General features: G+C 42.3%; 3 protein-coding genes across 6 annotated transcripts; 2 read left to right on the top strand and 1 right to left on the bottom strand.

The window, feature by feature from the left end:
* The first annotated feature begins 45440 nt into the window (after window positions 1-45440).
* On the top strand, window positions 45441-91874 carry znf462 (zinc finger protein 462). 4 transcript variants are annotated; one of them, XM_053410731.1, is made up of 13 exons: window positions 45441-45745; window positions 67751-68001; window positions 68210-73452; window positions 73647-73781; window positions 76592-77013; window positions 78598-78716; window positions 80367-80564; window positions 82544-82799; window positions 82935-83074; window positions 83375-83598; window positions 85695-86010; window positions 86418-86556; window positions 87675-91874. In XM_053410731.1, the coding sequence occupies exons 2-13, from the start codon at window positions 67791-67793 to the stop codon at window positions 87889-87891; spliced, it is 7620 nt and encodes a 2539-aa protein (XP_053266706.1). In that variant the 5' UTR covers window positions 45441-45745; window positions 67751-67790; the 3' UTR covers window positions 87892-91874. The 4 variants fall into 4 exon arrangements, with proteins under 4 accessions (XP_053266706.1, XP_053266702.1, XP_053266705.1 ...); XM_053410727.1 differs by having other exon boundaries at window positions 45442-45745; window positions 76589-77013; XM_053410730.1 differs by lacking the exon at window positions 45441-45745 and adding an exon at window positions 51255-51304 and having other exon boundaries at window positions 76589-77013.
* A 2432-nt stretch (window positions 91875-94306) lies between these two features.
* Window positions 94307-101409, top strand: rad23b (RAD23 homolog B, nucleotide excision repair protein). The gene is made up of 10 exons (XM_053411733.1): window positions 94307-94521; window positions 95327-95408; window positions 97172-97251; window positions 97910-98097; window positions 98203-98258; window positions 99458-99585; window positions 99726-99855; window positions 99993-100120; window positions 100356-100547; window positions 100715-101409. The coding sequence occupies exons 1-10, from the start codon at window positions 94456-94458 to the stop codon at window positions 100823-100825; spliced, it is 1161 nt and encodes a 386-aa protein (XP_053267708.1). The 5' UTR covers window positions 94307-94455; the 3' UTR covers window positions 100826-101409.
* A 1665-nt stretch (window positions 101410-103074) lies between these two features.
* On the bottom strand, window positions 103075-107446 carry klf4 (Kruppel-like factor 4). The gene is made up of 5 exons (XM_053411882.1): window positions 107131-107446; window positions 106895-107006; window positions 105376-106273; window positions 104605-104775; window positions 103075-104199 (listed from the first exon to the last, which is right to left on the bottom strand). Exons 1-5 carry the CDS (start codon window positions 107133-107135, stop codon window positions 104024-104026), a joined length of 1362 nt encoding a protein of 453 aa, XP_053267857.1. The 5' UTR covers window positions 107136-107446; the 3' UTR covers window positions 103075-104023.
* Between the last annotated feature and the right edge of the window lie 36733 nt (window positions 107447-144179).

Genomic DNA, 144179 nt, shown 5'->3' with positions numbered 1-144179 from the left:
ATGTGACACAGAGTGGCAACAAAGGGGTCCATCAAAAAAGGCACAAAGAGCTGCAAAACACACACACACACACACACACACACACACACACACACACACACACACACAACCGTATAACTACTTTAACCTCACCATTATTCAGATCTTACCCCCAACCTTAACAAGGAGCTGTTGATGTTTGGCCTCAATGCTGGAAAAGGTCCGAAAGATGTTGCAAAAATGTGAATACAGTAACACAAACACACACACACACACACACACACACACACACACACACACACACACACACACAAACACACACACACACACACACACACACACACACACACACACACACACACACACCCACACACACAAATGCCAAATCCTTCCAACCCAGCTCCAAAGAAGGAACGCGACATCTGCACATAAATCTGCCTCTGCTTTTATTATGAATCTTGTTGAGGTCACCATTACTTACCTTATTGACCATTATGACACCTTGCCCAACCAGAACTCCCATCGCTCCAAGGAAGCGACTGGGACAGTGTCTGAACTAAAGCTACGATCCTCTGGCTTGTGGCAGCAGTGAAGTCACATGCTGGATGTTGTTTGGCCTCTCACACACATACACACATTGACATAATCTCTAGTGAGACATTGACCACCAATTCTCCTCTGAGGTATTGTCTACCATGGATGAAATCGCCTTATCAATAAAAAGAATTAAAAAAAGACAGAATGTAACTCTAACTCCTTGCAAGTCACTCCACCGGTCTGTACTGAGGCTCGAATAAAACGTTTTCTTAGGTGTTTCAAAACAAAAAGATGTGCATTCGATTTCAAACAATGGTTTCTCATGATACTGCGATTGTTTTGAGAGGATCTAAGTTGATGTTTTTTAATGCTAACTATTGTCAAATTACTCCACGGGTGATGCAATCAAACTCATTATCCCTTCAAGTGAGATGAAAGCAAAGAGCGAGCTGCTAGGGACCACACAGGAAAAAGACTCAGTAAGAGGGAAGTCATGAGAAGGAAGGAGACAGGCAGAAAAACATTAGAGGAGAATACGAAGTGAGGAGTCATCAGGGCGCCGTGACAACGCTGTGGTGTTGTGTGCATGACAAGACCCTCTTTCCCTCTCTCACGCACACTTACTCACACACACACACACACACACACACACACATACACACGTGCAAGTGCAGCAGTCCCTTAAGAGAGCCCTCACTGAACGCCAAATAGCCGATGTCTACCACCATTCAAGATCTGACTTGTAAAGAACAGCTGCGAGGAGAATGAGAAAAAAAATGGAGCTAAAGTAGTCTTAGTAGCGAGCTGTGTATGTTTGTGTGTGTGTGTGTGCGCGTGTGTTTGTGTGTGTGTGTGTTTTTGTGTGTGTGTGTGTGTTTGTGTTTGCGTGTGTGTGTGAGAGAGAGGGGATGAAAAACGGTAATAGTGGAGCCTGAAAGTTTTCTTAAACACAAGTTCGTTTCTCATGTTGTTGGTTTTTATTTAGAAACTTTCTCAGTGTCACCTGACACCGATAAGGTTCTTGGTTTGAATCCCAGCTTGGCCAATGACTTGACCTGACTCGACCTCTGTGGAGTTTGTTTCCCCACAGTGTCTGTGGATGTTTTCTCCCGGTACTCTGGCTTTCTCCCACAATCCTCTTCTTCTTCAAACTTTTGTTTACTCTTTCATATATCAATGAGAAGCATATAATAGCTTTGACAGCATTATAGTTGTGTTTGATTTACTGTCGCTGAATATCTGGATTTTTACGAGGATACAGAATTCAAAGCAATGCTCGGATTTAATGCAGTTACATTGAGATGAGTTGGTTGTGTAGCTAGTGCCTTTTTAAGACAGCATCTGCCATTCATCTCAATTGTTACGAAATAACACTAAGAAAATGAGAGAAAAGCTGTTTGCAACATTTTGCCCATTCATCCAGCACAGCCTCAGAAATGACCATTAAGTTAAATCAACACCTCACTGACTCAGAGTTAACAAAAGCTGAACATAGTAAGCTTAAGAAAGATATGATTTATTCGCAGGGTTGTTGCAGTGGATTGCATTAGACACCTGAAATAACTGCACCTCTGACTAGGCCTTTCTACTTTTGAAATGAGAAATGACCCCCAAAGAAATTGCTACCATTAAAAATGCCTCAATGCATCTTATGAAACAATCTATATCTTATATGCAATGTCTCATTTTAATTATTTTGCTTTCTTTGTCCTGGGTGTGAAATTAATCAATCTTTAAGCTTACAATCAGCTATCAGCTAAAAATGTCCATCCTTTGTCTTCCCCTTATCTGAGCTCAGGTTGCAGACCTAGCCGGTCAAGGGTATTCAAGACTTCCCTCTAGCCCCAGCACCAGTTTCCAGATCTTCCTTGGGGGTCCTGAGGTTTTCCCAGATGGGATATGTTGTCACTCTAGTGACTTCTGGGTCTACCCCTTGGTCCCCTACCAGTTGGCCGTGCACAGTAAACCTCCAACAGAAGGCACCCAGGGGACATTCTGAATGGATGCTTGAATCACTTTAACTGTCCCCTTTCGATGTGAAGGAGCAGTGGTTCTGCTCTGAGCTCCCTCTGCATGTCCCAAGTCATCTCCCTTTATCTAGCGACCATATGTGATGATATGTTTATATGTTCATAACTTGTTTACTTGGCCCCAAAGTACCTCAAAAACATCCGTTATTGCAGGTTAAACTGCACTAACCCTCATAGTACTGGTAATGGCTACTGGCAATTCTCTTTCACTGAAAATAACACCTTGTACTTGTGAACCTTGTGAACCTGGGCATAATGAACCCTTGAATACATGCAAGGTCTCTGAATAGACGCTATGGCAACCATCAATGTTTGGTGCTTGTGTCCATGTCTTATTGAGACTGTGGGACTCAACGAGAGTCGTGTTTGTAATATCGATTGCATAAAAGTGATAATGTAATTTTTGAATATTTCTCCTGAATTTGCTGCTTCCCAGAAAATGATATTGATTCACAATTTCTTTTGGGTCTTGTTGAGATAATATGGAGACGTTTTCTTTGGTTTCCAGTTTAATGTGAGGTTGAAGTCCACTGATGTTGGCATTTCATTTTTAACTCATGTTGGATGTTCTATGCTTCTCGGCCTGGTTCCTCTTCCACCTCGCAAACGAGGTAAGCTCGGGGTGTACAGTGTCCTTTGTTCCCTGTGTTTCTGTGCACAGAAGCATGGTCAGTGTTTGGTACATGGTGTGCTCCTGTCACTCCCCCTCCTCTTCCTTTCCTCCTCCTCTTCTTTTCTTCTTTCATCGAGGAAGCAGATGGTGTTCAGTGTTGGTCGTTTTCCTTTTCATAAAGGCCCTACTAGATATTCTTAGCCCAGGGTCTGTATGGGGTAAATGTGACCTTGCTGAGGGAATGGAACTGGAGTTGACGCACCACAAAGACTGCACCCTACAGCGGGCTATTTACTGCAGAATGAGTGTCTATCAGTGGATCTGCCCATGTAGGAAAAAGGGGGTGATGTTGTCCGGTCCAGTTGCTGGGATCTGCTCATATTTCCCATTGTTCCTATCTCCATTTTCCTCTGGCTGCTTCTTTCACTCCATCCACCTGCTTTATTTTCTTCTGCTAATCTGCTGTATCTCTTCCTCCCTCTCCTCTCCCCTCCTCTTCTTCCCTTGTTCCCTCTTGTGTCTCACTCTCTCTCGCTCACATCCTGGGGGACCCTCATTTCACTATCGCCGTCCCTCCCCTCTTCTGCGCTTGGCCCCTCCTGTATGCAAAGCAGGTGTCAGCCAGGACAAGGAGGACAGCGACTACCTCACAAAGGAGGCGACAGGGTCTTGGGGGCAAAACACACACGCATACACGCACACAAACACACACAGTCTGTCTCTGTGTCCTCTGCTCCGTGCTCTCTCAATCTACATGCACATGCACTTCACATGAATGTGCTCCCTCTCTTTCGCATACACACAACCTCAGTCACACACACAGCTTCCGTGGGCAGGGCTGGGGCATGGGCTGGGGACAGGGGAGAGCTGGAACTGTCTGTCTGTCCGTCATTAGTATTCCAGCAGGAGGCTCCTAGCCCGGCCAGACATCTGAGCGGAGCAGCCGCAGCAGATAAAGAAGAAGCCATTAATCCACGGAAGATTACCAGCACTGATACTTTATCCCACAGTAATACAGCAATGCAACCAGACTCATTCCATTTACAATGCCGTCAGAGGAAGAAAGAGGGAAGGAGGAGGTAGAGCGGGCTGGTCGAGCTCACCTTGTGGATGCAAAGGTGGCAAGACACACAGAGAGCCAGCTTCTTAACTCTCGTGATTTGAATTTCTGCTTTGATGGAGCAGGGGTTGGGTAAATCTGCAGTGTGTGTGCGTGTGTGGTCTTGCATTTGATTCGAAGATGTTTTGAATTCACAACGGGTCACCCCCTCAATCGGCGTGCCACAGATGGCCACTGTTTTAGAAATATAAGTTGTTCCAAAGAACAGCTGGCTGTCTTTCCGACACCACGCTGTGCCCGTTTCAATCTAATATCCCTCATAAGTGTGGATATGTGGATCCGTGTCCCTGATTAACTTCCAGAGAAAATAGGAAGGCACCAACAGTCAACCAAGCCTCACTGCAAGAACCTTACACCAACACGGGTGTCGTTCCTTTAAGGTGAGAGATTATACCCGGAGCTGAAACCATCAGTCATGTGGTAAGACTATCAGCACAGCTTGGAGAACATAATACAGCCGAGGCAAGCAGTCGGAAGATACAGAGAAACAAAGAAGAGGAAAACAATAGCACAGCAGATACAGGAGATTAGATCTGAGGGAGATTTCTATGTGCTAACTGATAAAGCCCAGTCATGGTTGGGATTTCTGGATGATGAAACAAAACCAGGAGGAGGAAGAGAAGGAACTGTTGAGTCAACAAGAAGGCGATGACAGATGAGCCGAGGAGAGGAGGAGCCGGATAGAGGAGACAAAGAGATCCTGGGACGGCGAGGAGGAAGAAATGAAACATTCAGTAGAGATGGAACGAAAGATGAAGGTGCAGGGGAGAAGGAGAGACACTGTGAGGGCAGAGAGTCTCCACCAGTGGTACAGTGCTAAGCTCATGTGTCCTGTAAAAATCCAATCCTTCAGACTTGGCAGATAGTGTTACCATGAGAACAGCGGTGGGGTTATTGTGAGGAGAGAGAGAGAGAGAGAGAGTGAGTGAGTGAGGAAGTGAAAGAGAGAAGGGGAAAAGCCAGACCTGCTCCAGCAACCATCTGTTACTGCTCCAGCTATAACCCTGGCACTGAGGCTAACCTGCCTCTGGTGAGGAATGTGCACAAGTCCGGCCATGAGTGAGGCCTCAAAAGAAGCTGTACACCAGGTGAAAGAGAGAGACTGAAACATATGAAGAGAAGGTCTTAAAAACAAAAGGTTTTTTTAAGATTCTCTGAGACGTTAATGGAGGAATTGAGTTATGAAGCAACAACAGGCTGATAAAGCTGTAGATGTAGTTGGATTAATGCTAAAGTTGAGGCCTCGTGGTTTGGTAGACAAGATCTTCTGATTTCAAACCAAGAAATTAGAAGTTAGCTGTAACATAGATTGTATTCAAAGATGGACGGAGCATCTCCACTTCCTCCCACTGTCCAGAAATGAAGTCAGTCTGTGCAGTAGCAATTGGAAGGTGGAGTTATGGTAGCATAGTACCACTGATACAGGTGCTCAAATTATCAAATTTTCAGTTTCAGCTGTCAATGAAAACGAAAATATACTTTACATCATTGTGATAAGATCTACTTAGTATGACAGAAACTATATTTTTTCTAATCCACTAACATGGAGGAGGCAGAATTCTTCACTTATACTCCCGCCAGCCACCAGGGGGGGAATCAAGATGATTTGGCCTAACTGTATTGGGAGCACTCATGCCGGCCATCTTTGAGCTGTAATGACAAAAGTGGATGTGTATCATTTGGGTTTAATACCACAAGAACCTTCACAAAGCATTTGTTTTTAAAGCCAATAGATTTGTGTTAAAGCTAATTGATTACTTAATTCGGCTTTAACACCATGTCGTGTTTGTGCTTCATTCATATTTTAGCATGAATACGTTATGCTGCTATTGCGGCTAACTGCTAAAGCTCCGTTGATGGTTCACACAGGGACTATAATTAGGTTGTTTGTGTTTACCCCTACATATTTCTTCTAACGGTAGAGTAAAGACAACATGTAGGCCTCTGCTTTTTCATGCCTTCTGAACAACGTGACCATGCTGCACGGAATAGTGATACTGGATTGAGCGGTGAAGCAAGCTGCCCCTTCTCTTCACTGCAATTTAAGACTGTAAAGAGGAATTTGAACCCAATTATATAAATAACGCACAGAATAACCTGATCATGTATGGAGTATGAAGGGCCCACAAAGAAAAGCTCTTAATGGATCGTAATGGATGCATTAAGCTTTCTTGCTAAAGCTTTTCTTTTGTTTCGGAGGTCGACATACATTATGAACAAGAAGAACTGGTGGTTCAGACTAACGTTGTGAAGTGCTAGATGGATCTAGAGCTTCCCTTTACATGTCCATAAAGGAAAAGAGGTCAGCATGTCAAACTGCAAGATTAATGATCAACTCTGCGGCCGTATATCTTGGATACTAGAGAAGGAAGCTGTCAGGTGATGACCACTTGGTGTAGGTGGTGCTAAGTTGGATGAGACATTGAAGGAGGCGGTTTGAGAGTCCTCGATAACCCAAAGATGAGGGTGACCCAGGAACGGGTGGCCTAGGCCCCTGTATTAAGAATTACATTGAAACACTGCAAAAATGCTCCCTTTCCTTTTTCTCTGCATAGACAAAGAGTGGCAACGGGTAGAATGAAGCGACTCTTATTGATGTGCACAGCTCTGGCCTGATCCCAGCTCTCTAAAGCATTAGTATTTATAGTTGTTATTTCTCTGTTTCACCCACTTGTTTTCAATCGTTAATCTCGTCTACCTCGGGAAAGGTTTTATGCTCATGCGTCCGGAGGAACTCTCCCTTCCTATCTCTATCGAGGTGGATATGCAAGCAAAACCTGGATTAAACCCCTTAGACTCAGTATGATCAAATTACTGGGAGGCAATAACAAAATATGAAGTATCCGTTCAAGTGGAATGAATTTAAATTAGCTTACGATTTTGTAAGTGACTTTATCTTATTTCAAATGCCGCTAAAATGTTGAATTGTATTTATACATTTCATACAGGAAGAGGACTATAATGAAACATACTGTCAATTGTTACAGTTATATCATAAGTGTCTACTTCGTTTCAAATCATATCAATATTCATAACTATATAATCAAAGTAAAATCTTGAAAATACATCCTTGACTATTGTTTATCACAGCCAAAATAATATATTGACTGTTTGACTGGACACAGATGTGTTTGCGATGGCAAAGAGACGCAGAAGTTACTGACAGAGGTGACAGGCCCTCACTGCCTCCGTGACGTGGGTCGTAGGCTTGTGTCGTAGATGGGGAGAGAATGACCTTGTCTTACCAGGGAGTCATGTTTCCATAGCTGCCAATCAGAGCTTGAGTTGAGAAATACCTGTGACGACTCTGTTGAATCACTGGAAACAGGAAGACGGTCGGACCTTTTTCCCACTGAAGACAAAAGCCAGGTCTCAGAGGATATTATTGGAGTTTTCCCAACCAAGAAAACAAGAATTTAACTGGTTCCTTATCTTATCAGGTGCATGTTACACACACACATTGTTTACTGCGTGCCTTTCCACCTTTGGTCACTGAATAAAAGTTATATACATGATTGTTCATGATTGTTCATTCAACAAATAAAGTACATTGTTTCATAAACAAATTATCAAATCTACTTTTAATATTTAAACTTAAATAAAACAAAAGTTTGCACTGGACTTTTTGTTACAGGTGTCTTATCAAATACAAAATTACACATCAAGACATCTTTACTTTGGTTAATTTAGTAGATATTATTTATTATTGACTTGTTACTCTACTTACCCTGCTCCCATTGACTTATCTATATCTACATGATGTTCTACAAAAAGACATGGTCACAATCCATCTTAATATTATAGCAATAGCTTACTTTTAATAATGCCGTCTCCTTCTGAGTGATCTAGTTTTTGTGGTCTCTGAGGGAGAAGATCAATTCCCCATCTACCCGTGACCTCCAAAATTAACTCAGCGACCAATCACATCAGAGAGAGATGGAAGTGGATGTGAGACGCTCAGAACTCTTGAGACTACAGGTCCTCAATATTTCATCATCACTGTCATTATCAGACATATAAACCACAGGACTGCAACTGGGAGTGAAAGTATCAGGGGGGAGAGGGAAAAAATACTATTATCTCTACATATTTTGCATGTTCATGTAGAATTTTATTTTTCCAATAAGTCACTCCACATATATATATATATTATGTTGTTCCTGTCATAATGATGTAAAACCTACAGAGGAATTCCGTTTTATTTACACATTACAAAGCTTCAGACTTTTGAAACATCACTGTTAAATACAAAAGTCTTGCACCATTTTCTTTTTATTTGTAAAAAGTGTTGTTTCTCATTTCATTGGTCCGTCCCTCACTTTAGTCCAGACTTTAGTAGCTCCGCAAATACTGGCTGTAGTGGATAAATCCTGACTTTTCAGTTGTGTCGCCCACTATCCCAGTTTTCACTCATTCATCGAAATATATGGCGACGCCTGCGAGCTAGTTCTGGCAGGCAACTCGAGCGGCGCTGCGCCAATCAGGTGTCATACATCATGTGACATACATCATGTGACATACCTCAATCTCCACAACCATCTTAATACACACCCACCTTATCAGGTGGTCTATTTAACCAGAGAGACATTTCCCATCAACCCCTCTTGCTCGCACTGCTGCTGCAGTATTGCTACCTGTTGCTTCAGTCCCTCCACCACCCCAGCATCCACCTGTAGGCCCAGCATCCACCCGTAGGCTCCAACGGGGGTTACAAGTATTTGCTCATCTCTCCCATCATTACTGTGTAATCATATGGGGGAGTGATTAAGTTGGAGCCTAGACGCCAAACACTAAATCTGTTGTAATAAATATATTACATGATCAAACGTGAGTTGTCTGACAGAAATTGGCTTGTGCAAAATTTTGACATTAATGGTTTCCAGATGATGCATTTTTTTCTAATTTGAATCCTTTGATATTTTCGCTCGTGGTTGACATTTGTGATTTTCAGTGGAATTCCTCTCTGAGCCCGAAACTCAAAACTCAGTACAGACATAAAAAGGTTTATTGAAACAGTATTTGTATTTTGAAATGCTAGTTGTATATTAACATTTTGCTCCAAGCAGTGCTGTGCCTAAGTAGAGGCTTGTCGCGCTGCTAGCTTGGCTCTAGACTCTTAGGCTGGTGTGTCTGTGGTTTATGATTTATGTCAAATCCAGCAATATATGGGAAGATTGAGCCAGAACATCTGTAAATATCAGACACTTAGAGTTTGAGCGTTACTTGCATATTGAGGATAGGTATACTCAAATTAACTCAACTCTCATTGTGAAGGTATTATTTCCCATTTAGTGTCCAACTAAATGTCCTTAAGCTTTTAGTTATTTTCACTTTTCAACTTAGAAAAGGTCAGGCTACATAAAAGACCAACCCAACCCTCCATTCTTCTTCCCTCAATGATCTTGTTGGGCTCCTTCCCTGGTGTTTATGAATTGCTGCACCCTCCAGGGACCAGAGTGACAGAGTAACGCTGTAACCGAATGTTTTAGTTCCCCCAGAACTCACTTAGCATCTTCCGCCAGTGGCTGCTTATTTAGTGAGCTGTGTGGTCAATTGTGGCGTATCTCCACCTCCCACAGAAGGGCATTGATTTCTTCTTGGGAGACACTTTGGTGGGTGGGATGGGGTGTTTTGGACTTCTCTCTTTCATCAGAAGATCACTGCAGCTCAGCAGCACAGAGAATTGTTTTCTTTTTCTTTTTTTTCCAAGAAACATCTCTGCCATTTTCAGTGAGACGAGAATTCCCACAATATGAGTGAAGGACAGCTCGCTGAGATGAATGTGGTCTCAGTGGGTATACACAGGATGTGGTTATGCTCTTTTTGCTTGCGGGTCAAATGAAATGTTAAGGTCTGTTTTTTGGGGGGATATTTTCTGCAGCTTTATGCAGGTTCCCCAGCTAAATTAAATCTGACATTTTATTCTCAGATCATTTCTTCCCTCATTAATTCATCTTATCAACAATAATCAGCGGCATTTTCTCAAGATGGCATGATGCTATTTAACCTTTTGAGCCGTGTGGCATCCTCTCTTTCATTTATTTCTCATTTGTCATCTTTTTCAGCGATAAATCAAAAAATGTTGACCCCAAAATAAACCAAGAAAGGCGAGCAGAGTTTTTAAAAACTGCATCATCATTCAAACTATGATTCTTGAACGTGGGATCAAGAAAAATGTCGGTGAGAGCAGCACTCTCGCAGATGCTTGCATTAATAAAACCATCTGTGGTCAGCACATCTTTTGAATCCCCAACCCATAATCTCATCTTTGTCCCACAATGCACTTCCTGCATCCTCACCTCATCCTGTTTCCTCTAAGCCGAGAACATCTCAGCCTCTGCTTTGAAATCAGGAAATGAAAGAAAGTCTCAGCATTTGGCAGTGTGAGGAACCATTCTTCCATAAACACTGCATGATAAAGGTTACAGAGTCACACCGAGAGATACAGCACCACTGTCTTCAAGAAGGGGCTTATTCCCATTGGTGGACGGCTTTTTCCCATTGAGTAAAGCCCCCGGTGAATGATATGGCCTGTCTGTGTTGACAGGCTGCAGATAAGGAAGTGCCCTCAGGTATTAGTTGTCATTCCTTTTCACCGGGAAAAGCAGCTAAAAGTAACTACCCCTCTTTTTTTTTCTTCCTCTTTGGTGGTGCACCTTTCCTCCTCTTTTGGATGAATAAAGAAATTCACAACAACAAAGCCTTCCACTCTCATTAAGTCAGCCGCAAAGCCAGGCACCACCAAGGAGCAAAATATCTGAGGCAGATGAGTAATCCCCCCGCTCAATCTAGAAGCTGGCACAGAATTTCAAATGTCCATAATAACTGCCGGAGAGGGAAGTGAAGGACACACACAAACACATGCCCTCACACGCAGCACACACACACAAACTTGTTTCACTATCCGGGTGGGGGACACGTATTGACACAAGCGTTTCCTAGCCCTTTACTCTGACCTTAACCAGCACAAGTAAATACCTTACCTCAACCTAAACCCCTAAAGCAAATCTTAACCCTGAAAAAGCTTGACCTATTGGGACGTCAATAGTCCCCATGGGTTAGTGTGTATACAGGTTGAAGTCCCCAAAAGGATATAAAAATAAGCCACACACATACGCATAGATACACACACACGTACTGTATGGTGATGAAAATAAATCTGTTATTGACCATTAGCCCACTGCAGCAGAGCAGAACTAAAACGTCCTTCATCTCAGAATGTCACACTGTGAGCGTGAGCATCTGAATATTTGTGTGCACCAAGTCCTCAGCACCAGTATCATCAAAGAGACAGACACCGACTCCAGTCAGGTCCTTTGCTACTTGGTGACCTTCGCTTTTTTAGATCATGTTTAAATAAGGGATCAGGTCAGAGGCAGACAGATATTCAGCTTTATAGACTTATCTGGGTGTTGGGGTTGAAACTTACGTTGGATTCCCCTGTGAGTTAAGCTTGGTCATATTACCAATAATTGTATCGTTGAATTGTATAAAATAAAAGTGTCACTTTATTATGTATTTTAGGTTTGAAGAACGAATTTTGCTCCTGACTGAAACTTGTGGTCTTATTATGTAATGCAAAGAATCACAAACACATATCTTATAAATCTGTTGTAGATCAATGATGTGTTGTATCTCCCCACTGTGCCTGCACAATGCATCAGCATATCGATCAGTCTTTTGTTTTTTTGTTATTAATAAAATTAAACAAATCTACAATAAATGACTTAAAATGCTTTACATTATAGCTACTGTTGTAATCGGCAACACTTGAGCCACTCCTCGAAACTGAATTCTTGAATATGGTACAGGTCCTTGTTTTATTGAGGGACTTTCTAGCAGGAAAAATACCCATTACCAAATTCCTGTCATTTGAGCTGACTGGTGCTTGCTTTGCGTACTCAGCGGTGCTCGACCCAGGAATTTTCGGCACTGACTGAAGCATTCCAACACTGGTATCGGAACATCTCTACTTTCATGTCCACTCAGAGTGACAGAGAGGAACTGACATGGCTGTTAAAAAAGTTAACGGCATTAAGTAATAACCTCTTGAGGCAGCAAATCAGATAACACACCTACCTTTAATATTGATATAGGTACAACACCGCAATAATTACGTGTAACCTAAAAACCTTAATAGGCCGTTCTGTCTTCCACTTAGAGCTCTGCATTACATTTTGTTGTTGTCTTCCCTTCTGATGCATTTTCTGCAGCAGAACCAGAAGGTAGCTCTAGGTGGTGAGGAGACAAGGCCCTTGGTAAGGCCATTTAGATGCTGCCCACTTTAGAAAAACGTGGAGCGGAAATGCAGAGATGAGTCAGCTTTTTTTTCACTGGGAGGATGAATCATTCATCATGGCCGCCAGCAGGGTCCAGGACCGGGATGGAGGGGCGGAGGGGAGCTGAGGGTAGGTCGATCAGGACCTGATGGCACACGGTGCATGCTCCTCTGCTGACTCCACACACAGTGCATGAAGCTGGAGTCGCAGTAGCTGCTGGCTCCCCACGCTGCTCTATAAAGAGATGTGAGAGGAAGGAGGCCAAACAGCAGGAATTAACAGCTCAGATGAACTCAGAGGTTTAGTCACAGGTTGAATGAATGTCCATCGAAATAGACTGCAATGCCTCTTTGTCAGTTCGGCCCTTTGCACAAACTGAGTTATATTATTAATTGTCACTAAGTTTGCAAAGGCCTTTTTGGCAAAGGCTGGCAGGGAAACTGTGGTTTTTGCAAATTAACTGTTGAGCAGTTAAGGTGTGGCCAAGAAATTTGGTTAGGATGCAAACTCTATCCATCCTCCCTCATGAGAGTTGGATGCACTTCTTTCTCCACATCCTTCAGGAGCCAATACATTCAATATAAACACACATACACCTTTTTGTTTTTCTTTTTTTCATTTGCTGCACAACTATTACTGTCCCCTCACTGTACTGTATGTTAAACACCATGAATTCCGTTTAGGAGATTATCCTTGATACGTGCACTGGTTTCCCCGTACAAAGAAAAAAGGATCATTAAGTGAGGCGAAGATGTGCAGATCTACATGTGTCACCACAGAAGAATTTCAGTATGACAGTGACATCAGGTACCAATCATTGGGCTGATGAGGGGAACACAGACGCACAAGCTTGAGTTTAACTGATGAAAGGTGACAGACACACACACACTTGATATGATTATAATATTTATTTGTGTTGCTAAACTGGTTTTGTGGCAGCCAGAGTTACAACCTCACTTATTGTTTGTAACCAACAATTTGATTAAACTAAGTTCAAACCCACATTTCAGTTTAACCAACAGTTTTATAGCTGCATATTTGTATAGCTCTCTACATTTTAATGCAAACAAACTGGTAGCTAAGCTCACTATACTCTCCATCATGATACCATTTTTTCTCCAATACAATTTTTTTCAGATTAGTTAGTTATTTCCTTTATTGTCCTAGATTAAAAGAAATTCAGTTTCACAACATTTGGGCTTTTACATTACCATTCACCCACAAACCAGGTCCCATGAAACAAGCATCAGAGCTGCAGCTATAGCAGAAGCTCCCACATTATTTGACAATGATAATAAAAAACAAAGAGGGACATCACCTGAACATGAAACGTCCACCCTGTTCTCATAATACTGATTGTTTTTTTTTACCTCAAAACAATCCCCCCCCCCCCCCCCCCCCCCGTGTAAGGGCATCTCGTCCACACACAAACAGTATTTTGAATTGCTTAATCTGTGATTAATAGAAATGCCTTTCGAAGTGAAGGTATAATTTACACATAACACATATAATTTCCGCATTAGTGTAGACAAGGCCTTTGATGGACTGTGAAGTTCTGGAATAGCAAAATTAGTCTGATTATGGCTTCACATACTAGACTTTTGCTGGGGCAGGCCCTGTCCTGATGGCATCATGTTAAAATGGCAGTTGATTGCGTGAGTGACATGTTGTGCAATTGAGGTTGCAATGTGAGTGTTCGGATAACATGATGTGCAAATCACTTGTTTTCTACCATAACAGCTTTAACTTTGCACCTCACAAAGGACACAGCTTCCTTCCTGCATTGTCACTGAGCATTAGCTCTGAAAAATAAATATATTTTCGAAAATCATACAGCATAAAGATACCTCTTAGGGATATTGGGCTGAACTTGACTAGCCTGCACAAAGCCGTGACCTTTACCCCACATCTAGCACTTTTTAAGATGAGTCTGAGCAGAGACCTCATTACCCAACATTAGTGTCTGACCTCACTAATGCTTTCGTGGCTTAATGGGGGCAAACCCCTGGAGCCAGGTTCCAAAAAAACTGGTGGAGAGCCTCTGCAGGAGAGTGGTGGCTTTTACTGGACAGCTGCATGTCAATGGTCATGGTTCTGGAATGAGATGTTCAACAATCATCACATACGGGCGTAATGTTTTAGTTGATACACTGTGGAGACGCCAATTCGTACAGCACCATATGCGATCAGTTTATAAGTACATGTACCATCTGCTGTCTACACATAGCACATTCCTGACCTATACATTTGCATGAAGGCACATCATTCTCTGAAGAACCTGCTGTCTGACTAACTAGCCTCCTTTCAGCTCTTTCTTTTCTCCAGAGAGAGAGAGAGAGAGAGAGAGCGAGAGAGGGGGGGGGGGGGGGGATCTTGGTAGGACAACCTCACCCAGAGGGCTGGGGAGAAGAAGAGAGAGGAGGGGAGTGGAGCGGACAGAAGGGACGAGAGGAGAGCAGATAGAAAGAAAAGAAAGATGGGAAAAACAACATATAGGAGGATATGAAGAGAGAGAGAGAGCAGAGTCAAGCTTAGGAGAGGGATCGAGTGACCTCCTCCCTCTCCATTGTTAAAGAACAGAGGAGCGAGGCTGGCTAGAGGCCACCACAGGGGTAGAATACATTAGAGACCAGCCAGAAGAGAGAGACAGGAGAGAAAGAGTGAGGCGGAGGTAGATGGAGTTTAAGCTTTACATGTTGCAGCTGGTTGAACTCATAATGCTTTTAGCATGGGCACTGTTGTAACTGTTGCACAGGTCAAGTTCCTTGAAAACTGTGAAGTTAAGTGTGTATTTTTTAAATGTCTCTGTGGTAACTTCAAAGGGTTGCAGACGGAGGAAGAAAAGTTTGGATTTGGATGGATGACGAGGACAGGAAGCGAAAGTACGTCACACAAGGGAAATGTGTGGAGAGGACGGGGAAACAGGTGGTGGTACAACGTAAAGATCAAACTCTGATTAAGGATGCTGCTAAGAAGAACTGACAACCTGGAGCCTCTGCTACAAACATTTCAAAGCAAGCTCTGCAAACCAAGGATTTATTTAGGTTATCCAGCTTCGATTATAATCATCAACATTATAAGAACCATGAATTAAGTCCCTGATATGATATGAGAAGAAACGCTCACATATGCTGGCAGAGTCGTAATACCGACATCGAAAAGTTCAACAAAGTGGAACAGATGATCACATGACAAACAATATATATGAAGTTTAATGTAAAGTATAAGGCTAGAGAAAGTCTCATGATTGTTGTCTCATGAATCAACCAGTTCACCTCAGATCATAACCACTTAAATCACACGCAACTACACCAGTGCTTTGCGCACTCTTCTTGGACTCTTCTGTGTTTGGTCTTGGCGTTTGATATATCTTTTCACTATTTTTGTTTATGGACTTTGACCTTGTTGTTTTCCACGTGTTGGTGTTTTTTATGTATATCTTTGTTTCCACTCTGACTTCTTTATTTCCTGTTTTACTTTGACGCTTCTTTTCCTTGATTGTCTCTCTCACTTCAGTTCCTGTCTTTGTGTGCTTTCCCGCCTTTTCTGATTACTTGCCCCGCCCTTATTGGTGTCACCTGTCTCAGGTTAGCCGGTTTTTATAACCCCTGTGTTTCTCTCGGTGACGGTTTGTCTCGTCAGCTTGTCCTCAGTTTGTCAGTGCTCCGCAGGTTTTCTTGTGTTTATAATGTTTAAGCTATTGACCAAGTTTTATTTCCTGACCGAGCCTTCAACTTGTGAGATTTTCTGATAATACCCGACTTCCTACCTATGCTCCCAAACCTGTGTTTGTGTGGCGTCTGAATTGGGGTTCTCACCTGTTTACGTAACAAAGTCAGAGTTCTGAAGTTTTTAACAACACTAAACACCCTTTTCTAATAATTGCATCGTAACAAAGAGCAAAGCAAAAAGGATCAGGTATGTAGTTCGAGCATAAAACGTCTAAGATCGAAAACATCCTTGAATCCTCCAGCACAGTCTGGTTCTAATCTGCCTCCTCCGGCACCAAGGACAAGCTCCACCATGGTGGCAAGGGGGCAGGGAGGATAGCCACCCAGACTGCACACCCAGGCAACCATCTGCTCTGAAACCCTTCCTGTGGGAGACCATTGTACCCGTCACAGTCCCCTGTAGAACTGTCTACTGTCACAGTTACTTGTTAACATGTTTCTTACTGTAAACTGTTCTCACTGTGACTTAGAAAAGCCTCTGACATATGTTGATATTTTACAATGCTCTGCAGTTTTACTCAAAATCCAACATCTACAGCTGTAATATTTTTGTTGAGATGAAGTGAATTTTGGGTCCCATAAAACGTCAAGGCCCCATCAGCACAGGCCGTCCCACCCCACATACCATAACACTGTGCAGACATGTGCACATTGTAATACAGCGGAGCTATTTAATGCCAGACTGATGTTCTTTGTATGAATTGTGCCAAAGGTCAACTTTACCTCCAACAAGGAGTTTTTTTTTTATTATCGCCTGTCTGCCTTTTTGCAGGATTACGACAAAATTACTGTAAAGATTTTATTGAAACTTTGTGGAAGGGTCGGGTATGAGCCAAGGGAGAACCCATACATTTTGGATCAGATTTGATCAATTGGGAAGTGCAATTTGAAAAAAAGAAAAGATGTGTATTTTGTTAGGGACATTTTTTAACATCTTCATGGAAAAAATATGGCACATATATAGTGCTAATATACGGTGATTGAAAGCAGTTTGCAGAAAATATATTTGTACATGTTGAACAGAATGTTTCCGAATTCAACACATGTGCAATATGGTGATTAAGTGACCAATCAACCTTGGCTGAGTTATGTGCTTGCAGAGTGCCCCAAGTATACAGTTTAAATTTAGTAGTTTAGTTTTTTCTTTGTTTACTCTAGTAAATTGTGAATAAAATATTCCATGAACTTATTAACGTTAACAATGTAATCAGAAATTTGAGTGCCCCTTTCAGTCACAGGCCCTTAGACTCTACCTAACTTTACCCCATGTGGACAGCAGTTAAGTTCATGAGTCAAGTCCCCAAAACCCTGTAGTGTAACCCATCAGAAAGTCTCAAAAAGCCAATTAGTAAATTTAAATAGATGTATAGCTTATAATTTGAAATTTCCCAAGACTAATGGTACTGGATTCAGCTTAAACATTTTAAAATTGCTCACATCACCAAGCCTCTGCTGCCTAATGCCCCATTGTTTCAGTGTTGGCCACATCTCTGACTGTCTTCATCATGCTTTACATCATTTAGTTGGAGTTAATTTAGGATCCTTCTGACCATAAAAGTGACTAATGTGCTCCATAAAAGACAGATGTACACAAACATGGAGAGCTTAGTTTCCTTAAGTGCAAAAACATTTTAAGACAACATACGACTACTTAGTCAAAGTCTCAAATGACTATCATTCTCTGTCAGTCTTATTTGACTCACCACTCAGCTCACATACATAATCCATCACATTTGTGTCATACATACTATTTTGCTCATCACAACATGAGGCTCCCGGGGCTTTTTTTCATCACAGCAGAGGGAGCCCCTGTCACTGCTCTGCCATGTCTGGTTCCTTTGCACTTTCTAAAGTCTCATCCCTTATAATAAATTAATGCTGGATGATGATGATGATGGATATCAACTGTGCCAAGGTAACTGCCATTATGGAGTGGTGATTGAGGACTGGTGAACCGAGGCTGTAGTTTATACTGTGTCCCTGGTGTAAAGTGCTGGTGTGGCACCAACGTGATGACAAGGGTCATTAGCTAGAGGAAGGTCAGTGGTGTTAAACTAATGCACTTAAACCTGATGAAAACGGGTATCCAACAGAAAGAGGTGACTCGTCCGTGCACCAGCGTGAAATTGTTCCATGCCTAAAATTCATGAGCAGAAATAGTTTATGGTGAACTATGTTGTTGTTGTAAGTTGTGTAAGCAGATATAAGGACAGGTTTAAGTGTTTGTTGACAAGTTACTCAGCGCAGCACTTATGTGACTGTATATAAAGATCGATGAAATGAATGCTCCCCAAAAGTGGAGCCAAAGCGTTTTGATCGCCACCTAGTGGCAGTATATGTCGAGCACCCCACCCTGTCCATGTACGTAGATGAGACCTCAAATTGAATTTTCTCTACAATGGTGGCCGTAATTGTTAAAATATAAATTTTCCCGGTACTTTTGGTTAAATTCATTATTTGATACTATAAAAATGGGTTGTGTATCAGCGGTCTTTGCTACTGTGGCTCCATCCCCCGATTGCTACTACACAGATTCTGCCGCCAAAAGCGCAAGATGGCTATGGTCATCCGAGGATACTTTGGCTTAATTTCTGGATACTGTGAAGAAGTGGAGACATCTCGTCTATCTCTACATACAATCTATAATACATAAAACAACTTTAATTTAGATGTTTGGTCTTGGATGGAAACTGTTCGTTGTCTTAGGTTAACACCATATTCATAAATAAACCAGAAATACTTGCTTTTATGGATTTGTGTGTGCGTAATGCTGTTTATCCTGTGTCAGTTTAAAGCATTGACACACACATTGTCTATGGGCAAGTATGTGAACAATTACAGTCACAACACAGCCAATTGTCAATCATTCATTACGGTGAAGAAGGAACTGTTGAGAAATTAATTTAAAAACAATGAACTGCCATATCTATGTAGAGTTACACTAGTTCAACTGTTGAAATAGAGGCTGATGATTACACCTTGAAATAAAGTCTGACCTTGTTGCCTTTTTAGGAAATACTGTAGATCTACAATCCACAGCTGGAGTTTAGCCCCGGAGAAAAGGCTGCTGATTGGGGTAAGTGGCTAATGTGTGAACATTTTCATCAATCAAAGTACAATGTGTGGATTTGTGCAAAACTCCTCATGCCAAACGTGACTTGGAGCAAGTTATTACCCTCAGTGGTAAAAGGTTTCATCTGAATTTCATTCATCAGCTGAGAGTATTTAACTCCTTGTACCTGAGGCTGTTTTTCATCCACTTCAATTTCATATTTTATAAAGAATGTTGGTAACAGTCAGTATCAGTAATGTCTATCTTTTCCAATGACAAATATGAGATGGAATTACAGCCGGACACTGTATAAAGTGATTCTTCCGCAATTTAAGGATCAACTTATTTATTTACATGGCGTAGAAATTTGCTAAATGTGCACACGTATAAGAATAACTATTGTCTTTATAAATTTCTCCACTGTTAACCTGTCTATACACTGTATATACATATTTTGAATAATGAAATCATATCATACAGGGGTTTAGATTTACTCTTCTGCACTACAGACCTAAATTGCACTCATGATAACATACTGTTTAATTACACAAGGTCAATTTAGATGAAACTGTTTATGTGAAAACGATTCAAACGCTGGCGCACTAAACCTTTATGGTGCTGTATTGGATACAATACATTTGGCAATTATAGCAATGCTGGATTTAAAGAGCAGTGTACTGTGTACGGGATGACAGAGGCATATTTGCAGTTGTGGTCCTGCGCTGGCTTTAATTGGCTTTTGTCGCACAGACCTGGAAACCCTGTATGTATTTTAGCGAGAACGAGCAGAGAGGAGCAGCACATTCAGCGTAAGTAGTGAATTGTAAATGTGCAAATGTTTTATTATTCCAGACAGACACCAGCCGTCTGTGACACCACGAAAATTAAGTTGGAAGTTGTATTGACTCCCAAAATGACTTGTTTCCTATTTTTTTTCACATTCGTACAAATACAAAATATGTGGCACATGGGTATCAGAGCTAGAGGCTGATCCGAGAAAACAAAATAATGGGTTAGGGAGTAATGAGTCATTCAATGATTACTTAATCAATTCGTAATTTACATTTTTCACGCAACATTGCTTTTTATGACAATAACTATTAAAACTCATTATCTTGATTGCCCCCTACTGGCTGGCTCCACTATAGGTCATAAACGCCGCCTCCTCCATGTTACCTGATGGGTCATGAGCCAAACAAAAAAACGTACACATCAAAATGTTTCTCAAAGATCTTTCCCCCACTGATGGAATGTGCTCATTTATTTTGGTTTCGATTATTTATTTTATGGTAATTAAATGTGGTGAAACATCATGATGGCCAGCTGACTCACGATTGGTGGAACACATGTATCCACATGACCTCGCTACCCCATCTCCGTCCCCTGATCGCCTCCAAATGCACAAGATGGCAGCTTTAAACAAGTCGCCCCTCTCAATATTAATGATAGAAGTGTTTTGATGCAATATGTCACACTAACAATACGAGACAGAGCAATTAAAAAGGTAACAATACATTGAAATCAAGGTCATGTTTTTCAACAGGAAAAACTGTTGCATGATTTTATTTTCGTCCTTTGCTTTGTCATTAATCTCAGTATTCAGCTCCCAACTCTTGACGCCCGCATCTCTCCATCTCTTCAGTCTCCCTCCCTCTGTCATTTCCTTTGCACCATGTCACTCAATTACACTTATTCATGCATGTCTCGGTTGATATACAGTATGAATATTTTTATCAGATGCTGTTGTTGAGACCCGTTTCTTTATGGAGTGTCAAATTTATATTCATGACCACAGATGCACATTTGAAGCTGTGTAATGATGAAGGAGTCTTGTCCTAGCACACGAGGCTACAGAGGAATTAATATCTGTTGTGTTTGCACCAGCTGGAATGAGTCTGTGTCGCAAACACAGGATGACACCTTGACTCAGATGGATAAAATAAGGAATATATTGCATCTGTGTGTGTCTCATTGTGGGTTTTGATCATCTAGTCTTATGTGATGCAAGTCTCTCACAGGACGGCTGCTTATTGTTTGGTGATGGATATCGAAAGCTGGGGGAGAGCAAAAACCTGCTGAAGCATTTAAGGATCTTTGAAGTAATCGGAGCATTTATGTTTTTTATAAAGCCGTGTTTGAATTCATCTGTGATCACTTGTTGACATGTGGGATTACGATGCAGCTGACTGAGAGAGGAGGAGACAAAGAGACTGCGGATATTTTTGTAAAACAATTATTTTCCGCAAAGGTCGTTTAAGGTTTCAAACGAGAGAATTTTACGAGCGCCTTCCAAAGTACACATTTAAAAAAAAAAAATCCAGTGTCTGTGTATTTGTATTCCTAACGAGGAGCATGTGGGAGATGAGGAAATCCCAGTTTACGTCGCACATTCCCACTATTGCTTTGTGAGCATGTACCAGAAACAACAACAATAGCAACCATGAACTGGTCTGTCGACGTGTGGTCAGCACTACTCGGTCTAATGACAAGTTTGCAGCTAAATTTAGCATCACTGCACCACATTGTACCAGCATTCACAGGTGTCTGCCTCGCCCAATATAACTTGGGCCACAGTGTTCTTCTCTGGTATTTGTAAGATCAGTAATGAAGACTTTATCGCCACTGCCTGTGCTCTGCATGCATGTCTGAGCATTTGTATGGGTTCTCTTCTGGATGGAGATATTTATAAGGAAAAGTAATGATTCTCACCTCAACTTAATTATTACATTGACAGCACATCTTGAATATACATTTTTTACACGATTGCTGAACACACCAACAATTATATGAACAAAACATCTCAAACTTTACATTAGCTGCTTCGTGATCTCACACTTTGTCTTTCAATATTCAAAAACAATTCATTAAAACACAACATGAAGTCCTCGCACTAAAAGCTTTATTGTTCAAATCGCCATTTTCAACTTGTAAAATAAAACATGGTTTGAAGCAATGAATAGATAGATGCCACCGACAGGGTACAAATGAGACGATAACACAGCAGTTGTTCTAATTTTGCAGAAACGAGGGACAGCTCGCTGATGGTGGAAGACTCTGAGTAAAGACAAATCATACGATCTCTGTGGTGAATTTGTCCCTCAAGAAATGATTTTAAATATTTGAGGATGAAGTTGTTTTCAAAGCAATTACAGAGTGAATGTTTCAATCATACAGAACATGTGAAAAACGAATGTGTTTCCAGTATATTGATATTACGCCTCCACAAATGCAGAATACTCATTAGACTACAAAAGGCCACACCTGAAGCAGCAGGGGGTGACAGTCACGGACCCTGTCTGCTGTCACTCTGCTGCACTGGCACATTTTGAACAGACATTCATGGTTCCCAGAGGATAAAGATAAGTGATTTTAATGACAAATACTTGAGGATGGCAATGTCTCAACAACTGTAGGATGAACTACCACAAAATGTGGCACTGATGTTTATGTCTCCTGAAGGATAAAGTGTCATCATGTTTGGGAGCCTCTCAAGTCTCTCCTTGCTCAACCATGAGGAGAAAAACGATATTATTTCAAAACAAATGTGACAAACCAGTAAAACTTTTGACATTCTCATCTATAGCTGCTGATTCACTCAACTCACTCTTATTGGTGGTTAGGGTTTGGATCATCGACATCGAAATAACCACTCACAGATACATAGTCCTTCCAGTTGATCTAATTTAGCACCAGCATTGAGCTTTGATATCAAATCAATGTGTATTGTATTGTATGCTGGCACACGTGGGTGCTTTGCATTCTCTGTGGGTGCTCGACACCTGGAGCACCTATGGGATGGGCGCCTCTGGTCCCATCAGCCTCAGCTGTACTGGTTTTCTGCTACTTAGCAATGTTATCATTTAGCTGAAAGGACTTTACTTCTCAGAGCATAAGCATAGCTGAACCCAGGTACTTTATATTTATTTTTCTAATCCTGCCTGTCTTTAGCACAACACAAAGAGTATGCAAATTAAATACCAATTTCCATAAGAAGTAAATCAGCGTTGGCACGCACTCCTATCCCAGAATCATGTGGTGTGCCCTGCATGATGTCCTGTTTACCCTAATCTGTTCTGCAGTACTGTTTTGACTGTACTTCTCCTTTTCTAATCTACGTTTTCCGAGCAGCAGAGAATGCACTGCATCACCGTGGCTGTCCTTGGCTGCAGCAGAGGCAGTGTCACTCTTTGTCAGCCATCATAACATCTATCATGGGACAGTCAAGCCAAACCGGGCCTACACACAGTAATGCTGAACATCTGCTTGCATTCCTCAACTGTCTCCTGGTGCTTAACTCCAGAAGGAGAGGGAGGTGATGCTGGCCAGACCTACAACATCTGGAACAACGTCCGTTTCCACAGGTCCATATCTGCATCTTCTCTGAAATCCTGAGAATCGCCCAGTGTGTTTCATATGCCCTAATCCTAATTCTTGAGGTGAAGCCTTCTTCTCTGTGAGAACGGGTATCTGTCCGACAGAAAATCCTGTAAAAGCAGAAAAACCATCTCCAGGCTGTGGAGGAGGCCTGCGGACACAAAGCTTTGGTCGCATGCCAGTGGTATTTCTGCTGCTGGCTGACCAGGGCCCACATTGTCTGTGATGTAGAATCATAATTCTGGTGTGACCTAGCTCAGAGAGGGAATGCAGGAGAAGAGTAAATGACCCCATTTATGGAAAAATCTGTGTTTAAAAATGAACAACAAATGGTGGGATTGACTGACAGGCATGCAACAAGTCAAGGTGGTTGGATAAACAGAGGAATGATGGACCAACACTATATACAAGAGAGGAAGCCATAAGCATAAGGGAGAAAACCCCCATGTTCTTTCTTCTTTGGCTGGAAAAAATTGAGGGAATAACAACTCCTCACCTCCTGAAGAATAGATTGTCATCATGACTACCAGCTGCCGCACAGCGACACCATGGTGACAGGTCTGAGATTGGAAATATGATTAGCTAATCCTGCAGGATGAGACGAAATACGGCGCCTTTCTGGAGACCAAGGTAAACTTTGTTGAGGACGGGGGAGTTAATTGAAGTGTCACTCCACTCCCGATTTGAATGACGTCTCGGACAAATGAGAATCACTGTTCCCTTCTCCCTCACTCCCCCGCTCTACATAAATCCCTGTTTGGAGGTCACTGACTCTGAAAACAGCATCCGGTCAGTTAGTTCACACCAATACCTTAGTCACTCTCCAGCATAAAATAGTAGCTCGGCTTTATCTGCTGCCACAAGGCTTGACTGACATGCATATTAGCTCTTTTCTCCCAGGGCTCTGAAAACACATCATATTTTCTCCAACTTTAATTTTCTCTTTTCAGATTGTGGCCACATCGAGGTGTCTTTATTGCATACTAATTGGGCCCCGCTCACCTCTGAGAATGAGCGGGGAAATCTATGCAAGGAACTCAACAATTTTTCCCTGACTCTGCCGCAGTAAAAGGTGTCATCCAAGACAGGTTGCCAAATATCCAAGATCGGGCGTCATCCGTTGAGAGCTGGTGCACATCAAAACATGGATGAGAAGTGATTGTTTGGGGACAAAAAAGTCTACATGGCAATATAAGCACTGTTTTGCTTCATCTGCAAATGCATAAAAACCACCTTTGGCTCCCTGCAGCCTCCGGTGATGCGTCACATCTCAACTGTTGTTTCTCCCCTCTCCCAATTCGAATTCCACAGCAATCACCTTTTTCTTTTGTTCCTCAATTACACGACAAAATCAGCCCTCTTGTTTTCTCCCTGAAGGATATCAGACGAATCCTCTGATGCATCTCTCAACCTTCACGCTCCCATTGCTGTGGTGTAAGATATGACATATTTCTTGCCGCTGAGAAAAGAAGACTAATAATGAAATGCTGGAGTGACATGTAAAAACATTACAGTTCTGAGGAGAGCGACGCACTCAGGTAGCCAGATGTCTCTCCAGCACACCTCTTGAATAAAGCATTTGGTGGAGGGACAGCAATTTAAAATACCTGAGACAAAGAACAAATGAATTGAATGCACAATGCAGATATTTTTGTCATCTTCTCTATTATAGATACCAGCTTTTTCATCATATGCATGGAGACCTTTCTCAAGGAGAATAGTCTGCTCACAGAAAAAGGAAATGTAAAAAAAAAAAGCAATGAAGAGCTTGGGTAACCCTGTTTTGTTGCCCATTTTATAGATTGTGTGTGTGTGTGTGTGAGTGTGATGAAATATGGTCTGGGCGGGCCTTGTGTTTGGGATAAAATGAGTAAGATGGTGGATGTGTTTGTGTGGTTGAGGATGGTCTGAGTAACTTGATTGTGTGTGTGTGTGTGTTGGAGCCAGAGGATGCATGAGTCGCTCTGGAGGACGGAGGAAATGGCAGCTGCTGTGGCACGAAGACAGACACATGCACACACACAAACCTCAGCAAGTAAAACTGTCGCTACTATAAATACCACACGGTACCAATGGGCTTACAAGAAACAGCAAGATGGTCATGGAACAAGTCAGTGTCATTCAACACATTTTTTTCACATTTTAAATATGTGGGATGCATAAAGTAGAACAAACACCTGTCAGTATAATTCAATACAGTTCAATAGCTATATAAAAAAGTATTGCAGTACATTTGTTTTACTTGTAAATATATAAAACATACGTATAGATGTAAAACAACAGCTAAGTTATTAATGAACGTATGTGCAAAGACACACTGACACACGTCTGGCAGGTGTGAGAAGGGCCAAGTTGTCAGAGCAGCAGCCGAGTATGTAAATATGAATATTGATATACAGTACACAAGCTGAATTATTATGCTAAAACCATTCTGTCCCTCAGCAGTCTGAGGCAGATATGCAAACAATGCACTGGTGTAACACCTCACTGTCAATTTAGTCCATCAACATTCATCTTTTTAAATACTTTGAAGAAAAAGGAGACAAAAGCAAACTAAATACTGGATTGTGTCAGTGAGAGTGTTTTAAAAGCTATTATCTTTACCTTGTTTGTAATGGTCTGGCCTGTTACACAAAGTCGCCAGCTCCTGCTGGTATCATCTGACACATGGTGTGTGTGTTGTGAGGGAAAGAGAGAGAGGGTGAGGGGTCTGACAAAGGAATGTCTGAGTGAAATGAGGACTAAATCTGCCCATCAATAAGCAGCTTGGGCCTGTGCCATGAGGGCCACATGCCTCCCTGCAGACGCAGCTTCACTTAAAAAACAAACGATACATCTGGATCTCAAATTGTGTGTGTGTGTGTGTGAGTGTGTGTGTGTGTGCGTGTGTGTGCGTGTGGGCCACATGCAACTTGGTGCTCCTTCCAACCAGGATTAAACTCTCAGACATAGACTCATCTAATCACTGGTGGCCCAAATGGAGAGAGAAAATCCAATCCCCTCCCAACAGAAGCAAATATGCACCACGGAGCGTGGCTGGATGAAGAGCCTCCCTCTGTCAGGCCAGCTACTTGTGCTGATGCACCCAAATGACAAAATATGTGGTTACTCACTTTTTCCAATCTAAAGTAAAAAAAACACTAGAATGTTTTGGGAATTTACTAATATTTGATATAATTCATATTTCTTGTGCCCCTGGCTGCCACACAGCCTCCATGCAGTCTATGTACCACCGGATGTTTGGTTGGATGATCTTTTCATGGAATGCCTTTCCTGTTTTTTCCACAAACCTTTTGTGATTGTGCCCGAAATGTTTCTAAAAATGAATCTCTGGCTGATCCAGATTCTGACTTTTGTGATTTGATTCTCTTGGCGACTCTTGCCGGTTGACCCTGTTTGTGCTGCACATGGTGTAGTGCACCTCCACTCATCTGCAGATATCTTTCCTGTCTGCCAAAACATGCAGTTTTTGTCTGTCTGCTGAACAACCCTTGGAACTTACAACCGGGAAACCACTGGCTTAATCTTCAGCAATGCAGTGGAGTAAAGACTGGCATATTCCCCCTGAAATGTAGTTGCATATGGAATTAAAATACATTCAAGTACTAGCATCTGGTATCTTAGTACAATTAACTTTCTATCATGTAAATGAAATGTTGTTTTCGGAGACAACAGTGAAATGGATCTTAAGGCTCATATTGAAGAATTTTCTTACACAGCATTTTTAAAACTGTCTGAACAGAAACAGTGTCTTCATTACAAACAACACACGGAACTGTGTGAATAGAGACCAAGTCATAGGAGAAAATACAAACATCTAAAAACGGAGGCACATAAAACCAAAGTGAACTGCAAGACAGTGGAAAATAAACTCTTAATAAAAGGAAAGAAACATTTTGATTACGCTCTAATTGAAATTCATGAACCAAATCACGTTGACCTTTGTCAGAAGTGATGTTACCTGACAGGGGGAGATCGAAAGAGGAGATGCAACAAAGGCTCTGGCTCTTGAATACATGAATATGTGACGCAGATACAAATGGTCAGAAAAAAGACAAATGTTTATTGTTAGGTGCTGCTCCTCCGTCATTCACACCAACAGGGCCGAGTGGATTGAAGTCAAATTAAGAGAAATTGCCAGGGGGGGGCAGCGGAGGAGGGAGCTGGAGCAGATATGGTTTGGCTTTGATTGAATTCTGCAGCGACAGTGGCCAGATACACCTGGGTTCCTCTGTTCATCTGAATCCAGATATTACCCCTGAATATAAAACATCACAAGCCTGACAGGCTGCCTCCAGTGTTGCTGAGATAAGGTGGAGCTCCGTCAGATGAAGTTCAGGTTTATTCATTTAAATTTTTTAACAGAATGCTGCCTTCGTGAGCTTGTCCCCCCCGACATGAGAGGAGCAGGGACGGCAGAAAAAAAGGAGGAATCAGAAAAATACTATTTTAAAGACAAATGAGTTGAGTTTTTCTCTCTTTTTCTTGGAGGAAAAATGTGTCAATCACCAGCGTGATGAATGCAGTCTCATATACTGTACTTCTCATGGAGGCGTTTCCTCCCACACCGAGAGGTTTTCTTATTTAAAGCAGATATGATTACCTTGCAGCTCAAAAGCCATGCACTTCTGCAGAGCTGTCACTGTTGATGTTTACCAACCGCCTCACAACCTTTCTGAATCATTAACATGCTGTTTGTCTTTGTGCCGCACTGACATCATTCTCACCAAAATTTCCCCCAAGTCAACAGCACACATTATTAAATAATACTTCAAACTTATATCTATTTCCCATTTTCTATATAATAGCTCTTTTGCAGACGGTGAAAATGCATTGTTCAGTGTAGCAATGCATCATGGTATCTTTGAGGAATCACTGTACTACAATCAGAACAACCATAAATAAACAAAATGAGCAGCGTTCCATAGAGTCACGTTTCCAAGATTGACTGGTTTTCTCCAGGTTCCTGCACCAGTCCAAAAACATGCTTTTTGGGGTTTGGTTAAACGGATGCTCTTCTGACCAGAGATATGAATGTGAGTGTGAATGGTTGTATGTCTCTGTATGTTGGCCAGCAGGGTTCTCACATTTCGCCCAATGTCAGCTGGGATGGGCTCTCAAAGGATAAGCGTTATAGAAAATGGTTGGATGGATGTGTCCAAGATCACTGACAGCTTTATTATATATACTTATTAATGGATACATTTATTTTATTTTTTGCTTCATTGGATTTTTATTCACAAAGGAAAGACTGTTTATAAGTAGAACATATTGGGACAGAACCTCTCTGATAGATTTACTGTTCACATTTGTTGTCTATAACCAATTAGTTAACTAAATAAAATGCATGTAGAGTATTTTCTTTGAAATGAGAATAAATTAATCTGAAAGGTTTGGAATAAGTGTAAATGTATTTGGTGATCTTGTGATTGTAGAAACCAGACGTCGACAGTGGGGAGCCAATCACAGCTAACGTTAGAGGCGGGCTACACACTGGACAGGTCACCAGCGTATCACAGAGACCGTTTAGAGTCTCTGATTTGCACGTTTCTGGACTGTGGGAGGAAGCACTGACAGAAGACACTCACAGACGGGGGGAGGACACGTAATCGCCTCCCAGAAATTCCCTGACCAAACTGGGGTTTGAATCAGGAACCTTCTTGCTGTGGGGAGACAATGATAACCACTGCACCACCGTGTCGTTTCTCCATCAGTAGCAGTAGCAAGAACTCAATGACACTGATTGCTGCGCATGGATCGCACATCCTCACACTAACTTCCTCCTTCATTAAGTGTTACCTCCGATTGTCACGTCACACAATTAACCCTGATTACGCCTCTCACTGCCCCTCCTGCCTGAGCTCTCTGTGCACGCAATTTCGATACCTTCACATATTAAGAAAACTGTCTCCGTCTTTGCTGTGACATTCAGCGCAGGCAGTCATCAGATCGATAACTTCATAACGATGCCCTGTGAGGATTTTGATGGAATTGGGGAGGGGGATTAAAGTCGTGCTGGCCTGTGCTTCTGCTCCATCTCACCGATTCAGAAGCAGAGTGCAGCCATGTAATCCAGATTCCTTTACTGCAACATTACAGCCATTCACACACTCTTCATGTACCTGTGTACCTGCTGCATCCCCCAGCAGGTAGAGCTGGGTGTCATTTCCACCCGGCTACATCAGCAGCTCTGTGTCTGTAAAAAGCTGAAAGGGAGGCTTCTGGTCATGCAAAATTAATGAATGTAAACTTTTTTGTAATGAAGTGAGCTGGCTGTTTGTTTCCGAGTATTTCTGAGTGTGTGCCTGTATACAGTTTATGCTTTGAGGGAGGTTGTGGATTATAGCTCCGCTCCCCCTGTCTAATGAGCACAAACCTTAATCCACACCGACCAGATACTAATTCCTAACCTGACTCGCCTCACACTCACTTGCAGAACATGCAGCTCTGAGGATGGTTGTGTTGATGGCAGCACGACACTGGTTCATTAAGCTTGTAGTTTTCAGTGTCATATTTTATCATGTTTAATTTAATCTTGTTTTAGTCTTTTCTCATCTGCAACATTTGTATTCATGTTATATTCAAATTGCTTTTAAACTGTTTCACATTGTTTACCCTCAAGTTAAAACGATTCCCTCCTAAAGCACCTTGAAACTGTGTGCTGAAAGGTTCTATGCAAATAAAGCTAATTATTTTATTAAATTCATCTTTGATAAGGAATCACTATAATACAGTGTACTATAAGTCTTTGTTTTTATACTTGCTCGGTTAAAATGATCAAAAAGGAGATTTAACTTGCACTAATGTTTGTCTTGCAGTTGTACCACTGGAAGCAAGGGTCGAAGTTCCTTTCACCCAATGTCAGCTGGGATTGGTGACCTCCGCGACCCTCAATAGGATCAGAGGCAAGTTGGTATGGTGCATGAGCTTTCTGGTGAGTTATTATTATCAAGTTAAACTGTACTAATGTTCCCTTAACAGGCTTCAGAACATATCAAACTCTTCACTCATCCAAGAATAAACCTTATGGATCAATCATCATCCAGACAAAGCTCCTGGACCAGCTGGTGTTACTCCCCGGGATTTTTCATCTTTCTGAGGGTCTCAAGTATTCACTCTGTTTCCCTGTTTCCAGTGCATTGTCCAGCAAATATATAAATAAATAAACCCCATTGATATAGAAAGGACCTTCCCTCTAATTCAAGAATTTGCTTGAGAATATTAAATATTATTTTAAAGAAAATGTAAGAGTAACAGAATAATCGATTGATGGCTGTCGATGGCTGATGTGCATTACATCAGCTGATTCAACACACTTTCATTTCATATTCCAAAATGTACACACACATCTGAAAAATATACACAATAGCTGCAGTTTATCTCCATGTCCTTACACGAAAAAGGGGAAAAGTACCAATTTTAGGTCAGCTTCAAAGTATAAATCATGACTATTGTTGTGCTCTACATGCAGAGATCACACACACACACACACACACACACACACACACACACACACACACACACGCACACACAACGACACACGCACACAGCTGCAGGATCTGCCAGCCCATGTGAGTGTTCCTTTACAAGTTCTCATATCGTTCAGCCAAAAGGACACGCTCTGTGAAAAGACCCCCACCACTCACAGACACACCGTTTTATTTGTCCCTATAATTTGGGTTTACTCCAGCTGACAAGTGTGATGTCCTTTCACACGCGGGCTGAGGGGTGGGGAGAAACTGCTGACATGGACACTTGTCCCATGAATTTCGTTCCAGTGGTGAGAATCTGCTGACGCCGGCAACTGTCTCAGGAAGAAATCTCAACAAAGAAGTGAAATTAAATGCCGACAACTTCTTCTGTGCCTCCTGGAGTTACACCCCGGCTTTAATATTTCATACCTGCTTCCACATATTTTCCTCCATGACTGACATCACCAGAAAGGAATCAAGGAGAAACAACACAACATGGCCCATTTCATGGACTGTGCTTTCTAACATTAGTTACTCCTTAGTTTATCATTGTGAAGAACTGATCCTTGATTTATAGAGCATGAATTGTCTTATCAATATCCTCCAAAAATGTTTTATCAGAAATTCTGTGCGGCTCAATCTACATATGGTAATTGTTGAACAATGCAATATTTCAAGAATACACAGATGCAGATAAAACATATATTCTTGGAAAACCTTATGTCTCAAACATTTAAAATGACAGTACATGACTAAACAGCTTTCCTTATGTAGTTTTTCTTGCTGCTTAAAACATCAAGTGTGTCTTCAGTTTATAACTGAGAGAAGATTTATCAGCATTTTCCTATTTGCGCAGCTGAGGCTGGTGGTTCTGCACAGTTGGTCATAAACCAAAGTTGGACCAATTAAAATGTCAAAAACCAAAAGATCAATGTTATATATTTTGTTGACTTATGCGTTTACAATATACAAAATGTTTCCAACATTGTCCAAACCCAAATTTAGTAATGAGACGTTTCCTTTTGGTCGCCTTTTAACTGTGTCATATCATATCTATATCTATATCTATATATGTCTCTTTGTCCATATCTGCTATAACTTTTAAGGCAAGTGACATATGAAGAAGGGGAAATCACACTGCTAGCCAGTCTAATTATTATTCCACTGATCATGATCATTAATGGCCGTTTGTTCCAGCACATGAATAAGACTTTGGTGCATTACCTAATCCATGAACATGACTTGGGCCCGAGTTGGTGAAGACAACAACTCCCATGATCCCATGCTGCTTCACGATGTCATCATTTGTTATTGTTTTGATTGAGAGACTCTTAGTGACCAAAGTTATATATATATTTTGCATGTTTAAATGCTTTATTACATACATACTTTAAGAACCATATCCACAAGAACAGCTCCATAATATTAAGCTGCGTGAATAACTTTTGTATTGTAATATTTGTACATATTTTATGATCAAAGACGGCATCAGAGATCAGGAAAGCATTACAAAGGAAAAGGAAACAACCGAGTAATGTGAGGGAAGTGGTCACACACAAAAAGAATGTGGGTCACTGCGTTGCCTGGAGACTTGGTTTTGGTTCTTGAGATTTAACCTGAAAGGAAAAGTCACCCCAGAATGAAATTCACAAATACTGGGCCTGTCATCTTGAACATGTATGTCTGTCACTCTGCGGATTTTGTGGCCTAACATTTAAATACATGTAATACAGAATCATCTATGAAACCTAATGGACACTATTTTTAAAATCCTAATTTGGAGGGTTTCAGAAGAAAGGCCACTCTGTGTTTGTTGTGCTCTCACCCCCCTCAGGACGCCGCATGCTTTTCATTTATTTCTCGTGATTGCATGACAGCCCTGGTGGAGAGATGAAGTGTGACCTTGGAGAGACTGTGGCACCTTGTAGCGCCGTGGGTGCAATAGAGATATTCTCTTTATGCACTGTATCCCCTCAGATGATGCTGCGATGCTACAAATTTGTGATTTTCAAAAGGAAATGTTATCCCCACAGTTTGTTCCCCGGTGCTTACTGGGAGATCACAGGGCTGAAATCACACAGAGCTCATCTCGGCTCTCCACAGACGTCCCTGGAGGTTTGTCGGGAGCCTGTATCAAGGAGAGTAAATCAGTCTGTCGTCCTGCTCGTAATGCCGAATAAACATCATTTATCTAAACCCGCAGACATACGTGGTCCGACTGACTGTGATGAGATGGCTGCTTGTGTCATTCGTTTTCTCACCATGTTTTAATGTAGATTTTTTACCACTGCGCTTGGTATTTTTTAAGTGTTTAATATTGAGACTGTTGGCAACAATTTTCTGTCAGTAAATCCACCACTTTGGTCCAGGCTGAAATATTTCAATACATTTTGGATTGATTGCCATTATATGAATTTAAGTCTTCATATTTTAGATGCTCGTTACAACAGCAGTTAGTGTTTGGCATCTATAGGCTCCCGACTCCATCACTCCCCCAGATATGATCACATAGATATAATGGGAGTAATGAGGAAAAACCTTTAAGTGTCGGAGACTACAGGTGGATGCCCGGGTGGAGGAGGGGCAGCGGAGGCATCAAGAAGCAAAAGGAGGGATGGGAAATCTTTTTAGCTTAAATTGACCGCCAATTTGGGAGGTTGTGTATCATGGAGGATTGTGGAGAGTGAAACATGTCACATGAGCAGAGACGTGCAGCTCGAGTCGATCGCTCCACTACAGACATTCATGCTTCAAACAAGACAAACAATGAATATGCACGTCATATGTCAAATGACGTATCCGGCTGAGTTAAGTGACTCCCTCTAGGTTGATATTTATGGTTTTCAGCAACATATCTTGATGGCCATCTATCCATCCATCCATCCATCCATCCATGCATCCATCCATCCATCCATTATCTATACCTCTTATGCTTTGACGGTTGTAGGGGGAGAGGAGGCTGGAGCCAGTTAGCCAGGGGCGAGGTGCACCCTGGACAGACCTCCAGCTTATCGCAGGGCCATCTGTCTAATATCATCATTATCATCATCATCATCATCATCATCCTCAGGTCATGTTTTTTTTCACATCTTTGGTTTACAACTACATTTCCATTATTTGTGAGCAACACCTTGATTTTAGAGCTGATTATCAGAGCCTTACAATGACACTGTATCTTGTCTTGATTAAAGACCTTCAACTGTCTCATGTTGCACAACTGAAGTATCAGAGTAACAAATTTGGAAGTCACGTTAAAGTTTGAGGTTTTTTAGCTCTTTATGTACATGCTGGAAAAAAACGAAAGCGGTTTGCAGCCAACTGGTCCAGAAGAAGCAAGATGAACCTTTTCAAATGTTCCCCAGTGATTGGAGTGGGATTGTTAGCCATGCATGTCAGTGTCTTGTTTGTCTCTCCCTTGCTCTCTAAACTCTCCCCCGCATCAGCCGAGATGCTTTGAGGGGAGGGGGCTGACGGCAAAATGGATTAAATAGGGTTTGCTGACGGAATACATATCAAATCTCTGGGCATGCAATTGTGAAGCTGCAGCATTCGCCAGACTTATGACTTCTGCTGAGGCTGTGGATCCATCAAGTGTTGCCTGCTCTCCTCCTCTCCTTGCTATTCAGATGTGGAGGGAGCGAGAGAGAGAGAGAGAGAGAGAGAGAAGGAGGGAGAAAGGCTAGAGGGAGAAGGAAAGAGCTCTTGATCACCTGCTTTGTCTGAAGTGAGTCACCTTGCAAATATATGAATAGCAAATGCAGGAAAAGTAATCTGGTGGCGCACTGGTACATCCTCCTATTTGCATACCTGCCAGCCCCTGTAGTTAGCTCCTGCGTTTCAGAACTTGGCACCTCAAATACGCAACGGCATGCATATATTTTCTTCCCTTTTTCCTGCAGCTCTGTGCGTTTATTTTTCTATCTCGCCTCTTGCCTTTGTCACCTTCTCAATCCTGTCCATCTCCCCCCCCCCCCCCCTCTATTTGCCCCTGCACCCTTCACCTCACTTATCCTTTTCCCTCAGTCTCCCTCGAACATCAGTGTGTATTCCCCCCCTGGCAGGATGCATGACAAGGGAGCAGGTGGAACAGAGAGCAAATGACAAATTTCTCCCTCCATCCCTACATCCCTCCCTGCATCTCTCTCTCGCAGTGTCCTGCCAGAGGCCCTCCTCATCCTTCCTTCCTTCCTCCTTCCTTCCTACACCTTCCCATCCTATTTGAACGCATTGACATTTAAATCTGCCCATGCCGCATTCCACCTTCTCTTGCTGGGAAGGTCTGGCCGAACCACCAGGGGAGGAGAAAGGTTGCCTAATGTCCCCACCCTGATTCGTAATCCGCTGCCGAAATGAGGGAGCCCACTTCCAGCTCAACGACTTGTGTTGCAATAAGCTGGTGGTTAACAAGAGAATGATCCAATCAACTCACGTTTCCTGTCCTGAACTCTTTGCATTTAGCTGCTTCTTCAAGACACAATTCCCAAAGAGAGACGGCAGAAGAAAGTGACAAAGGACTGTTTGTTTGACTGTTATTGACGTGGTCCCATATGAAGTGCGAGTGGACCCAGTGTCTCATATCTGGCCATGAGCTATCATTATCTTTGCCTTCTTCTCTCTGATGAGTCTGCCCCAGCTCCTCGCCGAGGAGCCGGGCTTTATTTAATGGGCTCTTTCAGCTGTGGTTTGCTAGGCGGAAGCCTCTTACAAACCCATTTAAAGAAGGGTCTATGGATTTCATGGCTCCCCGGGCACTCTCTCCTTCTTTCAATAAGGTGAAGTCCAAGGCTTTATCCATCCGTCAGTGGGCCAGGGGAAAAGTGGAAGCAGCAGTTTTTAATCCCAGAGATGCCGCTGTCCGCTGTATGCTTGGCTGTTCCCGGATAGCTGGGCCCCCTTGCACAGCTCTCACCTGGGGACTTTTTAGTTCCTTTGGCAGAGCAGATTTATTGTTACATAGATGGAGATAAAGGCTGGGCACCTTGGACACCCCCTGCAGACGGAGAGGATGGAGGGGGAGACAGAGGGAGAGGATGGGAGCAGATGCAGATGGTTTAAAATGATCAGGCATACAAAGGAACAGACTTTTTTTAATAATGGTGCAACAATGACAACAATAAGATCCATCTGTATCACATACAAAAGTGTTTCATATAAAATTGTCCTTAATAAGACTAAGTGTCTACTACCTCCCGAGGTTTTCTGAAAGGATGCACTTCTGCACAGCAGGGCTTTGAGCTACATGCTGACATAATGTATCCCAGCATAACATCCCAATGTTAACATGCTTAACAGGTATAATGGTCACCATGTTTCCCATCTTAGTTTAGAATGCTAGCATGGCTGAAGGTTTAGCTGGTGGGAATGTCGTTAGTTTGGCAGGTATTTGGTCGTAAACCAAAATATTGAAAAAAATCAGAAGAGCACATATTTGCCAAAGCCACTAGATCCATACTTTAGATCTGCACCAGATTGCACACATTCATAAATATCAGTTCTCTTAACATGGCAGATTTTTCATGTCAATATCAATGAATAATTCCCTGAGAAAGCAAGGAAAATGTTGAAAACTTCTCTAAGAGGGTAGAGGAAAGTGTAAAAAAAACATCCTGGAACAGCTCTCTGATTCAGAACTGCATGAAAATTTGATGGATTCTTTCCCGATCCTACCGCACGCATCCTCCTATCAAGTTTCATAGTGTGTATTTGCATAATATTGCTTACATACAAAAAAAACTAAAATAACCTTGTCCGCAGTGGCAATTAACAGAGTGTCCCAATTCACCTGTAACTGGACGTTCAATAATAAATTAATAAACGCGATTAGGAAGTACCATAAGCAACACCTACTTATCCCAAAAAGGCCCTTCGTTAATAAGAAATGCTTTACGGTAACTCATAGTGGCCATAAAGCTTTATTTACAATGGGCATTTAAGACAGTGTAGTCTGTTACGATGTCTGAAAGACAATTCATCCTGAGGGGAGAAAATGAATGTGGCTGCCAAATTTCATGGCGATCCATCCGACAGCTGTTAAGATACTTGAGTGTGCAGCAAAGTGGTAGGCTGGCACTTTATAATGTCACGTTTTAATGGCTAAATGTAGACTAAATGACATGTAATTGTATTTCTGCCATTCAATGAAATGCTCAGGTCATTAGCACACCCTGTTCTAGTGCTGTTTACAGCTGCTGCCATGGAAGAGAATGCATTAGCTTTTTAACATGTGCCATTTGATACTCCCAATTCATTCCACCACCTTCTCCGTCTCAGCATACAAATGAAAGGCTTCGCATAGGTGAGGGCCGATCAATGCGGGATTCAGTTAAGTTAGGAGCAAATAAAACGTGGTCAATTTTTGACCTTTGATTTCAGCAGTGAGACACATCCACACCCCCCTCAGAAATGAAAGTATTTTTCTATTCTCAGTCTCTTCACTGCGCCCCAGAGAATTGCAGGGCAGTGGTTAATGGCAATCACTTCACTGAGGTCAGAGAATGAGGACTTGAAAGCAATAAAGTTCCCCATGATGAGGCATTGTCTGCCAGCGTGCATGCGGAAACCCACACACACATACATGCGCACACACAAAGGTATTTCTATTGTTCAAAGACATGGAAAAGCAACTGTAGAGAAGTGATTACTGCGGATAAGAACTAGCACTATAGTCTATTAGCAGGAATGGCTCTATGTGGATGACAATGCCCACCACAGGTCAGCCCTGTTTTCAGTTTCATTAAGCATGATTAAACGAATTTTGGCGGCCTCAGGCAAGAAAGTACTGATGGGCGGGCACTCAACAGAGAACCAAAGTGAACCTCTGCCCACCTCTTTGGGGATTGCTACAAAAGTTTTGGTTCCAAGATGATGTATCTTAATGTCTCTAGAGCTCATACTACTTCCAAGGCTGAACAATCCTACACGTGATTGTCTAGCTCTCACAGTATAAACAAGATTTGTAGATGGTTAATGATCTGTATTCATATTTTCTAGGCTTGATGAACACTCAAAGTGCTTGACTGTGCATAATTTAAAGAAAAAGTCCCCACAGGCATCCACACCAAATATAAGGGATGCCTCTCGAACCATGGCCGCATCTCTCCATCAGGTTCGGTAGAAATTAGATAAGCTGTTTTTTTTTGTAATGGCGCTTATAAACAAACAAATAAACAATAACAATAAAGCATAGCCTTGTTTATGGAGGAAATTTGGTACACGTTTATATGATGAGCCAATTTCAAACATTGGCAAAAGCTAATGACCCATGAGCATGGACTTTGAGTTTAGTGTTGAGTGAAAAAACTGCATGAGAGCTTGGTTGACCTTACCTCTAATATTCTCTGTCTGTACTGTGATGGATCCGGTATTTCGTATCATTAGAATAATTATTAATAATGGTGAGAGAACTTGTTGATGATTTAGTAAACTGTTGTGTAGCATCTCCACCTGTAAGAAATAGAAACCATGACCTCCAGACGTACCTATTTACTTGGATCCAGTCAGTGCATACAGACCGGCCCTTATAGCATCAGTACCATCAGCACAGGAGAAACAGTCACAGCTCATCAGCCATGAGGGAGACGAGGGCTGAGCAGAGACTGCAGAGGAAACCGTCAGCCTTTTAGAAAGGTGATGCATCCAGTGACAACATCTCCTGATCACCATCGCTAGATGAGCTGTTATGCAAATCACCGGGCAACTGCCAATCTAAAGCCAGGCTCCTCTCATGTTCTGCCTACTTTCTTACAAACTTAATCAAAGGTTCAAATTTCTCTCTAAAGCAGATTTTAATGTGAATGAACGATTTAACATTTGTCGGTTTCCCAACTGAAGCAGAGGAAAATACATGTTTTCACTTTATTTAATCATTGTTAGTTTTATGCTGAAGGCCAGCTTGAAAAGAATTGTAATGGCTGGAAATGTTTTGATTGACGTGCCAATGTTTCTTTTCCATTTTGCTCTTAATGACTAAAGCTGTTCCATAAATATGACTCAGGACATTCTGCATATTTTAAGGGAAAATGCAGCTTTTTTAAATTGTGGCAGTAAAGAAAATAGCAACTCTTGTTTTATTTGCCATCACAAATTGTTGTGTCGCACCAACTATATAAAGCGCCCTCATTCACATTCAAGTTTAGACTGCAGATCCTTTCATTCAGATTGCACAGAAGGTATATCTATTGTTAATGGTGATGTTTTGATGTGTACTATAAGTGCTGCATAATCATGCCTGTTCTCTTTTTTGATTTGAAGGGAAAATTTACTTGAAACTAAACAAGGTTTGAAATCCAACAAAATAAAGGCTCAGAACAGAGGCAGCTGAATGACATAATCATTATTCTTTTCTTCCTCAGAGATTGCGCGTGTGTCTTCTTTTTCATTTTTGTGCAACATCCTTGCAGATCACCTTTTTTTTCTTTGTCTTTAGTTGTATATTATCGTTCAGGGGATGGAGAAGAAGCTGCAGTAACATTCGGATGTGTGCCCCTTCAGGGCTGTGCGATCTCAGTATTCCCCATCTTTATGCCATTGGGCAAGATACTGAACCCCAAATTGCCCCTAATAGGGAAAGTGCTGCCCATAAATGCGCTGTATGACTGTGTGTGAATGGGTAAATGGCAAACAACTGTCCTGTAAAGCGCTTTGAGTGGTCATCAAGCCTGGAAAGTGTTCTATAAACACAGATCATTTACCATTTCGGTGTGGCCAAAACAATGTTGCTATGTTGGTTCAGGTCACTAGTCTGCATGGATGAACACACACAAACACACACACACACACCTTGTGCGCCCCAGGACATTCGCCTGATTTGCATCTTAAAACTGTTGAAACCCAACTGTCGGTTTCACAGTGCAGACTCCCGAGCAACGTGTGGGAATTCTGAAAACATGGAGACATTTCTGAAACATTTCTGCTGACAACTTAAAGTGCTTATCTTAATGAAATAGTAATTGAAGCATTAATAATTCATGATCATCCCTCCACTCAGACACATGCCATGACAATTTGCTGGATGTATTGTCCCTATCTAAATGTCCCTCGTAGGCAGCATGTTGATGATGATAATACAAATAATTATAATAATAATAATAATAATAAAGGGGGTTAAAAGAGAGTTTTTTAAATCACTCCACTGTTGCCAAGTGCTTCCTCATTTTGGGAACTCTCTGGTTTTTCTTAGCGAGACTGTGAGGTCATGACCTTGCTCTGTAAAATGCCTTGAGATAATTTATGTTATGATGTGGTGCTATACGAATAAATTGAATTAAAAAATTGCAATCATAGCTGCAGTGTAATGTCTGGGGTAAAAAAAGATTCTGTTGCGATGGCGAGGATACTGACAAAGGAAACAATATGAGTTGCCCTTATGTTTCATCATAATCTCATAGTGAAAAAAAAATCTATTTCAATTAGGAAGACGTGACAGAATCCGTCTATCTATCAGAGGAGACCTTTCATTCTCCATGCTCGTCGTACTTGACAATAGAAAAAACTTACCCCAGAGTTGTGTGTACATGTGTGTGGGTTTTGTGTGTTTTTATATTTTGAGGGAAAGACTTTAAAGGTGTTTTTGAATAAAGAAAACTCGCACTCACACATCAGGGCAGCAGTCAGTTTCTCTCCTTGTGTCTCCTCTGTCCTCTCCAGCACATAGACCTGACCTCTCATAATGTGTGCTGACCCGTGCAGGACTCCGCTGCGTCTCACTTCCTGTGCTGGGAACTTTTCAAAAGGGCACGTTTTGATCTCTCACCAGCACAGAAAGTCCCCAATGGAAATCATTAAATAAATCGTGTTTCAGAAACACATAAAAAAGAATTAACTGAAGATAATGATGATAATGATAATAGTAGAAATAATAATGATAACAATAATAATAATAATAATAATAATAACAATAATACAAATAATAATAATAATAATAATCCCTTCATGACACCCAAGGACACCTTACAGACAACAAAAAGGGAAATTATCTGGACATCAATAAAACAATAGACGATAGAAGGGGCTGCTGTGGCTCAGGAGGTAGATCCAGAGGTCGGCGGTTCAATCCCTGTCTCTTCCATTCGATGTGCCGAGGTTTCCTTGGGCAAGATACTGAGCCTCACATTGCCCCTTGGCAGTGCTGTACACAGATGCACTGTATGACTGTATTTGTGAATGGGTGAATGGCAAAATTGTACAGTAAAGTGCTCTGATTGGTCAACAAGACTGGAAAAGGGCCATTTTAAATACAGAATTAAATTATAAATAAATGAATTAAAAGTGAGTATAAAGTCAACAACAACAGAATAAGGATGTCTGAAAAATATTTTTTAATTTGCAATCAAATTAAATAATGCCACATGGATATTAACGTATCCCAAAAGTCATTGGTCACCTTCTAAATCTGTACAGCACCCCCCTCTGCCCTCCTCTCCCCCACTGCTTAGACCATCTGAGTCCCTGACGACAGGTCTGTTTATAGCTGCTCTGGATCGAGGTCTGGCACGGTGTGGGTGCGGGGGAGGCCGCACCAGTGGGGATGTCCTGGTGCAGTCTGTCTTACACTATACGCTGGACTCCCCGGCCATCCCATATTAATCAGATTTGCCGCAGCAGCCATATGCCCGAGAAGCGTGATAAACCCCGGCTGCTACCTGGCACCCACAGGACGCACCGTCAACACAGTATGTGTGTGTATGTATCTGTGTGTATATTTCACACTCTATTCCTCTGGGGACGTTCCTTCAAATATCTGTTGAGATATCAAAATGATGCTGGAGTAAATAACACCAGGGTTTTTTGTTTGTTTGTTTGTCTGAGGGGAAAGAGCAACAGTGCGTCGGGGGCAGAACGCTGATGGAGGAGGAAGTCACTTTTGTGCCAATCATTTGATCATTGGCCACAGTGTATGGGAAATACATGGGGCTACGTACGTCAGTGCAACAAAGGAACTGGCACTATAGAGGCGCTTCAAAAAATAAAAAGGCTCATTCCTGCTTCCATCTGCCACCTTATGCTTAACATTACATTCTAAATTTCATATGCTCAACTGATTCAGCTCCAAAGGCGTCACATGTTTCAGACATGTTTGTATCACACTGAGTAACAACATTGTCGAGAACGGAGTCCTGTTGTTATAAGCCGCGGTGGCACAAACAGCAGGCTGGTGATACAAAGAGTGACTGAATATCATTTCCTATCCGAAGGTTTCTATTAAATCCCATCAAAAATATATGCATTCCAGGATCCATAATTCATTACCGAGCCTCGCAAGAGGAAACAGCAACACTTGTCAAACATGATTAACTACGTCTGCATCTTACACAAATTTAATTCCTCTCTGTGTCTTTGCCTGTAAATCAGGCAACAATCACCGGAGAGCACAGGCGCATGATTTGTGGATGATGGTTTTCCAGGTATTTGAATGTCACAGAGAGAGAAACAGCTTTGTCAGGAGTTCAAACCAACTTTTTTATGAATGGGTAAAAACTTGCAAAGCCTCAGAGAAAAAACAGGTCACATGCTTTTATTTGACTAATCAGGGCAAATGTTCTGGTTGCCATCTACTGTCTGCAAGAGGCAAGACCAAAATAACAACTGCCTGCATCATGCAGAGTAATATTACTAGAATGAACTAGTATAATTATGTAACAATAAAATAACGGCAGTCAGACCAATTTAAATGGTCTATATTCATATGCACTTTTTAGTCTTGATGACCACTCAAAGCACTTTACAGTAGTTGATGCCATTCACCCATTCACACACACATTCACACAGTGCATCAATGTGCAGCACTTTCACTCATACACTGCTGGTTCAGGCGTCAGGTACAATTTAAGGGTTCAGTATTTGGCCAAGGACACTTTTGCATAAAAAATTTAGGCAGACCAGGATCAAACTGCTGGCCTTTTGGGTAGCGGACGACCCACTCTGTGTCCTGAGCCACAGCTGCCCTATATGTGTTTTATTATAATTCTGCAAGACAACATGTCTTATAACCTTTGGAGGATGAGCTTTAATGATATTAAGGTTTATTGTGATTTTGGGTGAATCATATATCATCCATCATTCATATAGTACTGTACAGATATTTAAGGCACTGCGGAAGTGTGTTACCCGTCATACAGTCCCATCAGCATCTGATTGCTCCCAAAATGTCCTTCTTTAGCATGATCCCAAGCATGCAGCCATGCAGGGTCATAAAGAACTATCTTCAACAGCAAAGCACATGGGAGTCCTGCAACAGATGGTGCCCCCCCCCCCCCCCCCCCCCCCCCCATCCCCTGCACAGAGCGCTGATCTCCCCATCATGGAGTCGGCCTGGGATTACATGTGGAGGCAGGAGACATAGAGGCAGCCTGAATCCACAGAGGGACTGTGGTAGGTTCTCCATGCGGCTGGGAACCACATACATGCACTGTTAAGAAAAAACAACACTGTGAACAAGTTTTAGAAAGCAAAGACTGGTTTCACCAAAAACGATCACGGCCCTGAAGTGTAAGTCACAATGGCAAGTCACAAAAGACTACAACAGATCACAAAAGACTACAACAAATAGCAACAAAAAAGAAAATAACAAATCAAAAGCGACCACAGCAGATTACAGCACATATAAGGAAAGAAATAAAAAAACAGCAAACATTGATGTTCCTGTAAACTGCACTGAAGTTCACTGATAAATAAAAGCAAGCAACACATCGCAATTTTACCATATTTATTTAAAACTATGCCAGGAGTTAAGTGACATAATACATTCAAATCTTAAAGGTTCAGTGTGTAGAATTTAGTGACATCTAGTGGTCAAGTGTTATATTGCAGCTGAATACTCCTCGCCTTACCTTCCACTTCCAAACATTAAAGAGAACCTATGGTAGCCTGCAGTTGTCTTACAAACTCAATATGTAAATATAAAATATATAATATACGATATTAATAAGTAAATAAATTTGATTATAAGGGGCCAATTCTAGTGATTATTTAACATTCAATTTATGCCACCAGATCCCTTTCATCTTAATCTTACACACTGGACCTTTAAGAGCTGAAGATAGTTTGATTGCATGAATGCTCTTGACTTAAGAACTCTGAAGCATGCGCCTTTTTATGAAGTTGTCATTATAAAAAATATTTTACGATGCAGAAATGTGACGAGAGTACTTCAACGGCCCAGTGATATAAATACATTTCAGTGATACATTTGGAGCAATGAGCATCACTAACAGGTTCGATTCTTCTGAACAAAAGACATCGTGAGCGATGGACGTCTTCAGATCACGTTAGAGTCCCTCGCTCCTCTCCTCAATAACCACGCTCCCCTGTGTGCCCCTTTTCTTGCAGCTAACCCCCCCCCCTCCCTCCCTCCCCCTCCCACCCGCCTGCTTGCCTGTCCGCCAGTCACCCACCCACCCACCCACTCTCTGCACTGACATACATCTGAGCAGGACCCTGCACCTTTTGTCTTGGGCTCTCTCTTTGTTAGAGCTGCCGGTGGACGGAGCAGCATGCCGCAACACATCCTTATTTGTTATGAATAAAGAACAGAATGAATCGTGTGAATGGATTGCTTTGCTTTTATTATAAATAAAGATGATAAACGTGCAGGGGTTGATGATGAGTATATAGAAAAAACTGGAGATTTTTCAAATAGTCGGTTATCATCATTTATTCTTAATCTCATTTTGTGGGGTTCAACCATGCCCCCCCCCCCCCCTTGTTTACATGTATGAAGAAATTATCTGACAAAATAATATCTATTTAAGAAAAGGCAGGACTAGAGATTTTTCAAGTAGATTAGTTTTTTTTATTATGTTATTAATAATTTTATTTTTAAAATATAAGATACTATCTACCTTGTGTGTTTGTGATTGAGGTGTAAAGGAAGCAACATCAAAGTGCGAACTGCAGATAACCAATTTATTATAGGCTTATATTATGTTATAATATGAGTGCATTTATCTATCTATCTATCTATCTATCTATCTATCTATCTATCCATCCATCTATCTATCTATCTATCTAATCTATCGATCTATCTATCTATCTAATCTTTAATCTTATCTGAGTTGTGTATTTGTTTGGATCAAGTGTGAAGCTTCACCACCACCAGCACCAAAGTGAACTGCAGATAACCCCATGACGTGGCAGACACACTATATGGAAAGCCTATATAAAATTGCGGGCATGTAATCTGGCGGTGGTGGTGGTGGCTCTGTCTGGCTGAGGGCTCTGCAGGCTTCCTCCTCCCCGACCCTCAGTCTGGATGAAGGATGAGCTTCTCAGACGCAGACGTTGTCCATCCCGCTGATGCGCCCTCGTCTCATCGCAAACTCTTGTGCACCCTCTGGTGCCTGCTCGTCTCCCAAACTTCTTTGTGTGAGCCCGCTCCGCAGATTGTCTTCCTCGTCCGTGTGGTTGCTCATTATTCAGAGACAGACGGATCTCAGGTCATCTGCAGCTGCAGCGCGGAGGAGAAGCAGGAAAGATGGCGATCATCCATTAGAGCGACTGGGCGCACGCATGAAATACGAGGACAACTTTTGGGAGGATCGCTCGAGGAGAAGACTGTACCAGTGAGTTTTGTCCTTCTTCTCCCACCACCTCCTCTGCTTCTTCTTGCACCGCATTTCCAAGGTTTCCGCTGGGCTTTCAAGGTCTGCTAGATGGTAGATCATGGGATCCGATTTGGAGAGCGCCTCGTGAATGACCTGGAAAGAGCTGATTCCCCCCTCCACCACCCCGCTTCTCCTTCCAGTCCAAGGCAGGGACTTTGGGAAGGAGGGAAGCCGGGGGAGAGGGTGCTTTAAAGCCGGGTGGGCGCTCCGGCTGTGGCACCCAAAGTCAAGTGGGTCTTCTCGCTTCCTCTCGTTTTCCTAACGCCGCTGCCTCGCCGCTATGTCGCCTTTCGGTTTGTTGTCAGCGGTGACACAAGGAAATGGACGGTGGTGGAGAGAGAGAGAGGTGGTGTTTTGTTATTCTGACATGTCTGGTCAGGGGGGATATTGTAGCCCCGCTGCTACCGCTGGCCGTGCCGTGCCGTGCGTCCTCCTCACCCCTCCACCACCTCCTGCGCTCTCTCCGGCCGCGCGTTGCTGCTGCGCGTTAGCTTCATGGAGAAGCCATTGCACGGATTGCTCTCCAGCCTCCATTAGCGACAACAGAGGAGCTGGCATTAGCCGCGGGTCCATACACACACACACACACACACACGCACATGCACACACACACGCTCACCATGTACGTGCCCCCTCCTCCTCCCCTCATTTATTTCTAAACAGGAGATTTGTGGCTCCACAGGGTTGGAGCTACATGTCTCCTGTGCGCCTTCATGTGGTCCTGTCTTATTTTAATCCCAGTGTGTTGTTCTTGTTCTGTGCTGCTCAGTGCTACATTGTTAGCCGCTTGTGTGTGTCTGTGTGTCCCTCCTCCTGCACTGTGTGTGTTTGCTGTCACTGGTCTCAAGTCAGGTATGTCAGCCTGTGGAAGGGCTTCACCATAAAATGGAGGAAAGCAGATGAGTCTCCAAGGAGAGAGGGAGAGGGAGAGAGAGCCCTGGAGTCAGAGACAGACAAGACAGGCAGGATCCCCTCACGCCATGACAGAGGTTGTCTTCTTCTTCTTCTTCTGCTTTTTCAAACCCTCTGAAGTTGTACTCAGCCAGAGGAAGCAGAAGAAGAACTCAGACAAAGTGAGGCCGGATCGTTCAAGGTTGCCTGTGCAAGTCTTTCATTTTACAACCCAGGGGTGTTCAAATAATATCTGGGATTATTTAGTTTGTTTGTTTGTGATCTGCGGCTGACACTTTTCTGGACGTTGCGACCGCGACGGCTGACGGACTCATGTATGAGGTCTGAATGGTAATGCTGAATAATGCAGTGATTTGGCCACACTCGTGGTTAATGTTCAACAAGGTGGTCTCAACACACACGTAACATGCACACACACACACACACACTCTCTCCTGTGCAAGTAAGTTCTCAAGACGACTCTTGGGTTTTGGTTGAACCAGGATCCCGTCTCCAGTCTTAATTTCCTCATTTGTTGACCGACGAGTTAAACAGGAGCATAATGAAGTCTTCTTCTGTTCATCCAACGACACACTGTGGTGTCAAAGTTAAACTGATCTATTTGGCGTTTTGAAGTGTGTTTGATCACTTTTGAAGTTATTAGGTTTAATGGATTAGGCTCTTGATCATTTATTACCGAGCTCTGTTGTCATACAATGGACAGCCGTAGGTGACTCTCCACACATCACATCCTTGAGGTGTGTGTTGACCTGCCTGTCAGGAGGGTGGAGGTGTGTTTGCAAGCTGTAGTGTGTTTTTCTGTGCGTGTGTGTGCGGGGCACTGCAGTTCCCCCCCGGCCACTGTGTGAAATCTTGCTGACAAGGAGACTGTGAGCTGACACACTGTGCTGCGACAATGCCGGGGCTGAGGAGAGCAATCAAAATGGTGGCGATGCTCCTTCTCCTCCGGTGTGGCAGGGCAAACAGGTTCTCAAGGAGGAGCCGGCAGAGGACGGCCGGGCAGGAATCTGCTGCGGTCGACACATTTGACTCCCAGACGGGTGCCATGGAAATAGTCTAGATGGACGGTGGATGTTCTTCGAATTAGCCCGCTGATGTAAGACCGTGGACGTGTTCTCCACAGATTGTCTCTGACCCAGTGTGCGCCTTCCCTTTGCTACATAGAGTTCCTGTTGTAACTTTCACAAGTCTTCCACACATTCTCGGCTCTTCCCAGATTGTGAAGTGCTGCTGTAGTAGTTAATGTGCTCGCGCTCAGGTTTTCTGCGTAAGGTCGCGCGGGTCAGGACTGTTTCTTCTGCTGGGGCAGAGATGGCATTTCAAGTAGTTTGTGTTATAGGAAACTGAGGTTGGATTACTGACAGGACAAAGTGGGCAACCACGGAGAGGCCCCCCAAGTCCCCAGGTTCTCTTTGTGGCCGCTACTTTATTGTCAAAAAAGACCCTTGAGGAAGCTTCTTAAAGAGAACCTGTGAAGCAAAAGCAATTGGTCAATTTTTTTAAAAAACATGTCACAAACTTTGATGGGAAATTCTCAAGTTTTAAAGGAAAAGATGAATTGACTAATCAACAAAACAATCCCCTGATAAATGTTAATAATCATCTATTGTGTTTTCAATTCATGACAAAGTAGCTGACACAGAACACCCTTGAGTTGTGGTAATATAGAAATACTGGTTTCTTGGACTATACATGTAAAATACAGGAAATGTGTGTTTTTGCATGAGTACTGATTTAATTATTCATAGTATCTTGCAACCTGCTATAATGTACTGCTCCATGTTATAACATAATATACAGGTTTAATTTGTAATTTAATTTTGCATCAAGATTTGCATCATGTCTGAAGTGCAACAAAGGCCATAAGAAGTAGAATTTTACCTCTGCATTAAATAATCAACGCACATTGTTGCTGCAGTTCGGTTTTGGGGTGACAGGGCAGAGTGAACTATGGTGGCGATACAGTTCGAAAAAAAATTACATAACTGGATTTTCGCAAGGTATTTCAGGATTACTCTAAAAATCTCGACAGAGAGGACGGAGGATTAAACAAGAGAGACTTCTGTGATGGTTTGAACACAGAAAGGAAAGGGTTGTGAAGCTCATCATTCACTCTAGCTTCTTTCTGTGTCTCTTGCACACACACACACACACACACGCTCAAACTCTCCCTCCCTCTCTCATTCACTCACTCACATTGGGTGATGCACTCCTCCTTTCTTCTCTACCTGGGGCAGTGAGGAAGGCTATGGAGGCGCACAAAAGCAAATTGAAATGCTCCAGTGAGTGCTTTCTTGACATGATGCATGGCTCATGAGATGCAGCCTGGCCCTGCTGCTACCCTTGTAAGTGTGTTGAGACACACAGGCCCCGCATCCACCGCACTACAGTCGTTACGGTCCAGCAAAACCCTCACTACACTGACCTTCCACACTAAATGATCATGTGCCTTTCTGGATTTAGCTCCAAGATGTGATTGTGCAAATCATTGATCAACCGCATGATTTTAGGTAACTAGGTATAGGCCTGTTTGAAAACCAAACACACAACTTCTCAGGGTTACAAAGGAACAAGGAAGTGGCCTGCTAGAGGTGTCATTCCAGTTTCTGTTGTCAGTTGCCACGTTATACTGCTGACAAACTGGTTCCTCCTCTCTGCTTTCCATCAGAACATCAACACTGCCTTTCCCCTACTGGGAAAAAAAACCTTGTAGCTCAGATGGTTGTCTATCTTTTGGCACACATATGTGAAGCAAAAAGGGGGCGAGCTTTATAGCAAATTAACACTTCAGGTACAAAGCGGCCATGCTGATGAGATAAATGCAACCATCTATACAGCGTCCTCAGGTTTCCAGCCTGAAGTCACGATTTATGTGCTCCTCTGAAGAGACACAGTGAACCAGCTCTGTCAGCCTCGAGCTGCCTGTGGTGGAAAAAATCCTGAATTCTTTGGAGACGCCCGTTCCTTGGGCAGTGTGGTGCCACTGGACAAGGCCTTCATTGAGCAGGAACAGGAGTGGTCTTATAGAAGGGATCCACACTGGCTCGGCCTACGAAGAAACAGAGCTGTCCAAGGACGATTAAATATTTAAGAGCTTGGAAAGGAGGTCTCAGTGGTAAGTTAATATTGATGGGTCTCTCCTCTTTCCCTTCTCAAACTTGTTGAGTTGCCTCGAGAGGTCATTTCGGTGAACCTAAAGGAGAACTTATCTTCTTCTCTTAGATAAACTCAGCAGAAGCTTTAAAAAGATTGCGGTCGCAGAGTCCTTTCTCCAACATTTCTGCGAGCAAAGCAGACGGCCTTTTGGCTTTTCAGCTCTTATTTTATTTATTTTTTTACTGCTTCCTGTGTCCTCTTTTGGTCACACTGAAATACTCCATCCAGAGTAGCTTGTAACCTCACCCACTCCTTGTAACTGTAGTAACTGACATGTCAGGCTTACAAGGAAGTCAGCATCGCAGCTTTCTGGCAGTTGTCCACTGAGCACCGCTTACAAAAAGCCCTTGAGCAGATCTCGCGGGCTTTCTTCAACTCATGTTTTTGAGGTGAGCTGATGGAGTTACATACTGCTGAAGGCATTTTAATAATGAAAATAAAATCAGGAAGGAAATCGAGGTTTCGGACGTTTGAGATCAGTGGAAGATGGTTTGAATAGGAGTGAGGCCACTGGATCTCTAGTGACCTTTTTGTCGGGGGTGGGGCAAAGTGTGGCACATTGATTAATCTGTGTGGTTTGTCCGCAGTCCGTTGTATATGGTGCGTGAGATAACACTGGATTTATTTGAGACAGCAGCAGATTGATTTATGTCAGGAAGTGCTTTCCCGGGATAGACGGACTACAAGGCTGCATGGAATGCAACGTTTCCTGGAGTAATTGTCCTTGTGGAAAAAAAAGCACTTCCTGGTTTCTCTCCAAGATCTGTCCTTGGGCATCCTTCACTTGCCCGACTCTCTGACAGTGTTTATTCAGCCCGTGAACCTGTGTGTTTCAGCTGGTAGAAATCTGAATGAAACAAATTGTGAGTTGTCTGTGTGTGTGTGTGTGTGTGTGTGTATTTTCTTTTGCTGTAGCCTACTTGTCTCCACTACCTGATAGATCTTCTTCTCTATATTTTTCTGTTCAAGCTCGAGGGAAGAAACCTCTGGAGAAAACCAAATATATCTACCTATCGCTTCCCATTTTGAATTGTAAAAATAATCACGCCTGAGGCTATTAATTAAATTATGCACTTAATCATTTTTGGATGGAATATTTAATAATGTCACAGAGTTGACCCTCGTTTGATCTCTTGTGCTTTTTCACTCGGGAAAAATAAGGATTTGGCATCCTCCGTCAGGTCACCTTTAGTGTTTTCTACAGAAACATGCAGCTGATGTCTTCTCTTACAGTTCTCTATGACAGTGTGGTTGACAGCTCCATATTTAGAGCCACAGCCCTCAGATGGCCTCAGCTTGAGAAGACCATCAGAACCACACTCTAGGTGTCCATCTCTGCAGCGAGCAAAAAGGAAGGAAAAAAAAAACATCACACATCTCACTTCTGCTTTCGCTGACTGTCGTGACGTTCTGCAGAGGAACCGACAGGAGGGGAAGCTGCTCGCTCAGGTCTGTGCTCCTAAACTTAAACACTTCCATCTGTGTAACAAGATAGCAGAGTGAGTGCAGTGAGGCAACAGCTCCACTCAGCTGAGCAGGACAGTCAAAGACCTTGAGGAGCACAAAATGGTGGATGGCCAATGCCACTGATACTCCGGCGTGATTGGCTGCGTCTCCTTGGCCACAGTGGGGCTGGCTGTGTGAAATGGAGTCCTCTGTGTGGAGCGTTGGCCCAGCCTCAGCTCTGATGCAGAAGATAATTCTGTCAGCCCCCGAGAGAGAAAGAGAGAGGGAGAGAAGGAGAGAGGGGGAGACGAGGGAGCAGCCAAGTGAGGTGACTACACTAAAAGAAGGTTGAGCTTCCAGAGGACTCATGTCATGCATGTCTGCTTCCTTCCAACACTTCTTCTCTCACACAACTGCTTGGTTTCCTGGATTCTGAATGTGGTGCCTTTTTTCTGTTGTTGCATTGAGGACACACACAGTGGCAAGAGAAAAAAAAAAGATCAGTGAAGATGAAAAGGTTCATTTTGGTATTGTTAACAGGAATGAAGAGAGTGATTTTGTATGAGGATTCATTATCTAATCTTCACACCCAGCAGGCTTTAGCTAAGGGATTTACCAGCCCCTTGTTTGGTTGGTTTGTGAAAATTTCAGGCTTCAAGGTCACATAACCATCTCTGAAGGCTCGTGATTAAAAAGTAAATGCAGGAGATGTAAAAGAGCGTACGCACTAAACTTTGACGGTATTATTCATTTTCATGTTGAGTTTTCACCATGACAACCTGAAGACAGTGGCCTCACGGAAGATGGCTGTTAATGCTTGTCTCTTCTTCATCTGCTTGTGCAAAAGAGGCCAAATGTTGCTACTCTGTGCTCTCTGTTGCAGCCGTCCCCCTTTTCAGGAGGAAACACAAAGGCTACCCTTGGAGCAAGGTTACTTGTACCATGATGGCCAGTTTCTCTTTCTTTTGCTTTGCAGCTTAAGAGGAAAACATGGAATTAGAAAGTTGGATGTCTTGGAAATGGAAATATCTTTTCTTTTTTTTGCAAGGAAAGAATATAGAGAGGATAGCGAGTGCAGTGATATTAAGTATTAAACGCTGTCTGGGTTGTGGGTGATGTCAGTTAACCATCTGTCGGTAAGAGGCAGGCTGACACAGGCACCGTCTGACCTTGCAGTATGGACGACCCAGACGTAAAGTCGAAAATGATCATCTCTTCCAGGGATTAGCATTGCAACTGAAAGTCCTGCTGGTGGCATTCCTCTCTCCCTTTTTTCTCTTGCTCCCTCTCTCCGTTTGATGTGAGGACTTCCTTGAAGGCCTCTGTCAGCAGAATACTTTGAGGTCCAAAGATCAAAATCCTTCGATCCCTTTGGCTCTGCTTGTTGTCCTTTAAAACTGAGGTGGCACATGGTCAGATCTTGTAATGCATTAACTTTGATGTTGAATCAGATGATCTGTCAAGCATGTTATGTGAAGTAAGACAGTTCTAAGAGCAGGACTTGTGTGTAAACATTCTCTCAGTTATACAGTTTTAAAAAAAGTAGTGCTAGATCTCCCTGCCTCACTTTTTTCCATTAAACCTGCATTTGGTTAATTTAGTAAGAGCATAGTAAGCCTTCATAAAGTTCCTGAGGGTCGTCTTGGCCTGCTGGTGTGGGGTGTTTCTTTTTTCTGACCTCTGAATGTGACACCAGTGAAGGTCAGGCTGCAGACAGATCAGCAAAGCTGGCTGGATTGGAGTGTCTGAAAGGCTCCGTACCTGTATTTACCAGTCCTCTGAGACAATGTGGGATTACTGAGCTGGTTTCACCGAAAGAAAAAATGTCGGTTTCTTTTTCTCATTCATTCAGATAATATGACAAGTAAAAGGAAACGCAATACAAAAGGTTAATGTTTATACTATTTATATTACGTCTGTGCTAAGAATGGGTACAAATTTCAGTTGTGAAATGCACATTCCTAGTTGATTGGTGGGGGGGGGGGGGTAATTGTGAGATTCAATTAGTTGCATTAAATAGTGAAATACACTTAATTTATAATACATTTACATTTTCCTCTGGATTCCTAATTCGCTATATTTGCTATTTTGTGATCAAGTTACAACAGCGGTTGTCTCTGAAAGATCCTCCATCTGCTCTTTTAAAATGAACCTTCTTGAAAATGGTGAACGGCAAATCCACTCATACACACTGAGAGCACAACCATCAGGGTTAATTTGGGGCTCGGTAATGCTGCTGGGGCTCGAAGTCCAACCCTCTGTTTAGTGGACAACCCGTCTATACCTGCTAATGCGTAGCTGTCCCTCGGCATCTTGTGACAAATTAAGTGACTTTTTTTGGACAAACCTTTGCCTCTCCCCAAAAGAGTCGCCAGTACTGCTACGCGTGTGACAGCCACACTTCTCTCTGCATCTACTCCCTTCAGTGAGTGACAGAGAGGCGGAGCAGCAGTTTGTTACCCAGACGAAGGCTGCGCACTATGTGACGGGCAAAATTTGCTCTCAGACATGCACCGCAACCCTGAACTTTTCTAGCCAGCACCCGGAGGAGCGGTCTGAATGCAAATGTCCAAATCATTTGAACTGGACATTAAACGCTCTTTACCCTGCCAGCTCCCTAGTTCAAAGTCCATGTGATGTCTGATTGAGCTGACCAGATTAAGGGCTGTAACCAGCTGAAATTGACATAATGCAAATACAAAGCAATGACATCATGGATGTGTTAATTAGTGGGTTTTAGTTTCCCAATGCCTTTAACAGCCTCCATTTTGCACATTGACCATACAGGGTTTTACCTAATCTTGTTTCTTGGACATAGTGAGGACAAACATAGTGAGGACCGACCTAGTCTAGATAAGGTCCGGGCAACACCCGGACCTTATCTAGACTAGGTCATCTTTTTATGATGGATGCTCATGTGAGGAGGAAGCTCTGAAGGGAAACTACCAAGAGGCCAACAGAAAGCTAAAAATAACTGAAGGATTGTATAAGAGTCAGTCCACAACATACATTTAACAAGACTTGCATGTTCTACATACTTCTACCCTAAGTGATAAGCAGCAACACAAAGACAAGTTCTTACCAAAGAGCACATGTTCATTTTGCAAGAATGTGGTTGATTCCCATGACAGGAAATGTAACTTGTGATGTGATGAAACCAAGGTAGAACATTTTGATCTCAATTCCTAAATTCAGAGCAATGGCACATGGAGGATACTTCGTCCCCTTAAAGGGAATGTTTTCTGTAATCCAAAGCAAAACAGAAGAATTAAGACATTCAATAAATAAATAGAGAAATTGTATAGTGGCTGAATAGTAGATAAAATTATTACAATTACAAAAAATATTCTTTATAGATCTATCAAAGATAAAAAAATCAAAATATAATTAAAAAAGCTTATGTTTAATGGGTAAATACCTACATTGTTAGACTTTCCTTACTGTTCTTTGTTCATTCAAAGCAGCCCTCAAGGAGTTGACTCATGATCCAGAGCGTTAAAAGTTCTGCTCCAGAAATGGGAGAATCTACTGGAAGGATGACCACCTCAGCATCACTCCATCAATCAGGCCTTCACAGGGGTCACTAGACCGAAGCCTTGTTGAGTAAAAAAGCATATGACAGGGATAAAGTTCTCCAAATGACCTTTTAAAGGACTGACAGCATGAGGAAACAATCCTCCAGTTTGATGTGCCTGGGGTGACCTACCAACACAAGAATGACCAATGAAAGCATACAGCCAACACAGCACATCTCTGACAGTCCTTGAGTATCCTGATCAAAGTCCAGACTCATTCTTCATAGAACATCTGCCAAAATGCAGGTGAGCAAAGCTTGTTAGGACTTGATGAAGACAACTCACAGCTGTAATTGCCAGCGAAAAAGGCTTTTGCAATATTTAAAATATAAAACACAATAAAGTGTGTAGAAAATGTTGAAATACCTTCTGTAGCCACTTTAGATAATCAGAAGTAAAGGTCAAGAAGTTGGTGAACTTGTTCAGTAAAGTCAAATATCGATATATTTCTAATGTTTTCATTTGTCACCATAGGCTCTGGTCATGTTAGAACAAGTGAGGTCTCAACACCCAGATTGACTAGAACAATTGTTATTTGAAAATGTGCATAAGCTCACTTTAATACAGTGTATTGCTTTACACCAGATGTTTCAGATGGACTTGGGGCTTGTGATGAAGGAAGGCTAGAAGAAGGTTTCTAGTCAAGGCTTTAGCTGGTTAGTGGTTGACCTAGTTTTTCGAATGCCATATGCCTCCTGAAACAGATTTGTTGTCAGATTAACGCCAGTGTTTTCTAGTCAGGTGGCTGATAATATCTTATGACAGTGTTTTTGTGCACTCTTAGAGACATTTTGGACTTTTGGCCTATCTGTATATGGTTGATTCAGTACTAACATGACTAAGCCTCAGCGTTACCATGACGAGGAACCATGTGAAGCCACATAGCTAGTGATTTAGCTTAAAATATGATTCAATAATTTTACTCAATCAGCCAATTTTTGTATCGATTAAGTGGATCCCAGAGAAGAAACATTGCACAGAATCTATTTAAATTATTATCAGAGTTGTAAAGTCTGGGTTTATCTTTACCTCCAAATTACTAGGAGAGCTGTAATTTTTCCAATTTTATTTTTTGTCTCTTCTTCTGTTCTATACCTGTTTACCATTCACATCCCTTTCACGCAATTCCAGCAGATGTCTGATGAATGTTATGACAAAACGCTCATACTGAACATTATTGATTCCTCGCATCTCCTCTGAAAAGGCCTGGTCCATTGATCGGCCAGGTGGGATCGATGCCTCATCTCAGTGTATTCACTCTTCCTCAAATGAGCAGCACCATGTGATCATTCAAGGAAGCTTTCTGCTGTTATCATACGAGAGCTGCATCACATTTCCGACGAAACAGATATGCTCATCAAACCTACAGGATATCAGTCTGTCTGTTTCCGGTGGTTAGATTGTGCCATCATCACTTCCTGTGGCAAACTATTGATTAAAGATAGGTTTAAGCGCCTTTAAGGTTTATATGCATGTACAAGAGGTAAGCCTTAATTATTGTACCATGTACCTGCAGGTCAAAGTGAAAGGGAATTATCTGAACTCATCTTGTTGCACGATGACTCTGTTTACTGTAAACCTGGGTCTTTTTGAGGCAGGAGAGGGAACTCTTCGGCACAAGGGCACATAGTGTCGGAGTGAGTGTATAAATCAGTCAGCTTTTTATGAAAAACCATCAGCACCTACATACCTCCACTTTCCGTGCTAACCCGGTCCCATCCAGTGTTGTGGTTGCATCTGTCAATATGTTATTCTTCAGTGAAGGGATGAGGCAGTAGCACAGTATTAGACGATGAAGGTCAGTCAGGTCAGTCAGGTCAGACCAGCTTTTCCCTTTTGAACCACTGTTGTTATCTGCCACAGTGCCGACAGATAAAAGTGTGAGCCAACCAGAGAGGGAGCTGAGCGCAGGCCAAAGAAACGCTGCAGACTAGACAATGTTAATTTGACCGGCTTGTATTTGAGAGGTCCTTTCCTAATCTGAACCAAAATAACTTCCAAAAACATCTATTAAGAATTACTCTGGAGATCCTTTCAACGGGCTAATGCTCTGTGACATATTCACACCCGAAGGCTTTAGTGTGTGTTCTGAGACCTTTCAGACGACGCTAAGCCACGGAAAAGTTGACGCTGTACTTGTACCCTGTGTGTGTTTGTATGTGTATGTGTGTGTTTGAGATGGTGATGATGCTTGATGACTGTGTATGTGTAATCTGCCTCAACTGAATGTTGTTTGTGTATGGCAGCAATTTTAGGTTCATGCACAAATGACTGGTTGTTAGTTAATAGTACAAATGTTAATAACATGTGCTCCCTGGTTACCTTTTAGCGGTGGTTTCTGGGTCCTTTTCACCATAAATAATACAAAAGGATATAACCTTACAAATGTGTCTGCCCCAAATCAACAACTGTTTAATCCTATTTGAGTTTTTGTTTATTGTTGTATCTATATAAAGGATGAAAAACCAGTAATATCAGTAATCATTTACACTGGACTCTTGTAACTTTGAATTTGGTCTCCACCAACCCCTGAGTGAAACATCTGCCTCTTTAGCTGTTAAATGCTCCACTATGTTCACCAGCCAATTGCTATAATGTGTCTTTGTGCCGTTTATTGAAGTCGGTGTGAACCAAAGCAGCAAACCTGAAGTTCCGGTCATGTAAGCATTTTCCTGAAATTAGCTGTAAGATTAAATAAGGCCCGGGGGAGCAATAATGGCCAACGAGGAAACCACCTTAAGATTAATCAATAGTAGGGATGGGCGTTCGATTAAATTCTGTTCGTCGATAGTCGGGAGAGTTAATGACGAATTTTCGATTAATCATTAATATTTTCAAGTTCAAAAATTCACTATTTATAAGCTACATTAAAATGCAGTGGAAAAAAAAGCGTGTTTCCTCATTGAGATCTTTATTACAAGATGAACAAAATATGCGCTGCCGTAATCTTAAGCAGCGGAGCCGACAGCTAGAAGCCGGTGCTACTAAACACAACTGACCCTTGTTTTTTTTTCCTCCAAAATAAAATAATAATAATATAAAAAAACACAATGTTAAACAACAACTACAAATATATAAAACTTAGGTCTGACAGGTTTTGCCAAATGTAACTCAAAATTATCAAACAAGGTACCGAGTCGAGAAAGCTTCATAAAAATAACCAGTAACTCACATACAACTTCAGCACCAGCCTACGGATTTGTGTTGAGAAAGATGAGCATGTTAAACTGGTCTGGGGTCAGACGCGAACGCAGCCTGGTGACCGTCCAGCCGCCGAAAAACCCGCTCTGAGGGGACTGACGTCGCCCTGATACACAGGTAGCTCCGTGCTAACTTGGCTAGCCTGGCCGCGGCTCCGGTGTTTGCGCTCCCCTCGTCCGTGTCAGACAACGCATGCTCCTTGTCTCCCCCAGTCTCTGGGATAGCTTCGCAGTGTTGGCAGTGAACCAAGTCATTTTTTTAACTCAAAATGGTCCCACGCTACACTTCGCCGTGACCTCTTCATGTTTACTTTGGAAATGGAACTACACGGTAACTCGCAGCCAGTCGCAGGTAACTGAGTAGGACTGTGGCGTTTTTTTCAAACACTGCCCCCCGTGGTCAAATGTGTAATTAGCGAATTTCTCGATGAAAAAATTATTTCATCGACGAAATTCTTAATGATCAACAATCGATCGTCGATTAATTATGCCCATCCCTAATCAATAGTGAAAATAATTGTTTGTTACCGGGCTAGATGGAATGAACCTGACACAGAGGTAGTGGAGACTTACTTTACTCACCGTTACAAAACATTTTCATACAATGTTTACTTGAAATTTTCTGAAACATTCTAATATTTGTGAAAACATTTGAGATAATACTTCAAAAAAATCCATGCACATTATTTGAATGCTTGCCGTATCTTGTCTCACATATATAAAACAGATTTGGTCATCTTTTGCATAAATTATCAGTTATTCTTGCAACTACTGTCTCAAATAATCCATTACTTATTTAGCCTGTTAATTGTTAGACAATATTGAATAAAGGCCAATAACAAAACTGTATATAATAGAATGTGTAAAGTTTATTTCATTAACTTGAAATGGCCCTGCCTTCTGGTAGCAATTACAGCTTAAACTCTTCTTGGGCATGACCATACAAGCTCTCCACGCCTGTATTTGGTCAGTTTATCCCTTTCTTCCTGGCAGATCCTCTCAAGCTCCATCAGATTTGTTGGGGAGCGCCTGAACCGTCATCTTCAGGCCTCTCCATAGTCAGAGTCTTGATTTACCACATGACCTCATTGTTTTTCTGAAAGGTGAACCCTCCAAGTGAACTTGTTTGCACCTTGGAGCAGGTTCTCCCTGTATTTGGCTGCGTTCCCCCGCACCTCTGTGCAGCTGAGGAGCACCGCCATAGCACAATGCTGCCACCTCCACACTTCACTGTAATCGCGGTATTAGCCAGGTGGTGAGCCGTGCCTGGAGTTCACCAGAATCAATGTTCGCCAATCAGTTCAGTTTACGCAGGCTCATGGTCTGAAAACTTTTGCTAGAGATTCAGTGGTTGAGAATTTTTTAGAACTTTTGAACGTAGAAACAGAAGAGTTTGCCAAAAGTGTGTCATTTTCCGATCCTCAGTTAGTCACAGTTGTACAGTAATTTATAAAATAGAAATAGTGCATTAACATTTAATGAACTCTCAATTTGAGTTCAGTCACAGAGGTCCTAAAATGTACCACAGTCAAAGAGAGACTATGAAAAAATTTGTTAACAGGTAATAAATAAAAAAATAAGAAAACAACCGGAGCTACAGTGCCTTGCATAAGTATTCACCCCCTTTGGACTTTTCTACATTTTGTCATCGTATAACCACAGATTAAAATTTATTTCATCGTGAGTTTATGTAATGGACCAACACAAAATAGTGCATCATTTGGAAGTGGGGGGAAATATTACATGGATTTCACAATTATTTACAAATAAAAATCTGAAAAGTGTTGAGTGCATATGTATTCACCCCCTTTACTGTGAAACCCCTAACAAAGATCTGGTGCGACCAATTGCATTCACAAGTCACATTTGCAAGTCACATAATTAGTAAATAGGGTCCACCTGTCTGCAATTTAATCTCAGTATAAATACACCTGTTCTGTGACGGACTCAGAGTTTGTTGGAGATCATTACTGAACAAACAGCATCATGAAGACCAAGGAGCTCACCAAACAGGTCAGGGATAAAGTTGTGGAGAAATATGAAGCAGGGTTAGGTTATAAAAAAATATCCAGACCTTTGAACATCTCTCTGAGCACCATAAAATCCATCATAAGAAAATGGAAAGAATATGGCACAACCGCAAACCTACCAAGAGGAGGCCGTCCACCCAAACTGAAGAGTCGGACAAGGAGAAAATTAATCAGAGAAGCAACCAGGAGGCCCATGGTTACTCTGGAGGAGTTGCAGAGATCCACAGCTGAGGTGGGAGAATCTGTCCACAGGACAACTATTAGTCGTCTACTCCACAAATCTGGCCTTTATGGAAGAGTGGCAAGAAGAAAGCCATTGTTGAAAGGGATCCATAAAAAATCCCGTTTGGAGTTTGCCAGAAGCCATGTGGGAGACACAGCAAACATGTGGAAGAATGTGCTCTGGTCAGATGAGACCAAAATTGAACTTTTTGGCCTCAATGCAAAACGCTATGTGTGGCGAAAACCCAACACTGCCCATCACCCTGAGCACACCATCCCAACAGTGAAACATGGTGGTGGTAGCATCATGCTGTGGGGATGCTTCTCTTCAGCAGGTACAGGGAAACTGGTCAGAATAGAGGGAAAGATGGATGGAGCCAAATACAGGGAAATCCTTGAAGAAAATCTGATGCAGTCTGCAAAAGACTTGAGACTTGGGGCGGAGGTTCATCTTCCAGCAGGACAATGACCCTAAACATACAGCCAGAGCTACAAAGGAATGGTTTGGATTAAAGAATGTTAATGTCTTAAAATGGCCCAGTCAAAGCCCAGACCTCAATCCAATAGAGAATCTATGGCAAGACTTGAAGATTGCGGTTCACAGACGGTCTCCATCCAATCTGACTGAGCTTCATCTTTTTTGCCAAGAAGAATGGACAAACCTTTCCATCTCTAGATGTGCAAAGCTGGTAGAGACATACCCCAAAAGACTTGCAGCTGTAATTGCAGCGAAAGGGGGTTCTACCAAGTATTGACACAGGGGGGTGAATACTTATGCACCCAACAGATGTAAACTTTTTTGTTCTCATTATTGTTTGTGTCACAATAAAATTTATTTTGCACCTCCAAAGTACTATGCATGTTTTGTTGATCAAACGGGAAAAAGTTTATTTAAGTCTATTTGAATTCCAGTTAGTAACAGTACATAATGGGGAAAAAGTCCAAGGGGGGTGAATACTTATGCAAGGCACTGTACCTGATCCTTTATTTAATACAAAGACAAAAGACAAAGGTGAAGTATTAGTTATGTTCATGTATTTGCAGTATAGTAATATGACATCAGATCAGGGCCGGGTCTAGACAGGCATGTATGAGGGGGCAGCCACAAATCTTGAGGGGGCATTGTGCCTAACCCTAACCCTAACCCTATTTAGTTTGAGGGGGCACAACATTTATTTGAGGGGACCAGGCCCCCTCTTGCCCCTGCCTAGACCCGGCCCTGCATCAGATGCCATAAGATCAAGGTGACTATGCATAAAAAGTAATCCACCATTATCAAGTATGATGTTGCACAGAGTTTTTTTGTGCTCTGTTGCTCCTCTCAGTTTTTACAGCTTTCTTCTGACTTTGTCTCCCTTTTACTTTTTTTTAGAACATCTTGTGATGCTAATGTCTGTCTGGCTTCTGCTCCTCGCTCAAATTCCCTATTTTGACCAAATTCCCAATTTCATTTTACTCTTCAATAGAATATCTGATTAAAGGACTGTTCCAAGTTTTTAGCAACTTTTAGTTATTTAAAGGAGAAGGTGTCCAAAAGACACACTACTGTGAGGAGAATCTAGGGTTGGTGTACACTGAGCCTTTTAAAAGCTCTCTGATCACATAATGTGAATATTAGTGACCCCAGGGAGTCAGTGAACCAGCATGTTAACACTGCTACTGGATATTATTAAACTGGCTTTGTCACAGTGGTGTGCACCAGACACCCTGTCTCATGTGACTGATTCAGGATAAAATAATCAACCTGAATCCATGTGAGTAAACCTAACAGGCACCGGCCTTGTACCAGAGGGATTTAACACTTATTTTCATCAGCGTGGTTCTGAGCCAAAAATAATTATCAAATACTCCGGACTTTCATAATCTCTGTTAGTTTATTGAGCGTGAATATGATCAGCATGTGAGCGTCAGCTTTTTTTAAATCATGGTTCTGGTAGGAATGTCATTGGTTGTTTTAACAAAATGTTATTGCTTTGTAATGTTTTTGTTTATCGTACTGATATTTGAGTCATTCACACACTCCCACATGATTGGTGAGAGTAGCTCCACAAACATCTGTGTAGAGCAGGTGGGTACAGATATCCTTCCACTTTTTTCAAGCATTTTGTTCCATATTTGTTGAGGATGTGTTGTAAAGGGTTTCTGGTCAACTCAACGTTATAGTTTGTATTGTCTCCGTAAAAAGATATATAATACTAATACCAGAATTGGAAATACCTCTGATACTGCCAACAAGTACCATATGCAAGACCTCAGTTTCCAGGGGTAGCTAGATAATAAAAGTTCCATGGCATTCATTGTCTGTATGCATTTATTTTTCAAAGGTGTTTAATTTCAGCCATGTCATCATAGCAATCATCATAAAGAGTTCGGTTCCTGTAAGGGAAACAAGAACTGGGACATCTTTGGATTGCATGTTGATGTGTGATATTTGTGCAACTGTTAAGCACACTATCAGATCCGGTGTGTTTAGTTCTCCACGGCTGCAGACATCAGGGAATGGGAGTAGCCATCTTGATCTCCAGCTCTCTCGCCCTCTCTCTCTCTCTTTCCATCTCATGTTTGTGCAAGAGGCCAAACTCTCACTGGTCCATGTGACGCAGCGTTTTTTCTGTTCCTCTGCAGACACTATGAGATCCTCCTCAGAGCTCTCACAGCTTCTCGTGAACCAGGTTGAAAACATCGGGCTAAAGAGATCATCAGAATTTGGAGTTTGATGCTGATACATTTTCACTTTCCTCTCTCTTTCTCTTGTAAATTTCTTGAAACAATTTTTTTTATTGATTTTTCCTCATGATGCTGTCATCTCATATCTGCAAAAATCAATATCCATGGCTCTGGCTTCCCTGCTGTTATTGCCACTGTATTTTTCCTTTAAAAAGCCGCCTGTCATTTTTGATCGATGGATCATTAATTATTGAGGCTGTGCCGGTTGACAAGATGCATGTCCTGTCCTGTCCAAATAAATGATCTGTAGCCAGGATGCCAGGCCACGCAATATTCTAAGATATCCGGGAATTCTTTGTCTCCCGAACGCCATGAGACGGTAGCGCCAACCAACAGTTAAGGACAAAACCTCTGTACTCCTAATCAGCTTAATGCTGGCTTATTCAAAGGCCCTCTTTCAGACAGAGCAGCTGCTGTCAGCCAGTTCGAGTAGAGGGTGTGACTGCTGGCAGAGCTCACCGATGCAGAGAGACCGGTTGGTGATTAACAAATGTCAGTAGACTTTGGAATCTGGGGAGCCCAGTCTGATGGCTTTGTCCTCCGTTGCCTACCACTGAAGGTCTTCCAGGTGGCTCTGTCATGCTCCCTCGCTGCCTCCCTTCTCCTCCCACCCTTCCCCTCGAGGCCTGTTCGCTCTCCCTCTGCTTCTCTCCTGCCCCCTCTCTCTGTCGTCTTCTCCTCGTGGCTCAGGGCTGCAGAGCTCTGAGATAAAGAAGTTCAGACATGCCTCACATTTTTCGACCCCCTTGTGGAGAGCGGTTGGCAGGTCCTACAAAACGCAACTGCTGTGCTTCTCTCCACAAAGTGTTGCAGCTCTCTCCGACCTATTGCGCCTCTCTACAGAACAAGGTTTCCTGCCATCCCTCTGAAAATCTCTTGATGTCAGGGATAATGTCTGTGAGAAATGAGAGGAGTAGGCAAAATCAGGCTGGCGAGAGTTTGAGATGTTTTCTGCTGAGCGGTGTGGGAAGACGGCCTGGGTACAGCGCTGTGCATCTGGCAGATACATTTCTGTCAGCAGCTCTCCAGTGACAGGCTGCCTGCCTTTGAGGAACAGGATCAGATCTGTGGGTCCATGTTGTGTGCTGGCTGAACACCTAAGCACACACACACAGTCAGCTCCTAAAATGGCTGCCCTTGAAGCTCAGCTCAGAGGAGGATCTGAGCAGCTCAGCCGCTGCCTGCTAGATCCCCAGCTGACTAGATGAAAGCAGTGACACAATCTCACCCATTAACTTGGTGTGGTGTAGAAACCGACTGGCTGAAAAGACACAACCTACTCTAAGGCAGATTATGGTTGTGTAGGAGACTTTTTTGTCTTCTCTCCTCCTCCCTGGGTCTTCCTCTCCCCTCCTTCTCCAAAAGGATTCTCTTGATATCTATGTCAAGGAACCTGGCATTAGGAGACAACTTTGTTCAAAACTGCCTTGAACAGCCAAGAGCGCAGGGTGGGGCCTCGTGGTGAGGCTGTAACCTGACCCTGGACAACAATGGATCCCCTGGTTGCTCGGGGACATACTGGCGGCTTGGCCGGCTCACATGGAGCTTTCCACTGGCAGGACGGTTGGGTGTGGGAAGCAGGGCGGGATTCCCAACCGTCTGAGACTGGATCACGCTTGAAATTTCTGGGTGTCACCATCCAGAGCAGTGGGCTGAATTACATAGTGCTATTAAAGCTACATTCTGATAAAAAAAACATCCCAGCTGATTTTCTGACTAATCCTGTTTGTGTTGTGCACAATTTGTCTCATTGGTTTTTCTAATGGAAATTAATTACCAATAATTTGTTAAAAGTTTCCTTGTTCACATGAGGAATTACACAAGTAAAAACAAGTATTGATTGTCTTTGTAAAACAATGGACAACATCTTTATTTAAGCCAGATTTGCATTGCACTTCCACCAATGGGGGGCAACAGCTTTTTCCCCCAAATTCCGCACCACCATTTTTTTTTTTTTTATATATTTGTAGTCTTCAATGACTCTTAGTCAAGTGACATCTCTTCAGGAACATCTGGAGCACTTTAGAATTGTTTCACTTATGCAAACCTGACGTTGATGTTAACAGTTAAGTCAGTTTCACCAGAAGTTCACGGAAGCAATGTCAGCACATCACATTATTACTGAAGAGAAACGTAGCCATTACAAGAGGCCTTATGGTTTTCTCTGTTTACAATTAAATCAATGCTTATTCACTTGTTTTGGTCTAAATCACTGTGTATAATAATTATATGGATTATTTTCCTGTATAAACTGCCTTGCTGAAAAAGGATAAACATGAGTCAGTAAATTATTTTTATTTTTACAGTTATTGTTCAGTGTAAGTTCACATATAAATTCAGGAAGAATATGAGGCGACCTGTTAGTTCTAGTTGAGTCATATAGTTAAGATGAGCCGACATGAGTCATGGTGTGTTGTGGTGCAGTTTTTTGGGGGATGGATTGGAAAGGCCATGCTTCCAGTGTGAACCATTAATCCTCTTTGAATACTTACAAAAAACGTTGTTGATTTCCTAATTAAATACTAAAATGTGACCTTGTGATAAACAAACATTTCTTACAAAAGTGGCTTTTTAATAATACATTGTTTTGATTTGGAAAATGTTTTATTGAAAAGGCAGCACCTTTTAAAAAAGGAAATGACATTGGAATTTAAAAAGTCTGACATATTTGTTCGGTGGAGGTGTGTGAGCGACTGAGTGCTATTGTAGATGTTTTTTTGTTTTTTATTGTTTGTCTGCACAGGACTTGGGAAGAACATGTTCATTAGGAAAGCATGTACTTAATATTAAAGTGGTTGGAAAATCTAGTGCACATCACAAATAACAGTCCAGATCTGCTGGAAGAGGAAGAAAATGCTAAATCTACTTAAAACGCATAGTTGTATTATTTATAGTTAAAGTAAAAAAGCACATGGGGCATTTAGAAATGTTCACAAAAGAAATTCATCACACACTGTACACGAAACTAATACAATTACACAATCACAACAGTGGTTTGCTGATAGCCAAGTAATTTCTACAAACCTGAAAGAGGGGATTGTTTGGCCTTGGCGGTTTAACTCGCTTTACTAGTTCTTGTCTTGTATTTCAAGTTCTTTTTTCTCCAACTGATAACTTTTAATATCTGTATGAACAAGTGGACAAAGTAAAGGAAACGCTTGATAATTCATCGAGGAGATACTGACGAGAAAAGCCTATTGACGATTCAAAACAACTTAAATCCACATTGGGATGTAATATAGATGAACTGTCTGATGGTTTACACCCGGTGGAACCATTACAAGGGACCTGTGTTTGCAGGGTCCACCTATAAAAAGTGTTGGAGATGTTGTGGTTTTGAAGTGTGAGCTACATGTTCCTTTTTTTCAAGACAACATCAACAATTGATTAGAAAAGCTGTGATGAAAACGCTATGAAATGATGGGCCACATGATCAGCTTACATTTTCCCCCCCTGGCCAAATCCGAACTGCGGAGGAGCCCAAAGACGCAAAGCCTTCATCTCTGCGTTTATTCATTCAATCTTATTTCAGAGCAGTTGATACAATCTGATGGAATAGTCTGCTCTAAATACTGAGCTGTGGAGCTGCTCTCCAGCTGTTGCTTATCCCAAGGTAATAAAAATGGGACAAATCAGCCCATAATCCCTCCTCAGTCCCGCCATTGTTCTTTGAATGATGCTACACTACAAAACTGGGACCTTCTTAGTATTCTGAGCAACAGCAGCATCAGTCAAATTTTCTTCTTTTGTCATGTTTTGTTGGGCTTTCTATCAGAGTTTGTCGACAGCTCCGGTCATATTCGAGCTGTAAAATCATTTTGATATCAATTTATGACACTCCACACATGTGGTGCATTGTAATGAGAAGACAGACATTTGTGGCAGTTCTGCATAAATATGTACATCTGCATATTCATATTTTTGCAGTGACAGAGAACTCGTATACACGCAATTTTGCATTGCTTTTTTGGAAGGTGTTTCGTGGTGATTTTGGATATGGACTTTTAATTTTCACGGTTTTACTTCCTAATCAGGCATTTATCAGCATGAATGTATTCATGAAACATTAATGCGAATGATGCCTTTCTTCCCTCTCCTCAAAGTACAATAACAGTATTTTCCCCAAAAATATTTTGCCATTGAAACACAGCAAACTATTTTATGTCTCTTTTATTATTTATACATTTTTAGTGTTTTTTTATGTATATATTTTAAAAATATGTATTTTAAACACATAATCATTACCATTAAGCATTACTTATTTCACTTGTAAGTGTCTTTTTATGTGGAAAAGGCGGGGACTTCATTACTTTTTGGTTCACAACAGGAATTGCTATTGGTGATTCTGTAAAATCATTACCAGGCTAATTTGTATGTAAGAGCATGATCAGGGCAGTGAATAATGAAACATAATAGAATAATATTAGTCCTAAAATGACTTAAACAGCTTTAAAGCTTTGCGATAGCTCTGTATATACGAGTCTCCATGCTCTATAAATATACTTTCATTTGCATTGTTAATGGGTTTTAGCCAATGGCACATGTAAACACCTTAACAAGATTCTCATAAACTGCTTGTTTCTTTTCATTCACAACCACGTGAATGAGACTTTTATTTCACCGTGGACTCCTTGGAAAATGATGCATGTCCTCATGATTTCTCTCTTTCTCTCTCTCTCTCTTCTTGCTCTGCAGGTTCCCCTGATTTTCCAGGGAGTGCTCCCTCTCTTTAGTGATGGAGGTATTGCAGTGTGATGGCTGTGACTTCCGTGCCGAGTCATATGACGACTTAAAAACCCACATTCAGGAAGTGCACACTGCTTTCCTGCAGCCTGCAGATGCAGATGAGTCTGACTCTTTGAAAGACGAGGAAGAAGACGAGGAAGAAGAGGAGGAAATGCAGGATAAGGATGAGAGGGACTATACACCTTCTAAAGCTGGCACGAGTATGTCTACCATATTAATTCAGATGTTACAGTTCATTTGAAAAGGATTAAGAAACATTTCTTTTTTTTACACAACGACAGTAGAATGATCATATATGTATTATATATGTGGCTTCATGTATTAACAGAAACAGCTGTAATAGAATAAATAATTGCATCAAAATGTTTTTGTTTCACTATTTAAATGTCATATTTTCTTTTTTTGTAGGCCCCAACTCTGCTGACAGTTTGAATCAAACACCACAGAAGCAGACAGCTGAAACCCATCTGCCGTTTTATCAGTGCAAGCACTGTGTCCGTTACTTCAGATCAAAATCGTTCTTAAGAAATCACACCAAAAAAGTGCATAATCTTGTAGAGGACGATTCAGATGTGAGCATCTCCTCACAGTCAGCAAAGCCACCCAGCTACAACGTTATAGTGCACAACGACCATTCAAAAGTGTTTTCCTGTCAGTATTGCTCGTACAAGTCTCCGCGCAGAGCAAGGATAATGAAACACCAACTCATGTATCACAGGAAAGTTCCGTCAGAGAGCGCTGGTGATCCCTCAGAATACACCGAGCCTCCAGAGGAATCTGAAGCAGCTAGTGCACTCGTGAAGGGAACGTTTGCCTGTGAGTGGTGTGACTATCAAACAGACCAGAAGGACAGCTGGACTAGTCATGTGGTGAAGGAGCACAGCGACAAGGTCAAGATAGTTTCCTGCACTGCAGAGCCGGAAGGGGAGGCCAGTGGAAGTTCATCCAAACCAGATTCTCCCTCCTCTTCCTCCCATAGCCCGGCTAGAACAAAGATCAGTTTTGCTGATGATCATGGAAAGGAGGAAGAGGAGACAGGAGGAAAAACGCCAGAGCACACACTGGAAAAGTCAGTCCCAGAGATCTCATCCTTCCAGCTTGCACAGATTAGTGCTGTAACACCAAACAGCACAGGTACATCTATTTTATCCAAGAGGTTTGCTTCATCTGATGTCTCAAACAGTGTCATAGAGATGGATGCCAACTTACTCATTGAGGAAGACTCCAGGAGCAGCTTAGAGGATGATGATGACGAAGAGTTGGGTGATATAGATGATCCCAGCTACACTGGAACCCTGTCAGCAGACGCAAAGCAGCTTTTAACGGACGAGGATAACAAATTACTGGAGACGAAAGGAATACCTTTCAGAAAGTACATGAACCGCTTTCAGTGCCCCTTCTGCTCCTTCCTGACCATGCACCGGCGCAGCATCTCCCGCCACATTGAAAACATTCACCTCTCTGGCAAAACCACAGTATATAAATGTGATGAATGCCCGTTTATTTGCACCAGCCCTCTAAAACTCGGCACGCACAAGCAGAGCCACAATTCCACAGATTTAGAGACCATGGACCTGACAAGCGATAGCCCAGAACCTCAGAATGGCAGTGACGGGTCAGTAAATGGAGGCAATGTTAGCTCCAAAGTCAATGGAAAAAAGATAACCAGCACACCAAATGACCAGCAGAACCCTCATCGCTGCACGCTCTGCAGCTTTTCCACTACCACTCTGAAAGGCCTGAGGGTTCACCAGCAGCATAAGCATTCCTACTGTGATGACCTAGATCCTTCTGCCTTTGAAAGCCAGCTGACTGACCAGCCAGACACTGAAGTGGATGCTTCTCCAATCTTTCTGCAAAAAACCCAGACCTCCATTTTAGGACTTGCAACCAAAAAGCCCCTAGTAACAGGGAAAAGAGCCAGGAAGTCCATTAACGACTTGCCTTTGGACTTATCCTCAGTCAAGAAGAGAACCAGAATTGATGAAATTGCCAGTAACCTTCAAAGCAAGATAAGCCAAATCCAACAGGACATGATCATAAATCTGGATGACATGGATGATGAAGAAACCGGAGAAAATCACACCGGTGTTGATGAAGAGGGTCGAAATCATGGCGTCAAAACCCCAGTTTTTGCCTTCAACACACAACAGCTTAATGCAAGAGAATCGATGATCTCTCATGAAAGAGGCAGAATAGGGAAAAGAAAAAGCAACCCCAAGTCAAAACCTAGGAATATTCCAATATCGATGACTCTCTCAGATGATAGTGAGAATATCTCTGCTGATCCCAGCGACAGCACAGTGCAAGAGAACGCTGAATTTTCAGAGGAAACCGGAATTGCACGTTTTTACTGCAAACACTGTGATTACCACAACAAGTCCGCTCGTAGCGTCAGCACTCATTACCAGAGGATGCACCCGTACATCAAGTTCAGCTTTAAGTACATCTTGGACCCAGAAGACCAGAGCGCGGTCTTCCGCTGCTTAGAATGCTATATAGAATACACAAATTACAACGATCTGCACCAACACTACATGGAACATCACCCCGAGGCAAGCAATGTGCTCAACTTTAACCAACCACATCTGTTATACTTGTGCCGCTTTTGTTCGTATACAAGCCCAAATGTCAGGAGCCTGATGCCCCACTACCAAAGAATGCACCCCACAGTGAAAATCAACAACGCCATGATCTTCTCTAGCTACATGGTGGAGCAGCCACACAAAACGAGTGAATCACAAACTCTGAGGGAAATATTGAACTCTGGCCCCAAGACGTTCAACTCCGCCACGTCAACGCCCAGGTCCTCCTCCAGCCCGGTGCCGAAAACTGTTTCCAAGACACCTGAAACTAGTGCAGAAGCCGACACCCTTAAAGAAGCTATGGGTGGTAATGTTGTTGTGTACGATTGTGACGTGTGTTCCTTTGCTAGCCCCAACATGCACTCTGTTTTGGTCCACTATCAGAAGAAACACCCAGAGCAGAAGGCATCGTACTTCCGCATACAGAAAACTATGAAGGTCGTGTCAGTGGATCAGTCACAACCTGCAGCCAACTCCTCGTTTAACCTCAGCATGTCCACATCTCAAAAACAGTCCAGCGCAGCACTATTTGGGTCAGATGAAGAAATGTTCTACTGTAAACATTGTGTGTACAGCAACAAATCCGTTGTTGGTGTGTTAGTCCATTATCAAAAAAGACACCCGGAAGTAAAGGTGACGGCAAAATATATCAAACATGGCCCTCCCACTCCTGGTTTGATGAAATTAATGGATGAATTACAAATTGCGACTCCCAAACAATTTTTGAAGCAGTTTCAAAATAATGGTCACGATGGATCCAACAATTCAAGCCCTAAACCAGGAATTGGTGATAGAGGTGAGGATGAGCTGTTCTTTTGTCAGCACTGTGATTATGGCAACCGCACAGTGAAAGGAGTACTTATTCATTACCAGAAGAAGCACAAAGAAACCAAGGCCAATGCTGACCTAGTACGTCGCCACACTGCGGTTGTCCGGAGTCAACGTGAGCGTGCACAGATGGTTCAGTCAGGCAGTGTCTCTTCTGCTGCCGTCCCAGCACCTCCTGACCCTGAGAATACTACGACCCTGCGATCCCTCAAGTGCAGACACTGTACCTACACATCCCCCTACGTATATGCCCTGAAGAAGCATCTGAAGAGAGAGCACCCCACTGTGAAAGCCACGGCCATGACAATTTTACACTGGGCTTACCAAGATGGAATCCTGGAGGCTGGCTATCACTGTGAATGGTGCATTTACTCCCATGCTGAACCCCAGGGCCTGCTGCTCCATTACCAAAGACGCCATCCCGAGCACAATGTTGATTACACGTACATGGCCAGCAAGCTATGGGCAGGGCCAGAAACCTCCCAGCAACCAGGGGCCAATATGGAAACTAAACATTACAAATGCAGAGACTGTGCCTTTGAGGCCTGTACAATATGGGACATCACCAGTCACTACCAGGCGGTCCACCCCTGGGCCATCGAAGGGGATGAATCTGTGCTCTTGGATATCATCAAAGGGGATGGCGCAGCGGAAAAAATCCACCAGCAGGTTGCTGAAGAACACGTTGCTTTCAAATGTGAGTCTTTAGAGGATGATGGAGCGCTGGCCATTGCCACACAACATCAAGAAAGCAGTCCCCATCCTCCCCACCCACGTCTTTCCATCTCAAACAATACTTATCAGTGTACTGTATGTCTATCAGAGTACAACAGTCTCCATGGACTCCTCACTCACTATGGAAAGAAGCACCCAGGCATGAAAGTAAAAGCTGCCGATTTTGCACAGGAGGCTGACATCAACCCTAGTTCTGTGTATAAATGTCGCCACTGTCCTTATGTGAACTCTCGCATCCATGGTGTCCTAACTCACTATCAGAAAAGACACCCTTTAGTGAAAGTCACTGCGGAAGATTTTGCAGATGACATAGAGCAACTAACTGATGGAACTGAAGGAGAGGACAAGTGCAAAACCCAAAGGCAGGGCTACGGCGCGTACAGATGCAAAATGTGTCCGTACACGCACGGTACACTGGAGAAACTTAAAATTCATTACGAGAAGTATCACAATCAGTCGGCCTCTAATATGTTCACGCCCTCGCTTACACATTTCTCTTCTGGTAAGGACACAGAGCCAGTAGCAGAATGCAGCGCTAGTAATATATCAAGTTCTGCAAAAGTCCAGGAGGTCAGTGAATTGGACCTTGCCCTCTCCCAGTTACCCATCAACAAGACAGAAAAACATGCTATATTCAAGTGTCAGCTCTGCAAATACTTCTGCTCCACCAGGAAAGGCATTGCTCGACACTACCGCATCAAGCACAACAACGTCCGCGCTCAGCCGGAGGGTAAAAACAATGTCTTCAAATGTGCCCTTTGTGCATACACAAATCCTATTCGCAAAGGCCTGGCAGCACACTATCAGAAGCGCCATGACATCGATGCTTATTACACCCATTGTCTTGCTGCGTCCAAGACCTTAAGTGAAAGCCCTAGCAAAGTGATCGCACCCCCAGTAGCAGAGCCAGAGAATTCAGAAATGAGTGAAGACCTGCGTTTGGCTGTGGAGAATCGACGGTGTTCTCTTTGTGCCTTCCAGGCCTTCAGCAGGAAGAGCATTGTCTCGCATTACATTAAGCGCCATCCAGGTGTCTTCCCCAAGAAGCAGCATGCTAGCAAGCTCGGTCGCTACTTCACCGTTATCTATGCCAAAGAACCGGAGAAGATTCCTGACAGTGCGGTGGAAGAGGAATACAAGGAGGTGCTGGACGTTCCGCTGGAGGCCGAGCAAGACGAAGACGCCGATTGGCTGCCATTCAAGTGTCTAAAATGTTTCCGGCTGTCCTTCAGCACGGGCCAGCTGCTCTCTATGCACTACAACGACCACCACAGCACAGACCTGAAGAGGGATTTTATGATGTCACCGGGCCCCGGGGACGAGGACTCTGAGTTGTACCAGTGTTCTCACTGCGAGCTGAAGTTCCTGGCTCTCCCGGCCCTGGCCAGACATCTGCTTGATCACAACGAGGAGTTTCATAAGAGGGCCATGAGGATGGAGAGGAAGAAGCAGCTTGTCTGCAAACAGACGAGCACAGATCTACCTGACACCAAACCTGAGAAGGTGAGTGAAGATACCACTCTCAACATTCATTTCAGTTTAAAATGTCAAGGAGTCAAGGAGAGAGGTCGTGTTGTTTTACTGTGTCATTAAGATGTTAAGGTTAAACAAAAATCACCTTCAAATACAAGATGTCAAACAAAAAGAAAATAGTATCTGTGACTTTAACTGATTTTTTATAATTTTTTTCTGAACAGGAGAGTCTTGTAAATAAAGCACCCGTAGGATTCAGGTGTAACTTCTGCGTTGAAGTGCACTCCACCCTCCGAGCCATCTGCAACCACCTAAGGAAGCACGTCCAGTATGGAGAGGTCAAAGAAGGACACTTCAAGGTAAATGGAGTTGGATTAGGTTTTTACATTTTGTAATATGTGATTGTATAGTAGCCTCTGTGACTTGTAGGATTTTAAATGTATAAAGGCATGTCTACTCGCCTGTAAGAAGTATTAAAGTAACAGTAGGGATGATAGAAGATGATTTTTGAAACACATTTTTGCTGAGAGTTAATAATAATAATAATAACTTTAATATATGTAGCACCTTTCATGGGACCCAAGACTGCTTCACAGGGTTAGGAGACAAGTATAGAAGTAAAAATAAAATAAAAATCACGAGAACAGTTGAGGATAAAGAAACTTGTGGTCAAAAGCTTTTATCAACAGGTTGGTTTTAAGTTATTTAAAAAAGTTTATTAAAGCATTACATATTTCTTCTGGGGTAGAGTTCCAGATGTGGCCGGCTGCCACACTGAAAGCTTCAGTGTTTCCCTGAGAATTTTTTCAAGCAAATCACAAGGAGCATAGAGAAGAAAGATACGAGCCAGTCAGAAACGCATCAGACAGCAAGAAAATACCTCGTCATTGTTAGCTGTTGAGTAAACAGTAAACAAGTAATGACTTAAATGTGCACCTTACTGCATCAAGAGCTGTGCACGGATGTTGGACATGTTATTGGCCCCCTAGTGGCCCTTGATTTAGAGAAATCCTAGATTCGCCATTGCACGACTGTGGTGTCTATCTCCTCATCTCTTTCTCAGCAAGTAGGAAAATAAGCGTGTTTCCTAAAAATGTAGAACCAATTATTTTCATAATCATGTAGCTGCTTCTTTGAGGATCAAACAAATGCTCAGTATCTATTATTCACTCCTGTTTTAACATTAACACTCTGACAGACCCACTTTTCGGAGCCCAGCGTCCTACAAGCCAACTCCTCCGAGCTCTGCAGCGACGTGTTTTACTGAGCTCGGGCTCTGTTTCCCATTTTGTTTATTACTGACAGAGGCTTCTGGGTAGACAGTCTGTCAGCCTCCCCCCAGGGAAAACAAGCAACGCTGTCCCATTGCAGCAGAGTATCAGAGGGGGTGGTGAGCCATAACTTTTAGGGCAGCGGCGGGTAACCATTCGAACATTAGTATTCCGCTGAGGCTGCCAGCGAGGGGAACAAGCCAAGGGATCCAACGCCTCACCCCAGTGGAGGCCTGCTCCTTCCGTCAGACACTCACTCTGTTTTTTATGTATTTAAGATGAGCTCCTGAGAGTGAAGACTTACTTAACTCACTGTGGCAACTGAGATCTGCCAATAAAATTTAACTCAAAGTTTTCAGAATAAAATGTTACTGTGTGCAGCTAAAGGTGGTAACCCTGTGAAGGTTTGTGTTACCTGTGAGCAGTTGTCGCTTATGACATGATGACCACATACAGTATCTCCGCCAGATAAAAATATATTATTTGTTTTACACATTTGCAGAGGTTAAAAATAAACGTTGCTTTTTATAGCATCACAAGCACAGTTTGAATTCTGGAGCTGCAATGGCTTCCGATGGAGCTCTTTAAAGAACAAGCCCACGGTTGAGTCAGGGCAGACTGGATTGCAAGGTTGGGTCTGTGGATGCCACATCTTATTTATGGCTTACGCAAAGTGCAGGGTCAGGTCCCTCTGCAGAAAGAATGATCTTCCTCGGGGCAATAAAAAAGTCACGGGTGATCCGTCTGTCTGCTCGGGACGACTGCAGGAACCGCTCTGAACTCCAGCACATGGCTGACGCAGGAAGAGATGGTGGAGTTTTGTTTTGCAGTCGGCTCGTGTCGCTGTTGGCAGATATTAAGATATTAAGGTGATCTGCTCTGTAGCCTTTTTTATGTTGTTTGACACTCAGAATAAATGCTGGTATACAGATTTATAATAATAATAATTATTATTATTATTATTATTATTATTATTATTATTATAAAGAGTTATCTAGCTTGAGAGATCTATGTATGGACAGCTAGATTAGCTTGTGCTTTTGTTTCACTTCTCTTCCAAGAGGCTTCTTCAGTTCCAACTGCCTGGTTCCAGGTTCCAGGTAATCAGCCTCTGTGGGACGCTCCCTATTTTGACAGTTGTTATGTAAAACATGCAGGTCGTTGTGGTGAGTGAAGGTTTGAATGGCCGTTGAAACCTATACGTCATAAACCCACCTTTCAGTTGTTCCTCTTTCACAACAAAATGAGTGGATATACATGGGTTTTCTAAACGTAGGTAAACGTGATTGACTCCTTTCCCATTGTCAGTAGATGAGTTTTGATTTGACCAATGGGAAATGGGCTCTAGACACCATGATGACTAAGAATCTTCAATGATGGGCTGAGAGATATATGAGAAGATATGAATAGATTTAGATATAATATGAACAAATGCTCCTGGTCAGATTTAAAGATTTGGGCTTGAATCTTCTCGTCCCAATCTTTTTGTATAAAACAATCAAATCCTTATTATCAAGTAAGTAAGGTGTGTCCGGAAATACTGTCAGATTAATGTTTTGTTGGCTAACTCTACGATTTAGTCTTGTCTGTTAGGCTCTAGTTTATCATCCCATTATTTGTTCACTGACGACTCGAGAGACACTTCATCCAAGCATTTCCGACAAAGGTCTTTCATATGATGGTGGTCCTGTTGAAAGAGAGATGTAACTCAAATTTAACAGAAAACTACTTTGCTAAAACAGTAGAGGTAGAACCTTACTGCAGGTGTGGTTAAATGTGTCAGACTCGAAATAATATTTAAGTCATCAAGATCAAATATATTTAATCCTTACAATCTTTCTCTTTGTTTTATTGTAGGAAAAGACTTACTGAGACTTGTGCTCTTTGTTTTTCAGCAGGAGGTCGCCGACGTCCCCCTGACCCTGCCCACAGAGAGCCTAACTAATGGCGACCTGGAGGCCGCTGAAGCCGCTGAAGCCGCTGAAGCCGATGACCTCGAGAGACCCGAGGCTGCAACGATGAGCCCACCTTTGATTTCAGCTGCCTCTGGTGGAGTTGCTGCTACCACGGAGATGGTTGATCCGGAAACGGATGCCGTTGAAGGAAGCGAGGCGGCGGCCCTCGCTGCCGTGGTGACTGAGGACCAACTGAAGCAGCGGTTGACAGCGGGGGGTCACCCGTGTGCCCAGTGCGACCGAGTCTTCATGTCCATGCAGGGACTGAGGTCCCACGAGAGGAGCCACTCAGCCATGGCCATGTTCAGCAGAGAGGACAAATACAGCTGCCAGTACTGCCAGTTCGTCTCCCCTTTCAGGCACAAGTAAGTAAAGAGGAGCAGTGAATGACCACTGTTTATATTTTAGTAAATAATTTCACAATTTATGGCCTTAATTTAAAAAGGTTTTTTTCAGTCTTATCCACCACTCAAAAGGCTTCACAGCACCCATTCACATAAAGCCCCTCAACTATCACACACCATTTATATGCTGTCGGCGCAACCTTCAGGGGCAGTTTAGGTTTCAGTGTCTTGCCCAAGGACACTTCAAAATGCAAACATTTGGAGCTGGGGATCGAACCATCGACTTCCGGGTTAATGGACTAGCCGCTCTTCCTCCTGAGCCTCCAATTAGGGCATCGTAGTCTTTCGCAACGATGCCCAAATTGAACACATTAAACAGAATGTTATTTTTTACCAGTGTTCCTGTGTTGATCCATTGATGCACCACTGAATATTCATCTTTTCTGACTTTCTCATATTCTTATCCTGGTTGATTTGGTGACACCCAAACACGTTTTTGTTGTTTTATTTTTGCTCATGGGACGATAAACTCTCCGCTGCTGCTGTTCAGCCGACTGTGGCTTCTCCTTGCAGAAATTTAAAATGATCCAGTGATGGAAAAACACTTAAAAAACATCGGCCTATTTATTACAAACTTTATCACGTCACCTCATCCCTGAACATGATTTCACCTAAGCAATAGTGCTGAAAACAAAACTCCCATGATCCCACGCTGCCTACCAATTTCAACAAACTCGGTCATCATTATTTTACAGATAAAACAGCTGATTGAAGCTGAGGATGTGTCTGTTCCTGCCACATTGAGATCCAGATTCAAAGAGTGTAATGTAGCACAAAGATAAACATAAACTGTGTCGTTTTTCTATAGTGCTAGATCTTTATACCCACACTCTTACAATATGTGCAATATCTAGCCATAGGTATAAGTATTATAAACATTTTATTGGGTACCTTACACAATCTTTTCTTCAGATCGACTGGATGCTGGAATGATTTTGCACAGTTTTACACCTTGTTCTGTTTACCCCGTCGCATTCGCTTCTCTAATCTCCTCGAAGATTTCCTGCTTCCGAGGAGAACAAGACAAACATTAGAAGCAGTAGACATGTAGGAAGCGTGATTTGTTTGATCCATCACACAGACTCAGACCAAAAAGAGAAAGAGAGAGAGAGAGTCCTCATCACCTTTGAGCTCCCAGGTGTAATCCCTCTGTACAGTATGTGCCCTGACCCAGAAAGGAGACGAATTCCCATGCCACCTAGGAGGCTCGGCATTAAAAACCACAGCCACCGTCCCCACAGGCTCTTGCACACTAATTCCCACCAGGGGATTGTGGGTAGATGAGTTCACCCCATGGCTCCCTTGTTCAGTAGTCATTGGAAATGTGCAGCTGTTGTTTGTGAGCCAAACAGAATGAAGAGCTTCAGACGCCGCAGAAAACAGGCACTTTTGAAAATCATCAAAGTGGATGCTGCGGCGTAGAGCTCCCTCCTGTACCCTATTCTTATCACTTTCTCTCTATCTGCTATCTCTTTGTCCTGATTTCATTTATTTTCTTTTGATTCCATTCTCTTATGTCGTATCCTTCCCTCTTTTTTCCGGCAGTCTGGACAGACATGTGCAGTCTCACCACGGGCACCACAAACCCTTCAAGTGCAAACTCTGCCCCTTTAAATCTGCCTACGTGAGTCGCTTGAAGAGCCACCTGCATAAGGCACACACAGGTAAACGCCCCCCTCCATACACACACACACACACACACACACACACACACACACACATACATACACATATGTTAAATCACATCTTACAGCTGTGTCCATGTCGAAAATAGCAGCCTCCTGTTTTTATCATCTTCCACATAACGACGCTGTGCTTGATTTAGCTTCTCCTGCACAATACAACCAGTGGATTAGCTTGAGGAGCAGCTTCACTGCATTCACTGAGTAAATTAGACACACCTAATTAAGCCCACCCAAAGGAATCAAATTCATATTCAAAGATTTTAGCACAAAAAGGCCACAGATGAGTATATTGCTAATGTTGTTTGTTTGGAGAATGAAATCCTCAGCATGCCCCATGCAGGTGTCTTCAGTCAGATGCAGTTCTCTGCCTGTGGTGTTTCTTGTTTTTGAGCGAGCCAGACGGCAACATTGATCCAAAGACATTCAAGAAATGCCAAAAAAAGAGAGAAAAAGCTGCACCTGAGAGATCAATACACGAGCAAAAGGAACAATCGGGAAACCGGCAAACTAGAAAGACCAATTTTCAATCGGTGCATGAGTGCTCTCAACTGTCTGCTCGGAGAGAACAAGAAGCAGCGCTACGAGTTTACAGCTGCTGTGGAAAATTGACACATACCAATTTTTTGTTGCAATTACATTTGAAAAGCAGAGTTGCTTGTAGTTTCAGCTAAACTAAAGAAGGATTTGACTCAAAAGTGTCACGTCCACGTCCAGCAGCTACCAAACTGTTGGTTTTCACCAGGGACAGTTGAACAAAGCAGAAGCTTATTAAAACCACTTCTGGATAACAACATGTTACAGTTGAGTCAGATTCACTCTGCAGGACGCATCTTGTATTATGTTGTCGAGCAAATATATTAAATCAAGATGCTGTAAGAAACCTGTGGAAAAATTCAAATTTCAAGCAAAGAAAGACATATTAGGCAAAACAGCTTGAGCGAAGTCATACAGAGGAGCAGCATAATAATTACAGTCATTTTGTCCTGTGTCCTCAAACAACCTTAACTAAAGTCCCTTTAATCTTTAGTCTTTGTATCAGATCTCCCAACAATAGCAACTTAGATTCAAGACCTTCAAAATTATTGCAGTAGTTTTTCTAACATTCTCTTTGTTGTTTTTTGTTCGAAAATACCAAATATAAATTTAAGAAATCAGGAAAAATAGATGATGAAAAATACAACAATAGAAAATAAATAATATAATTTATGTTATTTTTTGTCTTGGCCACTCCTAGCTGTTGATATTAGTATTCTTATTTTCTGTTTATTTATTGGCCCATATATTGGTATCTGTTGGTGTCGTCATTGGCCCCCAAATTTTTTTTCGGTCAGGCTCTATTTACTGCAGTAAAGTTTACCTGTGACACCTTTTAACCATTGATTAAAAAGAAAAAATATTCTATCACAATGACACTAATGAGTCCGAGGGGAGCAACGGTCCGTGCCAGTATTTGTGAGAGCTGGATTCAGAGGGGAACTTTGCTTATGGTGGAGAGTGTGTTTATTATCATCATTTTTACTCCTCAGTCTCAATGATTTATAGGTTTTTTAATCCTCATCTAATCCTGCGTTTGTGTATTTGATAAAGTTGCTGACTTGTGGTCCCTGTTTATATTTGTTTATCTTCCAGGCGAGCAGCAAACATACAAATGCCTGTCGTGCCCCTTCTCCTCCATGACCATCAGCCATCTGAAGGAGCACTCTCTGAGAGACCACGGCGAGGCCCTGACCCTCCCCAAACTGAGGGCTGCTACCCAGGCTGCTCATGCCACCCTCAGGGCCTCCCGGCTGGCCAGTTCCACAGAGCCGACTCCGCTGGCCTCAGATGGTATGAGATCACGTGTAATGTGATTTTGATGTAATGTCATACGATGGACTCGTCAGGCCAAATTTTGGGAAATCTAATTCGAGTTTTGCAGCAGAATCCACTGTAATGCAGGAGAAACAAACTGTGTGAGGTGAAATTTACTTTAAAACCTATTTGCCCGATTGCCATAATTTGCATCAAAATACATGCTTGTTCTCAAAGCCACATCACACAGACATGATGCACACACTCTGCGATTCAATGCAATTATCTGATCATTTTTTTTGAGGTCCATCACAAATGAAATCCATAAATGTGTTTATATTTATGTAAACCGCACTAGCAAGGTATTTCTATCCCCCAATCAAAGTAAAACAAAGAGAGGCCTAAAATGGGAGCAACAATGTTCACTTTTTGACTTCCGTTTAGATTGGGCTCAGTTTTCTCAAAATTGTCTGATCCATTATCAGAATGTGCAAACCCAGCAAATAATGAAATTCTGCATTTTTGCAAATATAACACCTAGATATTTACTATGAATCTGAAAATCAGCAGTTATAGCTGATTTAGATATATCATAGTGTCTTATTCACAGCCTCTGAAAGACAGTTGTGTGCAGAGATTGAATAAATGACAAAGTTTGAGAATTTAGGAGTCTCGGATTCTCCTTAAATGTTGATTATGACGCGTTTCTTCACAGACTATGTTGAGTTAAAGAGGCAGCCTCACTGTAGGTTGGTGTAGCAGCTACAGCGACGTGATGTGATGCAGCCGCCGCTTTAGCTCGCAGACTGTTCTTGGCAGCAGCTGTTACCTTGCTGCTGGAGCTGTGGAATCTTCCCTGGAGCTGGAGCAGGGCAACATTCCTCAATGCACCAACCAACACTGTCAGCTGTGCCTCACCAAGACAAATGAAGCATTGAGAGAGAGCGGAGCTGACACATATTGAATGTCTCTCCACCACGCCACAGTCGCTACCTTCAGTTGAATGTCTGAAATTCAGATGTTTGCAGTGGAATGTGTTTGAGGATTAGCATTTGATTGCTTCTCATCACTAGGAAGTTAACTTTAACTTCTTGAAGGTGGTTTTAATATAGTCAGTTTGTTTTAACATTTACACGCACTTTTCCCCCAAACTATTAAAATATATACTAGAAGTCTCATATGAGGCCAATGTGACAGTTGACCTCTGTCCTCTCAAATTGAATCAGTTCATCTTTGAGTCCAAGTGACGAATGGGCAAAGTTCGAAGACATTTTCTCAAGGCAGACGTGAGATTTCATGTTCAAGAGGCCAAAAGCATGTTTGGCTTCTTGTCCTTTGACCTTGGACCACTCTGTGAGTCTAAGTGAACATTGATGCCAAATACAAAAATATTTTTCAAGGCATTCTTGAAATAACATGACCGCGGGGCAAAAGAGGGTTATGTGAGGTCACAGCGACCTTGACATTCCACCACCAAATTCGAATCTGTTCATCTTTGAGTCCAGCTACCAAATTAAAAAAGGAAATCCCCGTGTTCCAGAGATATCAGGTTCACATGGAAAAGAAATGTGTTATGTGATGTCACAGTGACTTTAATCTTAAACCACCAACATTGAATCAATTCATGTAAATAACTAATATAATATCTAAGATATTATATTAGTGTAACTTTGGTTTATTTATTAATGTGTTGGAGGCTCAAAGTAGGACGAGAAGATGAGCTGCTTCACTGATATTATAGACTCGTGAGAGGTGGATGATGAGAAGGGAAAAAGGTGGTGGGCGAATGATGACAGTCTCATTTACACTTCAGTGTCTGGGAGGTGGGGGGGCGACATTGAGTGTGAATAGAACTCAATTCTGGAAAATCCTGTCTCCTTTGGAAAGGACGAGATGCTCTGCTGCCTGCTGATAGCGTTCCACAGACCAATTAGAACCAGCATTTCATTTTCTCAGGAAATAATCAGACGTATAATAAACAACACGTTTTCTTAATCTCTCCGTCCCTCTCTCAGATCCATCCTACCTGGAGACGGCCGATGTTCGTCAGCAGCTGAGTCATTACCAGCTGGCCTCTCGCAGTCTCATGTCCTCTGGTTCAGCCCCCGGCGGCTCGACGTTGGCCGACAATCGACCAGACGGCATCCTCACTTGTGAGTTCTGCGAGTTCAGCTCCGGATACATGCAGAGCCTTCGCCGGCACTACAGGGACCGTCACGGCGGCAAGAAGCTCTTCAAGTGCAAAGACTGTTCCTTCTTCACCTGCTACAAGTAAGGAAAGAAACAAGGAAAGCAGTGTTTATGAAAATGCAGACGCTGATATCTAAAGCTCACGAACAATGCACAATATATTCCAAGAATATTCGCACATGGCAAAACACTAGACCCTCCTTCTTTCTATCTCAGGAATAACTTCACCATGCACGTGGAGGCTGGACACAACAATAACGTACCTGAAGACATCCCCAAAGACCTGCGCTGCCCTCTCTGCCTCTACCACACCAAACACAAGAGCAATATGATCGACCACATCGTCCTGCACAGAGGTACGAGTTACGTCCGTTGATGAAGGGGTTTGACATTGGCAAATTTCTATTATGGAGTCAGATGAGAAGAGTTTTAGGGTTGAAATTGAGAAAATGACAAAAGCCTCAGCCACTGGGATCACTTTTTTCTCTATGTGTGTGTGACACAAATGACATTCGACACCTCTCCTGCGTCCCAACATCTCTTTTTTCCTATTATGTCTTTAGCTCTCACTGTTCTTCGCTCCACCATTTGTCCCCTCCCGCCATTTCCTCCGACCTAATAATCCACATCGCATCTTCTCCTCTTCCTTCCGCCAGAGGAGCGCGTGGCTCCGCTGGAGGTCAGCCGCTCCAAGCTGTCGCGCCACCTCCAGGGCCTGGTGTTCCGCTGCCACAAATGCACCTTCACATGCTCCAGTGACCAGGCGCTGCAGCTGCACCTGCAGAAGCATGCTGAGATCAAGCCTTACCAGTGCCAGCTCTGCTATTATGACAGCAGTCGCCGGGGTCTGCTGGAGGAGCATCTCCGCCTCGAGCACAAGGTCAGCTGGAGTCTGGATATGATGCACATGAAGTTTTCTGTAACTATGTTTGAATTCCTAGAACTTACGTAAAAGTAGGAAGTAGGAGGAATGTGGCCAGAAACAGGGGCCTCGTTTTACAGATGAGAGACTTTGTGGCTCATCAGTGTCAGAGTCAGCGGTTTACTGATAAGATTGGGTTTTAATCATCAGTGTGTTTAATGGCTGTAACCCCAGTTGTTTACAGCTTATCCACTCTGTAGATTCAAACTGTTCAATTAATCCTATATGACCTTTGCTTATTTACTGGAGGTAATAATCAAGCCTGCACCAGTCAAATGTCAGTAATTCCCCTGTGTTGAAAGATCACATAATACAGCAAATCCAATGTGAAACCCCTAAATCAAACAAATCCTTAGAAATCGGCTGCAGGAATAGTAACAAAGTCCCATTGGTGCACACGTTCGACCAATCAGCTGCTAAAAATCTGAGTCTCAGCTGCCAATCACGACATTGTAAATAAGTAATTTATACCGAACACTTAAATAATCCAAGACACACAGATCATTTAATGATGTAATCAGCTGAGTCAAATGAATTTCGTCTGTTTCCAACAAACCTACATGGATAGCAGTGTCAAAGTTTTTATAATCACATGAAACCTCATCATCCATGGATACTTCCTTTCTTTGAAGTACATTGATATCAGTGAAATGTAAATAAGCTACACCCAGTAACTCCACCTCCCCATTAACATCCTAATCAGAGCGCTTTAAAATTAGGCAGAGAAAACCACATTAATGAGTTGATTGCTGCACAACATTTAATTTTTGTGTGTGTGTGGTATTTGTATTTTTTTAACACGTGTCATAAAACTTTATTAGGGGGGAAATCATTAGGAGTATCCAATTACAATGGACCATAAAGTTCAGTCACGAGAATGAGAGGATATAAACTTTACTCCGTATTTAATTTGACCAAATAACACCTCTGCTCAGCCCTGTCTCACTTTTACATTAGACTTCTGTCCTCTTCAAGACACACAAACCAATAACTCCAAAATTGACCTCTGCGCTTCACCTTGACGTGTAAAAAGATAACAAAATATCAATGGAGTGATGCAACAGAATAGGAGGAGTGGGTGGAAAAATATCAGATTGTTCAAGCGTCGGTATATTCCCATTACATCCAGGGAAGAAAAGACTTCAGAGGGTCAGGAGCTTTGCAAAATAGATGGAGATTGTAAGAAAAAAAAACAAAATTGACAGACAAAGGAGAAAAGAAAGCATTTTGTAGTAATGCATTCCCTGAATCGTTCTTATTATATTTTGCTTGACACTTTCAAATTCGGTTTTCAGCACCGTCCTCATTGATATCATCATTTTGTAAAGATGTTTGGTAGATGAAGGTCAAACCTCAGCAGCCTGTAGATATTTCTAATCGGCCTTGAGCATGACCGTTAACTTCAAGGAGCCAGGCCATAATTTATAAGCCTTGAATCATTCATCATCCATACACACGGCAATCATTTAACAACTTCTTCAGCCACTCAGCAAGTTGTGAGCTTTAATTGCACACGAGGCAGTAAAATCCTTTTATTTTCTTGCCATTGGAATATGATGAATGTATGGCTCCATCGTGGACAATTAAATAGCTGATGTGGACCCTGGGAGCCTGAGTATATGCTTTTAAAAGGAAGAATGATGGAGATAGAGGGAAAGAGCTTATTCGTGGCATGAGAGTTGTAATGATTTATTGATGGGCTTGACCAATCAGAGGAGCAAGATATGGAAACAAACCTTCCATTTATGTTGGTGTTAATAATTTCAGGTCGTTCTGATGCACGCATCACCTCAATATACAATACACATCTTTTTTGAGAGAAACTCATTTTTTAAAGTAGATTTTTATTAAAGGCGATCTGCAAAGGCTTTATTCACACGAACATTTTTGACCGGTGACAAGAGACTGGCCCTCTCACTCAATTATTTTTAATTCTTTAGCAAGCTGCATTAGAAAAGAAAAAACCCCAAATGAAATGAAAGCGAGTTCTCAAAGACAACATGGCTCCAATCCCACTGCACCAAACTGATAAATGACCTGCTGTTTATGATCAGGTTATCCGCAACTTTGAGCTGATGGGCCGCGTCAACCTGGACCAGCTGGAGATGATAAAGGAACAAGGGAGCAGCGCGGAGGAGGAAGAGGAGAGAGATATGATGCATATGGTCGTAGACGGAGACTTGGCTGCAGAGGAGGAGGACGAGCTTTATGACGACGAAGGATTGGAGATTATGGAAAACTTGATGTCTGAGCAGAGAGTGATGGATGATGAAGAGATGGAGGACGACATCAAAGAGGAAGAGGAGGAGGAGGAGGAAGAGGAAGAAGAGGACATTAAGGGGGTGGAGGAAGAAAGGACTGCCCTACAAGGTAAATACAAAAGACCATCAGTGCAAATCTTCTATAGATATTATTTCAGTTACTATTCACTCATACAGACACAGATCATTTCCAGGAACCTTCTGTAAACAAAGTTGTACCATTTTATTTAAGAAGAAAAAAATCTGAAACGACAAAATAAAACCAACATTGTTGATTTTTATTATCAAGTGAGAGCACCTTTCTGTCACTAGCAGCTACTGATATTTACCATAGACTGTATGTAAAGATGGATGACCCGCATTGATTTTTTAATTTAACTTTGTGATTTGTGTATTACTTATAATTACATCATAATGAATCAAATGTACCCATACATATTTCTTTTTTTTTCAAGTACTGTATGAATAGGAAATAAACAAGTGAGACTAACCAATCATTCAAACTCTGTTTCCCAGACGTCCTTGCCTCTCCCTCCAGCAGCAGCAGCAGCAGCTGTGGGCCGAGCGGTGTAGAGAAGCGTCTTCCCTGCGAGTTCTGTGGCCGTTGTTTCACCGACAGCCTCGAGTGGGAACGACACGTCCTTCGACATGGCATGTTAGTATATTTCCTCATTTCTTTTTTCTCTGTCTCTCTGCTCTGTTTGGGTGAGCGCTGTGTGTTGGATTGCCATTAGACTTGGCACAGGTTAACAACTTTGGGTCAAGTTTTGAATTTGTTCAGAATTTGAATATCAACCAAATATCTGCTAAACCAGCCTCTGTCTGATCAGTTTCAACTGTGCTTTGTTTTTAGTGCTATTTATTAAAGGGGACATATTATGAAAATTCCACTTTTGTAGTGCTTCTACACGTTCATTTGGGTATCTGGCATGTCTACCGTCCCAAAAACTCTGCATAAAAACAACTCCCGCGATTTGTTGTGGTTCCTCTATTTCAGAAACGATACGCTAGTGTGCATCGAATGGGATTACGACCGAAATAAACGTCATAGTCACACCATGCCCATGTAGGGAGTCTCGCTACATAGCCTTGGACGAGCGAGCTAACGCTAGCCGGGCTCCACCGGGCTAACCCTAACCCTTAAAATTATCCTTGTGGTATTTTGACCAAATTATGTTACAGACATTTCATTAAGACCCCAAGGAACCATATCAACTGTGGTAAAATGGGCATAATATGTCCCCTTTAAGCCTGAAGATTATAACAAACTAATCATTTTAACGTGGTGTCCATGGTTAGCGTCATTACATGTAAACATTGTGACTATGTTGGCACATTGAGCTCAAAGCACTACTGTACAGCTTGGTACTAGTCATTCACGAGCATGGCTGTAGACTCTTAATCTTATTTTATTATTGTATTTAAAATTCCGCCATCTCTGTCATTTTATTCATATCTTTACCAATCACTGTAAATACAGATGGATGACGCATGTCCCGTTCCTCCCACTGTGCAAAACTGAAGCCAAAATATCTTGGATATGGGTGCTGCCATCTATGACTGGTGACATCATATGAAATCTGCGCAACAGAAATCATCTTTGAAAAAAAAAAAAATATATATATATATATATATATATATATACTGCAGCCAGCCTTTAGAGGGCGAACAAGATGATTTGGCTTCACTTTTGTTAACACTTATGTCGTCCTTCCTCTCACATTGATGTTTCTGTGAGCTATGCAAACTTATTTTTCCTCTGTGTATTTTTAGGACGGTTAACAGTCAGATGGACACCAGCGCCACCTCAGCAATAGAGGCCTCCGCTTCATCTTCCACTGGCTCCTCTGTCCTGGTGGACACAGGACTGGACCTTTCCGGCAACAGAACAGAGGAAGGAAACCCTGGTGATCTGTCACTGAGAAGTCAAAGCCTGTTTATGGAAGACAATGAAATGCTTGACACCAAAAAGGATCAACAGTTTGCTTGAACAGATTGTGGCCTCTTGGGATATTGTTCTAGAAAATGATAACGTTGGGTAGGATCAACACTGAGGAAACAAAAAAAAGATTGAAACGGAAAAAAAAGTGACTTCCTATGAGTTGGAACATTATTAGATCTTAGACGTTACATATATACGTATTAGGTTGTGCTGCATTAAAATGACTGAGCTCTTTAAATGAGCGGTCCCCTAGGACAGATCTTAATATATTGGTAACCAATAGTGAACAGAACTCTTTATTGCTGACATTCTGGTCAAATCTACAGTGAACGATCCCACCTAGATACAAATCAAGCTATTTATAAATAACTTTGTCAAAAATGATAAAACTAAATTTAAGCATTTTATTATTGAAAGCACCTTTTACACTCCCCCCTGCCCATCCAAAACGGGGTTACTGTAAATTGACCTAGAAGAAACAAACAAGACGACGAAAGCATTTACAGCCGTGGCCCCACTGTCTTTGTTTCTTGTTGAAAATGTTAAACTTATTTCATCTTAGCCTTGTGTTAATTGTGTAGAAGTATTCCTTGAGGAAGAGTCGCACCTTATCTATTTTAGCAAAATGCTTTATTCATTCGTAAAATGATCGACACTTTCCCCTGATGTTTGTAGCAAATTGCTATATTTTCGGTCCCTTAATATTATACTGCGTATAAGCCTTCAGCCTGTGGCACCTTTAGTATGTTTTTGTCTAGTAATTTCACTTAAAACTCAACATTGGAAATACTGGTAATACTGTAAAATATCATTTTCCTTGTTCGATACCATGTTGTTTGTGAATCCAGGTTACCGGATGTGAGACTTTTCGGATCAAAATAACGACAGAAATATGTTGTATCATGACTGCAGCCGAATGAGGTATTCGTTATGAGGTATCCTGGAGCATAAACGCAGGTTTTAACAGTAGTGGCATCTTGACCAAGAGACAGAGATTAGCCTTGTCTTTTCAGAGCAAAACACTGGATGTCAGGGGATGTGCCAGAATCCAGTTCGTCTAGTTTATCCACACTTCTTTAAAGGTTCAGTGTGTATAATTTAGTGATATCTAGGGGCGAAGTGTCATGTTGCAGCTGGATAACCCTCGCAGCCCCCTCCAAACATGAGGTAGCCTTCATTTGTCCAGTTTGAACTACTGTCAAAAACATGGCGGCCTCCGTAGAGAGGACCCGCCCCCCATGTAAATGTACAAATATTTCAATATAAAGGGCCCATTCTAGGGTAAAAAAAAAACAATTTTATGATCACACAAACATCACTAGGATTATTTTATATTAAATTTCTGCCCAATAGAGTCCTTTCATCTAAATCTTACACACTGAACCTTTAATGACTTTTAATGGTTGAGAGAGATCTGAGATCCATATGGTGTATACCTCTGGGTGTGGGGTCAGACCATGTCTGAGTGCTGAAGCCAGCATGCAAGTGCCTTAAAATGCAGTTCCACTAATGGCCACATGATGATTTTATTTGCTTCAAGAAAACAGTCCCAAATTTTGTCAGATAACGAGGATAATCTCTAACTTTCTCTAAAAATATTTTAAAAAATCTGGATTTAACCCACAACAATTGATGGCCTCAACAGCTGGTTTCACTCGTCCTAATGGGAGTCACTATTAAATTATGACCTGTTCAGATCAGTTAGCTCAGACTTAATTGTATCAACTAAATGTGGTGTAACATCTACTCAAATCAAAGCGTGGAAAATGTGGAGAAAAATATTATACATGATAATATATGTACATCTAGTGGAAAAGAAGCGGCATGGTGGTGCAGTGGTTTACACTGGCGCATCACAGCATGGAGGTTTCGAATCCCAGCTTCCTCTCACTCTTCAGAAAGATTCGGCTTAGGTGATTTGGAGACTCTAAATTGACTGTGGGGGTGAGTGGTTGTTTGTCTCTGGACATTTGCCCTGTGATACACTGGCGACCTGTCCATGGTGTTCCCCTCCTCTCACCCAATGTCAGATGAGATTAGCTCTATTTCTCCGAAAAATGAAATGCCAGTGAAAGTGAATAGAATTGAATTTGTTTTACTCCAAAAATGTATGCGATGTATTGACATTTATTGGAACTCTCTTTTACCAAATGAAAATCCATGTGACAATGAGTTGAGGTGTATAGCCATGTTTGCTTCCACAGTCTGTCCTCAAAAAAGTAATGATGCTGCAGACATGGTCACGTTTTTCATCCACGAGTGATAGGTTACACTGAAAAGACAAGTCTGACTCGGTCAAAAGGCCAATTATATCATTGGTTTCCACATATATTGAGTATATGTGCCACTTGGACACTGTTGATGATTGACTTTTCGAAAGGTGTCAAATCCCTCGAGCGTAAGCCCCTTTTAAATTCTCACCCTGTACTGACACAAGTGTCCCAGCTTGCGTTCTTGTGCACTTCTTTTGAGACAAAAGTCATCATGTTAGTGTTAATATTGACAAAAGGCAGAGATTGTATTTGCTGGAATTTGCTGCTTGAACGCCCATAAGCCTTATAAGAAGTGAAGAGAAATTAAGTCAAATTCATACCCAATTCCAATATGACCAATTAGCAACGTTTAAATGACAGATAGCCTAAAACTTGTAGAGGAGCACGGTTGATCTAGTCGTGTTCTTGGTACCAAAATATTTACCAAGCCTGCTGCGTTTGCTGCTGTGATTGTCTTTCCTGAGCATTAGATGGAAATGGGAAATCTGGGTTTGGGCCATGGAGTTTTAGAATTAGAGTTCTATGCGTGGAACCCAGGTAAACTACATGTTTGCAGCCATGTATAGAAAAACAAAGACTACTCGTTAAGTGTTTGAACTGTGGTGTTTCAGAAAGGATACTTATACTTTTCTTTTCCCTTTAGGTGTTCTTGCTTTAAAAAAAAGAGAAAAAAAGAAATCTTAAAGATGATAGATAACCCTCCGGGCCTTTTTGAGTCCCCAATCCAACATTATTAAGCTGTTGTACAATGTCTGGTTACAATGAAAAATATCTCCTTTTTTGTACTGTAATGGGAATGAGCAGATGGGAAGAGAAGTGTGGTTGTAGGATATTTAAACACATGAAGGAAAATGATGCAGTTCTCTGAAAATGAATAGCCAGGGCTTTTATTTTGAAAAAGAAATGCATGGTGACGTAAGAGACGAGAAAAAATGAGTTCCTCTGGGAGCATTTTCTTCAGCTGCTTGGACTTTTTCTGTGCTCGGGCCAACATCTGAGTCGACGGTGGACCTATAGATCCCTCTGAAATCTAGCGTGCTCATGTCTAATCTCAAATCTGACGCTCCAGTCTCTTTTATCCATGGCCTATGAGGGCATCAGCTCGTTCAAAGGAGGCCTACCCTTAAGTCTACACTGTCAACAAAAAGAGGGAGTGCAGCAGCCACAATCTGCTCCTCAGTCCTGTTTATTACCTTTAAAACCAGTTCAGTTGGTGCTGAATCTCAAAGACCCTTTCTTTCTGTTTTACAGGACCAGCTCGTAGCTCTTTGAAAGTAAAACTGTTTGAAAATGTTGTTTTAGTAATGAGCTTTGTACGGCAGCTTGAAAACCCTGCGTATACCAGATCATAAACTGGTTCGGTCTGGGTAATGAAGCTGTCATCCCAAAATTATTTGTCGTTCTGTGATCATTTTAATAGAACATGGCTATGAATCCCTCACTGTGTGCAGTCCATAGACTGTGATACCCCCAGTTTACCCAAAGTTAAACCCCTGCTGACAACACACTGGATACTTGTATATATGTTTAGTTTCTTTCTGATGCATTTCTCTTTTCAGACTGTTGTCTCCATAGTTTGACACTAGAATCTCTCCTTCTTGCCTTTCTTCCCATATAAATCTGATTACCTGATGGTGGGTTGTGATGTTGCCTAGAATGATTGTTTACAATTTTATTCCATTTATCTCTGGATATTCTGTAAATATTGTAATTCATTGTCTTTTTTTAACTTGATAATAAAGTTATCAGATAATGGTTGATTTGATTTTGATTGTGTGCTACATGATGTCACAATGTAAAATTGTGCATTATAATTTATAAATATACTATATATAGCTTTATACTGTATTTTTGAATTCCCCACTCTTCCCATGTGGGCAGGCTTGTGTTTCTTCTACCAGAAGCTTGGGAGCCTGAGGGTTCTGCACAGTATCTTAGTTGTCCTTCTGGGCACAGATCCCAGATGTTGTTCGTGGAGTCTGCTGCAGCCTCTCTCCCAGTTTGGGGGTTAGAGCTCCGAGTGCTCCGTTAACCAAAGGCACCGATGTTGCCTTCACTTTCCAAACCTTCTCTAGCTCCTCCTTAAGCCCATGGTAGTTTTCATGCTTCTCATGTTGCTTGAAGTTGCTGTTGCTTGGGATCACCACCTCTGACATCTGCCGTGTTGACCACCACTTGTTATCAAATGTTCTCAGTGGATAACATCACTTTCTTTGTAGCATGGGGTGCACATGAGGCTGGAATTGGATTCCTGCATGTCAAGGCCCTTAAACTTCAAGTGTAACGGCAAATAGGAGAGTCACGCTGTCTGACCAGGTCTGCATCTGTTGTTGGGAAAACACGGCAACCCTAATGAGAAGTGGGCTACTGTGGAAAATGCCTTCATAGCTTCTGTCATAAGAAACGTTCACAAGTATGACTAATTTGTGTCATTGAAGTATTTTATTTGAAGTATGCACATGTTAGTATTTAGCTGAAGGCCTCAGCAGCTGCACAATGTGACCGTGTATCGCTCTAGACTGTGCTTGTGATAATTAGTGACTGGTTTAATCATGCATGGTTATCCTTTCTAGCTTTCTTGCAACATGTTTCCAATTCCCTGTGACATATACGAGACCTTTCCACAGAGACCTTGGAGCAACCAATAATAGCCGGCAGCTTGTCCACAGGAAATAGCTCCGGGGCTGAGAAGGCATCTCAGCAGCCTTCTCTCTGTGTCAAACCCTTCTGTCTTTCTCTCTACTCCTCTACACACCCTGCAAGAGTTCTGCTGACCAGAACCACGAACCCTGCAAATGGCAGTGGTGAGGTTGTGTTTTGTGTACATGCATGAAGTGCTGAGCTTCCTACACCCTACATACCACAAGTCATTTAGGTCAGCTATGCTTCCATGTGTCACTGCTCCTTTGTTTTGCTTACTGCATCACTAAAAAAAGATAAAAGCAGCCCTTGGGGTGGTCTCTCTCTCTGGCGTCTTCCTATTGAACGTCTCACACACACACCCTCTGCGCTTCTTCTTCTTCTTCTCCTCCTCCTCTTCCTGCCTATTTTAGAAGGGGCTAAGTCTTTATTATACATGTCTAACATCGTCACTTAAAAATATCTCCAAGTCACCTGAGAGCAGACAGCAATCTCTGTGGCTTGCCACTTCAGTGGGGGCCGATGGCAGACTGACGACCCCTGGAGACGAGAGCAAGAGGCACAGCCACCGGTGGGGAGAGGGGAAAGGAGGACACTGCTGCTGCTGAGAGAAGCCACATAAGGAACGCCTGGTGAGAGTGAGCTCAGGCTGAGGCAGGCGAGGGCACTGCTCACAACTGGATGACACAAACACACGCACACGCACACACATGCACACAAGGAAGGACAGGGTAAGGCAGTTGGAAAGAAAGATGAATCGACTCATAAACAGTTACAGTCTCAGCAGCATCCAGATGTCAGATTTGTCAAATAATTCCCAACAGCCACACTGAAGGTACTGCAGTGCACTGACTTGCATGGTTGAGTTGTTGCTCTGTCATGTCTTCAGCTGAATTGGAGTCTGCTTCCGGGCAGAGTGTGTTAGTAAGAGTAATTGTGACTATGATTATTATTGTTATTATTATTATACATTTGATTTTCATAGTAATTTGACCAATGCTATACAAAGTTTAAAAAGTGAGAAAGCTGATAAAAGTAAATGATGAATATAAATTGCATATAATAATCACCTTAAAAGCAGTAAATTTGACATTAAAACTAGATTGTATTGATCAATGTGATACTTTCCTCCAAAACAATGGAGGAAAGTATATTAGTATTTTATTTTACTGCCATTCTAAAGAATTTGTGTTATGTGGATTTAGAAATTATACAATTATTATCACTACTGTTATTATTATTTACACAAATACCACGCTCAACTTAACTTTGGTGTTTCTATTCTATATCTGCGACTTCTTGCGTCCTCTGAAATCTGGTATTTATTTAGCAGATGAATACAAAATATATGATCAGCATTTACGATATGATGCAGTGCTTAATAATAACAAACAACAGTATATAAAACACACTGAAAAAAAGTTTGGACAATGTTAATGCATCAGTGATTTAAAAACCTATGAAACCATTTATAATAGAAGAAAAACACAACACTCCTTTCCTGCGTGTCACGAGATGCGATACTGAAGTGGAACCGGCGGGGGCGCTGTAGCCTCACCGAGTCACGCGGCAGAAGAAGAAAGACGTGAAGTCATGGCGGCTGACAGTTTCTAATGAGCCAACAAAAACACACAAGACTCCTGCAAGTTAGACCCACAACGTTGAAACCAGCCGCGGGGATACAAACTCGGTGGACAAGATGTTGATAACTTTGAAAACCCTCCAGCAGCTGACGTTTAAAATCGACATCGACGAGGAGGAGACGGTAAAGAGTTGAAACCATGCATCTGTCTGTGGGGAAGGGGGTGGAGTGGGAGCGGGGTATGTCCTGGAAGCGAGTCATTCATGTTTATGGCCCTTTATGGACTCATAGATAAGTCTGCGTTAAAAAAAAACAATCTCTTCGATCTTCCAACTGTTCGGGAACCATGGCTGATGTTTGACGCCGAGCCTGAGAGAGAACCTCGCTATTTATTATGCCTTGAGCAGGAAAATAGTTTGCATCGTCAGCACTTAGCCGTAGCCCACTTCATGCTCCAGATGGGGTTAAGAAAAGATGACAGGTTAAGTTAGCATTAGCTGTAGCCTTTAGTGTTCGTGAAGGGTTACGTTTCCCCATCGTTTTCTGTCAAAAACATAAAAATTAGCGAGTTAGCAGCATTTAATTAACGCCATTTAATGCAATGAGTCAGGTATTATATGCTAGCTAAGAGTGAACCAGCACTAAACTTAATGTTGAGATCATAGAAGACCTTTACTTACTGAGGTCTGATGGTTACTGCAGTTTATTAATACAACTTCTCATTTTCACATTTTTCTTTCTGTTCATTTTCATTGATATCAACATTAAACATGAAAGATGCATATTATTAACTTGGATTCAGGTTTAAAGCTTCAACAGGGTTTCAGTGTGTCAGTATCATATTTTATACTGCAGTTTTATGACGCTGCCAGTAGTTAACCCTCTGCACACTTTGTACTTTTATTTTTTTATTGGTTCTAAAGTTGTGTAACCAGCGCTGCACCAATGTCCTAATGTATAAAACTGATTTTTTTTAATCTTCTAACAGGTGAAGACTTTAAAAGAGAGGATTGAACAGGAGAAGGGAAAGGAAATATTTTCCATTGCCGGACAGAAGCTGATCTATGCTGGTACGTTAGCTCTGTCTGCTGTGGTTATATTCATTATTCATTATTCAGATTATTGTCCTGATAGGGATATGATGCCATGCACAATTTGCTATTTACAAAATCTGCCCTTGGGAAACAGACAGGAAACTGCTTCTGGCTCAGGGTTTATCTTTGCAAATATGTTTTTTCGATGACTGATCAGATGGTGTAAAGGAGACTGCATAGAGTTGGCAGCTATCGATGGCCTCCAAGAATTCTAAATGAAAATATGCCAAGGAACATGAAGAGAAATCTGATAAATATTGGCAGCACATTCTTTGGTCACATGAAGATAAATTTGTTTGGCTGGAGGCGGGATTGTGCTGATACAAGTGCAAGAGATGTAGGGGAGGTGACATTTGTAGATTAAAAACATGAATGCTAGTATGTGTAAACAAATATTGACTTAAAAGATGTGACGAGAGGAGAGGATTTGGTATCAAATGCGTAATTGGCAATATTTTGGACTTGGACCACATTCGGTGAGGTTTAACACTAACAAATTGGATACTACCGAAACCCATCATCAGCAAGCAGTGCTTTCAGATCAGATATCCAATTTTTTTATTGGATACAATTATTTGAGACAAAATGACATGCTGTTTGTTTTCGACAATTTTACTTGGTCTGCTGCTCAAAGTGGCAACATGGATCCTTCACAAATTCTCCTCCTGGATGAGGTTTCAGCTTATTAGCTGGAAATCAGGCAGCCCACAGTTTTTTCCGTGTTAACAAATTGGCATCTTGGTGCAACAGCCAAAATTTTGGGGCTTCTAGTGTAGACAGTAGATATCAGGGCCAAAACAGTTCCGTTGGCTGTACTGTGTTTACAGTCCGACTAGTTTCTTTTATCACATAGTCGAAAGTTTTCTCACACAAAACACAATCACAGATACTTTTTGTAGGTGTAAGGCAACGTTTTGGCTAATCTTTATTAACATCTATCTGTTTATCAATGCAGACATGACAATAAATGCATTTTTGGTCAATGTGTTCCGCTTCTTTTGCTCTGCACATCATGGGCTGTTTACCTGCAAGCAACCAAAGCCTACTTGGTCAAACTAGAAATGGAAACCAGAAGGATTCCAGCCCTTAAATCTTGTCCCTCACCTACACATTCTAATGCAGAATGTGTTCATACATAGATATTACTTATCTGTTAACTTTGAAACCATAAAACTTACCTGCATAACCGTGTCTGTATTTTTACATCAACAACAAAATAATCTTTAGTCAATTTCTCTTGGAAAGCATGACCTTCTGCATTTACTTTTCTTGACAATCGCCATGATGCCTCTCAGTGATGGGGCACACAGTTACATGCGTGTTGCGTCACCCTGACTCTGACCTGAGAGGCATACAGCTAGAGGGGAACCACCCTTAACGGTGTTAATCTACCGTTTTGTGTTATTTTCTTTTATCACATAAAAATATACATTTCTGTCAGGGGAATTGTTTTTTGTATTTGAGATGTTTCTTTTGTATTTATGAATTGTGGTGCAGGACAGATCAAACTGTCTTGTGGGCTGCATATAAACGACCAGTAGGCCAAACGTTCCCCGCCCCTGCAATAGAACAAAAACAACCATATGTGGTGACAAAAGCAGGCGACATATCAGCTCAAAAAATCTTCTATTCAAAGATACAACATGATACCCTCTTTTGTTACGTCCCCACGTGTTGTTTCAGAGTTCATGGCGGGTCAACCCCACAGAGTTGTGACTCCTTTTTCTGTCTCCTCGCAGGTAAAATCCTCAACGATGACACGGCCCTCAAGGAGTATAAGATCGATGAGAAGAACTTTGTGGTCATCATGGTGACAAAGGTTCAGAAATCTAAAAAGTTTTTTTTCCTTAAATGGCAGATCATTGTATTGTAAAGTGATTTTATCATCTCTGTATTAATTAATATATTTTGTATAATCATGCTTAATTTTTGTAGCTCATATTGTCCTTGAATGTAATGGGTAGGGCTACTATAGAACTATGAATAGGGGTTGTAACCTTCTCTTCCCACTATCAGCCGCTGCAGTTTGTCTGTTGAACAAGTGTTTTTGTTCACATGAACAGAAAGACTCAAGAAGCTCTGTCACTGAGTGGGGTCAGTGTAGTCCATGCCCCTGCTCTGGTTTACTCCTTTGTATCACACTGCACATAACTCCACAAAGATCAGAACATCTTTACACATTGCCTTGTTTCTAGCTGCACTCCGAAAGAAAGGAGCAATTTACACTAATCCTTTTTCCTCAAAATGGCTGTATTTAAGCTCCGCTGTTGTTAGTATTTTCTCATTCTGAAGATATAGAAAACGTTCTTGTCCAAATCTTCATTCTGTGTATATTACTTATGTATGATACAGGGCTTAAAGTTCTCCAGAACTCTGCTGGAATTACGGTGCATAGCCCTATATAGACTAAAATCAACATTTGCATGACCCGTAACCCAATGATGACATATTTTCATATTTGAAATGTTCTCTTACAGCCTAAAACAGCAGCGTCCACCCCTCAGCCTTCTTCCTCGCCTTCCACTTCAGCTCCCAGCACCACAACTCCCGCAGCACCTTCCGCCTCATCGTCCGTCTCTGGAAACACGATCGAGCGGCCCTCTGCAGACGAGAAACCAGAGGAGAGGCGGTCCTCCACTGCTGAACCGGCTTCCTCCCCAGTCGGGTAAAGATCGTTCGATGTTTGTCTGAAACCAAACAGCTCTTTTCTATGTTTCAAGAAGTTTTGCACTACAGGTTTCAATCAAATTCTTGTTTTCTTCTCCTGCAGAAGCTCTGAGGCATCAACAAACACAAACCTACTTGACGAGGCCGTTTCAAATCTAGGTAAGGCTGCATTTGTAAACCTAAGACTTTTTATTGGTGCTCGTGCTGACAGATGTGTAGTTATGAGTCTGATATTTAGCTGCCTCAAAATATTTCTTGTTGATCCCCATTGCACACGGATATGGACGTTTCCTAATCAATAAAAGGTCTGATACTGCTGCTCAGCCGAAACATAATCCTACAATTCCTTATGGTCATATGCTCTGAACTTTGAAAATCCTTTAGTTGTCAATTATTTTGGTTGATGTGAATATTCAGTGTGATGTGGGTTGTTTATTTTTGTGGGACACAGAAGAGGGATAAATCTTTGTTTACTCCTGTAATTATCTTCCCATGTTATTTATTCAATTTTTGCTCAACCAGGGTGGCCGCACATTGTTAAGAAATCTTAAAATCTCTTAAATGCAATTTTACAAATAAAAAGCCTTAAAAGGTATAAATTGTCTCGAATATAGACTGGATGGGTTTACATTGTTTAGGCCCATCGCCGCCTCGGGATCCCACGTAATTTGCATTATTCTGGTTAAGTTCATGCCTTTCATGAAAGCTAATGCCTTTCTTACAAGCCTGCTAACTAGTTTATGAGCACGGGAAATGCAAGTTTAACGATAAGTGGCTTGAGAACAACGAGTACTCGTGGTTGAAGCCAGTTTCTGGAAGTTCTTATGAAGCAAACCACACTGTGTCCTTTTTAACTTGGGATTGTATGAATCAACGGTGTGGAATATAACACACATAAATACCCATATATTTACTTTTGCTGTGTTTTCTAAGACAAGTTTGGTTTTAAATTTAGATTTTATTTTAAGTGGTTTTAAAAAGGTCCTAAAGATTTTCAGTTACATCTTGTTTATAGCCATAGACACAGCTCACGTCATTGGGTCAAATGTTAGTCGTGTTCTTTGTGTTATGTTACTTAAAAATGTGGGAGCATCTGATATTTTTACATTTTATTCAATTCCTTGTGGCATTTGTGTTTTGAGATTATTCATATTTTAACATTAAACTTATTTTTTCTCGTGGTTTGACAGCTTCTTGTTCTAAAGTAAAGTAATTTATTATCCACATTTATATTTTGTCAATAATAATTAGGAAGGGACTGCACAAAAAACCTGAGCAAACCCGTATTGTGGTAGCTCTCTGGTGCCACCACTGACATGTGCTTGTTTGTGTGTGTGTGTGTGTGTGTGTTGCTTTAGTAACTGGCCCGTCATATGATGCCATGGTGAACGAGATAATGCTCATGGGCTACGAGAGGGAGAAGGTGGTGGCAGCTTTGAGAGCGAGCTTCAACAACCCAGACAGAGCTGTGGAGTACCTGCTTACCGTAAGAACCTGTGCCTATAACAAGTGTGTCTGTGCAATGTTCAAGCAATGTGCGTTTAAATGCCTCGTGGACTACATGTAATTCTGAATTGTTGGATCCTGGCCTCTTCAGTGTGTGTGAAATGTTTTAATCTCTGACAGGGGATCCCGGGCAGAGATCAGGGCAATGTGACCGGTTCTGATGCGGTGGTGCCTCCAGTGAGCGGAATCTCAGCTGCATCGACAGGTGGAATTATCGTCCCAGCCAACACTGGCTCTTCAGGTGCTGGAGGTAAATGGCCCACACTGTACCGCACACGCCATCAGCTTCAGTGACCAAGTGCTTAGGGTCTGTTCGTACTTTTCTATGTCTGTCTTGTTGCGTCTTGCTGCCTATCTGTTATGTGACTCATACTTTTATCTTCTCAGCCAATCCCCTGAGTTTCCTGAGAAGTCAGCCCCAGTTTCATGTGATGCGACAGCTGATCCAACAGAACGCCGCCCTGCTCCCGGCTCTGCTGCAGGAGATCGGCAGAGAAAACCCTGAGCTGTTGCAGGTGAAGTCCTCACAGATGACTGATCTCGTCCTAAATTGTTATTGGATTATTATTAGAGATTGTTGAAGAAATGCAAAGGCCTTATGATTTTGGGGAGTCCTGTCTGTCCTATCCTTGTGAAAATTATATCCAGAATGTCTTGAGGGAAAGACGAGAACAACCTCATAAGATCCAGGCAACGTGAATAGTTTCCATGCCTTCATAGTCATGATTCAACTGCTCATTTGCACTGTAGGAGATCAGCAGCCACCAAGAGCAATTCATCCAGATGCTGAATGAGCCCAGTACAGATGCTGTGCCCGTCGTTGGAGAAGGTGGATCTGGAGGTGGATCTGGAGGAACCGGAGGAATGGGGGTTAGTTCACCTGGCGGAAGTCACACCAGCTACATTCAGGTCACGCCGCAGGAGAAGGAGGCCATCGAGAGGGTGAGCAGGAACATAATATGACCTCTATCTGTCCAAGAAGTGTAAAAGTGATGCTGTTCGAATCCTCTTTCCTTTTTCTCTTTTGCTCTATTCCAACTTAGTATGAACTGTTATTTGCCTATTTAAATATTTTTGGTCTAACTCGCAACATATCTCTTTACTTCCAGCTAAAAGCCTTAGGATTTCAAGAAGGACTTGTTATACAGGCGTACTTTGCTTGTGAGAAGAACGAGGACTTGGCTGCCAACTTCCTTTTACAACAGACCTTTGACGATTGAAAGAGCCATCCTCATCTTCGATTTAATTTCCTTATTTCTTCCTCTACTTGTTGTGTACAACAAAGCCTTTTGCATTTCCAAAAGTTTTATTCACCACTTCCATACTTTCTATTAATAACACTGGATGATTATCACCTTATGACGGGCTGTTGTTTGTGATCAGTTTGAAGTGGACGAACAATTAAGGGACAGTGACTGTGCATCAGAAATCACCTGCATGCTATTGATTTCTTTAACACTAGTTAAGTCAATATTGTTTGCAATGCCAGTATGTTTCATAAGTGAGGCGGGGTACAACTGAAAGGTATCCATGCACTATTGTTCGTTTTTTTTTTTAATTGAGTAATGGAGATGTAAAAAAATTAAAGCTGTGGATATCAAACAACATTTCCGTCACTGGTTCTTTTTTTTCTGTTCAGCACCCTGAAACTGCACGTTAATCAACAGGAGCTGTGTCCTGACATCTGGAATGCAGCACATATATGAAGGCATTTAAACATGTGTATAGTTTACATGTGATGGGGTTCAGTTGCAGCGACCGTCATTTTTACAGAAAAGAAATAAAGTTTACAAGATAAATGAAAGCTGTGCCTGTTTTGCTATGTTTGAGTCAGACGGCAGAAAACTGAATGTGGTCTCAAAAGACAACTTAACCCTAAACATCTTTTAGTGTTAGTGAATGGCTTTTACAATCACTAACTGGTCCCATTCTAGTAATTACCTACAATAGACTGTAAACTGTTTGTGCTTGGTTCACCATGCACCAAAGAAACTCGACTAATTTAGTGATTGTTTTTTTCTCTAAGAAAATGTGTGTTTAGGAAATGTTTTTATTTCTTTGGTGTCATCCAACCCACACACTCATATTTTGGTTATCTTACCCCACAGTTTTCAGTAAGTTGGATTATTTTTCACAAACCTTAAGGGCAGTTCCACAAGGATTTAAGAAATTAACCACAAACCTTGAGTGTGTTTAATACTGATTTGACCTCTAGGGGGCAACATAGACCATGGCATTTTCCTTAAGTCAATAATACCAAGCTCTGTATGCCATCCTGAAGATGTGTTAACTTGAATAACACAAATTGGGTCAAATTCTCAAACTTTAACAGCGTTTGAATAAATTTGTGAAAGGTTTAAATATATACACATATAATTATCACTGCAATCACAAATTCTTCTGTCATTTGACTCTTCTACTATTAATAGGATGTAAATTATTCTCTTTCTGCTGGTTTTTATTCTTGATGAATTTAGTTGCTTGTTTTCAAAGTATATCACCTCGCAAAACATGCAATTACTTTAATTTGAATAAATGAAGTTATAGATGTCACCAAACTTTATAGTCAAAATATATATAAATGAATTCAGAACTAACCCTTTATCCTATCATACACTCAATAAAATTAGGAGGGTATAAGGAAAAAGCAAGAAGGACGGTAACTTAAAAAGAAAAGATTAACTTTTTTGTACAAGTTAACGATGTTTGTAGTATATATATCTTAAAAGATAATTTAAAGATGTGCAAATATTGAAATGTGAATGACACTATAACTAATATTACTCTGGCTTTCTTTTGGTTCCAAGTTGATCTTTCAGTTGTTAAGTGCACATTAAACACACAGCAGAACGTCATGTACATCATTTCTATATTATAATATAACCACACAACTTTGCTGTAACTCAATACATGTAGATAAATACAGTACGCACATACCCTGCAAAGACTGATGCATTGTGATAATAATCATTCAGCAGAATCATATCAAGCCACTATCTCACTGTAGCATCTTCACAGGTTTCATTCATATTGTGCTCCCTGAGCTTAGTGCCAGTCAGATCTGGTGTCACCGTTGAATGTCAGCCGGGAACTCAGTTGTCCTCCCCATTCTTCCCGGTGACAGGTGGAAAGAGAAACCCATGGAAACAGGACATTGAAGGAGTGTATTTTCTGAAAATCTTTTTTTAACGGCAACATTGTGTTAGTTTGCCCCGCGGCAATCTCGTGATTATCAGGGGGATATTCTGTGTGAGCTGGCTGTGAGCTATCGGTGCCATTTAAACATGCTTCTCCATTACACAGGCAGGGAAATATACGATTACTAAAACTAAAACTAACTTATCATGCCTGGCATTTCTATGCAGCTAATGTTGTTTATTTCAAGGCGTAAATATGTATGTTTGTTTGCTTTCCTTGCAATGAAATGAATAATAATGGCATGGACTCATATAAGGGTATAAAGACCATCTTTGTTTTCTTATTTCAAATACATTTTTATTTTACTATACTGTAAAATACAAAAACAATAACAAAGCAATTTTATTTACAAATGTACAAAATTCAAGATTATATTACATATTTAGGCTATAAACAAAAAAATCTTTGTTCAGAGTTACTCATTCCATACAAAAATATGAATGTCTCATATAAATTATTGCACTTTGCAATTGCAGTGCATTGAAGATTGCCATCACCGTTTCAAAAGTGAAGTGTTCACCTGATTTATGTCAGATTGTGGAAGAGGTTTCCGAGAAACGCACAAACAACAATATGGCACTTTTTCATAGTTTTCACCTATTTGTATATTTTTCCTTTTATCTTTGGTACCTTTTTTCTTTAAAGAAAACCTTCTCCAGAGTCGCTGAGCACCATTCTGTATAAATTAACATTGTACCTGAAATTAATGGCATTGCAGGTGAAATGTGTATATAAATATAGATGTATTTATTAATACAGTATTTAGAACAGTGTGTAGCTGATCCTATAAATGGCATGTTGCTGGTAGAAGGCCTCTGATGACGTGTGTCAGCTGCTTCTGGCTTCCCTGACTAAAGAATACATTTCCAGTTAAAAGTCGTTGGCACCTGGTCCTTCCAAGTTTTGTCGGTTAAATAAGACGAATTCCAGTTTGGTCCCTTTCGTAGGCTTTAACAACCCTGGCTGAGAGGTCTCGTCGAGTCACCGGCACAACGTGAGAAGACGGGATCAGTCTTGTGAGAAATTCTAGGCTGTTATAGGCGAGTTATGGTCTTTGCCGTGAACACCACAGCTTGTCCTGCTGCTTGACAATAGCTTGAGGGAAATTTAAGGTTTAAAAAAAAAGTGTAGGTCACGAGTCTGTTGGGTTTGTGCCAATGTTTTTTGTTTTTCAGGAGCCTTCACCCATCGCCAATCCAGTCTGCTCCGCCAACCGGATCTCATAGGTGTCTCTTCATATGCAGAGCCAGGTGGTCTGACCTCGAGAAGGCCCGGTCGCACTTCGCACACTGAAACGGCCGGTGGCCCGTGTGCTTCCTGTAATGGCGCGTCAGCTCGTCCGAACGTGCAAACTTCCAGCCGCAGCCCTCCCAGTCACAGTGGTAAGGCTTCTCCCCTTTGATGGAAACACAATACACACATGGAGCGGTTAACGCCGGCCCTGAGGGTTAAACTGGCCCAACCCTCCCCACCTCCAGGAGGAAAAAGAGGTCCATCCTGTCCTGCAGCTCGTGCACAAAGGTCAAACCGCTCTGGCCTGGAGTTTGCATTCGAGCAGGGATCAGTATCAACCTGTTTCACTCCACCTGCTCAACAACTCCCCCCCACACACACCAATCTATCCCCCGTGCAACAGACAAGGTTGTTTGACTATGTAGCTCTGGACAATTAAAGCGGCACGAATGAATTAAAACTGTGCTAGAGAGCTCTCCTACATTAAAGCCCCATCAGCTGTGAGAATATAAGCTTCATGTGAAAACAAGAAACATAGATGACAGAACGTGAACATGCAGTTACATACCTGTGTGTGTGCGGTGGTGTGCTTTGAGGTGGGAGCTCTTTGTGTATGTTTTCCCACAGCCAACGTAGTCACACGTGTGCGTGGCGACTCTCTTCCTCGGCCAGGAGCGTCTGCCGCGTTTTGGCTTTGGTTCCTCCGGCAAGCAGTCCCCGCTGGAGATCATGAGGGGGTCTGTGGGGGTCAAACGGTCACGGACAAGGTCAATATTCTACCTGATCATACAGAGAAATTATAGAAGTTATAACACGGTGGAATTAGGTCACGGATTTCGGATTTCGGGCTTTCATGAAAGGACATTACATTTATGAGAGACTTCACTGAATGCACCTTAAAGATGCTTTAGAAAACAGCAGCTTTCTTCTCAAACAACCAAATTAGCTTGTAACATCATAGCACTATTGTGTAAAAAGGCATAGCAGTGGCATAACCAACAAGAAAAACACTTAAGTGATATTTTGTGTCTTTAAGCAATGAAGGCAACACTGATCTAATGAAAATTAAATACAAATTATCTTTATGTGGCCTTGTCTTTATGGTGACAAGATGCTGTTCTCTCCAATGCCATTGGATGCAGTTGTATTGGTTAAAATTAAAGACCTTCAGGTTGTATAAGATGTCCCTGTTGATCTGCTTTATATGTATCTGTTCATTTTCTTTCACTTTTCTTCTAACGAAATCCTAACATTTTCATCACATTTAAATGACTGAATTCTGTAGCCTCAATAGATTAAAAGAATGTACAGAAAGTAAAAAAGGGAAACGTGGCCTCACCTTGGTACTGCATGGAGGATTGCTGAGGGTAAGAGGTGTAGCCCTGTGGGGAGCTATGGTGGTATCCCTGGGGAGCAAGAGGGATCTGAGAGTGGGGGTGCCCCAACACCTGGTGCTCCCGGCTCAGAGGATGGTCTGGAGAGACGGATGAGGATGACGATAACCTGCCGCCAGTCATGGGCCGCCCTCCGCCAGGGAACCTGTGTAGGTCCAAGTGGCTGGGGCGCTGCTGCTGCTGGCCCCCTCTGCCGTGAGAGTTTACCCCACCCAGGTGGAGGTCAATTGGCTGTGAGATGGTGCAGTTGCCGGGGTTCTCCTGCTTTATCCTGTGGCATATAAAGGACGGCGAGACACGCGAAGGAGTTGGGTCTGACACGGCGCTGACGCAGGCCTTGCTCACGGTCAGGCCTTGGGTGTACTCTCCCATGTCTAATGTTGTCTTGACCACGAACTTGCCATGGAGGCTAGTGGGGTGCAGGTACGCCTGGTCCAACTCCGGCCTCATCAGCTCCGCCACGAAGCCTCCAGAGGGCGAAACATCACTGATGTCTGGGATGGTGTAGAGCAGCTCACTGGAATTGCCCTGAGGGGAGGGGAGAGGGTAAGAAGAGGAGAAGGAGCCCGGGGAGGGAGACGAGGCCTGGCCAGAGGAGCACGCCATGGTCTCCTCCTGCTGTTGCTGCTGCTGCTGCTGTTGCTGCTGTTGCTGTTGCTGCTGCTGCTGAAGAATGGAGTTGGACAGTATAAAATCATAGTCCAAGTCCAGGTCTAGCTCTATGTCTTTCTTGGACATGCTGGGGCTTGTTGTGCTGGTGGCAGTGGGATGGTCTGGGTCGGTGCAGTTGCTTCCGGTTGGCACGCTGGGTCTCTTAAGATGGGACAACTCCTCCTTCCATCTCTAGAGGAAAGTTACAGAGGCGTTAATGACTGAACTACTGTTATTGTTTTAGAAGCCACAGACAGTAGTCAAGGAAATAACATTGGCGTTGGTCATTCCTACTTATAAATCACCGTTTCCTCTAAACAGTTAAAAATATCAGATAAAAAAAGAGAGATTACTGCTTCAAGGAGGAAGGAACCTGGATCTATACTCTATAGGAGGATTATATTGCCAGCTCAGCTACAGAGGTAGGTCTCTTTGGCACTCCTTAGAATACAGATTTGTCGTATTCAAACAAACCTGCATTGTAAAGCACTAGGAGTGGCATCTAGCAGGTAAATAACACTTGTCCTGAAAGCGAACCGTGTAGAAAATTCTTCAGGAGTGTCCTGCGACAGCCTTTTACAACAGTCAACCACGTATTGTGACTGGGCGACAGGATGTTTTCTCTGCAGACGTTAACCCTAATGGATAAGGTTGTGTAAACCGGTGCACGCCCCAGCAGAGCGTGCATGTGTCAAGCCCTGACCGTGCACATAACAACACAGGAAAAACAGCTCCACTACAGGCTCCACAAACCGGCTGAGGAGGATGATGCGCCACCGCTTTTACGCACGAAAATAAAGGGGCTATACTCACTGAATTGGCACTTCCTATGGATGTGCTCTTGACGGAGGGGCCGCTGGCGAACGTGGATATGGAGGGTAGAAGCGTTCCGCCTAAAGCCATCTCGACGTCATTGGGAGGTTGCCTGAAATTGAAAATAGAGAAATATGGTAAATCCTCGTGGAGCGGAGCGATCCTGGCGCAGCAGAGCGCGCGCTCCTTGAGTGCAAACATGGTGTGCGGACAAAAGTTTCTCCAGGTCCCCGCACCTCATCAGTGAGAATCTGGATGTGGAGTCCCGTCCTCGGTGTCACCTTGCGGGCTGCGTGGTTAAATATCCCCCGGGCGTAAAAGTTGCTGCTCCGTGCGCCCCCGCGTCTCAAACCAGGATCCAGGACATGTTGCACTTGATGGGCGCGCCGGACAGCCGCCGCCAGACACACGGACTTTTGAACGCTGAAGTATCTCTCTTTGAATTATAATATTTGAATGGGAAGACAGAGAGGCGACGGACCGGGAGAGGGGGAATCCCTCGCGCCTGTTGCCATGCAGGGAAGCGGCAGCCTGAACTGAGACATCCGCGTGAGAGAGGTATCCTTAAATCACTGGAGATGGACCAGTCTGCGCACTGGACACGCCCACGTCGCCCCGGCAACCAGCGAGAAAAAACATCACGTGGGGGGGGGGGGGGGGGGGGGGGGGGGGGGAGGCTGTGCGGGGGGAGAGAGAGCGAGAGAAAAAAAGAGGGAGAGAAAAAAGAGAGGGAGAGTGTGTGTGTGTGAGAGAGAGAGAGAGAGGTTTGTTTGTATTCATAGCAACGGCACCTTTCCTCACTGTTATTCCTGTGGAGATGTGGGTGAAGGAGCGCATCTCCTCTCAGCGCCTGACGTGGGAATAACTCTCGACTTTTATTTCATTGTGTCTGGAGGGGTCACCTGCAGGCACCTGGGTGTGGATAAAAACCATTTATTAGTCTATGTGTTATCTGCAGAAGTGGAAGAAGTGAATATCAGGACAAAATACTTTAGTACAAGTGCCTACAAGAGTAAAAGCATGGCCGGATTAACCCGTTTAGGGGGCCCAGGACCAGTCGTATATTGTTGGGCAACGATGTCCCCCAAGCTCAGCACGGCTCAAGAGAGCAACCAGTTATCTGATATACAGATATATACAGGTATTACCAGTTTATCAACCAATAGTCTATTGACATTTTCAAACAGAAATGACTAAATGTCGATGATTACATTTATATTAATTATAAATATTTAACTCAAAATTTTGCTTATGTACAGAGCCTGAGGAAATGTGCTTCATATTTTTTCAGCATAGATTAGCTACCACTGAAATGGGACACCGAGAGGGTGATTAATTATTTATCCAATAATAACACGTATTCACTTCTTATTGCTCAACCTGTTTCACAACACACACTGTAAGTGGATTTGGTTTCAGATGAAATGCAAGATTTTTTTTTTTACCACATAGGTTGTCTATGTGTAATTATGCAAAGCGCTATGGGCACTCCCATGTCGGGTTTAAAATTACATCTCTGCGTTGCAATAAGAGCAGGCAACCCACAACACACGCATGCACCCACAAGGCAATGTTTCATTTCACTTTAGCTGAAGTAGCCTGACATGCTGTATAACACTGTCTGTACTGTCCTTACAAATTTAACGTAAACTTGCAAATTCTCAAAGAGGTTTATAGGCTTAAACAATTGACGATGAGATTCATAGGAAATCCCGGAGGAGATGTTCATACTCTGATATTTTGCGTCTAAGTTTCAGAGTTATGTTTCTTTAAAAAAAATTGTTTGGGATGACATGTTTTTTTTGCAAGATGCTGTAATTTAGTCTCTCTTTGTCAAACAATATTTATTGGCTTTTCATGCAAATCTTGGATGCTGCCGAACAAGTCCAGCACATACCAGAAAAAAACAACACACCACGTGCAGCCAGGAAAACACAGTACGGCAAATAAAATACCTGGCAACCTTTCTGAGAACAGCTCGCCCTCGAGTTTGAGTTGGGTTCAGGCCGTGTTTGCTCAGAGGTAGCGAGCTAACACAAACCTCTCTATCCAAGATAATTAGACACATTGACTCAAGAGTTCAGTGCGAGAGCAAACAAAGCTCTCGCTGCTGATCCTGCTGCATCAGGATCTTGTCCGTTAGGCAAGTCAACAAACACGGAGTCACTCCAACAGGACACATCGAGTGGCTGGTGTCTTCATTCACAGGTGGAAGCTGAATGGATGCACGCTGCATTTGGTTGATCAAACATTAGCTGGTGGGAGAGTATAGGCTTCAGTGACATGGGAACCTTGCAAATAGAAATCGCATCCTGTTGGGCAACCCATGATTTATTGTTCAATTATTGTCCACAGTGGGATGTTTAATAGGCTTGGTGTCCAAACAGTTACATGCGCGATGTCTTTGACTCAGCTCTGCTATTGCATGGTGCGGAGTGATGGCACGAAACCTGCAGTGTTTGCGCTACATGTCTTGCTCTGGGAAGACCTGCTTCCTACAGCAAGTAGGAACACAATGGAAGCTGTGTCATTATAGCCATATTCTTTATGATGGAAGAGAATAGTTTTGAAAACGATCCGATAAACAAAAGGTTTGACTCTGACAGCTGAGGAGCTCTGCATCGCAATAATGACAGAGCAGGCAGGGACAGAGGGAAGGGATAAAGGAAGGGAACATGACACCACTGTGAGCTTTTCCTGACACAATTAAGTCATGGTGATTTAGTAAGTCACACCACACATATGTTGATGTGCGGGATATGTTAATGCAGCGTTTATGAAGGCAAGGGCCCGGAATATGAACGAGAAGGCAGCAGCACCCCGCTCACAGTGAATCAGTTATGCAATTGCAGATATCGTAATTACATTAAAGGCATTGGCGACGTATCACCGAGAACCGGATGTGGAGAGACTGAGGTAATGCTGTTGTATTAGCAACGGTAACTGCTGAGTGCTAACGTGAGACTTCAGAGGGGTCATACTTTCCCCTCATTAATGTCAACAAGTGTCCCGATGTTGTTTCTCCGGGCTCTCATGAGTGCAGATCAAGTTTGGATGTCAAGACACCGAGCCCGAAGAAGCACCTTCAAAAAACAATGTTTTCAAAAATGACCTCAGGTGTTGTGCTTGGCTGCGCCGCGAGTTTCGACCGATCAGACCTGTAGTGTTTTTCAAACAGCCACGGCAACAGCTGGCATGATCTGTGGTTTTGCTGATATTCAAATCCAGATCAAACACAGTGGATAATCGAGTCACATAGTCGTGAACATTGATATTATGTAAATAGAGTGTGAATGGCCCCAATAACTCGGCTGCACCACTCCTGAGAGTTTTTGGATTCCCTCCCTCGGTGAGCATGTGACTGACATGGTTTCCACCGGTGTGCCTCAAGTCAAGTCCCCCCCCCCCCCCCCCCCCCCTCCTGGAACGATCCCAAGTGAATATGAGCACCAGCAAATCATAACTCCAGATATTGAGGTTTTCAGTGCTCTCTTCCAGATGCTGTTCAGTAATTAAAAAATAGCTTTCATTCTTTCCTTAACTCTTGAAAGCGGAGTCAAGCTTTTTTGGGGGATTGCACTCCTCTCCCCTCCACTTCACATTAGCTCTAATACAATTAGATTGTATACGTAGGAACTTTACATCTGTTTATTTTTTCACCCGTTGCAAAGCCAAAGATCCTTTGAGCGGCTCAGGCGGCACAGCGCCGACTACAGGGCCTGAAAGTCACGGTCGGTCCCTGTCTCACCGCACGTTCTAAGACCTCAATGTGTTTACTTTGGAGTCGTCATTCCCTCAAATTGAATTAGAAGACTTCACTGGTACTGAACAAAGAGAGCACATCATGTTTCATTGTGTCATTGCATGTTGATGATGTGCATGACTTAACTCATAAGCTACCATTCAGGCATGACGGTTTCATCAGAAACAACGATGAATGCCAAAATATTAATCAGGGATTTGAAAAAACGAGTGCAGTTCTAAACGTGTTTGTTTGGAGTGGGCTGTTTGTTTGGCCCGTGGTGACGCCGGTTGCAGTTTTCTTTCTGAAACTGTCAAAGTGACCTGGAGTAATTGGATAGCGTCCAGTAAAGACCAGCCGTGGAACTCAGTCCACAGAACAGCCACCGCTGCTGCACAAAGAGCTGTTCACCTGTCAAAGTTCAGTGAAGCTACGCTGAACTGGAGAACAAGGTGTCGTGAACACGCTGTTGTCGTGAGTGTCACTTCCGATGAAGAGTCCCAGAACATATTGAACGTATGGCACACAACTCAACACTGCACTTCTTACGGCCCTTAACAACAGACATGCTTAGTGTGAAGCTGACGAGATGAGCAGTCCTCGAGATAAACAAGCCACCTACAGACTGACAGACAATCTATTTTGCAATGTAAAAAACAAACATAAAAAGAAAATCCTGGACCCACATCAAAATGTCAGTGTTGGGTTCTTTCTTGGCCCATGGCCCACCAAGTTTTGTGGAACTCTGACAAACAGACATAGGGCGAAAACAAAACCTCAGATCAGCTTTTCTGTAATTAGCCTCGACACTCACTCAACTTTTTAGTTTATATTAATCTAAGAAGCTTTGTGATAAAACAAACCCCTGATGGATCCAGAATCGTCTCAACACACATTTCACCACAACGGCAACAGCAAATATGATTTGTAGGAAATGCATTTGAGACCGGTGTAATGAGGATATGTTGGTAATTCCAACAACAATTCAAATTTACAAGGTTACGAAGTTCTGTACATGACAAAAATTATAAAAAAAGATAGTCTTTGCTATAAAGAGTCAAATACACTGACTCTGAATGTATGAATAAAAACTTTACAAACAATGTGTTTCCATACAGAATAGTAGATCTGAACAATATCCACCAAAACAATTTTGGACTATATCATTTACGTCTTGTCGATGACGGTTGAACAAGATACCAGAGCAGACCATTTTATCTTCAAGAACCTCTTGAAACAGTTATCTGTGGGAGCACCTCCTCTCCTGACACCATCAACACCATTTAACCTGCCTCACCAGCACCTACTGTGCACTGTCAGTTCAGTGCTCGACCTGAACTCCTGCACACACAGTCCTAGAAACGACATGTAGTTCTTCTACTGTACTACAGCTTTAGTGCTGTGTTCTTTAAGGAATGATCGTGCCCAGGTTTAATACAGTAAGCATGTTTACGGCCATTTTACCAAAACCACAATTTCTCCCTAACTTTAACCGAAGCGCCTTTGTTGCCTAAACCTCACCACAGACGGGGCTCATGCATGCGAACCCCAGGGTCTGACGCTGCTGATGATTTAAACACCCTCCCTACTTGCAAATTCACTGCCGTTAATAATTTTATTGCTTAATTTATCCAAAAACACATTGTCTCTGAACATCATCCAGCTGGTGGTTACATTTCCTACAAAACAAATTTGCTGTTGCCGTTTAGTTGTGCGTAAACAGGGTTGCACAGTGTTAGAAATTGTTAGTTTTTAGTACAAAATGATTGTGTATTTGTTTTCCATAGGGCTGCTTGACAGGGACCTCTGTGTGATGCTATGTGTATGGATGAGTTCTGAGTCAGTGCAGTTTGTTTGGACAATGACGTCCGAGCCTTTATAGCTGGACAGGCCAGGCTGGGATGAAACTAACCAACCAACACGGAGCTCTAACCACGTCATATAGTGTGGTGGTGGGTTTCCACTGGTGTAGGAAAATGTGATTGAGGGACAGGGTGGTGGTCGTGGTCATGTTACGGTTCTTGTGTTAAGTGAAAGGGGTTTATAGGTGGAAGCGGAGAGAAGGAGAAGTCGCCGAGAAGGAGAACGAGAGGAAAGGAGAGAGAGAGAGCTCCTGCCGGGCGGCAGGCTGTCCAGCCTTTGCCTGCCCTGGGATTCCTCAGCAGCCTTAAATATGCCAGTTATTTTTAACCAGCGACGTAACAGAGCCCAGCGCCGGCCCCCTCTGTTACAATATTTCCTTTCTGTCAGGAGGGGAAATGGATGGGAGCCACACTTCCTGGTCACATGATGCAAGTGAGGCAGACGAATTAGAGATGTACAGGAGGGGAAGTGGGGAAAAGCAAATGCAGGGAGGAGAGGGTACCCGCACCGGCCCACATATTCACTCAGCACCTCCTTCCTCCAAAGTTTAACCCCCTCAGCCACATGAGGCCTCAGATGAGGCAGTTTGCTTCAATCTGATACTTGGACCTGAGTCGGGACCTGAGCAGAGGTTGGGTGTTCGTGAGCTTTGGAGGAAATGAGAGTGTGCGCGCAGCACATCGTCAGACTGGAGGGGTGGGGGGAGGTGCCCTGTGACGTCAGGCCCCGGGACCCGCCAGGATTAGAAGCCTCTAAAAAGAAAAAGCCTGGGACTGGTTCGCCAGAGCTGGAGAGAATGTGTTTCTCTGTCTGTCTGACACGGGAGAATCAGGGACTTCCCATGAGCTCAACTTGTTGACATACAGAGAACTTGGACTGGTTTATGTCTCAGTCTACACTAACCTCACGACACCAGCAAAATGAGTACCAGTCTCACGTCATAAGCTGTAATGTGTGACTGGTTTATGTTGTTTCACATCCTCAGTGGACAGGTCAGTTAAATGCATCAGCATGCAGAATATGTCGGCCGTAATTACCTTTGCCAAGGAGTGTTCACCCTTGTCCGCTGTTTGTTAGTTAGCAGGATTACGCAAAATCTATTGGACGGATTAACACGAAACTCGGTTGAAGGTTGCGATATGGGTCAGGAAAAGAAATTCATTAATCTGGATCAGGAGGCAGATCCAATTGATTTTTATCACTTCTTTAACATTGCATGATAAATTGTATTCTAGACATTTTCACTGATTTCCTAGGGAATAATTCATCTTTAGGGGACTGATAAGTGTGTGTTATTTGGTAGACTGTTGGGCCTTGGATGTGTGTGCCCTAGTGTCATTTAGTTTAGTTTAGTTCGGTTAACAGAAAAAGAAAAAAAAAAACATTTGGTATGAACACATTTAATCTAGTTATAAATTTACTTTCCCCCTTTTTGCTACAAATTTACTTTTTTCAGTTTTGTTACGTCGTATGCACCCTTTGTCTTGGTTTATTTTAGGGGACTGGTTAAAGTTAACCCAGTGCTTTACCCAATTCACATTCTGGGATGATACAGATCTTTTTGGTTCTCTGATACAACAAAGGGCAAATCCACAGAAAAAAAATAATACATTATCTTGAAATCATCCAACCTTTGTTTAGTGTAAAGGTTTAAGCATGGAAGAAAAAATCCAAAACTTATCATAGTGTATGAGCTGAGCATTACCGGACCCCCCCAGCCTGATTTTTAATGCTGTGTACTTATTGTTTATACAAGTGTGTCTCACTGTCCAAACCGAGCCATCTGCACAAACAACGCAGTGTCCCTAGTAAAATAGATGTTACATATAATATTTATCCGCAGGATGTTGACGTAATGCAAACACATAAATTATGCTGCTTCAAAAATGGGTCATCTAAAGTTGAATTCCATTAGTGTTGTCAAAAGGAGACAATGAACTAGACTTTAAATAGGCTGAGTCATCTGTTGCTGAGCTGGATGGAATGGAAATGAAATGGAAATCGGAGAAAAAAAAAAAAAAAAAAAAAACTTCTCCATGTTAAAGAAAGTATAGGGAAATTAATACTCCTGGATCCGCCTGCCGATCCGGAACCACATCAGAATTGATTGGGTTCTTCCCTGACCTATACCACATCATCCCAACAAATATTGATGTACTATGTCCACCAGTTTTCAGTAATCCTGTTACTTAACAAACAAAAGCAGATGCCAACATAAACTCTCCTTGGTAGAAGTCATAATCTCAGAAATCGTGATAACATGTGGCGAGTGAAAAACATTCAAGCAGGGGCTGACTTATGAGGATTTAGCATGTTGGACATTTACAGAACATTTTTCCATATAGTTCTGCTAATCAGCAACTTGATATGACCCACAGCTTTGGCCATGAAGAAGTAGTTATCTTTCTTAAATTGTTTCCATTTTATTTTTCGCCCACCCCTGTATCTGTGGCTCATAAAGCATTTTCCAGATGAACACGAGCTATGCAGAACAATCTAATTTAAAACGAAGCCCTTCAGTCACATTTGTGCCATAAAAGCTAAGTGCACGGGCTGTCACTAAACCAAGACCACATCTTTAAAGTGTTAGAGAGGTTCCTATAGAAACATACAAGTATTAAACTTTTTTTATTTCTGCGTTTGAGTCTGAAACAGACCCCTGCTGCACAGCAATTACAGCAATCACCAGCGTTCCTAAACCTAAGAGTGCTCTGGCATTGATTCAGAGGGAGCTAATAGGTTGTCTCTCCTCTCGGTGCACTGCTGTTAAACCATGGCTGTCAGATTTTCACAAACACTTGATTAAATCTTTATGTTGCACGAGGCACGTTGGAATTCGAGATGCGATGCGATCAGGGCTCAGTGGTTCAGCGACATACACGTGTGGAGCCTAAGAGTTGGTGATTTGCAGGACTTTGAGCCTTGTACCGTTGCACTTTAAAATTTAAGCATCTGTAACGTGAATGCTCTCCAACTGATTTAAAGAAAGCCTTTAAATGGATACAGTTAAATCTCTCGACACATTCTCTGCTGATGATCTCCAAACTGGCTTAAGCTCAACACCAATGAGCGCAGGTCTGCAGATAAGGTGTTTGGCATTACAAAATTTCGAAATTCATCTGGTAATTGATGTCAGATTGCAGGGTAGTATAGGCCTCTGCGTTCCTGAGAAGGTGTGGACTCTCCTGTTTTCCCCACGGGAGCGGTTGGGAATGTGTGTCACCTTTTCCACGGATCACCGCTTTTCAGGCCCTGGACTGACTTAGAAAACATGCCTGCGATTGGTGCAAAGAACTATTCAGGGATGTAAAATTACAATAATAATCGTGAATACCAGCACGATCCATGGCTCGTAGCAGAGAGGAGATGGTCTTACTGGGAAACTCCCGTCACTAAAATCAAGGAAATCCTAATAAATTGGCTGTGCAGTAAGAGAGCAGAAACATAAATATCAGCCTTCCTACGCTATGAACTTTAATATTCGAGCATAAATCTCAGTTAGATGGTAAAAGCGTTGAATAAAAAAGGGATTACTCTTCCAGAAGGAAAAATAGTGAGAAATTAAGGTTGAAACTTTTTTTGACCAGGAGTGATTCATTTACTTTGAACCGTTCTTTCTATACGATGAAAACCAGAAAGTTCATCCCAACAGTGTTCCAAGTTCCTACTCGTGTGGCAGGTTTCTTAGTTTCAGCTTCTGACTAGTTCATCCCAAACCAGCTTCAAGAGGTTTAGTCTATAGACTGGACGGGTTTTCCACCATTTGAAGCCACATTCTTGATCTTTTCTTCAAGTGTTTTGGGTCATTTTCTTGCTGTAAGAAGAATCTCTGGAGCCAGTGTCCAGGTGAGGGGTGGCGCAGCACGCAATAGAAGGACGTAACGTATTTATTCTGCTGCGTGTGTTTGTCTACAGCCAGCGTCAACCCTTGTCACCTTCAAAGATGTGTTCTACATGTATGGCACTTCTTTTTCCTTCTGAGATGTTTGTATTCTGTTACAAACATTATATTCCATTTTTGTGTCTGTCACAGGTTAGAAATGTCATCATCATCATCATCATCATCATCATCATCATCATCATCATCATCATCATCAACACCCCAACTTGCTCACAGCTAATCCTCCGGAGGATCTCCTGCTATGCTCTCACATCGGTTCATTTGGAAATTATCCAGAGATTTTGCTGGCGGGCTGACCAGAGAAACTCTGGAGAAAGTCCAAAGCCTCTCACTCCAGGAGAATGGAGAATGTCAGGAGATTATCAGATCATTGCGTGTCTTAAAGCAGACATACAGAGACGAACAACTATTCACAATCACATGCACACCTACAGTCAAAGTATGGTCCCAATCATCCTAACTCCTATACGCATGTCTCTGGATTGTGGAAGAAAGCCGGAGTACCCAGCGAAAACCCACGTAGACACAGGGAGAGAACATGCAAAGTCTTTTGGCTTAACTGGGATTTGACCCAATAAGAACCTTCTTGCTGTGAGGCGACAGTGCTAACCACTTCCATGCTGCCCTTGTTTTCTCACCATTCAGATCCCTGAACCGCTTCCTGCAGTACAGTGTTGTCCTATAAATGCATCAGAGGGTGTAACACTGTTTGTTCCGACTCTCTTTGTACAGACAAACATTGGGACACCTGTGGGAATCGACTTTCAAATCTTCATTTACTTCCACTACTGCTGGAGAGCTGCAAATTAACTGTCATTCTATAATCCCTGGTCTCTTTTCCAAAATGTATGTTTTTTTTTTTTCGTGACCTAAACCTTTATACCCTAAACAGTTTAATTGAATTTATATATATATATATATATATATATATATATATATAGTTTTACAGCAATGTTTCTGAGGCAAGTGCCCAAATCAAATCAGAAATGGCACATTGTGGTAACCTTAATCAAACTACAAATCATTTCAGACTGATTCTCCCCGCTGGAATGCTGAGGAAAGAACAATACTTGACAGGCCCAATTTAGCTAAGTGATAGCTTCTCCAGTCTGACATTTTATTGACATCATGCTGGGTCTAATTGAGGAGGGGGTTTCAGTAACTCGAACCAGATGGGCCACCGGCTCATGAACCAAAACCCCTGCTCTCTCCACGCTGTCTCACTTTCTCTTACACTCTGCTGTTTTGGCTCAATGAAATACTTAACTATGAAATAAAATGGGCCCTTTTCTTCGTCACATTTATATTTATTGTATGAATTTGATACCATGCCATTTATCATACATACTTAAAGCTGACATGGGAAAGCAAGTTGTAACACCATTATCTCATCAACTATCTATAAATGCTCTTTCGGGGACAGCTGAGATAGACGCTTGAAGGAGAATTTTGACATTATATGAAATATGCTTGTTGGTTTTTCGCCAAGATGAAAAGATTGATACGATAAGCTAAGGTAAACTAAGCTAAGAATGGAAAAAGCTACCATGGCTCTGATACAAAATATACCTGCATTACCTCGACTTAGCACCTTATATCTGTTTTGGTGTAATCCACAAAAAGAAAACATGAAAAAAAATGGTTAAATGTCTTACAGTGGGTTAATGTGCTAGCTTGGAGATTTGTATGGCGAGGAACACAATTTAAATATGTGTATGACTATAGATCACACCTCCTTCGTGTTAGTGGATGGGACATGGATCCAACTTAAAAGTCAAAGTACATGTCATGTGAGATTTTCTCTAAAGTGCTTTCAGTCATTTTAGGTACTTCTTATCACACTGATGTTCTTTGTCATTTTCCTGTATGTTTGGTTTTAATTAGTTTTTTGATGCTACAAATACAGGTTGACATATTATGATTGACAGCTGGGACTGTTGAGTGTGTCAATCAGCAGGACATCGATACCACGGCTCTGATCACTACTGTGCAGCCGCTCTCTCTGAAGGACGTCATCAGTGTAACATGGCAGCTTACGTGTTCGAGATGTTTTGGCTTAATTTCTGGATAGTGGGAGTAAGTGGAGACACATTGTCTATCTTTATGTACATTGTATAGGTAAACTTTCTTGTCCTTGTCTTTATGCTATGCTATGCTATGCTATGCTATGCTAACCTAACTGACAGCTGACATCAGCTGCTGAGATATTGGGCAGATATGAGAATGGTATCAGTCTTTCACCAAGATAGCAAATAAGCACAGCTCCCACAACGTCAAACAAAGTCCCAGTGATGAACTTTAACATGACACACACATGTGCACACAAAAGAGAGGGAGAGCTTCGCAGGCTGTTCATTAGACACATGGATTTAATGAGGCTGAAAAAAGAAAGCTGGCTGTTAGAAGGGAACTAAATTAGTAGGTTCACATGGACTTTCTTCTTTGGAACCGAAACGGGAAATTTGCCACATCAGCGAAACACCCCTCATTTGCAGTCGTTTCTGAGAAGACATCAGAGACTGCCTGATTTCATACCAACTGCACTTTTGCAATGCTGCACTTGGCCATAAAGCCGCTTTAAACAACTGTTAATGACGTTCGTGATGCAACTTGTAAGCAATGGTTCTGCAATCAAACAGGTTTTTAGAAAAATAAAGAGAAAAGAAACACTGAACCGTTCTAAAGAATTAAATAAGGATTTCCTTGGCAGAGCTTTGCACATAAATGCCCATAAACATTACAAAAGCATGGTAATCATTATAGCTTGGTCATCAGAGGAAAAACATGCATGTCTGTTGTTGCTCTCTGAATGGTCTGTTTGTTGCCCACAGATTTCATTGATTTTGGTGTGAAAGTGTCTAAAGTATATGTAAAAAAAAAAAGGAGAAAAGAATAGAAGAGAAAATGAGTCAAATTCATTTTATCATTACATATTGTAAAAAAGCATAAGTCCACTGGAGCTGATGTTACATTATCAACACTTGATCCCTGTTACATGAGTTGTCTTGATTTTTAACACTGGAACACTGTTATATGTACATGATACCCATAGAGACCATCAAGCTTTTGGCCAACAGTGAGCGTTCACAGCAGCGGAACAACATTTAACAGCATCAACACCTATCAAGTTCACCACATTTGCATTTGCTGTGAATTAAACCATGTTTATTTCACTGCCTGCTTTTGCATTTGCACACAGGAGACAATGTTCATTCTGTAGCTCTGTACATTTATTACCTCCACAAAGGAGGTTATGTTGCAATTTCTTTAATATTGCGGCTTTTTGAAGTTTTCACATATTTCCCAGGGAAAAACTTCATGGATCTGGATGTAAAATGGGCATATTCAGGGGACTAATTTCCATGAGTGTGTGCAATTTGGTGCGGCTTGATTGAACTTAAGAGGACCATGGGGCCTTGACTGAGGTATGCTCTCTAAGTGCCATTCTACTTGGCATATTTGCCACGAGGGAAAATTGTGAGCTGTAGGTATTATATCCCCGTCACTTATTTTAGCGTGGGTAGAACAGAGTAGAAGACTAGAAACAGCTAAATCCCTAAGAAATATGAAACCTCAATCTGACATTTTTACCCAAAAACCTGCATAAAAGATGGCTAATCAGGTGTTAATGGCATATTTCTGTTTGGGTGCATGGGGAGATGGTGACATGTTCTCCTTCTGCCTGAGTGAACACATCAAATTGGAACTTCAGCAGATGCCAGTTAAGTTGCCTGGCTCCACTGTTTCTACAGTCGTTTTTTATGACAGCTTTCATGAGCTACAAGATCCAAATAATTTGGATAATTATCTTGAAATATATATAAGATTTCTAGACTTCATTATAATATGAATGTCTTGTGGGCTTTTCCAACAATACCTCAAGCCACCAGATGTTTTAAGAGAACACAGTTAACTGTGTGACTCACACAAGGTTGTGTGTAAGTATGTGACCTCGTTGCCCTGCGTTGGTTTACAGACCTTACAGCCAAAGTGGATCCTGTCCAGCTCGTTGACCATGTGAGAGTGTGTGTGTGTGTGTGTGTGTGTGTGTGTGGATTTGTTCCATTACCGCACAATGCCAAGCTACAGTATGTATGCCTGCTCACATACATAGCAGACATGAGCTAGCCACATCTGTAACAGGGAAAATGTGATGCTAGATACTGTGCCATGGCAAAATGTCGACATATTATGGAACTACACAAAAAGCCAGTAAGACATGGGGATGCAAACACCATCTAAGCATACGCACATGCATGCTCACACTCCCCTCCAGTCTGCAGACTGAGGGGAAAACACAACCTTTTGTTTGTCTTCGTGGCTTCAGCAGCCAGTGTCCCCACATTCGCACAGAGCGTTTTGCTATTTACAGCACTACCCATGCTAACAATAAAGGGCCCATTCAGCTGCTCTTGTGTTTGTATTTTCTTGTCAAATAAGTCAGGGGCTCCTTCCTGCACATAGAGCAAACAAGAGCATGAGTTGGCATCGCAGTTTGCTGGATGACGTGAAAGAGTAGAACAATCAACAGTGTGCGTACCTGTTGAGGCTGGGGTGTCGTTGGGACAGTTTGTGTTGGTGCACAGACACATACCCAGGAGCTACAGAGGAGCTTCATTACCTTATCCTACACATGCATGTGGATGTCTGTGTCTGGACAAGACATGTGAATGGACAAGCAGGGAATTGTGTACGTTAGAAAACTGTGGTTTACTGTGTCAGTTTCAGCCTTCTGTCACAGACCTTTGAACCACCGCAGGGAGGACATAAAACTGTTTCTGGATCAACTCACCTCAGTTTCCTGCTAACAAGACCATCCCAGAGGATTGACAATAACAGTTGTAAAATGTATTTTAAAAAATTAGGGTTTTTCAAAGAATTAAAGGAAAATCACAGCTTATCGAAACATATTTCTGTATTTGTTTAGCCAATACAAAGATTTAATTTGTCATAAGTTGCTGCATTTTCATTTTGCACGATTCTACCGATAAACACAAAACAGATGAAAGGGAAATTGTTGGGGGGGCCGTGTAGCTAATGGTTCAAGCGAGATCCCCATAGGACACGTGAAATTCAGAAAAAGGAATTTCAACCATGGTAAGAAACAATAGGGACCAGTGGATGTATTGCTTGACAACCCTGTCATCATAAAGGACTCATTGGAGTAAGTCTGCTGTGACGGTCGTAATGGTTTGAAACCTTTCTCCTCAGTGACGAATTAGAGCTAAGGTTGATGTGAGTGTCATGATTTTGCATGTATTTAGTAATAAACTAAAGAATTGAACACCTTTACATTGGAATCAATGGCGGCTGTAGTTCAAGTTTTCAGGGGAACATTAATGACATTTACATACAGTTCTATAAACATCCCTCAGTTAGTTGTTTAGATGGCAACACAGTGGTTGGCATGTTGGTTGTTACCATTGCCCAACTTAATTAAAATTCTTTTGCAAGAGAAAATAAAGGTGAATGGAAAAATTCAAACTGGATAATCTTGCTTGACTGTCAACCTGCCTGATCACCAACCGTCTCTGAATCCACTGCAGCAATGTCACACTTTCATGCATACAATGTTATAACTGACATAAATACTGTTCATGTCTATTTGAAAATAAGACCCAAGTTGTGATAATATACGATGAATATTGAATGTAAGGAATGTAGGAAGCACATTTTATGCACGGTTGATCAAATGAAAATATCAATACTTCTAAATACCATATCAATTTCATGTTTCCCTCTTTCCTCCTTTCTCTTTATCTTGTCTTTTAAAATGCTCCCCATGTGAACTGGACAGTAACATGCACTCAATCCCTTCATCCACACTTCCATCCTCATATTCATTGCGTACCATGACAAAGAATCCAGATTGTGTAACTGTCTGTCAAACCAGTTTTTTTTTCTCCTCACTATTTTAATACCTCACCACAGAGTTGCAGAAGTAGGGAGGACCCTCCCCTCCCTGTGACTCATTCTGATACGTGCGTAAGCACACGGAACTAAGGGTAGTATTCCATTGCTCTTACCACTATTATTGTCTTCTTCATCATCATCATCACCTACATCATCGCTGTTGTCCTATCGGCTGCCAGGCTGGTGAACACGATGACTGTTATGAAAAACAGAGAACAACTTGCTGTAGCAGCCAGGCTTAGATCATAATGTTGATCGGCATCTCCGTGGAAATGTTCAGCTATGCCGTTTCTTCCCCGTTCTTAGAGTGCTGAAGGGTTTTATTTTCTCACTGTAAGAATGGAGTGAAGAGCCTGGAGAGCAAAACAAACTAATATAGAGTTGAACAGGCGGCAGGAAGAAAATGAGGACTGGAAGAACAGGGAGGCAGGAGGAGGGAGGGAGAAAGGGAGAGAACGAGTGAGAAAAGAGCGTCAGAATGGCAAGAAGCAGGTGTTGAGAACGTAGTAGCACAACTCTGGGTCAGAGGCAAATCATTGTCGAGGGGGTTTTCCATTAGAGTCGAGGGTCTCTGTAGTATTATGTCACTCTTACAGGCCCATTAAGCCACAATGAGGGTGTTGCCTAAATTATAATGTCGCAGTGGACACTGCCAGCAGAACTATTTCACTTGGCATCATTAAGTATTAAAGTTGTCAATGCATCATTTTTTCTATATAAGTATATACAGTACATTGTTGCTTTGGTTGTGATCTGAAATTGAGGAAAAAGCCCAAAAGGGAACATGAACATGTGACTCCGGGCGAGGATCTCCGGCAACGTCAGAAAAGGCAGAACAGGCCCAGTTAACACAGAGACACAGAGCCCACGTCCAGATGCCACAGTGAGATAAAAGCTAGGGCACTAGGCCAGAGAGTAAATATGCACTTGACGATAATGTGCGTGCTGATCTGGTGTACACACCCTCTGCCCACAGATAGGAGCAGCCTTTTATCACACACACACACACCTACACACACAAACACACACAGAAGCTCAAGAATGGTGACAAGACAGGAAAATAGCAGCACGGAGCGATGGGAAAATGCTGATCCAGCATCTCCAGTGAGCATGGAAAATATTAAGGGATTAATGATATGGTTAAGATAAAATAAATGACTTGTTGCTTATGTGAGTGCGTACATTTGAGCTCAGACTCAGGTTGCATGTAAAAAAACTAAAAACGGTGCCAACGTTGGCCAAACATATTGAAAAACCTCTGGGTTTCTCTCCTCTCTTTTCAGTTGAGGTGTTAAAATAATGTTCGTTGTTTTCTTCACTTATTAAACTCGTTTTCTGAGGTTGTTCATTTTTAGGATCCTTGCAAAAAATCTCTTTTGGTCTTTTTATGAGTCCGAAAAAATATGGCATGATGAAGGGAGCCAAGCTAAAGCTGAACCCCTCCACTTGCACATTAAAGATATTAAGATTAAATGGGGTTTGGCCACAGGTCGTTCGTACGTGCTGTGAGAGCTCTCTCTCTCTCTCTCTGCTGTCTACTCCATAATGCGTCTCATTCAGCTCCACGTCAAAAGGTGCCCTATTTTTAGGGCCACGGCCTGAGCCGCAACATTTAAGAAACAGAGACACATTTTGTCGCTGAAGATGGCAATTTGATGTTTATCAGTATTTCTGTGCGCCACTGGGTCTCCGCTGTTTGTCGTGACCAGCCTAAGCACAAACTGTTGCTCTTTCTTTACACGGAAATGTAAAGTGGACCCCAGAACACTAGCTTCATCTCACAGTTCAATCAGATAAGACCGCAGTGACAAAATGCACCTGAGGACATTCTCAAAGAGACTTTATGTGCCTTTCTCCTCCAAGCCTTGTCTAAGCAGCACTAATAGCTGTGCTCAGTGCTGTGGTTCATTTCTAAAACACGCACAGGCTTGCAATTATTGGCCGCTAATTAGCACAGCGTCACGGTACAAGGCCAGTGCAGTCATTTACACAACATTTCCTGTTTGAGTTCACTTAGCTTCAATAGATAAGCGCTGAGCCGTAGTTTTATAAGCCATCGTCACAGATTGCAGGCGAGAAATTCAATGACGGAGGTGACTAGTGTTATAATGCTATGGTTGTCATAAGCAAGTCAGACCAGTATAAAATAGCACAGGCTTTCTGCGAGAGACAGTTGGGCTGAATGTGCTTAACTAGGTCGAGCAACGTGTCGTCCGACCAGGTGTTAATCGTGAACGTGTTAGTACCCCCATGTGGACATTTGCCAATTAGCACGAAACATGAAGAACAGCTGAGGCAGATAGGCATGTCATAAGTTTTGGCGGTATTTATTCATAAGTACAGAACAAATTCACTGCCAAACATTGAAATACTTAAAACATTTTGTATTATTATTTCAGTAACCTTATTGTACGTGAAAAAAATATGATATGTGACCACAAAGTGAACCATTTTTAAGACTCCCCTTAGCTCCTCTGTAAGTCAAAACCCTGGTCTATATCAACTTTCATGACAATCCGTTCCATAATTGTTGAGATATAGTTGATCAAAGGATCATTGAAGTCATTACCATTCATCCTCTGGGGACCATAACTCCCTGTACACAATATCACAGCAATGGATGCCTGGTTGCTCACTTGGTCGCCCCTCATGCAGATGCTTGAATCATCCTGCAGTAGCCAGAAAGATGCCCTGAGCACCAAACAAGTGGAGGCTTGAGTCCTCTTGCAGCGGCCGCGGGTTCAGTTCCGACCCGGACCTTTGTTGCATGTATTCCCCTGTTCTCTTGTCACATTTCACACCGAAATTACTAAGAAATGTGAAACTAGAAAAGAGGCTGACAATGAAAAACAATAGCTTCCATAACCCAGTGGCTCAAAGGTTGTGGAAAGTGAAACCTTGAGTGAACAGTCAAATTCCTGCCATCTTTCTTACCTGCAGTCATTTAGACAGTTGCTGCGAGAAGAGGTCTTGTTTACGAGGTTGTTGGTTCAGTTTCAGCGAGACACAAAAATAGATCGATGGCGGCTGCCAAGTTGTGAGGGAAGGAATTTCAAACACCATCAGATTATCCAGCAGATGCTTTATTAAATCTTTTGGTAGTTAAGGTAACAAAGTCATTAAACGAGATGATGATATATCTGCAACACCACAAATGCCCTGAATTACAGGTTGCTTTATTGACATGTGGTGGGATCCACCCTGCAAACAACTACAGCTGCTCCCTCCGTAAATTCTAATGTGACACCTAAAATGTTTCATCCTTGTTAAGGAGCTTTGTGGTATTAAATCAATTTGATGATATCCATTATGATATGATATTTTTATGACATAATAACAGTCTTGACTTTTTCCCACTCTTTTGCATGTGCCTCTATTGTAGCGGCAGCATGACTTGACCTCAGACACAGACCGACTTTCACTACTTCACAGGATGCACTCAGGAAGGGAGGAACAGGCTGGAGCTGGAGCTCGGCTGGAGAGGGGCAGGCAGGCGTAATGTCGGTCAGAGCCGAACGATGACCTCATATCAGCGGGCCTTCAACCTGTATTTATGCAACAGCCCCAGCGCCACCCGTGCTGGCAAGGCCGGGGAGGAAGCGCTGAGAACAGACAGATCTCCCCCTTCTCAGCTCTCGGGGGGCCGGGAGGAGAGACAGGCCAAGAGCTCAGATCTGATTTCGGAGGAAGGAAAGGAGAAGGGAGGGGAGCGACGGATAAGAGTGCTGCCGTTGCTTTATTTTGTCCTCTCTCCCCTCTTGACTGTGACCCAGGACTGTGTGTTATGAATGCCACAGAGGTGGAGTTGTTGCGCACACAAAGCCCAGCCAGGTCTAATCTTGTGACCATTCTGTTCATTAACAATACAGGCTCATTTTACGGGGGGGGGGGGCTCAATTCAGATAAGTGTAGTTCAAGGGAAACTAATTAAGCAAAAGTTATGCAACCTGTTGAGCGACTGCGTCCGACGGAGGCAGATGAAAGTTTTTTACTGTCTGGCCTCGAGGCATTTTAGCATTCCTAAATTCACCATCAGGTACTTGTCTTTCACTTTTCTTAACTGCCATCTACTGAGCAGCCATCACTGACGAGGTAACTTTGAAGGGGTCCCTCAATCTTACTATAAAAAAACAATTACTGCTATTAATACTATACTCACAGCCATGATCCAGGAATGCACACACGCCCATGTTGCCTGCCTGCGCACACAAACGCAGGCACAAGTGCCGTCACACACGCTGGATCCCTTTCTATTTCCCTGCCCTCCTTAATTCTTCTGCCATGATGGGACCCTTCATCACCCGATGACACTGAACCCCTCCACCCAAAGGAGGACGCAGAGGCGTGCACCAAGGTTTGACATGGCGCTACAGCAGAGGAAGTGAAGCCACACCCTCCTGGCTGCAGCTCAACCGCGGCAGACTTCACTACCTGTCAGTGTAACAGTTGGACAGTTCTCCTCCCGCCGTGCAGCATGCGTCTGGGAGGTATGTTATAGGGAAAGTTTGACATTTTGTGGAATACGCTAATTTCTTCCCAAGGGTTAGATGAGAAGAGTTATTCCCCTCTTAATGTCTGAAAGTGAAATATGTGAGCCACAGCCGCCAGGAGACAGGAAACAGGAAAAACAATGCAAGCGTACACCTTACAACTTGTTTGTTTAATCAGCACAAACAAGGAAAATGTTAAAATTGCATTTTATCAATTAATACCAGGGGTTAGTAAGTCTTATAACTTGTAAGTTACATATGTCACAGTCACAGAATCCAAAGGAAAACAGAAGAACACTTCAAGTCAGCTTCACTCAAACACATTCATACAGGGCCTCTGATGGAAGAGCCATCAGGACAGCATGTGGAGCGGTGGTAGCCGGGGATTGAACTAACGACGACCCTTTCTTACGGCAGCCCTGAGAGCTCAACGAACAGCAACTTAAGAAAACACATGCAAGTTGACAAAACACAACCAAAGTAAGAAAACATCTTCATCAATTTCACAACACAACACAACACATTACAGAAACGCGCTGCAAATAGACAAACGCGCTGCAAATAGAGGAGAAAACACAACGGAAGTGTTTCCAGAGGACAGCTAAAAGGGATGGACACTGCTGCCACAGGAGACACAAAAACGTCCAATACACCATACAAATTCGGTTCCGCACAGGGGTCGGCAACCCGCGGCTCTGGAGCCGAATGCGGCACTTCAGCCCCTCTTACAGAAACTCGCTGCAAATAGACAAACGCGCTGCAAATAGAGGAGAAAACATATTATTATCTGTGAAACAAAAGTTTTCGTATTGGCTGACCGAGTACAGTGTTGTGCATATTTTTCGCGGACACTGAAATTAACGAATCAGTTTTCATATTATTAGTGTGAACGTAACGATGAACGTGAGTGAACGTCACGTTCATTTTTTAAATCATCATCGTATCATTAGGTGTGTGGCGGTGTGTGTGTGTGTTTAGCCAGCTCACCGGGGCTCCGACCCCGCCCACCTGCTCGGACAGACCCACAGTGAGCTCTGAGCTCTGAAGATGGTCCAATCTAGAGACATGCCGTCTTCTCCTGTTAAACTGAATAAGCAGCGCTAACAAGCAAGCCCCTTTTTGTGAGGCCATGTATTGTCCATAGTGTGCAGGGGCAGGAAACCTTAAGTATCAGAAGAGACATTTTGCCCCCTCTTCTGAGCAAGTGGGCGGGGTCGGAGCCCTGCGACCCGTGCGCTTGCCACACACACACAAACACGCCCACCCCTGGTATTTCATGAGGGCCTGATACGATGATGATTTAAAAAATGAACGTGACGTTCACTCACGTTCATCGTTACGTTCACGTTAATAATATGAAAACTGATTCGTTAATTTCAGCGTCCGCGAAAAATATGCACAACACTGTACTGTACAGCCACTGCAGAGGGGCTGAAGAGCCGCGGGTTGCCGACCCCTGTGCGGAACCGAATTTGTATGATGTATTGGACGTTTTAGTGTCTCCTGTGGCAGCAGTGTCCATCCCTTTTAGCTGTCCTCTGGAAACACTTCCGTTGTGTTTTCTCCTCTATTTGCAGCGCGTTTGTCTATTTGCAGCGCGTTTCTGTAATGTGTTGTGTTGTGAAATTGATGAAGATGTTTTCTAACTTTGCTTGTGTTTTGTCAACTTGCATGTGTTTTCTTAAGTTGCTGTTCGTTGAGCTCTCAGGGCCACCGTACTTTCTACCTCCTGAGCCACAACTGCCACCATGTATGTGTCATAAAGAGATGATTAAAAATGATGTATTACTTTTGATGGACTAAATAGCCACATAAAATATATATATATCGAGTGTTGTATATCGAGAGTCAGGTTACAAATCAAACTTAATGAAGTTAATTGAAGCAAATAATGAAGGTCTATATTGCTCTTATATATATTTGTATACATATATCGTTCAACCAATTAAGTTAGTAATTTCAACATAATGTTTAAATTTGTTACAGTGTTGCTGGCAGTTAAATGTTGTTACCTCTCTGATCATTATGCCAAGCTAGCTAGTGGCTAAATGTTTAGAGTGCAAACATGGGAGAACGTCCAAAATACCCTTAATACGGACAGTCAGCACTTTCACCTCACAGCCGTTATCTCGTTTCAAATGGAGAGGGATGCAGTGGATCCAAAACAATGAGAGTCATATCACTGTCCAAATACTTGGGACCGCTCTATCAGTATCTGTCTCCATGTCAGTTTCCTCTTCAGGCACGACTAATTTGGAGAATACAACTGAAAAGAGACACACGGTGAGGAGCTGTGTCGGGACTCTGCTGTGGAGCGGCGCTCTAGTTGACCAAGCAAAACATTGGCAGAGTTTTTTTGTTTTTTTTCTTCATCTTTAACTCTGAAACTACTAAAGCTGGGCTTATAAAAGTAAATTACATGTCTATAAAGCAACCTCCTGGGCCTGTGGGGCCATATTTGAAGTTGCGTCATAGCAGCAAAAAAACAAACCCGACATTATGTAACACACAACGCTCTCAGCGCAGCAGCTGTAGTACAACATGTATTTATGCTGTTCAAGAAACCTCACTTGCTGGTTTGTGATTATTTCATTTATATAATTTTTATCAAACCTTCCGGAAACTAAACTGATACTTTAACGGAGATTACCAAACTTTTAGGGGCCTTTCCGTGAAGGCAGAGATAAATGGCAGATGATTTAAAGTAAAGTCAATGAGTCAAAACAGCTTTTGTCTTTTGACAGTGGAAACAGAGCTGCCACATTCTACTTTTATCTGTACACCAGGCATCCAGTAGTTCACAGATTGATAATCACCTTCTTGGAAAGAAACCTGCTCTTATCTCACATGTTCTGCATTGAGATCGGATTTGTTCTAATTCTAGAAATCAGTTTAAGCCATCGCATTCATCTAATCTGTCCCAGTGTCCGCAGGTATTCATAAGTAGTCTGCAAGCCACAAATAACAGGAGTTACGTCCCCACCGCTGAACACCAGCGCGTCCCATTCATCGGCTGGCCTACTTTCACCCACACATGACTCATCGTCCACCTGTAATCTGATAGAGACTCATTGTCTTCTTATTTTCAGGAAACGAGTTTGTCTACTGTTACTATTTTGCAAACGTCCGACCCACTCCTATAATAACATCTTTGAATGCTGTAGTAAGGTATGACTGTCAGTGTGCGTGTCTCTTCCCCCGCTGAGACAACATGAAATTATGAGCTGCTGATACGCTCTTATCGCTCGTGGACTGCGTGGGAGGTTTGAGGTGCCACAAAGGGAGCCAAGCAAAGTCCAAGGAATGACACAGGGTTTGTTTCAGTGGTAGGACGAGAGGGAAAACCATTCTTCTGGTGCTCATGAGGAGACACAACAGGAGATTAGATGAAACATGCTATCACAGGCACTTTACTGTATGTGATGCCCTGGATTCCCTCTCTGTTTAATCACTGACTGCAGCCTGTTCAAAGGTTTCAGGTTACCTGCAGAACCCACAGCAGCAAGAACGCACATTTGACCTAAAGTGATATAACGCTCTACTTCCCTGACTGCTCTTTATGTGTTTCTATTTATTGCCCTTTAAAATCAAAGTATTGGTCTGTTGAATGGTCCCACTGAAGCACACGTGGTTACTGTTGGATGCCATCACCCTGAAAGTTAGAACAAATAGTCTGGTTCTCTTCAGATTAAAATGTAACTTCAAGCTGTTTTCAGTCATGCACTGAAATCCGGACAATCTAAAGTTTTCTGGAGGGACCGTATGTGAGAACGTAAATGTCAGAGTCACTTGGTCCAGACTTTTGTGACCCATGTGAGAATACAGCAGAAAATAATGTCTGGAAAATTCATCGAGCTAGTGGGCGTGCCGATGACGTATTTAACACATGACGCAGGCAGAACTGAAAAAAAAGGAAAAGATTACAAACATCAGGAGAAGAAGACGCCACAAAGAAACACAAAACGCAAGATATTGAGATACGAGAACTTTTTGTGATAAGGGACAATGTCGCTGTCAATGTGCTGAAAACAAAAAAATAGATTTCAGTCGGGGAACGTCTGCCTCATGTCCTGCCTCCTGCTCTACACAGGCCCCACCCCTCGCCTGAATGTTCCGGACATTCTCCTTTTGTCGTGAATGTATCTGAACCCAATGATTATTTTTACCTGAAAGGCAAACCCAATGTTCTGGGTCTGAAAACGACTCTCGTTTGTCCTTTACTTTCTATAAACCACCCTCATTAGATCCAAACGTTTCTCCGATACTTGATTAATGAACAATATATGCAAAACTTTCCCTTAGCCTCCATAAGCAGACTTACAACTGAAGATTACACCATGCTGAACTTCAGCAGGTTCCATGTTAGTCACTGTCACAGTGCTGTTGAGCTAAAACCACCGCTGGGCCCCATTTCAGCTTCATGAAGCTGCTAACATCTTATCTCTTTTCTTACAATTTCTACATCCACATCACATATTTTTGGGGGTTTTCCTCTTCCCCCCCCCACCCCACCTTCTCCTAGATCTCTTCCTCAATCTTTTCCTCCTCCAGTACAGACGTAATGGTCAGTGTCCGTCCAAGACTCTGAACGACTGCAGAAAACCCCAGAGGACACTGCATACTTTCACCCTGCCCTTACACACGTGTACGCACGCACACACACGCGTACAGATACACTTAACCCTTCTCAGCTGCCTGTCCAATCACCACGCCCGTCTGCATGACATCAGCCTGTGATGTCATCATGGGACCAATGCTGGCACGACGTCCAGTGCAACTTCATCGTCAGCATCATCATTCTTTTGGCAGTGGTGGACTGGGCCAGGGAGGGGAGGCAGCTGGATTGTAGCTGGCGATGTGTGTGTGTGTGTGTGTGTGTGTGTGTGTGTGTATGTGTATGTGTGTGTGTGTGTGTGTGTGTGTGTGTGTGTGTGTGTGTGTGTGTGTGTGTGTTTGTGTGTGTGTGTGTGTGCGCGCGCATACGGCCTTGCTCTATGATAATCATGGGGTCTGAAATGTAGTAGCTTTCCACACTTGTAGGGTCCAACAGGTTACAATGAGATTCTAAGGATTTCATAATAGGTGTAAAGGGATGTGTGCGTGTATGTGTGTGTGTGGGGTGTGTGTGTCTGTTTGTACAGAGGGGAGAGTCAAAGACGTAATTGCTCTAATTCAAACAATCTGAGCCAGACGGAGATGGGCTTTCTTTGGCCTCTCAGTGCTGTTTATAAAGTGCTCTCTGGGCAGTTTCACATTGTGTTTGTCAATATTTCAACTGCAAGGTAAATAGTACATTGACTTTGCTTATTAAAGAGGAAGTGGAGAGAGGAATGTGAGGGGGGGGAGAGACAGGGATCGGGGGGCAGAGTGGAGGGAGAAACTCCAGACATGAGGAAAGGAGTATGATGGCATGGGCGGGAGGGGACAGGATGGGGTGTGATGACAGGGAAGGGCGAGGCGTGACTTGGTTGGGATGGGACAGGAAAGAGAATGGTACATCAAGGGCGAGGTAAGACATGGGTAAAAATATGGTGAAAGGTGTAAAAAAGGGATCAGATATGTGACTTTTGGTTCCATGAAAGGTAAAATAAGGATTTGGGAATAGAAGAGCAAATAGAAAAGAGATATGGGGAGGACTTTCGGACCAAGTTGAAGGAAGTTCAGACAGTATTAAACAGTTAAAAATAAAAAAAATAAGCAGGATTGATGGGATGTTCATTTTGATGGTGGTAACACCATCATGATATTACAGTGGTTCTAACACATGAACCTTGAGTGGGACCTTGATCCAGATTTTCAGGTGTGAAAATGTCCTTAAAGCATAGAGCTGGTGATATTTTGTTCTTGAAGATTACAAAACCATTGTATGTTAATCATTTATCTTTGGCATGATACACTCCTGATCAAAATGTTAAGACCAGTTAAAAAATTGCATGAATTTGCATTTTGCACTGTTGGATCTTAGGAAGGTTCTAAGTAGAGCTTCAAAATGCAAAAAGAAGAAATGGGAACAAGAGACCAAAAGTTGTGAGCAGGCAATTTATTGAAATCTCACCGGCGCTGAGCCGGAGGATCCGAATGGCTGTCCGTCAAGACACGGGACGATCCTCGTCCCAAATTAAAGCCATTACTGGTGCTGACTGCAGCCCAATAACCATCAGACGGCATCTGCGAAGGAAGGGCTTCAAAAACAAGAAACGTCTTCAAAGGCCACGTCTCCTTCAACGCCACAAAATTGCCCGTTTAGACTTTGCAAGGGAGCACCAAACATGGGACATTCAAAGGTGGAAGAAAGTTTTATTCTCTGACGAGAAAAAATTTAACCTTGATGGTCCTGATGGCTTCCAACGTTACTGGCATGACAAGGAGATGCCACCTGAGATGTTTTCTACGCGGCACAGTGGAGGGGGCGCCATCATGATCTGGGTTGCTTTTTCCTTCAATGGAACAATGGAGCTCCAGGTTGTGCAGGGGCGTCAAACAGCAGCTGGCTATGTGGAGATGTTGCAGCGGGCATCCCTCATGACTGAGGGCCCTCGTCTGTGTGGTAACGACTGGGTTTTTCAGCAGGACAACGCTCCAATTCACAATGCCCGTCTGACCAAGAATTTTTTCCAGGAGAATAACATCACTCTTTTGGACCATCCTGCGTGTGAACATTTGGGGATGGATGGCAAGGGAAGTTTACAAAAATGGACTTCAGTTCCAGACAGTAGATGCCCTTCGTGAAGCCATCTTCACCACTTGGCGCAACATTCGCACTAGCCTTTTGGAAACACTTGCATCAAGCATGCCAAAACGAATTTTTGAAGTGATCAACAATAATGGTGGAGCTACTCATTACTGAGTCAGTTTTTGACACTTTAATTTCTGTTTTAGGAGGTTTTTTTTGTTTTTTTAGCTGTGGTCTTAAACTTTTGATCAGCTGATGAACAGCCTACTTCAGTTAAATTGTTGTTTTCAATAAATTGCCTGCTCACAACTTTTGGGCTCTTGTTCCCATTTCTTCTTTTTGCATTTTGAAACTCTACTTAGAACCTTCCTAAGATTCAACAGTGCAAAATGCAAATTCATGCAATTTTTTAACTGGTCTTAAGATTTTGATCAGGAGTGTATATACCTTAAGTTTCTGGACCCATGACATGTCTATTGTGAACTGCATTTCCAGAGAAGGGTAAGGGTTAAAAAAAAGTTTTAAAAAAAAGGCATCACATCATGGAATCAAGTTTGTTGTTATCCAGTGACAAGACTTTGGAATGGGAGCACCGGTCCAATCATTCACTGATGATTCAATTAACTGGGTCCTGCTGGTCAAACTGATGAACTTGGAACAAGAGCACAAACCCAAAACTGCCTCTAGGACAGTTACTTGACGTCTGAATGAGTTGTGATAAGTTTGTGTCATGGGAAGAAATGGCTGTGGCTCCAGCGAACCATCTGCTCATGAGAACTTATCACGAGGAACTGCGGCACGGTGGCGCCTGTGCAGCGAGTGTATGCCCTGGAATCAACTGTGGTGTTACAACACACCTGGAGCCAAGCCCAAAGACAGGGAGAATGAGAGATAGGCAGGCGGATGAGCCCAGAAACCTGTGACAGCCTTGAGGCTCTCGCCGGAGCCCAAAACGCCTTTTTACCGATTCATTGCTTCACTCGGAACGGCCTGCAAAGGGGGACCTTCTCTCCATCCCGCTGGCTGTCAGGCATTTGTGAGATCAAGCGGCCATTCTGCGTAGATCAACTCCAGATGTTGTCATGTAAAGTTCCCATTCACTTCAGCAAAAATGCTCTTTAACCAGGCACATAATGTGAGAGATGAACTGATAGTAACTACATCGTATGCATGCTGTGCTCACTTGGCTGCGCAGCAATCCAAAAAAACAACACGTGAAGACGTTGCATGCCTGTATAACCGAAGCAACCCTCTCAGCACCAGGCCCCTCGGCCAATGGCCTTTAACCCAGCGAAAAGCTATAGAGGAATAAAGTATGTAAATGTGATGCAAATCTGATGATCTCAAAAATGCTGTTTGTTCTGGAGAAGCCCGTGGCTGCCAAAAGGAAAATGCTGCACTACACTGTCACAGTATTCAGCAGAGTTGGACAGGAGAAATCATCAGTGATGAATGTGTTTTACGTACGGGCAATAAAGTTGACTGGAGGAATCAGCAGTGGATCAATAGCGCCGGGCAGCGTGCCAAACCATGTCATTAACCGCATATTAATCCTGGCTGCAACCGCCAAGCCACATTCTGAAAATGGTGGTTTCTAGAGGAGTGTTTACCCAAACAAGGCTTCCAGCTCTGCTTTAGTGGTTTCACTGAGCCATCCAGTGACGTACGGGCCCTCGATATATTACTGACTTTGTGTACGCATGTAGAAATGTGAGGTCATGTCAGTGTTGTAAATGTTCCTTCTGGCCAGAAACTTCTACGCTGTGAAACGGTTCCCCCCAAAAAAGTGAAAGCCTCGTCCTGCGACGGATCAAAAGCAGAGTGGTTCTAAAATAACTTCAAAAGGAAACTAAAATAAGAGTGTGAGAAGTTTCAGCATGGAAAACTGTTCTTGAATAAAGAATTAACATCAATCTCTAAATGCACGTCAGTACCTTATGGAGTCTTTAACATCAGCAACATATTGAATATCAGCCATTCCTTCTTCACCTTCCTCCACCGCTGATGTCTCATTCTTCTTCCTCCAAATACAAGACATGTGTCAAAATGTTCCTCTCCTAATTGACCCCTAATCACATTTGCTGAACACACACACGTCTGGGGGGTCTGTCGATCTTATCTCTCCTGAGGGTGTCATGTTTTTTCCTTGAGTCTCACAAGTGCATCACACAATTTTCTGCGACCCCTATATTTTTCCATCTGGTCACCGAATTGAGTCCTCTCTTGCTTTGTTATCTTCCTGTCCAATATTTCCTGCAGCTTTATATAAAACTTTAATGTCGCTGCTGAGGAGAATGCACGAGGAGAGAGTGTTTCAGTTGAAGGGATGAGTTTGAGAAGTTAAGAAAACACACTTAAGACGCGAGGATGAGGGCGCAAATATGAGAAAGGACTCGAGCGGAACACAACTTAATGAGAAAGACGTTGGAGATTCAACCCCTGCGTCTGGAGCAACATGGCCAGAGTTCACCCTGATACTTATATTTGGCTGATTAAGATATATGATGACCCTTGACCTCCCCAAAATGGAAACCACGTGTGGCCACAAGACAAAACTAATAAAACTCTGATGAGTTTTTGTATAACCCCCCGTTTATGTATGAAGGCTAATCAGTTAAAGTTGTATTAAAACCATCTTGTGTTTTTTATTTTTTATTTTTCCTCTTGTTGCTGTGACGTCATACAATTTAAACTTATATATTTTCTTAACTTTTCATTTCAATAAAACCAAATTAAATGATGTATATTAAATGTTAGATGGGGAGATGTATGTGTAATGGATTGTGCACGTTGCGAAAGTTTCATTTGGATGGAAACCCAGTAAGTCACATATAATTGTTTCAAGCTGATTGATTCCAGTCGTGCTAAAAGACAAAAAGGCGACAAGCTAATTGGGTTTTTATTAAGTTTCTGGTCAAAACAATGAATCCAAGAGAATGAGTTACTACGTAGGTTTAAACACACTTTTTTAAACTCCATTCAGCAGGCTGTCAAAAACAAATAAAGGAATATGAATTACAGCCAAATTATCCTATTTACTTGTTCGGATTCCGAGAGGCAAACTGAATTACTGGCGTCAACTTTCACCTCCACTGCATCTCTGACATCAGCACTCAGTAAACCATTGAGAAGAATTTGGCAGCTCATATCTGGCTCTAATTAGGAACCCTGTCAGCGCCGTTTGGAACCGAGAGACACGGAGAGAATTCGGGGGAAAGGGGGTTCGAATTTGTGCAATCACCGAGAGTCGTACAGCCATTTTTCATCGTAAATACAACTTGTCACTGGGCTTTGTGTGTGTGTGTACTTTCCCATGAACAACTTGCATCCGTCAGTGTTCCAAAAAAAACGTTCATGACTCGATCATAAATCGTTTTTAAAAAATGCAAATATATTCATGTTCATGAAGAGTGGCAGAGGGATTTCTCTCACCACACAAGGATTATGTGAAGGAAACAGTCGGTGGTTTTCACATCGGACTAATGTGGTGGAAAGTGGGGTTGTTGTGGTCGGCCTAGTGGATGGGCGGATATGGCCCTAAACTCTCATGACCCAGGTTTAATTCCCAGCTCAATCCCAGGACTTTTCTACTGGGAGTGATTTTTAAGGAAAATACACAGCATTTGTCAAAATCATGTCCTTATTTTTGTAGTTTCTCAACCCTAACCATAATCTGCACCAAATTATTTTACTTGCCTAACCATAACCATATTTTTAACCCTAATGCTATAATTTTGTCGCAGGGAAGTAATCTTCACATGATTAACGTCGACAGCCTGGATTCTCGATTTTAGAGTTGTGCTCATTTCACTTTGTTGGATCATGTTCTAAACAGTTAGAATAGAAGCAATAGAATAAGGTACCAACTATAATTATCATATTGATTGTCACACCAAACAAACAAGACCATCGTGTTTCAGTCTTCACGTCTCTCACATCAATTAGTATTAATAAATGCCAAATGTGTTAAAAGTTACAGTGAGAACATATTTGTGGTGATGTTTTTTTTTTGTCAGCATGAAATCTCTCAACAACTTTTGCACAGACTGCCAAGACGTTTTGTAGAGATTCATGGTCCACAGAGGATGTAGCTCACTGATTCTGATGATATCCTTACTTTTCCACGAGTGACACAAACATCGGTAGTTTGGGGTGAAATGTCTTTAATAGTGGATGGAGTGTCAAGAAATATCTTCATTCTTGTCCCACTCAGGATGAAATGTAACCCTTTTGCGGATTTGTTTTGCATCAGGCACAGATTTTGCTTTGTCTTTTCTTTTTCTCATAGATGCTTTGTGTCATTTCAGGTAGTTCTTGTTTGTTCAAAACATTAGAAATGCTCAGCTTAGGCACATTCATGGATTGTGGTTCAATGCACATTTTTGTGGTTGTAAGTGTATTTTATCCGGCGAAAAAATATAAAACATAAGAATAATTATTACCAGTTTCAATAAGAAAACCTCTTGTTTGTCTTTTTTAGACTACTAAGAATCACAAGCCAGCTTTGTTCTGCCTGCCTGACAATAATTGTCTTTGTAATTTATGATGAAGGAAAAAGAGAAACACAAACCAACATAAATGTATGTTTACATAACTTTTTTGATTCTGTTGAAAGGAGAAAAAGAAAAAGCAGTTCAATACTTAAATAAAAACACATTTTATACAATGAGGTGGTAATACTCAAGCTATACCACACACACACACACACACACACACACACGGAATTCATGCATAAACATGTACAAATTGATATATAATGGACGTTGGCCTTCACTTGTGTAATATAACATTGGATATTACTTACCATTAGTAGAAGTAGATGTCCTGCCAGTTTTATAATAGAAGTAATAATAGCAGGTCATTGTAGATTGAGTTTGTAGTCCAAATTATGTCAGGTTATGTTTTTTCACTGGAAAACACTTTTGAAGGGTGGCTGAGTTAACCCACAAACACCATGCCCTGGTGGAGTTATGATAATTATAATGATATAATGTGCTAACCACCTCCAAGTCTTCCCCTCACACTGAAAGATTGATGGTGTCCAGTCGGACGGTTCCCTGAGGGAATCCTTTGAAACCCTGAAACAATGTTGATGCAACAAAGATTCATTATGTCTTTTATAAAATAAGTTGTCCTATAAGATTGGGAAGATGATTTATATCCTTTTCAGGGGAACATTCCTTATTCCTAATAAACTGCAATATTTTCAGAGCGTTCTAAACCAGTTCCAGTGCAGCAGACACGATGTCTTTCAGTCGCTAAATGAATTAGTGTGAACAAACAATGACTTTTTTTCTGAGTGGTTTGACCACAAGAATTTGACAAACTCCAGCTATTTATCATGGTTAAATTCCAAACTCAGACAGCACAAATAGAATCGCAAGCCAATATAAAGTCTCAGCTGGGATCACAGTTGTATTGTTTTAATGTTGCAGCATCATTTATATTCATATTGTTGGATTATTTATTGTGTATGTGCATTAAAAATAAAAAAAGACATGTGGCCACCTTACTAGTGCTGCCAATTCTCTCATGGATTCACTTCTCTGAGTGCATTGTGTTGGTATGTGAGTCCGTCAGATATGAGGGAATGGGAAACAGATCTGACTGGAGCACTAGTTGTGCCAGCTGAGCCGCCGCCTCCCTCATGGTCATCTGTTTAACAAGAGATTTTGTGAGTACTCTCAGAATTGGTATGACGCAACAAACCAATAGACATTTCCCAGTCAAGAGTGTATTTAAGTGCAACATTTTTCTCCAAACATGTGTCAAAGGTATTTCCTTCTGCAGGTTTTAGAGTAGTAAACATTCCTGGATCCACACGGTTCAAGGGAAAAATGTAAAATGTTGTATTAAACCCAATCTCAAGATGAAATCACATTATGCTACTTGCCACTGAGGTTCCGGTCTCGTCCAGACAATCCATTCATCAGGTTTTTCCTGAAAAGTAACTGGTGCATCGGACAGCCCCCTCAAAACTTTGTCTCTTTCTGGAGCCTTCTTTAAGAAATTATAGAATTATCTTTTCGAAAACCTGTATTGAAACTCCCCCTTCGTAAGTGCAATGATAGCTTTCTATGATTCTGCACTGTCTCTCTTTTCTCGTTTTGCATTTTGTGCCATATTGGTCTCAAGCACTATGGACTTATGACTGGTGGTGTTGAAACTTGATCTGTTTGGGTGTTTGTCTGCTCTGTAGTTGCATCATACTTATCTGATTTGTGTCTCTCTGTCTTTCCTTGCAACGCTCGTCTCACAAGTTAATCCTCCTGGGCTTGTCCCGGCAGTATTCACACCAGACGGCCACCGGCTGGCTCGGGGGCAGTGGTTCAGGTGGCACCACGTGATGCTTCCTTCCACTGCAATTCTGCCTCCGTGTATTTCTTCATGAAAACCTTCTTCAACATGTTATTTTCATGTATTAAAAAGGGACAATGCACATTAATTATCATATGTACTATCAATGAATCAACAATTAAGCTAACAAGTTTGCCTTTTCCTATCAGGTATCAAATCGATCAGACACTTTCACAACCCCACAGAAATCTCCGGTTCAGGGTTCCGGTGAGGGGTGGTGCCGAATGCCTCTGCAGGACGTAATCTATTAATTCAGTTGCAAAATTCACAGGTTTTTGTTCAGAGCACCACTAAATGTTCTCTTGACATCTACGTCGGTGGTCCTCTTCCAGCGCTCTAGGATTATCTGGAGTTCAGTGCATGTCTGAAAGCTGTTCTATAGTTGTGGTGCTCCAGGTGCTGCTCTCAAAGAAGTGGCTAACCGTGCAAGGGATAAATTAGAAGTCAAATTAAGTAGTATTAATTGGAAGTGTGTTATTATTTTGTTCTTCTCGGGAGTCGAGTCAGATCAACATCAGTGCTTTAACAGGAATCTGGAGTCCAGAAAAACATCTCATCCCGTAAATACATGTTCAAATGGAACATCTCCTTCCAAGCAATCTGATTCAAAACTGAAGCGGAGCTGTGAATAATCAGAGGAATCAGTCATTCTACAACCATAAGTCAGTGTTGCCTAACCCAAGTGTTGATCCCAACCGTTTAAAGCAGCTGTCAGATCCACTAATTGTTCACGGTTACCTTTGCTGTGGTTCGCTGGCCTTCTTTATGAAATATGGATGGAGTGTCTCCTGCTGAGTGAAACATGGTTTGAATAACAACACTGCAATGATTTGACAGTCATCACGGATGCCATTCGCCACATCTGAAATCAGCGCATTCCTCGCGCGATGCGTCACCTCGAGGCAGCTCCGAGGAACCGCTACCTCCCGGGAAACAAAACGCAGGCTCTTATGATATTGCTCGCCAGAGGTCAAAGGTCAGAAATTCTCCTCTGACAAATAATCCTCACGCTGACCTGAGGAGATCACATGAGATATTGTTTTTGCTGCGAGGGGAAAGGAACTTGTTTTGTCTTTATGCCAATGAAGTTAGCTCATCGTGAGGCAACATCTGGGGTGTGAGGAGCAACTGCAAATGTTCGGATTGAGAACGGCCAAAGAAGTTATTCCACCTCGACAAACACACATAAGGCTGGAGGCTGCGAAAACTTGGATCCAGACTTTTTGTATTTCTCGCTACATCAGGACTCTGTGGACTAAAGATTTGATCCGCAGTGGCCTTGTAACACAAGCAAACACCTCATGACAATTTAATTCAAATATTGCTAGATCCTGACTAGTGCACAGAATTATGCATTGAGTTTTTCCAGCTCGGATCACTTCAAACCAGGAGAGGTATAAACAAAACTTCTCTTGATTGAAATAACCAAAATGTTTTCTGCAGAAAATTATAATTTCATGTAGGTCTGTTTTGCAAATTGGAAGCAGATTGAGAATAATCCGATTTTCAAGATAAAAAACAAATACAACCAAATCAAAAACAAGTGTTAATTTATCTGGAGTTTAAAGTAGACAAATAAAGCCGAATTGGCAACACTGCTAACATTTACGCAGGACTCACACGTATGCATCAGTTTTTCACAAAGTGGACTTAGTCTTAAGAGTTTTTTCAAGTTTGAAATAACACGTCACGAAAGGAAATTCAACCAAGGCCTGGCATAATAAGAATAATGATAATAAGAATAATAATACTAATAACAATAATTGATTAAAACGTTTTTTTTTACACGTGCCACTCCAAGACGGAAGCACACATGCAGGGTATGGGTTCCTTTAAGGAAGCTATTAACGGACGACTCTGTAATTAAACACAACACTGACGATTATTTTTAATGATACTGGTGTACCTAATTTAAAATGTCATAAAAAACCAGTTTAACAGCCTGGTTTGCTTTAGTAAGTGAACAAACGGTGAACACCTGGAGACTTTGACTTAGTTGTCCTCTGAGCAGAGTCTTTTTCACCTGAAGGCAGCACTAAAAACGAAACTCATTTCCCCCCGGGGACCTGACTGTGATCGATCCGTCCTTTTCTTCAAATAAAATTCTATTTTAATCAGGACATTCTGACAGGGCAAATGAAATAAAACGTGATTGGCGGATTCAAATAGCACAGAATCAAGTCGACCAATTGGTTTGGTTGTGAGTCCTGACCATGAAACAGGGATTGCTATGAGTAGGATGATCACGCCTGCACCAAGTGTTAATAAATATATACACCTGAACGGAGTTCCTCCACCAATGCATAGATAAGGGAAAACAATTCATCCGAATTGTGAACTGATGAAACAGTGTATCCTCTGACATTTCAATTTAAGCCATAAATCTAAAATTCTTTTGTTAACTGATGAAACAGTGCAAATAAGAACAGAATGTTGAAATCCGGGCAAACCATCATGACCACGAGGCTATCTGGTAAAATCTGGGAATGAAGCATCATTCCTCTTAGTTTTCAACACTCTTGACACAAACAACAGCAACCTGGCGAAGGAAAAAGGAAAGTGGAGATGGATTGAGATAAAGAGTGAACAAATGTTTCAATCAACAGGTTCTTTACGAGGCACTATGAAGTAAGGAAAACAAACATAGCGTGTGTTTTTTAGCCGTAACATGCATTTCATTTCATTCTGCTGCTGATGACAGATGAATATCCTGTGTTGTTCTCCTGCCTGGTGATAAAACCCCAGTTGATAGTTGTACTAAAAAATTAAATGAACTTAAAGCTGAATTTGATGACGTCCTGCAGCTCGGTGAGAAGACAGCAGGTGACTTTCAGTGCAATGCACTCCTATCGAACTCAGTGAATATCCTCACGTCAAACTTTCGCGTGGTCATTGTCCTTAGAAGTGAGATTTGAAGATTGAGAGGAGCATTGGATAAAGAGTTCTGTTCTATATTGCTCAGTCAGTCAAGAAATCCAATAACAATTTTATGCAGCGCGTGATACCTCCAGGTTGTGTTTGCATAGCTTAGCACTAACTGGAAACAGTACGAAAGCAATGACAGCTGAAGCGCAGTAACAGCTCCAGCTTGACACATTATCTCATACCGTACATTCTCATGTTATATCTCATTTATTTTTACGGCTTTAGAGGCAGTTTGCATTCTTGCTAAATTTACGAATCCACCCAGCAACACCCTGTTTTGTAAGTAAGGCGAAACTTTGAAATGGAAACTTGAAAAGATGTCGAGAAACAGTTGGAAAGCCATTTGCAAATTGTTGTATTTCAGCAATGTCTTCCACATGCACGGGTTACACAGTACATGCAAACAAATATCGCTTCCAGTTTTTCAAACCTCTGAGCCAAACACATGTTGGGGCGGACTGAGAGCGTCAGGCTGCGTGATCCATCTATTCCTTTACATCACGAGACGCCGCGTTCATCACTCTCAATTATTCTTATTTTTACTTGCAGTGAGTTTGACATACAGTGGAGTGATTTAGGTTTCTCCTCAAAGAAAGTTTGTCCAGAAATCTAAACTACACTCTCAAAACTGTCACCGTAAGCTAAACGTTTAATTCCCCTAATCAAAGCACATGGATTTATTAAACTGATAAGCCTCAGAGACTCTCCAAAGCCTGTCAGTGATTAGACTCCGGCCAGAGAAGGGTGCAAACTAAGTCAAGGATATCCTCACCGCACCCTGCCTCAGCCGGCGAGCTGCCCGCTGCCTCATGAGCAAAGCTATGCTTGCTATTTTCCATCGCTCAGTCTCATTCCGGAAAAAAAAACTAGTTTATTTAAAACACGGAGGCCCTCTTACACCTCTATATACAGTTTTTCTCCACCTTTCTTTCCTGCCTGTGCGTCTTTCTCTCTCTCTTATCTATCTCCTCTTGCTGTGTCTCTGTTTGTCCTCTCCTGTCCTGTGGTCTTTCTTTACTGTCCATATGCTCTTAGAATTAAACGGAGGGAACGGAGGGAGAGAGGAGATGGGCAGCTCAACCCTCCTCCTGAGGGAGCATCTGTTTCTCTCTTTCCTCATCATCATCTCTCTTTCTCTCTCTCTCTCTCTGTCCTTCTTCCTCTTTCTCTGCGGACTGAAGCGAACAGTGCTGACCTCAGACAGATGGATGCATTACAGAGCAGCAACATGATATCAAACAAAAAGAATGCAGCCAAATGACAAATCAGGTTAGGGATGTGGCCAGAGTCCAGTGCATCACAAACATTTGCAGATAATTGAAATGACTCTTCCCCTTATATCTTCTCATCAGAATTTTGTCTTAATCATCTTTTCCATTCGAGATTCTATGATATTGTGTTCAATAACATTCGGGTGAAAT

Source organism: Pleuronectes platessa, chromosome 19 (assembly GCF_947347685.1).
Source record: "Pleuronectes platessa chromosome 19, fPlePla1.1, whole genome shotgun sequence".
Classification (NCBI taxonomy): Eukaryota; Metazoa; Chordata; class Actinopteri; order Pleuronectiformes; family Pleuronectidae; genus Pleuronectes; species Pleuronectes platessa.
Note: the sequence above shows the minus strand (reverse complement) of the source record. Positions and strands in the feature narration are given on the sequence as shown.

Coding starts and splice junctions, on each gene's coding strand:
- znf462 (XM_053410727.1), top strand. CDS start 67,791: ATGGAGGTATTGCAGTGTGATGGCTGTGACTTCCGTGCCGAGTCATAT. Junction 77,014..78,597: donor GTCTCCCCTTTCAGGCACAA/GTAAGTAAAGAG, acceptor TTTTTCCGGCAG/TCTGGACAGACATGTGCAGT. Junction 78,717..80,366: donor CCTGCATAAGGCACACACAG/GTAAACGCCCCC, acceptor TTTATCTTCCAG/GCGAGCAGCAAACATACAAA.
- rad23b (XM_053411733.1), top strand. CDS start 94,456: ATGTTGATAACTTTGAAAACCCTCCAGCAGCTGACGTTTAAAATCGAC. Junction 99,856..99,992: donor TGGCTCTTCAGGTGCTGGAG/GTAAATGGCCCA, acceptor TTATCTTCTCAG/CCAATCCCCTGAGTTTCCTG. Junction 100,548..100,714: donor AGAAGGAGGCCATCGAGAGG/GTGAGCAGGAAC, acceptor CTTTACTTCCAG/CTAAAAGCCTTAGGATTTCA.
- klf4 (XM_053411882.1), bottom strand. Junction 106,274..106,894: donor CCATAGGAAGTGCCAATTCA/GTGAGTATAGCC, acceptor ACTTTCCTCTAG/AGATGGAAGGAGGAGTTGTC. Junction 104,200..104,604: donor ACACCACCGCACACACACAG/GTATGTAACTGC, acceptor TTTCCATCAAAG/GGGAGAAGCCTTACCACTGT.